General features: G+C 44.5%; 1 protein-coding gene across 4 annotated transcripts; it reads right to left on the bottom strand.

The window, feature by feature from the left end:
- Positions 1-36,273: 36,273 nt before the first annotated feature.
- GPR84 (G protein-coupled receptor 84) lies at positions 36,274-96,882 on the bottom strand. Of its 4 annotated transcripts, XM_069231017.1 has the most exons (3): positions 96,568-96,882; positions 67,015-67,134; positions 36,274-39,071 (listed from the first exon to the last, which is right to left on the bottom strand). In XM_069231017.1, exon 3 carries the CDS (start codon positions 39,023-39,025, stop codon positions 37,895-37,897), a length of 1,131 nt encoding a protein of 376 aa, XP_069087118.1. In that variant the 5' UTR covers positions 39,026-39,071; positions 67,015-67,134; positions 96,568-96,882; the 3' UTR covers positions 36,274-37,894. The 4 variants fall into 4 exon arrangements, with proteins under 4 accessions (XP_069087118.1, XP_069087117.1, XP_069087116.1 ...); XM_069231016.1 differs by lacking the exon at positions 67,015-67,134 and having other exon boundaries at positions 96,568-96,880; XM_069231015.1 differs by lacking the exons at positions 67,015-67,134; positions 96,568-96,882 and adding an exon at positions 93,628-94,128.
- Positions 96,883-144,179: the final 47,297 nt, after the last annotated feature.

Consider the following 144,179-nt stretch of genomic DNA (forward strand, 5'->3'; position numbering starts at 1 on the left):
TTAGGGGTGTCTGACATGTAAGAAAAGGGAAGGTTTAGGCCTGGCAAGTGGGTACACTTGCCAAGTCAAATTTACAGTTAAAACTGCACACACAGACACTGCAATGGCAGGTCTGAGACATGATGACAGAGCTACTTATGTGGGTGGCACAACCAGTGCTGCAGGCCCACTAGTAGCATTTGATATACAGGCCCTGGCACCTCCAGTGCACTTTACTAGGGACTTACTAGTAAATCAAATATGCCAATCATAGATAAACCAATCAACCATACAATTTACACAGAGAGCATATGCACTTTAGCATGGGTTAGCAGTGGTAAAGTGCTCAGAGTTCAAAAGCCAACAGCAACAGGTCAGAAAAAATAGGAGGCAGGAGGCAAAAAGATTGGGGAGGACCCTGCATAAGCAAAAAAAGTCCAACAGTATTTATTTGTGGAGGAACGTTTTGATTTGTCGACACACCAGATCATGTGCAAGTATTGCTCTGACAAAATAGAGGACAACAAAATGCCTGACAAAGCAATACACAATAAGCTATAGGTGGTTGAAATTCCAGAGGAACTTCAACATCTGAATGTTTATGAAGGGTTACTCATACAATTTATACACCCTTTTCAAGCAATAGTTTGTATGGAACCAAAGACTGGGAAACTACCACCCACTGAGCTTCAGAAAGGACTTAAAGGTAAATATAGTACTGAAACTGTGGCTGTAGGGAGAGATTTGGAAGAACAGCTTGTTATTCGAGTGAATGGTGTGCCCTCAAAAACAAAACATCTGCCAGGAACTAGTGCACGTAAAAAAGGTAAAGAAAGTTACATTGTATCTTAAAGAGAATAATGCGTACTACGAAGACGTAGATGCAGTCGAACATGGAAGTTGCATGGAGGAAACAATATTGCCTACAAGTGGATAATTTGAAAAAGTGGATAGAAGTAGATCTGAAGAAATATATGAGCACAACCGCATCCATCCACTACATTCAAAAGAGGTTAGAGGGGATGCCTTTGAACTGTATCAGATGAAACAAGCTAAAGGAGCTCCTATGAATGTGTGGGAGAAAGATTTACAGGCTGGATGCTTTCCGCAACTATTTCCAACTGGAGTAAGCAGACGTTATAATGACCGCCCTGTGCAAATAACTGCAGATTATATTCATAAGACCCTAGAGTTCGACAAAACATCACATATGTTTTCCATCTTTTATTTGAAAGTGACTTGTCTGGACTGTCATATGCTGTTCACCATATTCTTAAAACAGGAGTTAAAGTATAAAATATGTCTGAAAAAGACCTTGTTGAAAAGAAAGTCATGGAAAAGATGAGAAGCTCCAGCACAATTTGATAAATGTGATTTCATGCATGATATTGGTATCATGGTCATGGTGAGTTCAATTGTATTTTGCGAAATTTAGGAACAGCAATTGGTTTGTAACACTCACTTGTGAAGAGTATGCATTGGATGACTTACATGTGTTTTTGAGAGAAGCAAGCTCTAATTTTAAAGGTATCAAATTGAAGACATCAGGAGAATTTTGCTCTTTGGATCCTGCAAATGTTTGCTGGAACTTTGACGACAGATTTCAAGGTATGTCATCCTTCATATACAACAAAATAATAGACCTCTTGGAGAAATTACTCATTTCTCTTGGCAAAAAGAGTACCAAGCAGGAGGTGCTCCTCTTATTCATATGATTTTGTGGGTAAAAGATGTACCTAAATATGAAACATTCACGGACGAGCCTGCACTTTCTTTCATAGTGCTGTATATTACACTCCAAAAGGCACTGAGGAATAAAAGCCTAAGGCAGTAAGTACCCTGTTACCAATGTGGAATATGCTGTTGGCAATAATACTGAGCAAAAGGAAACTTTTACAAAAAATGTTGTTTTGGATTTCCAAGACCTGTTATTTTAAAAGGAACAGTGAACAGTTTTATATCTGCAGTGAGACATACACTTACTCGTAAACCACCAAACAAAACACCTACAACCTCTGGGAACAGAGGCTTTGGAATATATTAATGACTACAATTTTGTCATTTTGAAAATGTGGAATGCCATCATGGATATTAAACTTGTGACAGACAACTCTATAGCTGTTGCCTGTTATGTTACTTCATTCAGAACAAAACCTGAAAAAAGACAGAGATGAAAGATGTGCTGGAAGAGATTTTTGCTGAAAAGGCTCTAAAAAATTTACTGCTTCAGCTGAAAGATGCTTACATACAAGGAAATTGGATCCTATAAATGTTGCATTTGTTTGAGGTCTGCTAGTTTATATTCTAAGTCAAAAGGAATTATTTGGGTGAGTCTAGGCCTAGCATCAACTCGAAACACAGTTTTGAAATATTTTCCAGAAATTCAGTACCTTGAAGAATTTGAGCCAGATAGTACAAATATGGTTAAAACAAACATGTTGGACACTTACTATCCAAAAAGGAGTGTACATCTTGAAAGTGTTTGTCTCTATGAAGTACTCCAGTACTACACCTATAGAAACAATATGACAGAAAATGCAGATGAATGTAAATTTGCAGTAGTTTGTTGCAATGTGTGTTTGGTGCGACATAGCAAAGGCAGTCTAATTAACCACAGAAACCTGAATTGCCAGACTGCTGAAAAACAAAAAAATTATATTTGCCACTTTTGCAGCAGTTTAGACTATGGCATTGTAAAACAAAAGTACCTGGAGAGTTTGACTTATGTGAAGGCTCCTGCAAAGCTGCAAAGGATGGCATTGAGTGACCATTATTTCAAACTATTGGAAACGTTGAATGATAAAATTCATCAGGAAGATACAGTTGTAGCTAAGGTAGCTAAGGAGAGTTCATAAAAACTAGCCAAAGTTCAGGTCATCAGATTCAGGACCCACCTGGACAGGAAATAATTGAAAATGAGGCTACTGTTGCAATGAATGAGATAGAGACTGCAATGGAACAAGCAAGATAGGAAACAATTGGTTTGTCAGATTTGGTTCCACAGCTAAATGATGAGCAAATGCAAATATATATGGGGGTGAAAGCTACAGTTGAGCTTGGGTAGCTTCATGACAAGAAAGAGTGTGCATGCTCAACATTTAAATACCTACTATTGTATGTCAGTGGTCAAGCTGGAACTGATAAAAGTTTCTTAATACAAGCTCCTACTTTTCTACAAAAGGCTAGAAAGTTCAATTTAGCATGTGTCATTACAGCACCTATTAGATTAGCTGCACACAATATCAAAGGGATTACTTTGCATCGACTTCTGATGCTGCCTGTGAAACAAACTGGAATACCGAACGTTTTCTGGTAAAGCTTGTCATGAAGTGTCAAGAGTGTGAGAAAAGTTTAACCTTTTATTTATTGATGAGGTGTTCATGGGCTCAAGCTTAATGCTTGCCTTTGAGAATGCAAGAGGTTGTGTGAAAGGATTATGTTGTTCTATTTGGAGGAAAACAATTGATTGTTTTTGTAGATCTACTGCAATTTACTCATGTGAAGGGTCAGCCTGTGTTCACAACACTGCTGCATTTTGAAACTAGGAATTCTTTGGGAAGCATTGGAAATGTGAATATTTGGTTAAATTTCGAATACAAAGAATTAATCAGGAGAATGCGACAATCTTCTGACATAGAATATGGTAATAGTTTGAAAGATATTAGAGTGGGTGTTTTTTTAAAAAGATTGTAGGCATGCTCTACAGTTGTCTTCTTAAAAAACATTATCCAACAACGAATATAGCAGCAGAACTAATGTTCAGCATTATACAAGATGGTAAACATATTGGCCCACATTATAACTTTGGCAGTAAGTACCGCCTACCGCCACGGCGACGGCCGCCAAAAGACCGTTGCTGCGGCTAACATCCGTCCGCCATTATATGACCACATCCGGATTTCTGCCACAAGAAGGGCGGAAATCCGACTGTGGCCATGCTGGCGAACAGTGTTAAGGTGGCGCTGCTACCACCAGCAGCGCCATACCAGTGGACCGCCGCCAGCCATATTGTAAGAAATAATACGGCCTGGCAGTGTCCTGCAGGCGGGCGCTGCTGGCGGTAGCAGCGCCCCGTCCCGTCCCCTGCCGGAAGCCCCCCTGGCTTCAGATAAGTCAGGTTTCCATTAGGGGAGGGGGTTAGGGGGTGTTGTGTGTGTGTGGGGTGGGTGTGCATGAATGTGTGAGTGTGTGCGTGCATGCGAATGAGTGTGTAATGTTGCTTGCGTGTGTGTGTGTGCATGTGTGAGAAAGCGTATATGAATCCAAATGTGAATGCGTGTCTTCATGTAAGTTTGGATGTGTGTACGGATGTGTGCGTAAATTAATGGATACATGCGTGTATGAATGCGTGTATGCCTGTGTGAGTGAGTGTGTGAATGCATGGTGTGTGCCTGCAAGTGTGCGTGCAAGGGGGGAGGATTGGCAGGGGGGAGCGTGGGGGAGTGGGTCTCCTACCAGTGACAGGGAAGGAATTCCATGTCACTGGTAGGGCCTACCGCCATGGTTTTCGTGGCATTCGGGGTCATAATGCTGCCGGCGGGACAGTAGCGCCCGCCGGGTAGGAGATTGTTATCTCCAGCCCAGCGGCTGCTACCGCCATGGCGTTCGGTGTGGTGCATTGGCGGGCTGGCTTTAGTCAACCCGCCAATGCCATAATGTGGTGGTATGTACCAGTATTTCTAAATGAAAAGTTACAAGCAAAACTGGATTCATTAAAAACATCTGTTTCACAAAGTGCAGGAATGAAGAAATTTTAAAGTCTATGCAAAAACTGTCAGGAGATTTTGTGCCGAAATGTAAATGTTGAAGCAGGTTTGGGTAATGGTGCCATGGGTAAAGTTGTTGATTTTATTATTTTCCTGATAGGAATGAGGTAGAATACCTTGTGATTAATTTTGATCAAATTCACAACACAAAGCAAATAGGACAATCAATTGCACTTTTTTTGCTTGCAAATTTTTTATTCATTTGATGGAAACAGTTTCCAGTTTCTCAATCATATGCGGTTACTATTCATAAATCACAAGGTTTAAGTTGTGTTAGACTACAACCGATTAAGAAGTCTGAATGCTCCTAATTTAGGACAGTATCCAGTTTTTGACAAATGTTCCATTTGTCCAAAGTGGAAAGTTTCAAAACAGTCTAGTGATGCTACTGCAAGGAAGGACATCGAAATAGCAGAAGGAAGTTGTTGAGAAATAAAGCATTTAAAATGAGAGAGTAATGGTTGGTTATGAATTGCCAAACCCCTATGGTGTGAACTGCTTTGCTAATGTTGTGTTAAATGTATTGTTTGCTTTACCTCATGTTGTAGATGCAATTCAAGAGAAACAACAGAAGGTATTATGTTCTGCACTGAGTATTTTGTTGAACCGTCTGCATAGTGAGAGAACTAAAATACATTGCACATCAGGAATTCCAGGCACTGTAGATATATGTAGTGGATCTGTACAGTTTACTCGAAATACTCAAGAGGATGCACAGGAGTTTTTAATTGCAGTATTTGTTGTCTTAGAATTAGAGGAGATACCTGGTAATGAGTTATTTGGACTTAGTCGTGGCACCATGAATGTGAAGATTGCTCATACACATCAACTACACAAATATAGTCAGAGAGTTTTAATTATTTAACATTACCAGATTTCAAAATTGTGACTTTTGAGAGATTAGTGAGAAAAGCTACTCAAAATAATGTACGTCTAAATTGTCGAACAGATGTTCTGTAAACTTTACATGTAGCAAGAACTTGGATATACGTCATTTTGATGATAGTACAATGCAGAGGAGATGCCACTAAATTATTAACTTTAAACCAGGACAAATATCTATTTCTGGTCAAACATACACTACTATTGTTATCTTTTTCGTGAAAGAGCTAGTATTAGTTCTAGTCATTATACTGTCTATCTAAAAAGTAGAAGTGCTGGGGCAGAATGTAAAGATAGGGACCTTTAATTCAGGCAAAGATTGCCTTGGAAGTTACCAAATTCTTATCTTTTGTTCTTGGAACCAGAATTCTAAGGAGGGTGACAGTTGTAAAAGTAGAATAGTCTAGATATTGTAGATGCATTATCAGGATTTATGTTCTCATGTGGGCTCCAAGGGTGATGTCTTTCTAAGACTTTGACTATACTGATGTGCCTCATATATATAGCAGTGCTGCTCTAGCACTTCTAATAATGAAGTTCTCATTTTCGGCATGTCTCTTTGGATTAGTTCTGGAAGTATACATAAATTGACTGTTTAACAAATTGTAGTGTGTGCAATGCACTGTGTTGCTTATTTGTAGTGCATTATGTGCAGTTGTGTTTTTTTTTATATAGTCTATTTGATTGTTGTTACCCAATTTCCAATGTTGATTCTTTATACAGAACATTATTGATGTTGTTTGTGTAAAAATTCTGAGAAAAATACAAAAGGGAAAACAAAATGCTGATTTTTATTATAACATAGCATTATAGCTCGGGAAATGTGAAGTGATTCATTGCTGTTATAAAAAAGTTATGCATTGCTAATATTTCCAAATTTAATTTATAATTTTATAAATTGTAATACTAAGTCATATTATTTTTCTTTTTTATACAGATGAATAGTACCATCTAATGAAGCAATGCAGTTTACAAATTACTTCTCCCAGTGTTGTTGTATTAGATTACATTGTGAGGCTGTTCCAGCCTACAATTTAAAAAAAACATACACCCACTTACACAGTCAATCAATCAAAGATACTTATTCGGCTCAAAAGAGCCATAGAAGACACAATCGATTACAAACATCATAATCATGATAAAAACGTAATAAATACAGGTAAATAACAATATCAAATATAAAAAATAGATTAAAAAAATTAAGAATGATTACAAATTCCAATAGCAGCATTTATAAAATGTTGCACCGCCTCTATTATCTCCTCTCTGCCCAAGTCCTGTAAATAAGAAAAGGCAGGATGACTACGTCTGATACCCGAGAGAAGGGCCCAGCGTAAAAACCTTCTTCTGGGGGCTCTATATAGATTACAAAAAAAGATGAAATGAAAAGTGCTTTGATGCGATCTACCATCACAGCCGCATGGAGGCAGTTTCTTGAAACAGGTGCCTTGAGTAGAAAATGCCAATAAAAAATGTATAGATTTCAAATGAAATCTAGTAAGTAAAAGACTATGCTGTTCAGAAATAATCATACTAAGATATAACTTAGGATATAGTGGCTTTAGAGACAACAGCTCCCGGGCCCCAGACATGTTACAAGTTAAATCCGAATTATGATTAAAGTGCAAATACAGGTCCTTAGTTCTCTGTAACCGCCCCCCGCCCTCCAGCAAGGAGGTGGGATCCTGGAAATATTCCTTTACCCCAAGGCGTGAGAATATGAGATTCACATATCTGATCCAAGGGATATCCACAGAGCGCGTCAATGACAGACAATCCCTGATCACAGATCTGCATAAGTGAGCTTCAGGATTTGTCCATACTCTTGACCAAAGCAGTAAAGGTTGCACTGTTATATAATAGGCTATGTCACTTAGCCCCACTTCATCATGACAAAAAGCAGCTGGAGTGGATTGAAGGACTGCTAACAATCTTCTTGCAAACTTTTTTTCCACTACCTGTAACCTTGAGCAGTCCATATTACCCCACAGCCCAGCTCCAAATCTAGCGATTGAATTACATTTACTTTTAAATTATCATCATTTCCTTAACTGGTTTATGAGCCAGCTTCTTTGAGAACCTATAGACTGTGTCAATGGCTCTCTGAAACTGCAGAATACGAACGTTTATTAAAGATTTCCAATTAAAATCCACATCAATTGGAACCCCTTAATAAGTAAAAATGGGAACCTTGAGTATTCCAGCCCCCTCCAAAACAAATTTCTTGCTTTTTGATGACTTTAGACCACACTTCATCACATATGATTTTGATCTATTAATTTTAAGACCAAGATTTCCCATGAAAATGTAAAAAGCATCTAATAGGGATTGCAGGCCATTTGCAGTCCTTGAAACAAGGACAGAATTGTCCGCATAAAGTAAAACTGGTAGTGGCTAAGAGTTAATAAATGGGGGCTCGTTCCCCATCTTACATAAAAAGTCCTCTAGCCCATTAATATGAAGCAGAAAGAGGAAAGGGGCCAACACACACCACTGTCTAACTCCCTTCAAAGAGCGGAATTATTCGGTAAGATCACCCTCCTGACTAAAACGAACCCGGGCGGTAGTGCAAGCATGGAGTCTACTAAGTAAAGAGATCAGGTCTTCATCAATTCCCATATCTAACAGAACAGATTACAATTTATGTCTATTAACTGTGTCAAAAGTGCAGGATAAGTTCATGAAGGCTAGATGGAGACAGCCTTTTTTGGCTTTGGTGTATTTTTGTACTATCAGGGTTAAATTGAGAGTCTGTTCAATTGTGCCCAGCCCCGGTCGAAACCAAAACTGGACCTTTGATAGGCTATTCGACTCCTTAGCCCAGTGTTCTAACTTTCTCAATAACACACGCCCTAAAATCTTAACGGAACTGTCTAAAAGGGAAATTGGTCGATAACACTGCAGATCTGTTCGGTCCCCCTTCTTAAAGATGGGCACAATGATCGCCTCACTCCAGGTGTTTACCAAAGGGCCCATCATAGCATCCCTCAAAACATTAGATAGAAGTGGAGCCCAAAATTCGGGCATAGCTTTATATATGTCAGCTGCAATTCTGTCTGGGCCTGGAACTTTATCAGAGGAGCAGTTTTGGATAGCCTTGATTACCTCAGATACTTCTGGTAAATTACGAGGGGCTATTATAGATAGATTCCCCCCTTTAATCAACACAGTCGGGTCGGTTATTTTGGCTTGATTACATGGAACAGAGTTAGTGATCTTCTTTAGATCTTTGAGGGCAGATGTACATACGTGATTAAACCAGCGGGGATTTCTATTTCTAATAATACCTGACTACTGTAACTTATCCGCCATGTAACTTGTTATAGCAGAAAAGGCCTCAATGATGTTTTGTGCCGGGCGCGTTCACCTAAAGCTGTCATAATCTCTTCCTTCTTGTTCTTCATCAAGTCTGTATAAAAACTGTGTTTATCTACCTTGCCCCACTTGGTTGTCACTCTTTGTGCCCATTAAAGCTCAAAGATGGCTGGTGTAACTTGCCAACAGAACCCTTAACTCCACCTTGCCTGAGCTCTAAAGTTAAGGGATTATGATCACTCATGCAGTTCGGAATTATCTTAAACTTTCCTGCAAAGGGGGTAAGATCTTTAGAGTAAACTATAAAGTCAATTATCGATTGAGCACTGCCCCCTGTAAATGTAGGAATCCCCTTAACTTCCAGGGTTGGGAATGTCAGCATATTAGCGGTCATTAGTTGATTTAACGCATTCCCATAAGGAGAATGTTTAAAATGCTGAATGTGGCAGTCATATTCATCATTAATGCCACAACAGTCTAGTGGTGCCAGATCACAGAAATGGACATTGAAGTCACTGACCAAGATGAACATAATATCCTTCTTACTTCTATTCAAGGTACCGTGGATCTTGAGTTCCAAACTATCAATCACACACGTGTCTGACCAGTCAAAGACATTATTGTAATAATTAATCAATAGCACATCATATGGGCCAGACAGTTTGGGAAGAAGTAGCAGATAGTAATGTGTGGTGTCGATGACACTTGTGACTATATATTTTACAGAAAAAGATATAAATGTGGCCAAACCTCCCTTAGCCTTTCCCGAGGATTATTTAATAGCAGGGGAGAAGTAGGTGGCAAAGCCATTAATATAGGGGGGAATCTAAAAGCCAAGATTCCTGACAGCAGATAATGTAATATTGTTCCACAAACTTTATCCAAGCTAAGTTACCCAGCTTATCCCTCAGTCCAGCCACATTCCATGAGATCATTCCTGAAATTGTGACAGAAGAAATATTAGTTAAACTGGAGGGGTGGGAATTTATAGTGGGGAATGTATCTATCTCCTGAACTCCCTCTGACCCTTTCCCACAAGTTGATGGTCAATCCAATTGCCCCAAATAATTCAACTACTCGGGCTATTGGCTACAGGAATTAAACAATCAGAAAGCCTAGACTGATGAAAGGAGCTGGGTTTCTGTGTGTCAGATTTATTGGAACTATACTGGTGTCCCTGGATGGAGGAAAAGTATGACAGCCATCTTACTCTTATAGATCCAAGATCAAATATTGGTGTGGACAAGCGATTATGCAGGAAAGCAACTAACTGTGGGTTCCTAAAATTAATAATGATACAATCCCCTGGGGACTCTTTACTAGAGGAGCCTATCCATGGTACCCTTCTCACTGTTAAGATTTCTTCAGAGAGATCAGAGCTCCAGCCCGAATATTTCCTAACTCAGTACACAGCTTTATTACGTAAAGAAGATTGAGATTCCAAATACGTAACAGCCACTCTAGGTAAATTTTCCAAAATCAGAATTTAAAGGGCCCAGGCTAGGGGAATCCATGGATAAGGAGGGTGAGAGTTGGAAGTTATTGACAGCACAACCTGTTCAGTGGCCCTAAAGATGGAGTAATCCTCAGCCCTCTGTTTGCAAGGTAATTTTTGTCTATGTCTTTTAATTACAGGGATTGAGGCTCTGTCAATTTGAAGATGCCCTTGACTTAGGCCTTCGGTCTGACAAAAAGGGGTAATGGGAGCAGGAGAGCATGTAGACTCACTGGTTACAGACAAATTATTATCTCCCAGTAGAGATAAGGGCACTAGGGATTTCCCAGTGGCTATAATAGTATTTACCTTTCCTCCCAGAACCTTAATTTTCTGTAGGACTAGAGAACACAGTTGCCTGATATCTTTAAAAAAGGTTTCGATCTGACTAAATTGATCAAGTGAAATAACAGAAGACTTCTCATTAACAACACATTCACTCACAGATCTCTTAGACGTCTTTGACTGAGGCCTTCCTTTCCCCTTCTTTAGAGCTAATAAATCCTTCCCAGTAGGAATCATAGCCTTTGAGTGCGACAGTGGAGTGTCAGAAGGCAGACTTATGACATTTTGAGGGCCTTGTTGTCTACTCTTTTTGGAGGAGGGCTGTCAGTAATACCTAAAGAAATAGATTCATTTGGGTGCTCCTGCTCTATAACGACACAAGGGTTCCTAGGCATAGCTACAGGGAAATTCACAAGGGGGGCTGCTTCTACTTTATCTTCTAGGCCAGATTTCTTTAAAGGTGGGCCCAAACCTGCTTCTACCCTTCCTATCTCAGTTTCTATAGCCCCCATCACAGAGGTAAGATAGCTAGTTATCAATTTTGGACCTGTATCCCCTGATGGAGCTCCTGCTAGCCCATTTGGATTTTTCTGTTTCCCCATCATGAACCCGCTTATCATGGGGGACTGGTGAGATATGTTTACACAATTTCCCAATACCCCTCCTACTTGTTAAATACGCAAGCCAAGAGACAGGGACCAGCCTGGTCTTGTCTGGTCGCTGACATGCACAGACAGGCCCGCTCTTGGCCCGGTCTTGGCGCGATCTTCGCCCGGGCGCGCCTGCATGTGTCCCACGCAGAGGGGCAGAACTCCAAAGATAAGCACCTCCGGGTGCGAGAAGAGCGGCAGGGACTGCATCCTGCCGCGAGGAAGTCTAGGGAGTGTGGTCCTGCGTCCCCCGGCCCTCTCACAATGTGTTCCGCGCAGCAGGGCAGAAGTCCAAAAATGAGCACCTCTGACACCCACTTACAATACCGTATAGTCACTTATACACCCACTCACACACCTATACAGAGACTCACTTCTCACACGCTCATGCAATAATTCAGAAACTCACTTGCACACCCATAGACACACTTCCACAGCTACTTACACACCCACACATTCACTTACATGCCCACTAACCCACCCACACACGTACTCACACACTAGCTCACACACCCACACAGCCACTCAGATACCTACTCACACATGCATAGTCACTCTCACATCCACTCACAGACCCACAGACACTCACACACCCACTCACACATTACACCCCCACTGACACACCCATACAGTCACTCACACAGTTACTGACATACCCACACAGCCACTTAGACACCCACTCAAACACTCATACAACCACTGTCACATCCACTCAGACCTACACAGCCACTCACACACTCACTCACTAACCCACACAGACATTTACATCCCACTGGGTCACAAACACAGCTAATGACATACCCTGCCAGCCATTCACACAGCCACTCACACTGCCTTACAGTCACTCACACACCCATCTACACATTCAAACACCTATTCACATTGACTCATATACCCATACAGATACTCACACACCAACTTACACACTCACTCACATATCCATACAGCCACTCTCACATACACTCAAAGACATACATACCCACCCCACTCACACACCACAGTCACTCACACAACTACTGACACACGCACACAGCCCCTTCAATACCAACTCACACACCCATAAAGCCACTCTCACACCCACTCACAGACGTACACAGCCACTCACACACCCACTCACACACCAACACATTTTTATATCCCCATTAACACACCCATACAGTCATGCACACAGCTGACACACCCACACAGTCATTCACACACCCAATCCCAAACAGTCACACAACCATGTACACATCCACACACCTACTCACATAGGCTCATACACCCATACATATACTCACACACCAACTCACACAACCACTCAGACACCCACTCACAGGCACACACAGACACTCATGGACCCACCTACACACACATTAACATCCCCACTACCACACCCATACAGTCACTCACACAGTTTCTGACACACCAACACAGCCACTCTCACACCACTCACGCACCCACGTACACATCCACACAGACATTTATATCCCCACTAACACACAGATACAGTCATTCATACAGTTACTGACATACCCACCCAGCCAATCAGACACCCACTCATGCTCACATATAGTCACACATACCGTTTTACACACCCACACACCTACTCACAGACTCATACACCCATACAGATATCCTCACATTCATTCACACACCAAGCCACTTACACACCCACTAAGAAACACATATAGCTACTCACACACCCAAAGAGCCACTTACACAGGTACTAATACACCTACACCCATTTGCATTTTAGTATTCTAGATGACATTGCAAACCATTTGCTAGTGTCTTCTTTAATACTTTATAGGTTTATTCCCCTTGGTGCATATTAAAGTAGTCAGATGTGCTACTTTGATTTCAATTTTGCAAGGTATGATACATATAGATATAGCAAAAACTCACAAACACTTAAACACACAATTGTACAAAAACATAAAACGTGTAGTTAGCTCTTTCTTTGACCAGATGAAGTGGCTCTAAAAAGGATCAGGTTTTTGGGTGGATTTTATGAAAAAAGGGTGTTTTTCTTAGAGATCAAAAACAACACGAACAGTGAAAGGGGTAATGGAGGCTGTTGGAAATGAATCTCTCTACAGGGTCACCCCAAACTTTGTTCCTTCCTTCTCCTACTTTTTGTTGGATTTGTGCTTCTTATCTTCAGGACTCTGTACACTTTACCTCTGCTAACCAGTGCTAACAAGCTTGTGCTCACTCCCTAAAACATGGTTTGATTGGTTTATACCTGATTGACATATTTAATCTAAATGTAAGTCCCTTGTAGAGTGGCAAACCGTATACTAGGGTCTGTAAGTTAAATGCTACCAGTTGGCCTGCAGCACTTATTGTGCCACCCACTTAAGTAGCACTTTAAAACATGCCCAAGGCCTGCCATTGCAGCCTTAAGGCAGTGCCACACTGCCATGTCAAATTGGCATTTAAAACCCATTGCCAAACCTTAAACAACTCTTATTTAATATATTTCACCTAAGGTAGGCCCTAGCTAGCCCATATGGCAGGGTGCTGTGTAATTAAAACGTAGAGCATGCACTTTTTAGTTTGACATGTCCTGGTAGTGAAAAACTACCAAATTATTTTTTTCACAACTGTGAGGCCTACCCCTCCCATAGAATAACATTGGGGATTCCTTATTAGGTTTAATAAATTATAATTCCTAAACCAGAGGTGGTCAATATGTCATGTCTGATATTTACGAACTTTTAATGATAACTCCTCTTTAATGGTAAAGTCAGATTTGTCATTACAAGTTTGAAAATGCCACTTTTAGAAAGTTGCCATTTTCCTGCCCTTAGCCCTCTGTTCCTGCAGCCTGCCTTAGGTCACATGATTGGGTGTAACTGACAGTTGAGACTTTGTGAATTCACCCCAGACAGTCACACAATAGTAGGATTAGCAGACCCTGAATGGGCCACTAACTGACTTGATGGGGGGGCAGAGCTAAGCACAGCGCCACTTGTAACGAATAGGCTGGGCTCATCTTACAATGGGCTTAACAACCGTTTAGTGTTAGTGCAGTCATCTAGGAGCCAGAGCAGGGGAAGCAGGAAACTCTTCGAACATCAGAGAACCTTTCTGGAAACTTCTCCCAATGTCTAGGAGCAGGACACCAAGGTATAAAAATAAGGCCCTCAGACCCACTCTTCAGTTCACTACTTGACCTACGGGAGGACTCTCAGAGAACTGCCTGCTGCTACAACCTGCTGTGTATTCTACCAGACTGCTTCTGTACCTGGAAGGACTGCTCTGCTGCCTGGGGCCCGCCTTGACCCTTCAGAGGCCAGCCCTGCTATGGAGCCCTGCATCTTCACTTGCACCCAGGACTTCAGAATTGACTCCAAGGGCTTGTTTAGCTGGACTTCTGTTCAGAGCCACATGGACAGATAGGCCGCTACCATCTTGAACCTGCACCTGGAAACAGAGTGAGTCTTGAACCCCAAAGAGGCCTCCATCCACTCCTGGACCCTTGGTTGTGGTACTAAAGGTGCCTCAGTGGCCAATGTCCAAAACTGAGGACTTGCTATTTTGAACCATAACATTAAAAATATATATATCTCTGGTTCTGCTAATTGGATTTTGATGGTTTTAGTGTCAAATAATTTATTAAAATTGTCTCTATTATTTCCTAACTGGTTTGGAATTGGTATTGTGTTGTATTTTCATTTTTTTTTTCATTTAACTTTATTTCGGTAGGTAAAAGCATACCATAAAAGTACAATGCACATCAAATTTTAAAAGAAAGAAAGCACTAAAAATAAAAACAGAATGGAAGAGTTAAGAAAATTGGGGAAAGTTAAGATCCAGACAAAATAAACATGAAATATGTGTCTCCAGTAATAGAAAGTTCCACTCAACAAAAGACCAATTCCCAAAGTCCATAAATAATCAATAATATGGTAAGACAATACCTATAATACTACAAATTAACAGCTAAAATCATGCATCGGAATTCGATAAATATACATAAATAAATCTAAAAGTTAGCTACCCAGTCTTGTTCTTTAAAATTGCTAATCTAAGGCGCCAAATTGATTCAAGGAATTTTGCCACTGGTAAAACTATCTGGACAGATGAATCAGATTTTAAAATTCTCTCAACATGTAGGCAGGACCTGACACCTGTGTTTGCAAAGGGGGATGATCCAAAGAGCTCTTTGTTTGTGGTATGCATGACAATGAAAAAAAACATGTGAAACAGACTCTTCATTTTTGCAACCCATCGGGCAGAACTTAGATCTATTGATGGAGCTGGACCATTTATATGTTAAGGAGCACAAGGGGAGAGACCCTATTCTAAATCTGATAAAAAGGGCGCGTGCAAGTGGAGATAGTGCTACGTCCATAAAGGGCTCAAATTCGTAATGGCATTTGACTGATAAGTAATTATCAGACATAGACAACGGGACAATCTTAGCAAATTGAGCAATCTGGACGTTGTGCCAAAAAGCGTCCTTTAGCGACCGCGCAGCATTTTTAGGAATGGAGGAGGGATCCTGCCAATAGGACCCTAAACCGAGGTGAGTTAAGGACCGTTCGACATGGGCGCACCATTTGGTTTTGATAATAGGATTACGGCCCACCAGTTTGAGAAGCCCGCATCGAAATGGAATAAGGGCGTCTGTTGACCATAACCGGATCCAGAACAACAGGGGCCTTAAGGCGGCAATCTGCGAGATTGAAAAAAGGTTTAAGTCCATTCGGATGGGCAGAGATGGAGTGCTGAAGGGAACTTTTAGCAGCATTTTCAAGAACTGATTTTCTGCCCTTGCCAGATTCGCCAAATTGCAGTGGCCCCAAAGTTCAGCACCATATAGAGGACCCCCCCTTGCTTGAGATTTGTATATTTCAAGGGCAGGAGACATTGCAAATTTGAGAGATCTAAAAGCAAATCTTACAATGCCGCCCGCCCTTTGCTTCAGGCACAGTAAAGATTTCGGGCGGTGGGCATGCCAAAGATGTGAGTCTTCTAATTTAATGCCTAGATAATCAAAAGTGCCCACTCTTTCCAAAGAAATGCCTTCTAGATATACAGGTCGCTTCATTTTACGCCTATATCCCCAAAGCCCATGTATTTTGTTTTTGCTGAGTTGATTTCCAAACCATGATCCTTGCAAAACTCCGTGAACTTAGAGAGCAATCTGGAAAGGCCCATAGCAGTTCGAGAGAGTAGCAAGGTATCATCCGCAAACAAAAGACAAGGGAACTTCTGCCCATCCAAACTAGGGGCATCACCATGACAATCTAAAAGATATGGGATACATGCATTTATAAACAGAAGGAACAGGGTAGGCGCAAGAACGCACCCCTGCCTCACACCACGGGCTGTCGGAAAAGCTGGGGCCAGATCGCCTGCCGGACCCCAGCGAACTTTGGCACAGTTGTCAGAATAAAGATCTTTTATAATATTGATCATGGGACCCGGGACTCCAGTATTACTCAGGACCTCCCACAACTTAGTGCGCGGGATGAGGTCAAACGCAGATTTCAAATCAACAAAGGCCATAAATAGATGGCCTTGATCTGCGTCTACGATCTTCCACTTGATGGTAATGAAGCGGAAGACCTGGTCGATGGTACTGACCTTGTCCCTGAATCCAGCCTGGAGATGGCTTAAAACCTGATTTTTCGTAATCCAATATTTTAGTCTGGAAAGCAGCTGGAAAGAAAATATTTTTTGCAAGTTGTCTAATAAGCTAATGGGTCTGTAATTCCCTGGGGAGCTCTTATCTCCTTTTTTGTGAATGGGGACAATAATAGCCACCTTCCACGAATCCGGGTAAGATCGAGTTGTCAAGGCAATATTCGATACCCTATTGATGTACCGGGTCCATGTGGATAAATCTGATTTATACAGATCCGAGGGGATACCGTCTGGGCCAGGAGCCTTCCCTGATCTTTGGGCACAAATTGCCAGCTCTGTTTCTTTTAGAGTAAAGGGCGGCACAGCAGGGTAACGCAGTAAAGAATCGGTAGGGGTATTGTCAGCAGAATCCGACCAAGAGCCGTACAGTTCCCCAAAGTGGGAGAGCCAGGTTTCTGCATCAATGTGGCATTCAGGAATAAATGACAGGGCGGGGTCTCTGCGTGAAACCAAAAGCCAGAAGAGTTTGGCGTCATGAGCACTGGCCGCCTCCACCAGGCTCTCCCATAAGCTTCCCTCATACTTAAGTTTAGATAGCTTGCAAGTGGAAACGTAGTTTCTTCTCGCATGTATGATAGCATCCCAACTCTTTAACTTTAGAGCTTTAGACAAAAGGCTCTTGGCCTCCCGGCACTCCTTATCAAACCATTTGCAATTGGGTACAGAAGGTTTCCTTTGGATTATAGGAGATTTGGTAAAAAGCTCCTTGAGGTCCGCAAAAAGAGCCACATGGGAAGACATAACTTCTAAAGGAGATAATACAATAGAGTCGTCAAAGAGCTGATGACAGGAAACTAAGGCGCAGAGTTTATCGTTAAGCAGATTGGACTTCAGAAACAAAGGCCATCTCACCGCGTGCCTATTGCTGGACAATTCCAGCAAATCATTGGGAGCGTCCAGAGAGTGAAGCGATACGGGCCTTGTAAAAAGAGTTGTGTTGAATGCAATTTGTAAAGGGGCGTGGTCACTAGTACGATGTGAGCCCACCTCTACATTAGTTATAAGATGCCAGACCCGTAGATCAAAGATGACATAATCCAAAATACTGCTATAAAAGCCTCTGAAAAAAGTAGGTCTAACAGGGTTATCATTTGGAAATCGTCCATTTCCAAAGCGAAGGCCATATGTTACTGCAAGATCTATTATCTGCGACACCCTGGGGGAGGGAATAAATGACGCTGATTGAGTTAAAAGCGGGGGAACATTCCACACTTCATCTTCAACCTGAGTAGACTCAGCAAAAGCTGAGTCGAGTTCAATTTGAGCATTTAGATCACCTGCAATAATAACACGATATTTGAAGTGGAGTTCAGATAGAAGATTATGCAGGAGATGGATGGTGTCAGACTGATAATTAGAGGGGCCTGGTCTCTTGTAGATGTTAATACATAACACAGGAGTACCTAAGTTTGGCCATATTGCTATTGCTAAGATGTCACAAGAGTCGACAGCAATTTCCTTTACCCTGCCCACCTCAGTCAGCTTAACCAAGGTACATAACCTCCCCCATCGCCCTTCCCCTAGGAGACTGAATCGCTTTTTTAGTAAAGGAGCAGTAGCCTTGCCTATACACACAATCCGTAGCCCATGTTTCCTGGAACATACAGATGCAAAAGGATTCAACATAAGCCCCCCACTCGGGATCAGATAATTTACTCTTAATGCCTGCCACATTCCCAGACAGAAATTTCCCTGAGGCATGCATGGTGCTACAAACGGGCGTGCAAGAGTCAACATCCGGTGCTGGATTGGAGATCGCATTAGCAATGCAAGATGGAGCCCTTAGAGTGTTAGCACCCAAGCTTAGTGAAGCTCTTTGGAGTGAAACAGCCTGGGCATGTGGAAAAGTAAGTTTACAAAAATTGGGGAAGCGTAGTCAATCCACATCGGATGTGTCCCCTGGAAGAACAGGGTCTCGAGTATTAGCACCTTTAAAATTGCGGGCCAAGGCAACCCCATCAACAGGGAAAGACGACAAGCCGGGGAGGGCAACAGAAACAGGAACATTAGATGGAGTTATCTTAACCCTGGATGGACGAGAGGGCAAGATCTTGTTTCCCATAGCGGGCACACTCTGTCTAAAAAATATGTCAGAGTCCGATCTTAACAGGTTGCGAGCTTCCATCTGCAGAAGCCCCGTAACTAAAGTGTTGTATTTTCACTCTATTGCTGATTGTGTGCTGAGCAAATACTTCACACATAGCCTCTAAGTTTAGCCTGACTGATTTTTATGCAAAGCTACCCAGTGTTAAGCACAGGTTAAATTTATGACTTTTTGTGGTTCAACCTGCGAGGGATTGTGGCTGTTGCTTGACCAGGGCTCACCCCCACCCAACCAACAACCCAATGTCTCACAGAGGGCAACTTGGAAAAAGCAACTGGTTTCAGTCTTTAAGAGGAAAGGAAGCTAGAATGGTGAGGTGATTATGCTTGTTGACAGTGTCCATAAACTGGGCACCAGATTACATTTTTTGTCCCGCTGGCATATAGCATTTGCCACAATAAGTTGCTATGTCTTGCAGTGTTGATGTAACAACAGGGATAGTAACCATCTGCTTGGGTGGTAAGGTTCTCAGCTCCTGATTAATTTGTGCCCCCTTCCTTCTCTCTGATCATCCTCTCGTACATCCTTGTATGCATGGTTTTGAGATGCTTCCACTTGGAGAATGTGCCATACGAATACTTCTTCCCCGTACCTCTCAACAGTTTTTTGCTGCATATATTGCATTGGACAATTTTCGCAACAACTTTCTTTTCTCCTGAGGGGATGGAGAAATGTTTCCAAAGGTCAGAGGACTTCTTCGGAGGTGGGAAGTCTTCTTCTTCTTCATGCTGCTCATTTCCTTCTCTTCTATCTTCAGTTAAAGACACCTTGTCTTTCAAACTCTCTTATGAAGCAAAGCCAAAAAGAGATGGGCCTGTGCTTTTCAGTCTGTCTCCAGAGAGATGAATATGTGAAATCTAAATAACTGTTTTAGGGTGTGGTTGCAATGTGCATGGGTGGGGACTTACTGTATCCAACGAGAAGCTGAGGTTTGTATGTGTTCCTGGCGTCACAGTGGATCCGCAGATTCACCAAACCCAAAAAATAAGTAAGTATATTGTAAATTACAGGTAGGCTTGTAAATATTAATGTATGTATATACTTTCCCTGTAGTAAATATTAAAATGGGTGTGGCCTGTGTATGGTATTTACATAGTTTGTAATGCTTTATTGAATCTGCTGATCCACCACAATTTTGTCACAGGAATTACTAACCATAGAGTACTGGTATGGGCTCCCTTCTCAAATTTGCTGTGGATCCACATATCTAGAAAATGAATTTTAAAAAAAAGATAAAAACTTGCTGTAATGTATTTATAGAAAGACTACATAAGTTGCCTTACCTTGATTTGTTAATTGTTACTTTTAAAATGCATAATAAGAATCAATGTGTGAATAAAATGTATTTATAAGGTTGTGAAAAATGTATATCACTAACTTGAATGTATGGGTTAAATTGTAGTACAATTTATATTTTTTTAAACTGCAAACTTTGCTAACAAAACATAGGTTACAGGAACGTTATAGTTAGGAAATAGAATTTAACAAACCCTAGAAATTGTCTGAAAAAACAAAGGTTACAGGGACGTTATAGTTAGGAAATAGACTTAAAAAACCTTAAAAATTCACTCAAAATACAAAGATCACACGGCAACGTGATAGTTAGGCTCATATTGTACACACACACAAAACCATAGATATTCAGCAGTTAAAATTACTGAGCTAACTATAACTAAGGCCTCCGCAATGCATTGCTTATGACCTCACATATTACATCACTCAAGCGATGGTCAGTAACAACACTTATGAGATCGCTGATGACATCTCAAATGGCATCACTGATGACATCATCCAGCAAAGTAAACTTCCATGTACTTCCATGTAATTCTCAATTTTTTTTATTGTTTTTTAAAATAAGAAACCAACACAGGTGAAAGCCATACAGCACAGAGCTCACTGTAATCTTATAAACTACTGCATTTACGTATCACCTAAGAGACAGCTCTTAGCAGATAGTCCTGCCTCTTCTGAACTACTACTCTAAATAATAATGACCAAAGTAAAATGTCTAACCGTACACGCTAGCCTATTGGAAACCACAACAACATCATTCACGAACCTGGAATGAAGTTTTAGTACAAATATCAGATTTACACAAACCACTGCAACATATAACCAGTAGAGGAGTCTTAGCAGACAGGCCACTGTGCCACAAACCACTAGTAAAATTATTCTTTATTCCAGAGAAAGATGTGAGCAGAGAAGTCAGTCTTTGTAAGTGTCAACTGCACTGAGACATCACCCTAGAGAAGCATCTTGCTGAACAGATGAATTTATTGCAATCTACTTGTATAAACATTCATCACACAGGAGAGAGGTCTAAGGAAACTGGTCAGTATGCCATAAAAAGACCAGTAATCAGCCATCACTGAGGAGTGAAGTCTCAGTTAATAGTTTAGATTGTCGCACAGCACTACCATACACATACGTCAGCAGGGGACGTGTCAGTGTAGAGGCTAGTTCACTGATGAATAGTACACCTGCTTAAAAAACGGGATTATAGATCAGATGACATATATTACAAATAGTACAGAAAGAATACTAATTTAACTAATACCGTAGTTTAGTAGATATCTTTAAGTCTCAGAAACTTTTACAAAACACTTACCCTCACTGGATGATGATCTCAGTGATGTCATTTGGGCTGTAATCAGTGAGGCAATCAGTGATGTCACTGACCATGTCATGAGTGATGTAATATGTGAGGTCATAAGCAGTGCATTGCGGGGGCATTAAGTCATAGTTAGCTCAGGTAAATATAACTGCAGAAATTTCTATGGTTTTGTGTGTGTAAAATCTAAGCCTAACTATAAAATGACTGTAACTGTTGTTTTTTTTAGTATGTATATATATATATATATATATATTTTTTTTTTTGCCTTTATCTTTGCCACCGTTTGATGAATCTGCGCAAACTTTTCCCCAAAAAAGTGCCCCGTAAGTCTTGTTGTGCAAACAAAGTTTCGGGGAGATCCATCAAGCGAGGGCCGAGAAAAAGCGATGGTCAAAAACATGCTTTTCCCCTGTTAATTCCCATAGGAGTTTGAACACGACTATAGCCTAAACCACTAGATGGAATTACACCAAATTTGGCAAAAACCTAGCTTTCAGAATGCAGATTGCACTTTTGGTTATTTGGTGTAAACCCGTTTAGTAGTTTTTGAGATTATACAAGGAAAATAAATTTGTATATCTGAGGGCACGAACTGTTTGCGAATAATAACGAGCTTGTGCACGGAAATGCAGAGCTCTGATTGGCTATCAGCACTTCAAGCAGGAAGTGTTGGCAGCCTTCTTGGGACTCAGCTTCAGCTGATACCCTGAAAAACTGTGAAAAAAATGGTGGTAGGGATATCTTGACCTCTTAGCTCTGGTGTGTCGCTGCAAATTTGCGATAAAATAAATAAAAATATATATATTTTTAAAACAAGTGCGCTCTCCCATGCTTGTGTTTTTTAAAGCCCCTAGGTGGACCACATTGCGGGGGCTTTAAATAAATAAGGATGGGGTGCACAGGGCTCCCATCCTGGGCTTATTATTGCCCTGTGGACCGCCACCTCCCCAGGGCTTATTATTTGTAATATACAGGGGGGCCGCGCCCTGGGGACCCCCACCTCCTGGGACAAAATGCAGTATTTGAAGTAGGGTTGTCCTGTGGACCCCCCCCCTGTCTGAGCCTTGGGGATTGCCACATCCCCGGAGCTAATATTTAATTACATGCAGGGTTCCGCGTTGCCCCCTCTCCCCACAGCCCAAGTGACTGCTAACTCCCCAGGGCAATTTATCAAATAAAATGCTGGAGGCCCTGTGCCACCTCCCCCCCTCCCCACAGCTCTTGGGACCACCACCTCCCCTGTGCTATTTTACATTGAAGGGGAGACCTTCTTAAGGAGCCATAGATTGCCCTGGGGACAACCACCCCCCAGGGCCGGCTGCTGCTCTGTCCCGAGGGTGCCCATCCGCAGGAGATAGCTGTTTGTTCTGACTTGGGGACAGAGCAAACACTTTACTTTCTGCAAGTGAGAGCTGTCAAACAGCTCTCGCTTGCAGAAAGTAACATTTTCGTCTGTTTCCGTGCACCAAGTATGCATGTAGGGAAACAAATGAAATCATTGCACCCGCAAGCAGGGAACTGCTATTTAAAGCATCTCTGTGGTTGTGGGAGCAATGCCACCCCACGTAGGATGCAGGGCGACAGCTAGGACCATGGGGGACTTAATGCTCCCGTCGTAGTCCTATCACTCTCTCTCTCTCTCTCTTCCATCCCATTGTAGGATGGAAGGGAGAGAGAGAGAGAGATTGTTATTGCAATGGTCACTTCATGCAATAACTTCAAAGCTCCAAACTAGCAAGATGTTTGACGCTAATTTTTTACTTATGTTTTTATGGACAGCAGAGAAGGGTCACTTCTGGCCTAATGGTAAAGCTCTTGCACTGCCAGTAGGTTGAGAGTTCAAATCCTAGTATCTCATTACAGTGTGTCTGTTTTTTTTTCTAGTGTTATGACTGTTAAACATTCATAGTGATGAAACTTTGAAGTCTTTTTCCCCCCAAAATCTGTGGGTTGAATGGAGACTTCCCCATAAGGAGTCACCTCTGGCCTTGTGGATAAAGTCTTAGACATGCACACAAAAGATTAAGGGTTCTAGTCTGGGGTCATTTCCTGGTTTAGTTTATTTTCAACTATAAATATTTAAGTTACATACTGAAAGTTGATCTCACTCTTTTTAATTGACAAAAAAATTTTTCTTGGAGGGCGTGGTCTAGCCATGATCGATGATGGCCGCCTGATTCGGGAGCTCGTGGGAGGACGAGCCCCGGGCAGAAGTGGGGGCAGCGGGAGCCACGCAGAAACACAAACGGAGCATCGCTGGGCCTTGCAACCGATGGGACCCTGCTGGGGCCCTGATAGACGGACCTGGTCCCCTCCCGAGCTGTGCAATTCTACAGTGACGCAGAGAGAGGCGGCAGAGGCCTAACTATGGAGTGTGCATACCAGGTTGGCGTACCGACCGGGCCTGGTCAAGAGCAAGGGGTGGACGCGCTTTGGACCCGACGCCTCCCCCCTGCCCTAGCAACACGGTAACTCAGCAAGCCTGATTCAGATCTACAACCGCAAGCTGCTCCTATGGTGCCCTTGACCACGAGGTGATCCATGCATACCTACTTGTATGACCAATAACTAAATAAGCATGCGGCTGCCCCAGTGAAGAGGCTCAATTTTCACACGCCCGTGCCACTGAGCAAGGAGGTGATCAGGACGTGAACAGAGACACCTCAACATTAGGGGGATGGGGGAGAGAGATGCGGGGGCCTTATCCCCACCTTTAAATTCTTCATCAAAGTCATCAGGGGGAGTGCAGTGGTGGCCTCCCCCCCCTTACTGGATCTACACCAGACCTCACCGCCAGCTGCCACCATAAGCCTCACGGGGGCAACCCCCCCTTTTTATATCTTCTGCAGCGCCCATTAAGTCAGGAGGGTGCCGTACTGCGATCATCGGAGGAAGGAGGGGAGAGCCAGCATGAGAAAGCTAGTACGCGGCATATGGCAGACCTGATAAGTCCCCCTTCATATACATATCCATTTCCACCTAATGCTACACTACCCCCTTTGTTTAGCTGTACCCCCACCTTCTTTGTACTACGACGAAGCGCACTCTGTGAGAGGGTCTTGGTGACAGGGAGTTGCCATGGACAATTATGCACTTGTGCACAGGGACGGCTTTGAAGCAGATCCATATTAGACCATTGTTTATGTGCCCCTCCGTGCCTCTCTTCTGTCTGTATTTCCTAAGATCTAGTGCTGCCATTTGACGTCATAAAAGAAAAGACTGATGAGACCCCAGATGGAGCAACAAGCTGCTAAGACACTACCTCCTCTCCACCAGCAACCTTGCAGCTTGCAGTTGTAGTTTTAGGATTTCATTGAGGTGGGGGAGGAGTGAGGTACAGCCCCAGGTAGTGGCCTCCGTTGCCATAAGCCCTGGGACGGACGGACACAACGCTCACAAAAGCTTCCCTCTTCCATTGCAGAACTGAATCCAACCAAAGAATAATGACACCCAGATCAAAGACAAGCAGTGCCTACGCGGGGAATTTGGCCCAACGGTAAATCTACTGGTAAAACCGCTAGTAAACCAATGAGACAACTCCTGTTCTCTGAAGCCCTACAGCACTCACGTCCAATGGCTGCTGCCAAGGGAACACAGCACGAGTACCTGCCTAATAACATTGATGCACGGAAACAGGATGCCACAATGGAGCATATACGCCAAGAAATGTCGGCAGTTGGTCGAAGACTTGTAGGAATGGCATCAAATATATCCTCATTTGCGGATGAGATTAAATCTATAAGAACAGATATAGCTGGTTTTTGGATCCAAGTTCTGGGGCTAGAACAGCGAGTCTCTGCTATAGAAGACCATCTAAACACCACACCAGACAGGGACCAGGAAATACTGGGCCAGATGTAGCAAAAATAAAAATTGCGACTCGCATTTTGCGAGTTGATGCGACTCGCAAAATGCGAGTCGCAATATGAAATGCCATTAAAAAAACGATCCGTATTGCGACTCGCAGCCGGACTCGCAACGCAGTGTGCGAGTCCGCAGAATGCGAGGTCGCTTTTTGCGAGTGTGCAAGAAACGAACTCGCAATTAGCGAGTATGTGTCGCAAATTGCGATTTCCTTGAAAATTGCTTGCAGGTGCAGCAGAACACTCCAGAAACCACACCAGAACACTCTGGAAACACTTCCTGGCACATGATGATGACATCACAGCCAGGAAGTTAAGAAATACACCTGGGAGGAGGGAGGACCACACCCTTTTATAACTGCCAGTCTTCACACAGAACAAACAGCAGCTGCCATGGAGGGAACCCCAAGAAAGAGGAAGCTCAAATTTTCTGAGAGGGAGCTGGAGGTGCTGACAGAGGAATGCTGTCAGCACCATGATGAGCTTTTTGGGAGAGCAGCCCTCAATGTCCCTGAGGCCACAAAAAAACTACTCTGGCAGGACATACAGGATAAAATCAATTCCCTGGGTGTGAGCCACAGGACAATCGAGGACATTAAGAAGAGGTGGTATGACCTCCGCTCCCGGGCCAAGGAGAGGGTGGCAGAAAGGCTCCGGGAGATGAGAGGCACAGGAGGGGGACCATCATCTGTGCCACCACCCACACCCCTGGAAGAAAGGGTGGAAGGAACATTGGACCAGGAGGCAGTGTGTGGATTTGGGGACCTGGACACCTCAGAGCCCGGCACATCAACCGGTGAGTACCATGTGATAAGCCTGTACCCCTATCAATGCCATACCCCACCCACCATGTACACAGGTGCATGCACAACCAAAATGGCTCCATTTCAGGGTAGAAATTGCCAGAATGATGCATTATGGGAAATGTAGACAAATAGGCAGTTCATAGGCAAATGTTTATTAGGATGTGTGCAATAGATAGTAGACACTGACAGTCTGTTCCCCATGTCCCACAGGTCTCCAGCAAGACACCCCCAACACCCCAAGCACCCAGGCCCAGGAGGACACCCCAGGACCCGCCAGCACCCCCACCTGCACGGTCAGCAGCATCCCTGCAGTAGCAACACCTGCTGCAACAATCACGCCAGAAGCTGCCCCAGCAACAGGCAGGGAGGACACAGGTGGGAGCACAGGGCAGCCACCGCTGCGCAGGCGTCGCAGGACAAGACCATCTGGGCTGCAGTCTGCATCCGGGATACTTCCTCCAACCACCAGTGAGGCACATCTGCTGCGTGGTCAGCGCCTGCAGAACAGAATTTTGGGCAGGATCAGTGGTGTGCTGCACCGCTTTGTGCGAAACAACCATGCAAGCATGCAGCACCTCCACAGACGCATGGACATGATGTGCCAGAACACTGGGGACCTTGCCCTTGCCATTAGGGAACTGGCGGGAGGACTGCTGGCCCAGGCAGAGGCTGGGTGGCGCAGAGATCGGCAGATAATGCACCGACTGGACAGGATGGCCACATCGATCGGCAGGCTCGCCATTAAAACAACAGGCCTGTCGAGGAGGACAGTTGGGCTGCAAGTAGAGATGGGCCATTTTGCTGGGGATGTTGCCAGGGGCCTGGGACATCTCACCCACATAATCGAACTTATGGAGACACGAGAAATGTCGAGGGCCACAGGGGAAACACCCCAAGACAGTGAGGAGGGCTCAACAGTGAGCAGTGTCTCTGCCACTGACAGCAGGGTGCTCAGGAGTGGTAGGCAGAGCACCACGGACGCAGCAGGGACCAGCCAGGCTGGCAGGAGAGGCAGGAGATCATAGATAACACTCAGGACCATTAAATGTGGCACATGGCGTTAATGTGCCACATGACTGGTTGGCATTTTCCTGCCCATGGACAATTTCGACTTGTATATAGTTTCTTAATTACAGTAATAAAACAGTTATTTTTGTTCCACTTAACAAATGGAGTTTTTGGTCAATAGGTGAGTATGGTGGGAGTTGACACGTACCGTCCAAATTATTGTGTAGCAATGTGGTCCCGTCTCAGTCTGCCTTGATTAGCTATACTCCTATCCCCATGATGGCGATGTGGTTGTTCTTGCTCTTCATCATCCGGATCTGGGTCTGCAGGGGTGAGAGGTAGCCCACGTCGGGTGGCTATGTTGTGGAGGATGGCGCATGCGACCACAATTTTGAATGCGGTAATGGGGGTGTATTGGAGGGCGCCTCCACTGCGGTGGAGGCATCTGAATCTTGCCTTCAGGAGTCCGAAGGTGCGCTCTATCAGGTTCCTGGTCCTCTTATGCGCACTGTTGTATTGCCTCTCTGATTCAGTGCTGGGTGTTAAAAACGGAGTCATGATCCAAGGCCTGAGAGCATAGGCACTGTCACCTGTTGGGCACAAAAGTACACTGTTAGGAAGTCCAGATAGTCGTGCACAGTGACCTGTGTGTATGTCTGCAAGTGTCTGTAGCTCTACCTAGGAGGTAACCGTCTCCGAATTCCCCACGTTCCAGGCGTTGATGTATTCCACTATGCCTAAACATGTATGAGTCATGGGTACTTCCTGGAAACTTAGCTACGATGTCCGTGATGACATAATGGGCATCACAAACAACCTGTATGTTGAGTGAGTGGGTACACTTTCTGTTGCGGAAAATGTGTTCCAGATTTGCAGGGGGGCATATTTGAATGTGTGTCCCATCTACACACCCTATGACATGGGGAAAGTGGGCAATCCTGTAAAAGTCCAGCTTGGTGCTGTTCATTTCTGCCTCATTCCTTGGTAAGTATATGAAGTGAGACATGTGCGTGACTAAGGCATCTAGGAAGGCCCTGAGGAACCTTGACACTGCACTTTGGGATACCCCACCTGCCACAGCAATGACCCCCTGATAGCTCCCTGAGGCCAAGAGGTGCAGTGAGCATAGTACTTGCACATGCGTAGGAATGGCGCAGCCACGCAGAGTCTGGTGTTCTAGCTGTGGTTTGAGTAAATCTATTAATTCTAGAATGGCTGCGCTGCTAAGGCGGTATTTGTCATAGATCTCCTCTTCAGTTTGCTGAAAAAGAGTCTGCCTGGTTCTATATATCATCTCCTGTCTGTGGCCCCTCCTCCTCCTCTGCTGGGCTGCGTAGACTCTCCTCCTCACTGCTATCAGGTATATCTCCGCCATCTTGAGTAACCCAGATGGCTTCTGGGTCCCCTTTTATACTTTGGTAATGGTTACCACCTGCTCTGAGTTAGTGGTAAATGGGACATGCAAACTGGGCTTTTTGCGACTAGTCGCAATTTGCGAGTTGCAATTGCATAAGGTTTGCGACTCGCAAATTGCGACTTGCTATTTGCGGGTCGCTAAATGGGGTCGCAACGGATGCGACTCGCAAACGGGTCCCATCGCTTTTTGCGAGTCGGAAATGGGCTTTTTGCATCCCATTTCCGATTTTGCACTGTCGCAAATTGCGATTCTGCCCGTTTGCGAGTCGCAAACCTTTGCTACATCTGGCCCACTGTGTCTACGAAGCAGGCTCATAGACCTGGAAGACAGAAGTCGCTGGGACAATGTCCGATTCCTCAGGATCCCAGAACGAGCAGAAGGGGTGGACATTGAAATCCTATTTAAAAAATATCCTTCCCACGCTCACGGGACTCTCCTTTGACCCACTGCTGGAATTTCAGAGAGCCCACCGTCTAGGTCCTAAGCGGCCAGAAAGCGCTACCCGCCCCTGCTCGATTATCGCATGTCTCCTGCTGCACAGACAAACCCACCAACTTGTCCAGGAAGCTCGCTCCCACGGACCATTCACGGCTGAGGGATATGAGGTCTGATTCACCGTGGACTTCTCAAAGGAGACCAACGGTCGCCGCAAGGCATTCCTCTCCCTCTGTCCCCAACTTCGTCAACTAGAGGTGAAATATGGCTTGTTTGAACCAGCACGAATGTGGATCACCAAAGATGGCAAATCATGAGATTTCTACGAGCCGTAGGAACTACGTCTCTATTTGGATGACCTCTCGACCCAGATAATGGACACGACTCCACTAGCAGTACACCCAGAGCAGGACGCTGACCGGCAGGACAGGCTATCTACATTTGTTGCATCAGAACTGCAAAAAAAGAATGACACTGAAGCCCACCCGAGGGGAAGAGACTCAGGAAGATCAGCACGAGATGAAAGCGATAGAGACCATGTGCTGAAAGCTGTGGTGCACCATACCCAGATGTCGAAAAGAGACAAGTCACACTCCCCTCTGAAACCTTAACACCAGAACCGTCAACTCCTGAGGCTCAGGAAACTGAGTGATGATTGTTGATCATTGAGACAAGCCTGATTGGTGGAGACTAGACCCCGGTGAATATGGAGAAGCCGATGTACAGATGAGTACCCCACAACCTGTTCTTGACTCATGTAGCCGAGTAATGCACTGTAAAGTAATGTACTGAACTGTAATGTTATACTCAGATCATTGTGCTGGGACAACAGTAGACTGTGTCCACGTACATATACGAGATAACAAAGACACAGTCTCCTCTAAAACGACTCTGTGGGCGGCAGCAAAGGCAACCCTGCACGAACAGACAATGAGAGATGCAGCACACACAAACAAACAACACTTAGCACGTCAAGTAGAACTAGAGCATAGTATTGTATACCTAACTCAACTGTATACCGCGCAGCCCGCTATACCAGCCCGTCTCCTCCTAGAACAAGCCCGTTTGGCCCTCAATGAGCTCTATACTTCCCAGGCTGAATATGCTCGACAACGTATGCAAGGAAGGCACTATGAACAGGGGGAAAAAATTGGTTGACTCTTAGTGGCTCAGCTTAGACAGAGAGAGGAGGCTAAGGCCATTCCTGCTATCACATCCGCCAACAGGGAAGTCCTTACCCGGCCGCAAGACATTGTGAACAAGATTGCGGATTTCTTCCAATGTTTATATACCCCGGAAGTGGTAGCCAGTTCTGAACAAGTGGATGCCTTCTTAGAAAAAGTACGTCTCCCCTGCCTCTCAGCCGAGGGCCAAGCCCTGCTAACCGGGGAGATAACTAAGGCTGAAATAGCACAAGCCATCCCTAACCTCCTTTATCATAAATCACTGGGAGAGGACGGATTTCCCGCAGATTTTTATAAATGGGCAGGCGAGGAAGTGGTTGACCCCCTGTACGAAGCCTTCTGGGAGGCAGACCGAGATGGGACATTGGGCAAAATCTCGAACCAGGCAGTGATCATGATAATACCTAAGCCCGGGAGAGACCCCCTCCACTGTGGCAATTATCGACCCATCTTTCTGTTAAACTGAGATATCAAAATTCTGGCCAGTGTCTTAGCGGCGCGGCTTCGCAAAGTTATCCCATTCCTTAATACACCAAACACAGGTAGGATTTGTCCCAGGATGCACCTCTAGAAACCATCGACGTACTCTCTCCCACGTCCTATGGGAAGCCAGGGACATGTCAGCTGAAGCTATAGCCTTATCTTTAGATGCTGAAAAAGCATTTGGCCGCGCAGATTGGGGATATCTGTTTAAGACCCTGCGAAAATTGGGATTAGCTGACCAATTCATTGCAAAAGTGCACCTACTATATGATCGCCCCTCGGCACAGGTTAACTGCGAGGGCTTCCTCTGAGATCCTTTCCCCATCCGCAGAGGGACGAGTCAGGGTTGCCCTCTCTCACCATTGTTATTCCTCCTGGCCCTTGAACCACTAGCGGCCGTTATACGTCAATCCGCACTACTTACTGACAAACCAATCCGAGGGGGGCTCTCCAAACTTTGTTGTATGCAGATGATATTCTACTTACCCTGACAGATCTTGACCATTCCTTCCTGGTGCTGCTGGAGATTATTGAAGACTTTCCAGGCAAATCCGGTTACTGAGTAAACTGGGATAAAAGTGAAGCGCTACCCCTCTCCCTCATTACCACAAGTGTGGCAATACATGGATTCCTGTTCCATTGGACATCACTCGGTCTTAAATATCTTTGGATCCTTGTCAACCGAGGTCTGGAGAACATGGTGACCCATAACCTTGATCCACTCATTGCACGCATGAAGCTGGACTTTGAGAAATGGTCCCACCTGGGTCTATCAATGTGGGGCAGGGTGCAGGCAGTAAGGATGGTCACCGTGCCGAGCTTCACAGATGTGCTGGGCATGCTTCCTATACAAGTGCTGCAATCAACTTTAAGATCAATTGATGCTGCAATCAGAGCCTTTGTATGGGGTACCTCTCGCCCCCGTCTATCCTCTGCGAAACTCATGGCAAGCTGCTCCTGTGAAAGTATGGGACTACCATCAATAGAACACTATAATCTTGCTCTCCAACTCTCCGAGCCAGCGTATATGCTCCCTGGCACGCCAGACCCACCCCAATGGCTCACAACAGAAAGCCTACTGCTCTCACACCGGGGAGGACTTACAGGCCTATATGGTACTTATACCACGAACTCCCGCTCCCAAGCACAGCTCATCAACCCGAAGTTGGAAGCAATGCAAGTAGATTGGTGCAGAGCACATCACCTCCTAGGCATCAACCCACTTTTTCACACTCGAGCTCCCTTGTGGTGAAATGAAGCCATACAAGTCAAAGGCGTCCCCTATATTGGGCGCACTGGAGTACAGCGAGCATAGAAACACTAGACCAAATCATCAAGAATGGCGAGCTGCAAGGAGATTTTGGCCCCCACCCCAATCAAGTTTGGCGGTATCTACAACTCAAACATTGCCTGCATAGTAGTATGGGAGCAACCCCATGGGTATTACAACCATCTCCTATTGTTTCCTATCTCAAAACTTGGGGCCACCTCAAAGGTGTGATGGCGGGCATATACGATGTTATCACACAACACCTCTAGACACAATACCTCCTTAAAGCACTACGCCGTAAATGGCAATTATGCCTCCAAACAAAACTAGAAGTAGAGAGCTGGACAGAGACAATGATGGCCCTAGATAAAGGCGTCCAGGAAGCCCAACTGAAGTTTTAAAATAATTCATGGCTGGTATTGGACCCCTATGAACTTACAGAGGATAGGCCTACTCCGGCATGTGGAATACTGGCGATGCCCAGAAACCAGATGCGATTTGCGAATTATCCTTTGCGAATGCCCGTCTGTCTGACCCCTTTGGGATACGGTCAGCACTACTCGATGACATTACAGACACTGCTCTCCCCCTCACTTATACTTATTCACGATATGGCACAGCTTCCCGACCTATCCCGGCAGCAACAACGACTGTTACACATGGCCCTGGCGGTAGCCAAGATATGTGTGCTCCGACACTGGAAATCCTCTACACCCCCCACCCCGGAAGAATGGATGATAGCAATGTTTCGGACTGCTGCCTTTGAACATCCCATATATAGCATGCAGGATCAAGCCACCCTGTTTCAGCAAGTGTGGGCACCCTTTCTTACTGATACCTCACAGTGAGCTCACTATTTACCTATCAGTTTACCTGTATTTCCCTCGCAGTTAATAACATAAAGAGCTCTGGACTCCCCCCCCATGTTCCTCTTACCTTCCCTCCCCCTCTCTCCACCTCCCCTGTCCCCACTCAAACCACCCCAAGCAGGGCGCTGGGTGCCCTTCTCAACTTCTCACTTTCTCACTCACTCTCCTATTCCCTTATCCCCGCCTTCCCTTATCATCTCCCCGCCTCCTCATCCCCCCCACACACCTAACCTTATTTCAACCTAGCTCAGGGTCAACTCTCACAGCCTCCCTGACCTCTTCCTCCCCTTTTCCTCCCCTCTCCCCCACCTAGCCCTTACTTACTGCATTTTGCCTTTCTCAACAATCCAGAATCTCTTTCTTGGCCTGAATGAAATCGCATCTAGGGCTAACCACATCTCCTTCTTGTTCTTAATAACATGTCTATATCACTTCTATGATAGTCTGCTTTGTCTTTCTATTTTTTGTTTACTAAAGATACACTTCCCTATATCAAAATCCTACTTGACGCTCTTCGACCCTACTGTGTACTGCACTCAAGCACAACGCCTACTGCTGATAAGTGAGATCTCTTGTCACTGTCTATATATTACTTGTCCAAGGAGACGCGTCAAACACGCCCCCAACCCAATTAGGATTACTCCCTGCAGCCCCTCTTCCCCTGTCAAGATCAGTGAGTCCTGTGTATGTAGCATATTAGCAGACTCTGAAGGTTGACTCACAGCCCACCAATAAGTGCATCCATCTCTCCGTCCCCTACAGCTGCTACTGTATGACAGAATACTGCCCCTACTTCTAGAGCTTAAGGAAACCAAGAAGACAAAGCCAATGATCCGCTTTGACCCCCCCCACCCCCGAGCCACCAGATGTTGAACATATTATTAGAATGTCGAAGGGGAAAGCTGTTTGAACCTCTGAACCACTGAAATGTTATAGGAAAAAGAGTTGTTTGTAAACCAATTATCAGTATCCTTTAGATATGGTACATTTCTCTGTATAACATATATCTCCTTGCTTTACGTGAATGTATAGGCAACTACACCCTCATCCCTCTCTGTGCTAGGACCCTCCCCTCTTCATTCCCTATTCCGCCCCCTACCCTTCTAACCCATTCTACTTATATGCTAAGCTACAAATACCCTTTACATGCAGAACGTAGAAAAAACAAGGAAAAATGTTCAATGTAATTGTATATTGTTGCATTTTATTAATAAACATTTACAACACAAAAAAAAAAAAAAAATATTTTCGATTTGTCCAGAAATATCTCACTCTAAGTATATCATTCATCAAAGCCTAAATCGCTCTCTCTCTCAGTGTCTCACTTTCTCTCTCTCTCCCAGGGTTGGGTGGTTAGGGGGTTGGCCGCAGGCCAAACCCTTCGACCAACCGCCGCCGTGCATGGCCAGAGGTCATTTGCGGCGATGGTTGGATTAATGTATAGTAATGAAAATTACTTTACGCTAAAAAAAACAAAGAAATTCACTGAAAAAACAAAGGTTAAAGGGACGTTGTAGGTAGGAAAGAGAATTAAAAATATATATAAATTCACCTAAAAAAACAACGTTTTCAAGGATGTAATAGTTAGGCTCACATTTTAAACACACAAAACCATAGAAATGTACCTGTTATAGTTAGAGTTTATCTCAAGAGACTATTACTTGTGCCTTAAGGTAACTATAACTCGAGCCCTCTCTGATTTAAAGATGAGCACAACAATAGTTTTTTATTAATTAAATATGCATTAAAAATGGCTAATACATGGCAACCAAGCTGCTCTAACAGCTTTGGGGCTCTGTAATAGTTTGATATGTCAAACTTGCAGAAGTGCGATAGTCAATAACTTTGTTGGTACTGTAATTAGGGGTGCTGACAGGGGCAATGGGATGTGCAAGCTACAGTGTTCTCCTGACAAGGGCCCTAGCACTTATTTATTGTTTAATTAAACACTATTTCCACATGCTTTCAAGAGCCTGGCCATCACAGCACCTAGAGGCAGTTTATTTTGAAGTGTATACTACACTGAGTTTCTTACTCATTCTGCCTCAATGGCTTCACGAAATGCAGCATCTCCAGTATGTATTATAGATATGGATGTATGTATTTGCCTTTAATATCTCATGATTAGTTTGCTTATGATTATTATTAGAATCATACCATACAATAATACTACTACTACCACTACTACTAATAATAATAATAATAATAATTAGGGTGACCAGAATTTTAAAGCCAAAACCGGGACACTTCACTAAAATGGGAGGACTACAATTTCACTTCAACCGAGCGCACGGAATGACAGCGCTCATCCGCATAGAAATACAGAAGAGGCTCTAAGAATATAAATAAAATGTGTTTTTTAAAGTCAGTATAATGCCAGTTCATTACATTTCTTTCTCATATCACCTAATAACTATCTCTACTTTGATTAAAGCAATAAAAATCAACTCCCACCCAGTGCTTAATTTGTAAATTAAAAGGTGCCGGTGCCCAAAGCCTTCCTCTTAAACATGCGGCTGCTTCAATTAAAGTTGCGAGCAAGGAATGCTGAGGCAGCTTAATCCTGAAGCCATCTCGGGCCTCTTCGATCCATTAACAGCCTCTCCCTACCCCTTCAGGTCACTCTTGCAGTTTTCTGCTTTCTCCCTTCGTGACGCGTTTTCGTTTTTCTCTTCCACTCTTTTTCCCATATGTGTCTTTTGCTCACAGGAAATGCTTGAGGCAGAAAAATAAGCGCCGGCCCTCAAAAATAAGTGCCGGTGCTTAGCACCGGAAACAACAAGCACAAATTAAGCACTGCTCCCACCGTTTTCAGACGACCCAGCTATAAACAGAGACATGGCCAAAATATGCCGGGACCGCTGGTGAAAAAACGGGACTGTCCGGGCAAATCCAGAACGCATGGTCACCCTACTACTAATAATAATAATATCTATTATTATTTTGCATTTGTATAGCACACAATTAGCCATTAGTAGGGTATCACACCCCACAACTTTCACTGGAGAGCAAGATCTCACCCTGGGAGGAATTAGAAACTGAAATGTTTGAACTCACCCACAACATTTCCACCAAGCCACAGAACAGGCAGCTGTGGGACACACACACACAGACGAGTGAATTAGAGGCCTATAACCCAGAAATGGTTGTCATTTGGACGGCATGGCTACAAACCTCATTTGCAAAGAACACTAAGAAGAACACACTGTTGAATTAACAAAAATATATCTTTATTTTACAAAATATATTTAACAAGACTAGATTAATGAGTAATACAAATCTGTCAGTGGTACTTACAAAAACATCTGAAGACAAGAAAATGTGCTTTTTTACATAAAATCATATGTAAATCCAGCATATCAGTGCGGGACAAACAAGTAACATATAAGCAATCAAATAAATAAGGATTTACAAACTAGCATAACTACTGACCATCTGATTGATTGATTACTGAGCGCCTGAATACGAATGCACGGGATTTTAGCTCAGTATTTCAATCTTCACATGGTATTCCTAATATTGGGATATCTGTGATGCCAGAGGAATTGATGGGGTTTACAAAACGTTCCCTGAGAGTACCATCAGAAATTATAAATAACTGGGTAACTGGTAATTCTGCTCATAATTACCCTGGGTATTACATTGTTCCCCCAGAGGTTTATCTGTAAATTTTGGCTGCAGCCGAAGGCTCCAGGTCAAACACACACTGGATAAGCAGAGTTACAGAGGATCGTGTAATCGCGGTAGACTAATGGGAACTGCAGTTACTAGCCCCACTGGGATTACCTCGACACTTAAACCAGGGGCCTTTTATTTTGCAGATAACTTATTTAACTCACACAGTAGAGTGAAAAGGAAACTTTTCTCTGAAATCCCATCTTTGGCATTGATTACAGAAGCCAAATGTGACGCGTAGGCCAATATTTTGCTGAAAGCAGCTTGGATTTGTGGCCTAGCTCTATTAATCTGCAGCTGCAGTAGGAGAAACTGTGATGTAAGGTTGAGAAACAGTAGGTATGTAATATCAAGTTATAAGTCGAAATATCGACAACACAAACATGTTATCAAAATGTTGTGGCCAAAATATTGACAAGGTTATTAACCTCATATATACGTACCTACACGTGGATTGAAATAAACTAAACTCCTACTTATACATATATTTACCATGTTGATATATTGGTCTTCAATATTTTGTCCACGATATTCTGGTTGTGCAATATTCTAGATTTTCTATTAAATTGCGCTATCTCAAATCAAAGGAAAAACTGTGACTGATTATAGTCACTTTATTTTCAGTCATTAGGTTAGGGACAAAAGCTGAGATGTAGGGTAAGGCCCAGACACATCATAAGAACCAATATGATTTGGAGGCATTACCCATCTAGCCCCTATAGGTACAGTTGACAATTTGCGCTGAAGTTGAAGCAATTGCCATCGACTGAAGAAGAGTTGAGCTGAAATCTCGAAGCTTGGAGTGGTTTCATGTATTTCTCAGATATTCAGCTGGTCCACAAACTTGCAGTCAGTATGGGTCCAGCGATGAGTGAGTTTTCTCTAAAGTACTGAAACTTGTACTGAATGTCACCTTAGACAAATTCCTTCCAGTAGTACAGTAGAAGAAACAGAAAATGTATGCTAGAGATAAACAGTCATTTAACCAAACACCAACCTCTGGCTGTAATCCTTTAGCGATTATTAGCAAGGGAGTTCCAGCATACAACCCTTCCATACTCAGTCTGCAGAGTGGTGTGAAGGTGCTCAGAACAAGTGTTACTCCCATTTAAAGGAAGAAAGCATGGGATTTATTTGCTGCGATAAACGTGTTTCTACCTTCTTCGACTGGATTTTTGGACGCAAATGAGAAGAACTTTCTGGTACCCTTCCTTGAAGTGCCGGTTCATGGCGGCATAAAGGATAGGGTTGATGCAACTATTCAACCAGGTGAGGTTGGCAGCAATCATGTGGAGCACCTGGGGGGCTTTGTTCTTGGCATCAAAGATGTTGAGTAGCAAGAAGGGTATGTAGCTGACCACAAAGAACATGAAGACCACAAAGCACATACGGGTGACCTTTTTGAACTCGGAGCCTGTGTCCTTGGGTTGTGATGAGACAACTGTTCCAGAACTCTTTGAGGACACTGCCGACTGTTGGCTCACATGACTTTTTGAGGAGGGCACCTGTTCAGAAATGACCTCACTAGAGTGGGCTTGTGAGCCCCCCAAATCCACTCCACTGTCTAGTTCCTGGAACTTTCCAGAAACTGCTGTACTGACACCGGCCACATACCCACTCTTCCCATTATTCTTCTTCAACTTATACTGATCCAGTGCTTTGGCAGCAACTTTGACCTTCCTGTGAATAAGGAAGTAGAAGACGCCGACACAGCCCAGGCCTATCACAAAGTAAAAGCCCATCAAAATAGTAGTGTACGGACGTCCTCTGATGCGATCGAAACTGCATGTGCAGACCTTTTGGACCAAGACGAAAACATTCCACAGTGGGGCGAAACTGCCAAAGCCCAAGACCCAAGTGCCAATGATGATCAGTGTCATCCCAAGCCTACTGAAGATCCGATCGAAGAGCTTACTGTTAGCAATGAGAAGGTACCGACTGACAGCAATCAGGCACAGAGTGAGGATAGAGACTGAGTTGGAGACAAAGAGTAGCATACCAAAGACCCTGCAAAAGGTGGCCCCACTCCGCCAGTAGAGGTGAAGGTAAGAGTCCACAGAGAAGGGCTGCAGGAGAGCACAGTAGAGAAGATCTGCAAAGGTGAGGTTCACAATCAGGATATTGAACCTAGTCTGCAACTTCTTGTCCAATGCAAAGGCCAACACAGTCAAAATGTTCCCAACAGTGCCCACCAAAGTGACTATGATGCCCCAGGTGACACTGACATAGCGGTAATTCACAATTGAAGGGTCGTAGCAGGAGAAGCTGTCATTTGTGTAGTTCATCTTTGAATCGCTTGCTGTTCCAGGTGCACAAAAATTGGTTGATAATCTGCAGAGATAAAATATAGAACAAAAAGTTATTTCCATGCAATATTAAGGTATTTTTACAACACAAAATGTGTGGAACAGCACCACTTTATTAGTATTCAAGCACTATACATACAACAGTCCACTTACAGTCTCAGAATCCCACAAGCCCCCAAACCCCAAAACACTTTTATACTGTAATTTTGCCTTTGACTGAAGACACACTCTGTTGCCTTTCAGTTAGGTTCTCTCTATACAAATAACAAATATGTATATACTTTGGAATACGCTGCCTAAACCAGAGAATCCAAAGTAGGTCCAGAATGGCGAGATCAATACTAGATTTTCAGGGGAAACATGTCTTGTATGAATATTCTGAAAAGCTGGCACAGAGTGGCCAATTTGGCCTACATTTGAAACATTGTTTGAACTCCTCCTGAATTTTACTGTGGGAGAGGATGGCATGGGTATTCTTGACTTCAAAGGAGTATGTACCATTCATTTTCAGCGTGTGGCAGAACTCAGGGCAGATGAGTCACAAACATAAATTAGCTGGCATGAGAACATGGGGTTGTCAAAGGTTTTTTATGTGTTGGGAAGATTTAATGGTGGGGAGTTACAATACAGACTAAGCCCTAGAATGACACGTAAGGCCACGGATTTGGAACAGCAAGGATATCTGCGGGTCATCTGTAGAGTAGCCCTGAGGTGGAAGCATTTTAATCTTAAGGGCTTGTACCTTAGTATTTCGGGTGTATTTGAAAAGATGATAGAAAATACTACATGGACATAAGAGGTATTGGAGATTAGGATAGGGTTTTGTACTCTTACAACCCGTCTATTACCCTAGATTACATTTACAAATCATATCTCATAAGCCATCAATATCAGCAACAAGGTAAGTTTCAACCCATTACAACGCATTAGGAGTTTTCAGGGATCAAGAACTAGAAGTGCAAAGGAGTTTTAAGGGGTCTTTAGGGTTCAGGGAAGGATAGTGTTAAGAAGTAGTAAGGGCTTCTAGGGTTCAGGGATGGGTAGCGTTAAAGAGTTGTAAGGGGCTTTAGGTTTCAAGAAAGGGTAGTATTATGATGTAGTATGGAGGGGCATATTTACAAGAAAGTGGCCCATCATAGATGATGCCCCCCTTTTCTTGCACCCCCCTACTAGCTCCTCACAACACCATGGTTGCGTGTATTTACCATAGGGTGCAGCATGGTGGTCGTTAGCACAATAGCTTCAACATTTTTTATGTTAATGTGGTGCTTGGCTACACTAGCATCAAATATTTTTCACAATAGTGCAGCAAAGCACAGGGAGGCCCATTAACTGTAAGGGGTGAGTCATTTTAACACCTGCTCTGAGGAAAAGTGTCGCACTGAAATGTTGTAAATTTCACTGCTCCATTTTTTTGGGCCTCCCTCTGCCAGAACGCCCTCCCCCTTGCATACATTATGCCTGACGCAGGCCTAATGTGGTACAAGAGGTCGCAAAGTGGCGCAATGCAAGCATTGTGCCACTTTGTAAATATGGCACGGCGGAGAAGCCAATTTATGCGCCACCTTAGCATACAAAAATGACTATATGGTGGTGCTAAGTAGGCGCAAGGGGCTTGTAAATATGTCCCGGAGTTTTTAGGATTCAAAGATGGTAGCATTAAAGAATAGAAAAAGGCTTTAGGTTTCAGGAAAGGTGTATAGTGGAGTTTTTAGGGTTCAGGTATGAGTAATTATTTGGGGTGGTATGATGTTTTAGGGTTCAGGACTGGTAGCATTTTGGGGTGGGGGTTTAGTGTTCATGGGATGGTAGTAATTAGGGGATAAGTGGTTTGGGTGTATATCCTTACTTGCTGTGTAGTAGCATACAAAACAATGCATTGTTATGCTATGCATAGTTGTGGTAAAAATAGCACATAAATAGCAAATAATATGAATGGGAATGCGTTATAAGTGTTGTCATTGTCGTTCTTGCATGCCAAATGCATCTGTAGCAGTGGTATGCCTTGTTATAATCTATATTCCAGGACTGTGGTGCGCTTCCAGAGCTACGCGGACATGCAAATTTAGAGGCATTATGAAGAAGCACTGTGGGTAATGACTGAACTTCGCAGCTGGTCTGTGGAAAAGAAGCGTGAGCTGCAGGTCAGGGTTGATATGCTTTGGAACAACTGTGTGGGGCTAAGGAGTACAGTAGCGCAGCCAGATATGCTGAGGATCACAAGTGAGGTGAGAGGTGTAGGTGTGAAAGCAGTGTAAGGATAACGGTCTGAACTGGGGAACACTAGAGGTGTGGTGTTTCTTTATGGCCAGCATGTATTAGACGATGTTGTGCTAAAATAATAATAATAAAATCTCAATTGCATGATGCAAATTTAGGAGTAGTACACTTTTAGAATAAAGATAATTTTTTAATCAAAGGGGGATGAAGTATAATCACAGAAATATTTTGCCCAGGGACTCCACAACAAGGGCCAGATGTGCAAAAAAAAAAGTGGTTTATGTTTTCCTAATAGCGTATTTTTGCAATTCGCTATATAAAAATTGCAAACTTCGATGTTCTACAGTGTATCAGACACTGTTTGAGATTCCCAATTGGGGCGCAAGGAATCTGCCTCATTAATATTCATGAAGCAGGTCGTAATTTGCAATTCATTTGGGAATGGCCACAATGATAGGGATGGTGGCCTCCTGGGGTCAGCAGACCTCAATGTCTGTGATTGTTTTTGCAATAAAGCAATTATTTTTGTAATGCAGAAGTTTTCTTTAAAGGAAAACGGGACACATTACACATAGAAAAATCAAAACTTTTCATTTTTTAAGAGAGAGCAGTGGTCCATGGGACTACTGCCTGCTCTTAAAAAATATTTTCATCCACATTCACAAAGGGGAAGGGGTCCCTTGGGACACCTTCCCTTTTGCGAATGAGTTACCACCTCCCTAAGAGAGTCTGTAAAATATTAATGTTTTGAAACTACATTTCAGTCGCTAAACATTCATTCATACCAGTGCTATTCAGTATTGGGAAGGGACGCCCTAAACACTCCCCTTCCTAATACCAAATCCCAAAAGCAAAATGAGATTAGGTTACAGGTTATCGAGTCACATTTTGCAGTTTGTACATTGCAAATGCTTTGTGCATCTGAACCCAAATCTGTTCCATATTACTTCAAATATATCAGCTATAAAGGAGCTCATAACGTGCCAGAATCGAACAGTCAACCCCTTGTATGGGAGCAAATCAGGATGCCCAGTCACTGCGTCCTCTGTAAAGAGAGCGCATACATTCACAGGCATTGATGCAGCATGATTTCTGGTTCCGGCTAAAAACGCTTAGCCAACTATAGCCATTGATGGTCCAGGAGATCCAGATCCATTCCATGTTTTCATGGTGTTCACATAAGATCAATATACATATACTTGATCTAAATGAAAATAAATTACAAAGAGAGTCTTCAAATCAGGTGAGGCTCTATAAATAAGGCTGCCACCACATTTCTTATGGTAAAATACTGACTATTCATGATTTAAGAGTGTTTAAAATCCACTGTATTATTTTTAACACTGTAATAATGTATCTGCTTTATTAATATTTGTTTAATGGTTTAGGTAACTTACAAAATTTAGAAGTGATTCTTATTTATATTTCCACGTTTTTATGTTTATATTTCAAAGGGGATAAAAACAAATTCACTTTTACAGATTTCCTCAATTTTTTCTGATCTTAAAAATCTGCTTTACTTATGACTGTCGCTCAAAGTGTCACGCATTTGACAGCTGAATGTAACTCATGCGCATACTAAAAACTTCGAAATGTCACACATAAGCAACTAGAAAACTTGGCAGCTGTGTTCGTAAGCCACTGGGCTAATTACGATTTGGAAAGAGCATATCCCTAGAAGAGAAGGAATGGTGTCTGTGGGTGGGGAGGGGGGGTGAGATAATGCCCGCATAGAAGTTTTATTGGGTGAGAGAATGCACTCAGGATATCCAAATGTATTTCTGCATACATTGCACTCTAATCCCTGGCATAAGGAGATTTTAGCACCAGGAGAAAAATTGAATAATATAAAAAGTGCTACAAAATGCAAGACATGTAAACGTATGCATTGCAAATAAAGGATTTAAGTGAGTGTTACAGGTGTCATCAGAGAACCCTAACCTAGCAACAGCCCTTTGTTAGAAAATTAAAGCAAACTGGGTTTGCACTGCTGTTGCTATCTATATCACTACCTATGCAATGAAAAAAAGGATCGAAGTGATTTGTATTCACAGCTGGGCCCATATTTCACATAAGAAATTAGAGAAAATGTACTTTACCCAATTCCTATTATGCAAACAGCAAACATACTATGCCCAGTTTGCTCCATTTCGTACTATTGTGCAAATGCAATTGTAACATTCTCTATTACACAAGCAGGAAAAATGGAACAAATACTTTGAACTATTTTTTTTTCTTCTACCAGAGAACAATTTATGTGAGGTGGCCTTGGGATTATTATACCATTGATAGTTAAATCATAGCAATATTTGGCCACTAAATGCATATGCAATCAAAGCCCGTTTTGAATGTGGTACACTTCCACTGGGTGAAAGTACAAAACATGGAGTAGGAAATATTGACTTATCCCAATATCAAAACCCAAATATCGAGGATCAAAATATAGACAGGTAAGTAATTATAAGTACAGGTTTAAAATAACTCCCCTCCCATGTACCTTGACTGTATACGTATCTTCAATGTACATAGATGTGGAGTTAGAATAGTAAATCTATACCTATCTGCATGCGCTCCTCGATATTTTGGTCCTTGATATTTTTGGCTTTGATATTCTGGTAAATCGATATTCCCTACTCGTTATTCCGGACTACAACACTGCTGCTGGCACTGAATTAGAGTGGAATGCCAGATGCCGATGTGCTTCTCTTTTCACGGCCATGCACTATACTAGGATCAGATCTCGGCTGGCAGTGAGAACTGGATACACAAATATAGCACCTCCTGGTGCCTTATACAGCTGTCACAAGGGAAATGCCGGGGATCACAAGTCTTCCACCAGTTCTGGAACTGCAGCTCAGCTGTGAGTGGGGGACACACATGGCATGCCCCCTTTTCTCGGTGCAACAATGGGAAAACGATTGGCCAGTTTTGCATTGCAAAAGATGATCAGGGAACCACCAATGCCCCTAATTTGCATAATTCGAGCTGCAACCGACGATGACAGGCAGCAGTTGTGGAGCAACTCCAAGACCCACCAACAGGCATAGAATATCTAATGGTACCACAGGCGCTACTCACACCTACCACAAGGCGACTTGCTTCCAGCAATGGCATGTTGCTTAATACAAGCACAATGCTATAGCAATCGACAAATTAACTCTAGGTGCTCCACAGCTTTTTGGATAGATCAACCAACAAAAAAGGATATTTTTTTGCAAAAAAAATGGTATTTCAGTCATATTTGTTTATCTGACGATTGCATCTGAATTTGGATCGTTGCTTTATATACACTGAAACAACACAACAGAAAAAAAACGAATACAATGCATTCGAAGGACACAGTTTCTTTCATTAATATTGCCCGTTATTATCAGGATTGTTCATATTTTCAGAATAACTGCAATTTAAATGATTCATATTTAGATACATTGTATGTACATTTTTCTCATGTGGATGGCCTATAAATCTGGCAAAGATCCGGCTGTAGGTGATCAACACTGCACACCCACCTGATCATTCAGTTACACAGTGAGGCCCTCATTTACGTGAATTTGGCGCGCTACCCTATGTCAAAGTGAAATGGTAGCAATGCGCCGTATTTATGCAATACGGTGCATTCCTGTCATTTACCCTCTGCGCTGGTGCTGTTTCGGCAACCTAGGGAAGGCACAGGCACCCATACACCATGGTGCAATTGTGCCTTTGTTGCCCGCAGTGTTGTTTTTGTGGAGAAAGGGCACCTTCCTGCGCAAAACAATCCTGAGGCAATTTCCTCTTTCCATGTATGCTGCACTGTGCAGCACACATGGAAAGAGGAAAAAGCAAGAAGAAATAAAAATATTTCTCCTCGTTATGCCTCACCTCGGGAGGTTTAAGGTTTTGGCGCATCCCCAGATTTACATGGTTTTGTAAATCTGGGTAAGCATCAGAATCCATGGGTTTTGCCTGGGAACACCCACCATAAAGCCCATGGAATGCCTTTAAAGGGCAAAGTAAGGTAATGCAGCGATTTGCGCTGTCTTGCCTTACTCCAGAACTATGAGGCCATTCAAAGCCAAGCAAAATGGCAGTGCATGGCCTCTTAAATATGAATATATAGCCTGCACCACCACTCAGCCCACCTAGCTATTTCATCACAGATCCATTTAAACCAGAGGCTAACTATACATTTTAAAGTGCCATCTTTTTTTCTTTAAAAACAAAGTGCCAACTTACCCTACTGTGGGCAACGCAATATTTGAGGAGCCCTATGGCGATTTTCTGCTTGACTTCCAGAAATGTCCTTCTCCTAACAGAGCTCTGTGTGTTTATATAACCCTGTTCTGCTTCCTCATCCGAAACAGCTCTACAAAAACCCAAGTTACAAAATTCTGCTCACTCAACTTCCTGGGGCCAACCAACAGTACCCACTTCTGCCTTTTGACAAGTAGGCCTCTGCTTAGTGACCAGTTTCCAAACACACACTTTCATCACGAAGCCACACTGGGCTTTGCGGTTGGTTTTGTTTTTCATGACCTCAGTGCTATCAGCAGAAAATAAATCTAGGACATAGCAACTCGTCCTTCTCCATGTTGGGGGCGAAAGAACTTGTGAAGTGCACAACAGCCGTTGGGCGCCGAACTTCGCCTGAGAAGTGTCCGCACGTACACTGGGCCTAATTCTAGGTGAACACTCGAGCGCCACCTGCAGGACGGACTTCACCTGGAAGCGTAGAGTACAGCCGTTGTCAAGGAGTGTGGTGGCAAATGATACACTGTGCCTAGGTGCGAAAACTGGACAAAATGTGTTTCTTGACAAATGACTATATCTCCCAGTGCTGCAAAATGCAAATATGTTGACATATCTGCATGTCACCTAGGGCTGACCCTTATTACGGTGACCACTTTCCCATAATACTTAGTCTGGTTTCTCACACCACATTACTCGCAAATGGCTGGAAGATGGCGGACTCGTGCCTTAGGTATTCAAACTCCTGGTTTCACTGTGATCATGGGGTCATGTTGCCTCTTCTTCTGCAAAGCGAAAGCAACAGCAAGGGGTGCTGCATCATCGCTCTACATAGGGGGGTAGTAAGCCCTGTATAAACAAAACAATACAATACAACAGAATGCTGCGTCAGGGTATGAGAGCGTCGACAGCAATGAGGCCCGTCCCCTTAACTGTCTGAAATGAGGGCGTGGTTAGTTCCTAAGCCTCAGGGCGAGTATACCAGTAAAGGGGGTCTAACCCGTTGTGGTGGGGGTGGGGGGGCTTCAGATTTTCCGACAATCACGCTGACATATAATGTTAAAATACATTATACCAATGCAGAGTACATGACAGAGGCTTAAGGGGCAGCGGAGGGGGAGGAATGCGGATAGGTGAGAGTACTAAGTGGCAGAAACACAATATGTTGTAAAATAATAAATATTTGTAGCTTTCAAAACAGAGATGAAAGAGAGTGTGTGTGTATTTTGTCAGTGTGTGCATGCAAAAATCCGACAGTTACCTTACCTTACCCAAATGAAAGCACATGTCCTCTGCTATTCATCAGAAAATACATTTGGGGGGGACGGGCGTAACACCCCATAACCTCCTTGAAGAAACGCCCCTGGCAGTAGCTCTTAGACAGGGCAAGTCCTACCCTCCAATGACAAAGCAGGAGAACACCTAGATGGACCTAGAGGTCTAGTCTCTGGCAGGAATGTGATCACAGGCCGACAACTGGCACGGCCCTTTCTACTTCTTCCGAGCATGGGTACACTGGGGCAGGGGGCGTGACTAGTACTATTATGACAGAATGAAAGTCAGCTTTGAGTAAGGTGCGGCAGAAAGTATGCACACTGGAAGTAAGGGGCCTTGCCTTTGCTACAAAGTGTGAGTTCGCTTGTTACGAGGGACCCCAGCCCTTCTATTGGGTCAGAATTTTTCCACTCTCACATTGGATCTCATACCAATGGGGGGATGGCCGATAAATGAGGGTGTAAACATAGCTGCCAGGTTCCTCATATCACGGTCGCGGGAGGTAGCTCTACAGTATGACTCAGTAGTAAGCCCCCGAGTGAAGGAATGAGAATATGTTGTATCATAGATGGAGCTCCCAAGAACAAACCTTTCAGAAAGAAAATATATGTTTGTACAAAATGCCTGTCCAGTGCCTGAAATGGAAAAATAGTACCTGCTTGTTCCTGGGAAGTGCCGGTACTCTCCAATTAAAAGTATTACGTTTTTCCTGAGATGTGCCGGTACTCTCCCTCTCAAAATTAAAAAGTGCCGGTACTCAGTACCGGACAGTACCGGCCCATTTAAAGCCCTGCCTGTACCATAAACCAATTTTCGATCTAATTGGAATACATAAAGTGTAACACAATGGTGCACAGACGCCAGCTTCAGCGTGCCCACCTCTCACCAGGGCCCGGTTGCAGCGACATTTGAAAGGGGAATAGACCATCCATTAGGTTTTCAGTTCTCTGGCTGTTGCCCTCAATCTGGTATTATTCCCATTTGTCCACTGTCCTAGCCCACCGTTTTTTACTGTCTCACGTTATTTCCCTGTGATTCGGCTCCTTGCCATGTCTCACCGTGCATTACAATGGCTCATCACGGTGCCCCACTCGGCGTTTGTTTATATGATCCTTCAGTACTTCCACACACACAGCCCCACCACACACTTCACGCCTTACGCCCTATGAGGGCAGTTCCGGCCTAGTCCTACGATCCAGGGTCGGTGAAGGAATCTCTCACTGACTTGTGCGGAGAACAAACTATGTGCTGTGCCACTTTACAACCGAGGCAGAGTGGCACCTTGGTAAGCTTCCTTCACACATAGTACAGAAATAGTCCTGGCCCTGGCACGCTTCACGCCCACAGCACTAGTTCAAGAAAACCGCAGGCACTGAAGGCTTCTCCTTCACAAACACCCACAAACACCCACACGTGCAACAAGGGCGGCAACAATGTGCATTGCACGCACTCTACTAGCAGCAAGGCGCTGCACATGCACAGAACATGGACACACGCAGACGAAGCACAAACACACGCATTACTACCCACATAATGTGCATTAGTGACTACAAGCCGCTCAGGCGAAGCGCAGCACAGACAGCAGCCTAACTTTTCCTCGGCGCCATAACAGATGCAGTACATGTATCATTACCGACCTTTTCTTTAGATGTCAATTCATTCTCCACCGGGATTACTGTGCTAACGATTATTCGCCCTGTTGATGGAAAGAGCCTTGAGGAACTCATGGTTGTGAAACGTGTCCTCTACATCTAATGACAACCAAGTCTAATGGGAAAATTCTGCAACATATCATCGCATACAAATTTAAAAACGATTTATGACAGACATAAGTAATGACATTCCTGTCAGCTGAATGTGCTGGGCATGCCTAACGTGTCATATTCTACTCAATCATAAACATAAATACAGTTTTGTCACATATAGTAAAGAATATCATTTATATGACCAAACAAAATACATTTTGCATTATGTTATGAATTATTAACGTATTTATTATTACTTGTCAATGACGTTTTATCATCAGTCCTAATACTCTTTCTGGTCGCAAAGGTAAGTGCGTTGTAGCACTAGACAAGTGAGAGAGCAGCATGGAGCCTTGGGACCGATATTCGGCAGTGGGAAAGCATGCAGTGAAAAGCTGGAAAACACACACCCTCTCATGGCATGCATAACCAAAAAGAAAAACAAGTAGATGTAGGTGGGCCCTAAAAGTGAACAGGGTAAAGATACGAGTCAGCCATCAACAGCAGGATAAAGAAGCATGTGTCAGGGAATGGACAAACAGATGAAGAGGAAGGTACGCCATCAATTAAGAAAATGAGAGTGACAATAAGGCTCAACGTTAGTAAGTGATGTGGGAGGGGCGGAGCCTGTAATCCCACTGTAACGTTTGGCAAAAGTTTTTTCGCGACCTCTGAATACAGTCTTGTCAACCTAAAAAAGCACCTCATTTCTTTCATTCCTTCAGTTCGTCTCCAGACCCCTTGTTCATCTTAGACTGCCAACTGAAGTAAATTTGCCTGAAAACTATTGTAAGAATTGGAGGAGTATAATGCAGAAAAGCTGCTCCATAAATTAAGTTCCAGATCCAAATTAATTTTCTTTAGATTTGTATCTCAATGTTACTATGAAAAACACAACTGAGGTCCCACTTTTAAAACATAGTCTACTTCTCGTTTTCTTCCAGAATCTTCCAGAACAAACAGTACTTAATGATAGGTAAAATGTGTATACTGTTATGTCTCAACTTTGCCACCATTTTCATCCCTACCCTACATCACAAACTTATTCCACTGCAGGGCTGGCGTAATTTTCAGATTTCAATTGAAATTCGTGAGAAGTTAGACACAGAAAAGAAACACCCAACGTGGCTGGATGTTGAAGTGACCTCTACAGTGGAACTGTAGAAACTTTCAAAGTAGCAGGGAAAGCAGGGGCTTAGGAAAAGCATCAGGACAGTACCTTCAACAGAATAAAAATAGGCGGTGGCCAAGTGAGTCAAATGTTTGTGTGGGGGTGGGGTGGGTTAGAGGAGGGATTGCAGGGCTACAATGTCCGAGATCCCTCTTTCAATCATGTGATGATGCTTCATCCCCTCCCTTTAATCCAGAGCGAGGCCGTCTTAGTACGGCAGCACCATCCTGGTCCCTTCAAGACCAATACAGACACAGATACTCCCCACCTCATCCTTCCTGAGGCTCTTATGATAAAATAACACGAAACCACAAACAACAAAGGTGAGTTTCAGTTTGAAACTAACCTTGCACCCTTTATCAACACTTTGCACCAGTTGATGCCACTTTCACCACTGTAGGTAGCGCATGCCAGGATCCACAGTGGTAGATGTCTCAAAGCTGCCAAAAAGTGTCTACTGCAAGGTTAGGGAAAAAGAGATTATCTAGTGTTTCTGGGATGTGGTGTCCCAAGCAGACATCCAGTGTGACCGTTTGCAAATCAGTGCAAGCATCCTTTCATTCCAAAAAGCAAATTGCATCCAGTGAAAACAGTACCTAGTAGCCGGTCTTGTCTGGCCGAGTAGCCAAACTGAATAAATGTCACCTTCGCACTGGAAGTGCTGAGAAAATAACTCCCTGCCGGCCATAACTTTGGCAACAGCACTTTAAAGGGTCGAGCCACGAAGGTTATGGTTGTAAAACGCTGTTGCATTCATATCGTTTACAGCACCTTATAACAATATAATAATAAAACAGTTAATTGACTGTGCACTCCCTTTACAAGCACAAAACATAGTAAAAGCATTTTGTCCATGCCATTGAAAACAAGGCACATGCCTTGTCAAATAGACACTGTATAGAAACACATGGAGCATGCAGAAATTGTACTACCAAGCAGAGGAAAGAGCCAAAGTAATAATAACTATGCTATCTATGAAAAACACTTCTGTTGTTTTTAGGGGCGAGGGCAAAGCACTCCGTCCCCTGTTGCAATGTCTCTTTGGGCTTCTAACCACGCCCATGTCACGGCAGTCACTTTCATTGGTTCATGGGCTTGCCTTTTAAAATCTGCTTGCTTTTATTAGTGAAAGGCTCGCCTACGTCATGCCTTTTCCGATGTTTAGCCCTCCTCGAGTGCATCAACCAACTACTGAAAACATACGAGGCTCAATGTTTTCCATCTGGTTTCTGGGCTACTTTTTCTCTTTATTTTGCAGCGTGATCTCGCTGGGCATAAGTCGAGCGCTTTGCATGACATCGAACCTGTTACATAGGTAATTGCACTTTTGCCAATTACTTGGAGAATTGCACTTTTGTCAGTTACATGTATAATTGCACTTTTGCCAATAGTTTTTACTGCAAGCTAACTTTTTGTTTCCCTTTGTGTGTCTGCTTTGTGTTGATGGCAGCCGTTGGCTCGATTATGTGAAAGTTTTACTTTTCAGTTTATATGGCAAGAAAAGTTCGGTTAGTTATGTGAAACTGTTTTACTTTTCATTTTCAATTTATGTGACAAGAAAAGTCCGGTTAGGAGTTTGCAATGCTAATAGCTCTAACTCGAGCAAACACAAGACCCATTGCATTGCAAATGCTTGTTTAATATGGAAAAGAAATAGCATTCAGATGTTGCTTTCTATAGTCGTGACAAAATCTTGCCACTTGTTTATTTTTCACATTTCTGGCAGATATGATTTAGACAATAAGGTGTTAAAGGTTGAAGCCTTTGCAGTTCCTGTGGGGAATGGGGCTCCCCAGGCTACTTGTCCTGGGCAGTGATTAATTTGAGCCGGAGGTTTCTGGTGCTCAACAACGGCGCTTAAATGTCAAGGTGGCGCTATCCGCCTATTTTAGAGATGAGCACAGTTAACTATTAATTCAGTATACATTAAAAATGACTATTACCTGCCACCAAAGCCATTCTTATAGTTTGGGGCCTGGAATATTCTGATTTGTCACACTTGTAGTAGTCTAATGGTTAGTAGTTGGTTTATTACTATCTTTGGCAGCAGGGGAAATGTGTGATGTAAACTGCAGTGGCCTCCTAACGGGAGCCCTGACTTTTTTTTTGTTTTTTTACAAATTAAGCACTGGTCCTGGGGAGTCCTAAGTATGCTTTGAAAGTTTGCGATCACCATAAGCAGTGCCTTTGTTAACGTCCTGGTGCTGTGCGGCATAGGTAGAAAGTCCCCACTCCCCAAATCATACATGGGGAAAGTGCACTTGAAAATTCAGCAGAGTGTTACACAGAAAATGGGACTTTTTTTCATAATACCTATCAAAATACACCACTGCTCTGTCTCTTTCTCCCGAGCAGCTCTGATGTCTATAGAGGGGAACAGATGAGCAACTATAAATCAAAAGCCAATTTCGAAGTGCAATCAAAAGAGAACCAGTGTCATTGCCTACCAGACATATATCATTCCCTAGACGTACTCCATTGGGATTCCTCACTAATTCCAGGCCTTTGTGGGCCTCCTTGAAAGGGGGAGTCTCACAAAGGTGGAAGCAATGGGGAGAAGCACAACAGGGACACCTAGCCTGCCAGTTGCCTGTGACTTCCAGTTCCTGCTTTTCCAGACTGATACAGTGATACCGCAGCTGTCAGGGTTTTTCTGTTGGGGTTTTCCCAATTGGGTTTCCCACTCACAGTTCGTCCAGCCAACAGAAGCCCCGCCCACTCCAGGACCTACTTAATGCGGGCTGCAGCTCGACCCCGCAGCAGACACTCGCTCCGGGCACGCCACTGCCTGCGCCCAGAGACACCACCCCTGGCCTTCCCTCCCCCCAAAGATACACCATTGCCGAACTCTACACCCTTGACCCCAGACACTGCAACAAACACTGGAACCGCGCCGACCCATGCTCCACATTAGGACCCTTTACCCGCACCCACTGCCATTTCACCTGTCACAGCACGCACAGCAGTCCACCGACCATCCCCACCCCGAACACACCACAGACACCACTTGAACAAAAACACCAAATGGCATGCGCCCTCCTCAACACACACTCATTATGCAAGCATTCCACCAAATTATGGGACCTTATCGCCACCCTTGCACCCAACATCATCTTCCTCACTGAGACCTGGCTCAACCCCATATCCACGCTGACATTACCACACCGATCCCGACAGATATAAAATCACTCACCAGAACCGTACCAGCAAGCTGGGAGGAGGAACAGCCATCATCCACAAAGAGACAGTACAATGCACCACAACCACTGACAATACCACCATCCCCATGGAACATCTCAACTTCAAGCTCCACATGGATGACAAAAAAGCCATCAGAGGCACCCTCACATGCCGACCCCCAGGCCTGCCCTCCAGCTTCTGCAACACCATCTCAGACTTCATTGCACCCCTATTCTTAGACTCCAAGGACAACATCTTCCTCAGCAACCTAAATTTCCACATCAACGACCCCAACGACAACAACACTGCATACCTCCTCGACAATATGAGCAGCCTCGGATTGATCCAGATCGTCCATGACCCTACACACACCGCAGGACACACGTAGGACCCCATTTTCACCTCCACTAACAATGTCAAATACAGCCATGTTGCAGAACTCACATGGACTGATCACTCCATCATCCACCTCAGCATCTTGAGCCCCTGCATCTCCACCCCCAAGATGACCAGTGCCCCCCCACAGGACGGTGGAACAAAATCTCAGAGATCAGCTGGGCAGATGCCCTCAACACCTCCAATTCAGCTACTGCCACCAACCTTGAACAGGGAGTGAAAAACTTCAACGTCTGGATCACCAATTGTGGCAACAGTATCGTCCCCATCAAAAGCAACCTCCAAAGAAAATCCTCCAAAAAGGCCAGCTGCTACACCAAAGAACTCAGAACAGCAAAAGAAGACAGAAAACAACTGGAGAGGAGATTGCGCGCCGGCAAGGACACCTCCTACAAAGCAGCCTTCTAGACCTCCCTCAACCTGTACCACACTGCCTGCTGAGGGCAACAAAGAAGACAGCTCTTGCCACATGCATCAAAACCAGCACCAACAAAACTAAGGAACTTTTCGACATCATTAAGGAATTCTTCAACCCGGCTGCCAGCGAAAACAACATCACACGTTCACAGGAGCTGTGACAACCATGCCCACTTCTTCCATGACAAGATCGCAACCATATGCAGAAACTTCAAACCTCAAACCACACCTATGGACTTCCTCGACAGATACATCACCACCATATTCGACATGAACCACATACTGACCACCTGGAACATCCTCTCCACCCAGGACATCACCTCCATCATGAAATCAATCCACTCAGGTGGGAGCTCCTACAAACCCATGCCCACACTACATCTTCAACCTTGAAAACTAAAGGGTTGACTAGGAACTCACCAACCTGTTCAACACCTCTATCAACATCGCAACATTTCCCGACACCTGAAAACATGCCGAAGTCAGACCACTACTCAGAAAACCCTCCACTGACCCCAGCGAACCCTAAAAGTACTGGCCAATCTCCTTGCTCCCATTCCCAGCGCAGATACTGGAAAAGATCATCATCAAGCAACTCAAGACATACCCGGAGCAGAACCAACTACCTGATGCCTCCCAATCCGGCATCCGCAGCAACCACAGCATCAAAACTGCCTTGATCGCAGCCACCAAAGACATCCGAACCCTCCTTGACTGAGGACAAACAGCAGCTTTGATCCTCCTCGTCCTCTCTGCAGCCTTTGACACAGTATCCCACCACATGCTGATTGTAAGATTCCACCACATTGGCATCCAAGAGGATATTCTCAGATGTATCAACCCCTTCCTCACTGGAAGAACCTAGAAGATCTACCTTCCACCTTTCATCTCTGAACCCAAGGAAATTACCTTTGGTGCCCCCAGGCCTCATCCCTCAGCCCCACGCTCTTCAACGCATATATGACCCCGATGGCCAACATAGTAGGATCCCACGGTTTCCACATAATTTCTTACGCAGATGACACCCTACTCACTCACTCACCTACGACCCCTCCAACACCATAATCAGCTTCCACAGGTACATGACAAGCATCGCTGATTGGATGAAAAACAGCTGCCTGCACCTGAACACAGACAAGATGGAAGTACCGATCTTTGGCAACAGCAGCAACACATGGAACGACTCCTGGTGGCCATCATACCTAGGACCCACGCCCGCTCTCTCCGACCACACCAGAAACCCCGGAATCATCATTGACAACAAGCTCACAATGAAATCACAGGTCAACACCGTTTCCTCTGCCTGCTTCCTCACTTTGCACATGCTACGTAAGATCTCCCTCAATACACGAGACGCACCATGACACAGGCCCTCATCACCTGCTGACTGGAATACGGCACTACCCTCTACATAGGAATCGCAGCACACCTCCTACAGATACTTCAGACCATACAGAATGTTGCAGCCAGACTCATTGTTGGCCCTCCCCGACCAACCAACATCACGTCCCACCTCAGGCAACTCCACTGGCTCCCCGTACAGAAGAGATGCCAATTCAAGCTGTTGACCCACACACACAAGGCTGTACACAAACAAGGACCTGCGTACATGAACCACCGCCTGAACTTCCACCAATTGTTGAGACGACTATGCTCGGCCTCCCTTTCACTTGCCCATGCTCCCCGCATCTACTGAAGCAAAAGTGGAGGACACTCCTTCTCTCACGTCGCAGCAAAATCCTGGAACAACCTCCTGACACACGTCCATACCATCACCTCACTTCAGGAATTCTAAATGGCCCTAAAGACCTGGCTGTTCGAATAAGACCTCAGGGACCTGCAAGCGCCTGGATACCCTATTGGGTGGTTAGCTACGCTTTAGAAAATCATGATTGAGTGATTGATTGATTCATTCATTGATTGAACAGGGAAGGGGTAGGTAGAGCATAATGCAGAAAATAAATACAGACAGTTTCAAAACATATATACTGTAATGAAGTTTTTCAAAATAACCAAATAGTACTTGGAAACAAGCACAGGAAGCAGAGATGCCAGCCAATCAAGAGGCAATATAGAGGCAATGCTCCATGGAAGGAATAAACACAAGATTAAGAGGCTGGGACAAGAATAGGAAGTCAGCAAATGAGACTGACTGGAAAGCCAACCAATGATAAACAATGGGTGGGCTCCAAGCCCCTCTATGTTCATAGTAAGCCACACTACATCTTGCAACAGACAGCCCATGCTCTGTCTAGTAGGCTTAACCTAAAAAGTATGTGAGTATCACAAGAACTAATAGGATGCAGTAGTGCCTTACAGATATAAAAACAAATCCATCAAGCAGTGTTTTGCCAAACATTTGCTTAAAAACTCAAGTTTTTGTCCTCATTTACAGTTATCATGTAGAATCGCAAGCCCTTGTGTTCCCGAAATAGACCTAAATCTGATTATAAAGAAGTAAATAATTCCCTGTGATTCACTAATAACCATAATATTGTTATAATGAAGCAATAGAATTTCTAGATGGTTGCTGATTGGCATGGCTTGGAGTAAAAGTACTATTTAATCAAGTCTTCTCAATTCCTTAAAGACCGTAGTAGAGTAATGTCAAAGCTGGAGGTAGTGAGGCCAAAATGCATGGCTGGTACTAGAGTGCATCCAAAGCTCCAAAAATGTATGCACCATGTCTATGACCTAGCAATTAAATTTTCACAAAAGGAGATAGAATTAGTTAATACCTGATCACTTTCCAGTGGTCCAAGCATCTGAGTGCTGTGCATGACATCCTCAAAGACAGCATCTGTTATTACCTCATTCTGTTGTGTTCCCTTCTAAATCTGTATATTTGTGTTGAGGTCATTGGGAAATTGCTTTACAGATGGATCCCACATATAAGCAAGATCTCTGTAAGGTCTGTATCCAGCGACTTTACTGTTCTCACCTTCTACAGATGTTAGGAGGGCACTTGAGCAGTTGTTGTGCCTGGCTTGATACAATTTTCTGCTAAAAACCAGACATAGCACATACCCATAAGGATGATACCAATGACTAGTGGATGAATCTCTTGATTCCACAATAGTCAGGCCACCTCTGCGCTCATCATGAACCCAATGGCCCTAATGCCAGATAGAAGGGGCATTTTCTTTATCTCTAAAGTTTGTATGAATACATACCCTGATGTTCCCTCCAAGATAAAGGAACCTTATCAAACACACCAAAAAGATGTATCATGCTCAAATGGAAGCTTGCAGGGACTTACAGATATTCTCTACTCCAGTACCAAAATAGTCCTGGTCTAGACCACTGAGTGTGGAAGGAAGCAGAGTCCTCTGGAGTGACATATTAAGACATCAGTAAAGTTTCTTTAAAGGCGATGTGATGAACCAATTTGCATCCTACAAAGCGCCATTTTACATAGAGTAACTAGGGTAATGTTTGCTTCCTCTGCAAACAGAGAAAAGATTATGAAGTTCTTGGAAAGTAAGTATACCAAAAGGAAAAGTGAATAGTAAATCCACGATTCAACATGGGGCGACAAGATAAGCAGCAAAATGTACAAACCAAATGGCCAGAGCTTCAGTAATGTGAAGTAAAGCATGGTAACTGAGCTGCTTAGTTGCGAATTTGTGCAGAATCGAACGTCTCTGGTGCAGTGTCGCTGTGACAATCAGCTCCTCATTTTATTGTTCTCGAAGACCCAGAATGTTTTCTTGTGCAGGAGACCCCTGTTACGCATTTCCTAACAAGTGCTCTACAATTATTAAGTGTGTGTTTTTCACGAAGAGAGTGTAAGATGGTAGAAGGTTGGACGAGGGTCTTCTACCCCAAATGGTATTCCTTTTGACAAGTGTGGCTACGGCTCCAGTGACCAAGCCAGGACACGACTAATGGTTTGCCTGACTGGGCTTCAGCCACGAAGACCCCTAGTGAACTGGCCTAACAATGCTGGTGTCACACCCAGCATTTTACTACTATACCTTCCTTGTAGTGTAGGAATACATACTATCATGTTTTATGTGCTCAATACTCAGGTTGGATTATGAGACTCACATCTGTTGGGGATCCTACGAGGGCCCAACATTTTCACCTATCAGGTGGTATGGTGGTGTAATGATATGCAAGGATCCAAGTGACCTAGGGTCATATGTACCAACGCATTTTCCCATAGACACGGAATGGGTAAAACCCTTTGATACATCTGGCCCTAAGTCTAACATGCAGTCACCATCATGTGGTTGGAGGAGATCTGTAGCTCAATGATGGGGGCTATCCATGATGAACTACAGTACGCCGTACATACATGGGGGGGGATGAAGGACGTACGTTTCTACATATGCAGTCAAGCACAAATGTAACATGGGGTACCCTGACATTTCTGACACTATGTACTTTCTGCAGCCTAGGGTTGTCAATGTTGTGCTTCACTACAATGTGATGCCATGTAGAAGTACATCCTCCTGTGCAAGGGTAAAGCATTTTCCTTTTGTAGTATTTGCTATAACAGCTGTGTTTTACTGTGGGGATTGGAAGTATCTAAGGTATTAGATCAAAGAATGGAGTGCTCTGCTGTAGAGACGAGTTATTTGTCGGTTCCTTCTGCTTCTCTAAACGCCCAGGCTGTCATACTGTCCTTATTTTACCAAGATGGATTCAGATCACACTATTTTTGCTTTTGCTTTTACTTGCCGGAAGTTTGGGCCCTTTGTTCCTTCCTGCTTTGCTATCCTACATGTATTTTTGTCAGCTATTACTGTGTTTTCATGCCATGCCTGATTCAAAAGATATTCTGCTCGGTTGACTGCTGCAGGAGTTCACGGGAGTCTTGTTGCAACAGCAGAAAATACACCAGACCTCTATGCTAAGTGGGAAGCACGGACTGTTTCTTCTTTGCTTGTAGGGAACACCCACAATAGGGTCAAGGACACTTTACAATGATAAGGAGGTATGACACCAACATTTGGTTTCAAAGACCCTCTACATTAAATGAGGAGGTATGACACCAATAATAGGGTCAAAGACCCTCTGTGTTTATGAGGAGTTGTTTTCCTTAGCTACCTGAGATTTTAGACATTGTAGGGTGAGACTTTGGCAACTCCTGGTCATGCTCAGCGTAAGAGGACTGAGGACCAAAAGAGCAAGCGTTACCATATGAAACACACAACCTCTCCTTTGTGAAGGATACCCCAGAAACCATACCAAAATATGAGATAGCAAAATAAAAAGATTCTTGATACCAATGTTTACATTTTGTTGTGCGTTACAAAAAAATAACATACTACAGCCTTTCCATTCACACTTCTGGACCACAGCAAGACTGCCATCTAATTCACTTTACTCTTCTGCCTCTGACTGCAAAGTGAGAGGAGTTTATAAGCTCCACTCCCATGTTAAAAAACATAAGCAGCAGAAGACATAGCCTGGCATATGACCTCTGTCTTTTAAGCAGCAAATGTGACACGATAAGTACAGAATTTAAAGGTGTTTTTAGTTACTACATGGACTTTCACGACCCACCATAGATTGGCTCACGACCCACAATTTGGGAAACACTGCCTTATAGCATAGGCCATGGATTGGTTCATAGTGCCCATTCCTATGGGCTGCTCCTATGCTGCTGCTGTTGTACCTTAGGCAGTGGTTCCCATACTGTTTAGAACCATGACCCTTTTCTTCAGAACAACAAACCTTTGCAACCCGCCTCCCTATATGGACATGAGGTGGGGCAATTTTTTAAGGTAACTAAAACATTGTGTGGTAGCACATTGTCATTTATAGACAGCACATGTTCCATTGAAATAACACTAAATGTCCACCGACATACAATTTTACTGATAAAACCATATATCACACAAATAATAATATATGGAAATTGGGTTCCTGTGAATATTTATCATTTGTGCATCAACAAGTAGGCGTCTTGATGTTTTTTAATCCTACTAAATTCTGCATTCAGACCGCTGGATACATGCAGTTCATTTACAGGTATTTATATTGTGTTGTATATTGCAGAAAACAACATCCTACATTGTCAAATAATTCACATTAAAAATGCCTTTCACTTTGCAGTCAGAGAAAGAAAGAAAGGTAAACATGAATCCCCATGTTAAAAGAATAATGTAGCCTGGCATTTTACCTGTCTCTGAATCATTAACAACTGTGACCAAGTTAAACACAAAATTTAAATGTGTCTTTATTTATTGCTCAGCCTTTCACGACCCAACAAAAATCAACTTGTGACCATCCACGTTTTGGGAAACACTGCTTTAGAGTATATACAGCAAACCTGAAGAGTAGCATCCTTCCCCTAAGGACAGTTTCCTATGGACCATTCAGTGCTGTTTAAACTGTATAAGAAAGGACCACTTAATGGTAGGTATCTGCATGACTGGCCACATCTATTTTCATAGTTTCTGCTGGAAGGATTCAGCACATTGCTGCTGCCTGCACCAGAGCGTGGTCCCGGCTTGATGCAACGACCACTGTTTTCAACGTAGGCCTCAGCTTTTCGTAGCAGTGCGTCAGAAGAACAACAGCTGCATGAGTTTTGAGCAATGCATCACTGAAGTCTGTGATTCACTGCTCTGACTCCAACACAGCACCTGCTTCATCATGGTGAGATCGACGCATAGTGACTTGACTTCCAATGCATCACTGACACATCGTACCTGGGTGCTATTTACTTCATCGACACCACACCACAGTAAGGAACCGATGCTTCGTGCCACAAACAATGCGTCACCTCCCCTGTGGCAGTAAGGAATGGACACATCACCTCCCTGCCTAGCAGTAAGGAACCGATGCATCACTGGCTCTTTTGACGCATCACCTCCCCTTCAACCTGCATCATCTTTGTTTTTGATGCATCTAAGGTACTTTGACTTGGTCAAGCGCTTCATTGATTTCAAGGAACTACAATTGCATTTAATCTTTTAAAAGTGATATCTTTGCTTGTGTATATTGGATTTGTGTAGTTTTGGTCTTTTTTTACTCAGATAATTATTGGCTATTTTTCTAAACTGATGTGGAGTACTTCTGTGGTGTTTTCACTGTGTCACTTTTTGTGTGTTCACTACTTTACACATTGCCTCTGAGATAAGCCAGACTGCTCGTGCCAAGCTACCGAGGGTGTGTGCATGGGTTATCTTTGCTGTGTGACTCCCTTACCCTGACTAGAGTGACGATCCTTACTGGGACAGGGTGCAAACCACTGCCAACTAGAGTCCATAATTTTAACAATAGGTTTCTATGAGCATCGAATAAAGAAAATAAGTATGTCTTAAGGTGGCCCCTGGGCACGATTATCACAGCTGAAAAAAGTGTAAGCTATAGTAAGTTTCAAACTTCTGTCTTAGAGTCTCTTTGGGGGAAGTGCTATTATTTTATTCCCCACAAAACAATAACACGTTGCACCCCACACATCATCCCACCGACAAAGGAGAAAAATCGAATCTTTCTTTTGGCAGTCTGGCGCCCCCAACCCTGCAGTGCCTTAGGCAGCTGCTTAGAATCGCCTTGCCTCACCACTGGCACATCCTTCTCTCGGGCACTAGTAGATATTGTGAGGGCACAATCTGACAAACGTTTAACCTTCCGGAATTCTCCTCTCGTTAGATGCATACTGTTTGGGAAAAAAAGCCAGCGTCTGTCTGCTTGAGACATACCACTGTCGTGGGAGGACGAGTGGGCGGAGGTGGGGTGTGGGGTAGGAGGAACTACTATCATGCTATCAGAAGTTGCCACAACACTGCCCGCAAATATTTTCTGAGTCAGTACTGTGACATCATTCAACCACAGCAGAAAAGCCCAAGTGTCCAGCTGATGCCTTCCCTGTTTTTTCAGCATGTGGAAATGGGGTGTGTTTGAACTGTTCCCTCCTAAAGGGACATACTGTCCTATCAAGATGCTGTCTTCCCGTCTCTTCGCGATGCAATTATTGACGTGTTTGCTAAGGTCGTCTGCACCTGTGAGGGCACACTGACTTCCCATCTCCTGCCAAGCTTTTTAATTAACATTTTCATCTTAAATCAGTTTAATACTGCGTAAGTCCGAATGGTGACCCCATAAGTGGCGTATAGTAAAATGATGGGGTCGTTCAGCAGAATGTGAAGAGTAGCCCCTCTGTCTCCCAGGTTTGCATTGCCTTGGTGCGGACGGGTCCCCCAGTAGGTGCGGAGGCGGTGATTGGGAGGGGGCTAGCGTTGGGGGGCTCCGTCGCATGGGCTTCAGCGGCTCGCGTTACACGTACTAACTATCTCAGTATATTAGTTTCTCTTCATCGCAAAGCCCGTGCAGCACCAAGTGGTAGGCTGTGATAAGGGGGGACTCAACAATGGAATGTGAGATTGCAAGTTGCAAATGACTCTGTGGCTCAAAATGTCAGCAATGCCACAGCTCCTGCAGTGCTGTGCAAAGAAAGCTGAAGACAAGCGCGTGGCGCAGATTTCCTTGCAATTCACAAGGAAATGTATGAACGTTTTGTGACCAGTTATGGGAGTTATAAAGGTTAGAGTGATTAAACACTGACAATGTCAGTTGGTAATTGTTTGCATAGTGTAGGCTGTCTGTAAAGGACAGTCTGAACAACAACGCAACGTTTGAAACAAAAAAAAACACTGAAATTGACCAGCTATTATTATCACTAGTAACTATAACTTATGCTCTATTGTAACAATAACTCGAGTCACTGCCGTGCACAGTCTTAACATCAAATATGGTGCAATGATGTTAACAAGGATGTCATAGCGTGAAATTAGCAGTGCATGGCTAGGGCTCGAGTTAAAGTTACCATACATAAAGCCATCCCTTACCCCTCACTGCCTTTGGCCATGTGTGGTGGGGGATTGGAGGCAGGGCCTGGCCTGTGCCAAACCAGCACAGATAAGCAACCTCACACTGTGCACGGCCTTTGGTAGTGTGCGGTGTGGAATTGGCTGCAAGACCTGGCCTGTGGCCAGGACCTGCTTTCAACTCCTCCTCCTACAAGCAGCCAACCCTGCTATGCACGACATTTGGCACTGTGAAGTGTCAGGTTGGGGCAGGGCCAACACCCTTTGGGCAGCCAACTCCCTGCCAGGGATTTCCCTCCATTTTCTGTGTGCCCTTGCCCCCAAGCCACTATGGCCCCCCTGGGTCCTCATACCCCAGGGCCTTTTTTTTTTTTTTTAGGAGGGGTGTGCAACCCCCTCCCCAAGCTACTATTGGAACCCCATTCAACTGAGCCAAAAAATATATTATGGGGGGAGTGAGCGCGGCACCCCTCCCCCAGCTTGTAGAAGCCCGTCAGCCCTATCCAAAGGAACCAAAAACATTTATTTTAAAGAAGGGGGCATGTGGTCCCACTCCCTGAGTCCAAATGGGTCCTAGAACCCCATCCCCCAGGGCCAAAGAGTAATAATAGGGGAGGGGGACACGTAGCCCTCCTTAAGCTTTTCACAGGACTCTTGGACCCCATCCTCTGGGACCTCTTTCAATCTAAGTGGGTGCCCTGGTGCCCACTTGGGGCACCCACAAAACATATTGTTGTAAGCCGGTGGGAGGAGCCGGGATTGCTCCAGCCGAGTGGGAGCAGCTATTTCTGCTTGCTTCTGTCATGCGGGAGCAATCATAGTTTCCCTATCTGCAAGAGTGCGGGCAGAAAAACAGAAGTGAAAGTGGGGTTCCTCGTGACTTGTATGGCTCAGGGATAGTTGCCCCGTACCACCGCCCTTTAATTAGTGTTTGGCGCTGGAGGCTGCTGTCCCTGGGGTCCATCTGGACTTGAGGAGGGAGGCCTTGCACTCACTTTCCTCAAACTAATGTGTTTTGACCTGGGGATGGGGTTCTTTAAGGTCCCTACAGGTTTGGGGAGTGTGGGCATAGCACCGTCCTTATCTATTAATACGTTTGGCCCTGGGGGATGGTGTCCTCTGGACATCTTAAGTCTTGGGGAGGTGGTCCACGTGTCCCACTCACCTTTAATTATCATTTGGCCCCAAGTGATGGGGTCCCCAGGGCCCATCTATACTTTTGCATAGAGGGCTGCATGCCCCCCCCATGTATATATGCAGATACAACCTCGTAGGAGTCTCAAAAGAGTCCAGCAGGACATGGAAATTCGTTCCGTGAGTCCTGCAATGCCTGCCAGCAACATCTTTCTTCATGTTGCAGGGAGCCAATCAGTGCATTGCTCTTGCAGGAGCACGATGTTCCAAGGGTAAAAAACCTCTGGGGCCAATCATAAGGCTCTATCTTTTAAAACTAAGTTTGTGAGACTCCCTCAAACCCAACCGTCCAGATATACAATTTTTTTTGTCTCTTAATGTCTCAAAAACTACTGAACTCATTTACCTAAAATCATGATAAACTCACTTTCTAGACAAAGATCTAGCTTCCTACCAAATTTTAAGTAATTCTGTTCAGCAATTTTTGCGCTATCACTGTTAAAAAAGTCTTTGGAGAATGCATTTGAATTTTGTGTTTTGGGACCTCCCTTTTTTCCTTGGTTCACTCTTGATGGATCACTTTCCATGCACAAACTAGGCAAAAAGTAGAATTTTTGTGGAAAGGTTTTGTGAAGATCAGTCAAGTGCCAAAGTTATTAGCAAAACAAAAAAGGCATTTCCCATGGAAACATGAACCTAACTACAACTACTACTGGGGTACTTGTGAGTTATGATATAAAAATAATTCATGAACAAAACCAGCATTGGAAAGAGAACTGCCAACACCTATTGGCTTCTTTTTTTATATCAACGCTTTTCCCTTTAAAGAACGCTTTTCCCTTTAAAGAATACGGTTTACAATACAAGCACCATGGGAATGCCAATGCAGGTATTGAATACTGCAATGCATTGCATGCTTCCATCTCTCCAGTCAAACCAAGCCAATATGAGTCAAAGAAGGAAGGCTAGCGCAAGCACACCGATAAGGCAGGATTTCTGGCAATCCTTGCAATCAGTCGCTTTGCACAGCACTTGATCAATACAACTGGCACAGCGCAAGAATTAGCCAGGATGCATAGCAGAAGCTGCACAGACATAACGCAGCAGGAACACCTGGTTAATGGTGCATGTGGTGTAATGTCTTTAGTTTTTGCTGATTTTGTAGTTCTTCATGAGAACATTTTTAACCATGTTGTAATTTCCGTTTTTCAATAGATTGTTTTACAAAAGCTGAACCACAAACTGGATAAGAGGTGAAAATGAAATGTTACTTGCACCCACGTATGCCACTTGATGTCAAGGAGCAAGTGAATTTACCCCTGCTACCCTAATAATTTTTGTGAAGTGACAACACTGGACCTTTGGCACTGGTGTACTTTTTTTTAACTCAGGACCCCTATAGCAGTTTGAAAGGAGTTATTTGTCTAGTACCTGAGGAGGACTAGGGTATCTAGACACACTTGAGGCCTAGAAGGAAGTTGTGGAATCTGGATTGACTTGGAATTACAAGTACAGTGGGACAAGTAAATAGATAGTTTGTCAGATCTGCTCAGAAAGCTGAAATTGGAAAGACGAATTAGAAAGTTGCAAGGTGGCCACATTGTAGTTGTGTCACTTTAACTGATGGAGAATATTTTTATGTGCCTCTAGCTAAGCCAGGTCATTCACCAGAAAACCTCGATATTTTCATGAGATAGTTTACTCTACTCGGATCTTGGTAATCTTTGCAGATTCAATCCCTGTAAACTCCTCCAAATAGAGTGAACTAAGCTCCAGAAATATTCAAAGTACGCACAGGAGATTTTTCAGTGTGAACACAGTATGTCAGTTACATGACCCTTGCTCTACTAACCTATTGCGCCTGAAGTAGATAGAAACTCTGATAAAACACTGGGACTTTTCCTAAGCCGGTATCCAACACCAATCAAGGTAGTGTAGAATGTTGTGGAGTGGCAAATTAAAACTGGGTCGCTTTGCCTATATTGGGCTTTTCTTAGCCTTCATTGTGGTGTTTCCTATAGTTGACTTGATAGTCTGCGAGTCCACTCGATATGCAATTTACTGCTAATTTCCTGCTGCAAATGCAAGGATCTCCTGACTAGATGGTGCATCCAATGTGTACCACCAGCCTCAGAGAAGGTGGTTATTGCCCCTCAACCTAGACTATGGAGAGAGACACATTTGACGGTTGCTAATTGTTTATGGTATGCTTTGTGTGTGGTGTTTTCTACCTATAAGGGGAGACTTAAAAGCCATGGACATTTTAAATTGTGTGCTATGGAGAACACTTTGCTTGTTACACAAAATGTGGTGCCTCTTAAAGTTAAGTTTGTATAAAGTGAATCTGACCTACTGCATACTGCTGTCACTGGAGCCTGCAGCTCAGAAACTGTTGGAAATCCAGATGTGGTGAGGAGATCAAATCTACATCCTGTCGGGTCTGCAGCATCTGCCAAGCAGTACCCTCCACTCCACTTACTGAGCATCTATCAGAAACGGGGAAACCTGTCCTGTAGTGTCTGAACTGTCGTTCCCCATAATTCTCAAACCCTTATCATTGAGGCCCCCCTCCCCTAAAGGAAAATCCCACAAAAATCCTGTAAAGATTCCTTGTGCTTTGGTTAGGGATTAGTTTAAATTTGAAAGAAAAGTGAACTTTGGGTGTCCCAGGCTTCTGCTAGTGGCTCCAACAACCAGAGTGTCTTTCAGCACTCTCTGCTTCAGGTGCGCTATCAAATGGAGAGCCAAGAGATCTCAGAAAGGCTAAGCTCAAATAGAAACAAAAGAAATCCTTTGACCACCATGTCTAGTTGTTTTTCAAAATCTCTTATTTGTTTAGCCACAAAAATCACCAAATAGTTCTTTACCTGAATTATGAATAGAGACCCAAAAATTCAGGGGCAATCTTTGAGGGGCGTAGAGAACCAAATGTATAACATACCTCTAATTACCATAATACAGCTGGTGAGGGCCGTCCCCGTTAGGCCCTCTAACCCCTAGCTATAGCCTAAGTTGGATTTAAGGGTCTATAATATGGAAGAGGGACTTTAATGAGCTGTAAGGCCTAAGATGGAAGAGCTGTATTCAGGGCCAATGGATTTTGTAGCCGCCTCATTTTCCACATAATTATGGATTTAGTGCATAATCCATCAGCTGCTTGATAAATTGGCAAATTTTAGCAAAAAATTGTTTCAAACACACACTAATTAAATATTATTAGAAACTCAGCAACAAGTGTGGCTGTTCAGTGAAAGGTTCTCACAAAGGTTAACTGGTCACATTTCAATTCCTTCTTGATGTGTTTAGGTGTTAAACTGGTAATAACGGGGTAAAACCTTTGCCCATGCAATGATGTAATGCTATCACAAAATGTGTTGGATTAAGCTCAACTATACCACATAATTTAATCCAACTCACCTGCATAATATTATCCATCCTTGCTAAGAAATTCCGGTGGTCCTAGCTGTAGTGTCTTGCATGATTTAGAACAGAACCTTTATGGCTCCCCGCTAACTCTGTATCAGCGTGACGTAAGTGCTAGAATAGAATGTAATTAAAACTTGGTTTAGAATGTTAGAGTTCTCAGGTACACACAGAGGTATAAGGACGTGTGATTTACTGCTCTGTGTGTGGCCTATTCATTGGCAGGTACGACGCTAGGAAGACACTATGGGCCTCATTACGACTTCGGCGGTCTTACTAAAAGACCGCCGAAGCCACGGGCGCCACTATACTGCCAGTGCTGGTGGTATATGTGGCTCCCTATTATGACTTTTCTGCTGGGCCAGCGGATGGAAACAGGGTTTCCGTCCGTTGGCCCAGCAGAAAAGTCACATCAACATTGCAGCCAGCTCATAATAGGGCCGGCGGCAATTTTGATGTGCAGCGGGTGAAGCAGCACCCGTCGTGCATTTCACTGCCCGAAATTCGGGCAGTGAAATGTGCGAAGGGGCTGTGTCTGGGGGCCCCTGCACTGCCCATCCCAAGTGCATGGGCAGTGCAGGGGCCCCCAGGGGCACCCCGAGTCCCCCTTACCGCCAGCCTTACACCGCCATGGACAGGCTGGCGATCGGGAACTCATAATCCGAAGCTTGGCGGTCAGTTGGAAGGGCCGGCGGTGAGGCAGTGGCTAATACGCCGCGGTCATAATTCACTGTCGGTACACCGCCAGCATGTTGGCGGTTTTACCGCCAGTGTACCGCCGGCCGCCAGGGCCGTAATGAGGCCCTATATCTGGTGACCAGATAGGGGATAAGAAGCCCAAAGAAGAAAGTGTTGTCCTTGAGAGTTTGCCGTGGTGCATGCAAACTGCTTGTGCATGCCATGTGAGCCTTCCTAGAAGTGCTGAGTCTATGGTTGGCGTGTGTGGAGTCAAAGCACAACTCCAGCCGGTTTGAAGTGTGTGAATGAAAAGAGACCTTCACTGAAAAGTCTACGCATCGTTAGTCAGGATGTTACGACCAAGATCATACAAAAAGGTATTGTGCTGCCACGCAAAATAAAGGTATTTATTGTACGGAGCGTTAATCCTGAAAGCAGACACAACCATGCCTATAAAGCATACAGTAGATAAAGACAATCATAAGTTGTCATATGTTGCTACGAATAGTAGTGCTTGCTGACAGAACAAGCAAAAAAGGAGCATACTGCTATTACTCTTACCAGAGACTTCATAAGGGGAGAATTCCCGTCTCATCACTGGGCAGGGATAACCCAAAAAGTATCACCGGGATTGTGCTTACTGAGCTAACCAGTACCTTAAACAGCACACCATCAAAGCTGCTGGGTGGTGACTCAGAACAATTCTAGAGGTCTCCATGAATAACAGGGCTCTGACGGGGACCAAGAAGAAAGTCAAAACTCCAAAGACTGTCCTGGATGACCAGAGGCTGAAACATCGTCAGGCCCTAATGATGATGCAGTGTCTCAGAGACAGTGGACATCACTTGACAGAGCTCCACCCTCAACATCAGCCACTCCCATGAACAGTTACAATGCTGCCACCTCCCTGAAACCACAACCACCATTCAGCACTGACAACAGGCAAAATATTGGCGATAGATGGACTGCCTGGATAGAGACATTTGAAGATTTCATTGATGCACTTGAAGAGAGTGAGAACGGAAAGATTATCAAGTATCTCAAAAATGTTGCTGGTTCTGGTGTGTAAAAAGTCATTCAAAAATGTCAAGAACTAACAAAGAAGTCATATACCTTCAGATTAAGGGTGCGTTGAATCTCAAGTTCAATCCATTACCAAACATTGAGTATGAACAATATGTGTTCAGTCAAGAACAGGAAAGAGTTGGTGAAACAATCAATGAATTTGTGGAAAAACTCAACACACTCATCAAACTTTATAAATGTAATTAATTTAATGATGAAGAAACTATGCAACTTAGAGTTAATGATGGATGTTTGTCCGTTTTATTCAGACGATGAATACTGAGGGAAACTCTTAGTCTGGAGTGTGTGTTGGTGCCTGCCAGAGCTGAGGAACGTACTAAGAGACAAGATGCTTCAGCACACAACAATGTCCCAACAAGTATTAGCTACATACTAGGTATGTAACTAATACCTGTTGGGACATTGTTGTGTGTTGTCGCATTAACACAGGTCTCAACTTAGTTTAAGGGTGTCTCATGTTATGGTAGTTGAGAGACAAGCTGCTGACATGGGGGCCAGAGGTGCCCAGAGCGAGTTAGTCATGAGTGTGAAAAGTCATTTGAAACATCAGACTGAAGCACACAAAGTGATATCTACACGCAAAAAGAAGGTGTGTTTAAGATGTGGATTTGAGTTTCCACATGAAGGAAAGTGTTGTGCCATTGGTCAGATATGCAAAGACTGTGGTAAATAGAACCATTTTGTGAAGATATTTAAAGCAAGGGAAAAAGTAAGTGCATCATGGAGCAAATACAAAAAAACTGCCCGGACATTTCAGAAGCAACGTTCAACGCACATCCACAAGGCCAAGCTGTGACATCAGTTGAGGCAAATAGATACTAAACAAATTAGATCATAATCTAACTCATTGTCAAACAGTTCTTCTGCCTCAATATTAAGTGAAAGTGAAGAACGTGATTGTGCCATGTCGATTACTCAGAAAAATGTGCACATATCAGACTAGTGGCATGTGAAGAAAAATGTCAGTCAAAGAAAGCCATAAACAAATACAAGAGTAACCCAGAATGTCCACATGAACTTGGGAATATTTATTACAAAATACATATCCACGTGAAACTCATTTACAATCAATTTAAATATTATAGCAGAAAAATCTTGCTACCGTTTCACTCATGCAAAAAAATCTTAAATGAAGACGAAAAACATCTGTTTAGAATCTTAAAAAAAACTCTACTGAATTCAGTACCGACACATACGTGAAAAACATTTTTTTTATGCTTTGAAAGCAGCATCCGCATATGATGGTGAATCATTTTTATAACCATACTTTAGGAAAATAAACAAAGAGTGATAGTTGAAACAAGTGATCCCCAAGTGAGAAAAGAGACACCACACCATAAAGCAATAAAAAGATTCGCTTATAGTTCTATGATCTTTTGCATATCTCACAAAGACAGCCTCTTATTAAATAATGAAGTATGCTTGTCAATACACTGATGGATAATTCAAAACATAATCGAAAAGGTCTGGTCCGATTAACGTGTCGACGGCGTTTCGACCCGCATGCTGGATTCTAGGGACTCATCAGGACACAAAAAATGACCTGATGGTGTATTTTCTTAACTCTAAAGTCTATATCCAGGTTTCAGAATTAAGAAAATACAGTGTTCCCCACTGTGGGAAGATGCTGCCAATCTACCCAGCTCTTATATAAGGTGACAAAAGCACCATTCTGGGTCAGACAGCTGAAGCTTTCTTTAAAAATTCCAACCTTTCACCATTCCCCACGTCATTTTTTGTCCTGATGAGACCCTAGAATCCAGCTTGAGGGTCGAAACGCCGTTGACACGTTAATCGGACAAGACCTCTTTGATTATGTTTTGAATTATCAATCAATGTATTGACAAGCATACTTTATAACTTAATAAGATGCTCTCTTTGTGAGATACACCAAAGATCACAGAACTATAAGTGATTTTGTTGTTACTTTATGGAGTGGTGTCTCTTTTCTCACTTGGGGATCACTTGTTTCAACTATCACTCTTTGTTTATTTTCCTAAAGTATGCTTATAAACATGATTCACCATTATATGCTGATGCAGCTTTCAAAGCACGGGTGAGTAGCCGCACTCTACAAATACTGATTGATTGATTGACTGGGCTAACACCATGGGTTTCTCCCATAGTAGTAGTGCCTAAGAAGGACTGTGAAGGAACTGTGCGCATATGCATTGACATGCGCCAGGCCAACATAGCAAATGAACGAGAACGACATCCAGGACTGCACATTGCTGACATGATAGCACAATTGAATGGTGCCAAGGTTATTTCTCGACTTGATTTAAATAAAGGTTATCATCAGTTGGAGCTTGTATAAAGCTGTAGGTATATTACAACATTTTCTACACATATTGTTTTGTTTGAATACAAGAGACTTAGGGCCTGATTTAGATTTCGGCAGACTGATTACTCCGTCACAGCAGTGTTGGATATCCCAACTGCCGAGATATAAATCCCATTATTTACTATGGGATTTAGATTTTGGCGGACGGGATATCCATCACCGTTGTGACAGAGTAGCCTGTCTACCAAAATGTAAATAAGCCCCTTAGTTTTGGTGTGTCCTTGGCTGCAGAACTTTACCACAACGTCATACGACACCTCATACAACCTGTTGTGAATGCATTTAATTATAGGGATGATGTATTTGTTTTTGGAGCTAAACAGAAGGAGCAGTATAGAGCCCTCACACAAGCATGTCAATTAGTCAGTGAATCGGCTTTGGCCTTAAATGCAGACAAGTGTGATTTTAACAAGACAAAACTGAAAATCTTTTGCCATATCTTTTCTGATGTGGGTATGACACCCGATCCTGCAAAAGTACACGTTTTCACAAATGTGAACCCCCACAAGTTGTTTCAATGGTACGTTGTTTTCTTGGAACGGCCAGTTACTGCTCAAGATACATAAAAGAATATGCCACTGTCAGTGCTCCATTACGAGAGTTGATGAACAAAAAAGGCTTCTTTTCAATGGTCAGAAGAATGTGAAATTTTTTTCAAGAGAATCAAATACGCCATTAAAAATGCCACAGAAATGGCATACTTCAACCCAAAGCTTCATACAGAGGATGTGGTTGCCGCTAGCCTGATCAGGTTAGGTGATATACTTGCACAGCATTGTGCATGCCCAAATGCTAGATGGTATATTGTGGCCTATGCTACTAGAATTATGTCTCAAACAGAACGTGCTTACTCGCAACCCGAGAAATAAAGTTTGGCTGTAGTATGGGCTTGTGAACATTTCCATATATTTCTATATAGAAAGTCAATTACACAAGAAACTAGTCATCATGCTTTGCTGACCATATTAGGCACTCCTAAAGCCAAGATGCCTCCTCAGATTGAACGATGGAGACTATGATATCAAGAGTACAATTATATAATTGTGCATCAACCGGGAAAGAATTAAAATCCAGTTGACCACTTTTTAAGAGAGCCTATCCAAGATTATGGTACTCCATCCAGGATGGCTGAGGCCCACATCAGTTTCATTGTCAAGTCAAGTACACCAGCTGCTGTATCGTAATCCTAGATTGTCACTGCCACGAGTCATGATAGTGACCTGCTGAATTTAACAGACATGATTACACATCAGTCGTAGAATAAACACATTCGACCTCTCAGTAATGGTGGTGAATATAAAAAATACAAAAATGTCAAAGATGAACACAGTGTAATATTCATCTGGCAGAACTGTATGAAACACTGTCTTGTGGTGTTTAAGGGGGCGGAGAAAAACAAATTAATCTAGTCAGTTGCTTAATTGCACTATGTGTGACCAGGAAACCTGCATGACTAAAATGTGTGATTTAAGTCACATCAAGTTACTTCATGTGCCTAGTTTACTTGATAGAGATGTTGGACAGCACAAGCAAGTAATTCAATTCAAGGTGTATCCTGTGTGAATATTCACTTGTATATGTGTCAATAGTCTGTAAAGTTCCTACGTCCATAAAAAATATTGGCCATACATAAGGGACCCCTGACAGTTTGTATGCTACGTTCACTCGTGGCTTTATCATGATGGAGGGTTTATAAATGTTTTAAAGTTCATGTTTAGAAACTTCAAATTCAAACAAATGTCAGTGCAATGCTGTATAATATACTAAATTGAAACTCTTCCATGTCTTCAAGAAACACTTTCTAAATTTTAAAGTCTTTATCATGTTCTGATATTTATTTTGCTGTGTTATTTGTAATCCAGATATTTTGAAGGTTTTGCATGCTGTTTGACACTTAGGAATCAGCCAGACCACTGGTTCAGGCTTGGCTCGACTGCAGAGCCTTTTTTAGAGATGGACAGAGTGGGCAATTGCCCAGGGCCCAACATTCAGAGAGGCTGGCCTTTACGAGCCCTCAAAAAGGACTACCAATGGTCCATCACCCTGTCAGGGTTTGCCAGGGAGGGAGGGAGCTGCTTATTCAACCATTTGACAGTGCCTCTTCTGTTTCTGGCCTCTCTGCTGAGACTACTCTCCAGGTATGCAATATTTTCCAGTCCTCATAGAAGGTCTATATGATTTTAGGAACTGTCCCTCCTTTTTCTTCTCTTTTTTATTTATCAATGACCCTTGGAATCAGTTGATGTGGATCTCCCATCTGATCTTGACTTCATCCTGCTCTTTAATTCTCTGTCTGGTGGTCCGGCTCCCAGTTCCTAGATAAAACTAGAGTCCCTGCACACTCTAATGCAACAGTCGGACCTTCTTGGTGCTGTGAGACTACAGACTAGTTCTGGGTACCTCACATCTTGCCATGAGGTGGGAGAGGTGTGAAACTATCACCAACACCATCTGCTCTGCCTCATTATATTTTTAGGTTTGGTGTCTAGTGGACGGTCAGGTGAGCCAGATGTGTTTGTTCAACTTACCTAAACTAGCAGAAGGTGAAAAAGTCACTTACCTTCATATTTCCAGAACTGTTACCATGTGTATTGGAATGTTTAGAAACATAATCAAAAGAATGCTGTTGCTTTCTCTCCAAGAAAGACTGGGTATACTTGGGGAGGACTGATGGCCTTGACGCTGTGCTCAAGGGCATCAATTTACTATTCAACAAGGACATACTGCGCCATCTGAATATAGCATACTTAGATGCAATGTCACACACAGCACAATGAAAAAGTAATGCAACACGAAAAATGGTAAATAAATGCATTGCTAAACCAGTGGGGCATGGCCATTCCTTGTTTCAGCTGAATTTTTGTCCAGAATTTTGACCCTTTGTAAATTCCAGGATTGCCTCTTGGGTGATATTATTGACTAGTATACCAGCCTGTTATGATTCAGTGCCACTGCATTTCTCCCACTGCAGGCAGCTCAGACAGACCAAGTCCGAGGTCACAGTGGAACGGGTGGGATCAGGACACTGTAGCAGTGGGAAGGAGCAGAACAGAGACTGTCACCAAGGGGGCTCCACTATACACTAACACATCAAGGGAACTGCTGGCAAGAAAGGTCTGATTTCATGCGGAGGATAACTATGGTGGTGCCCCAACTCCTCTCACACAACCACTTGCAACACCTGAAACAAATTAGCAATCAGAGAAATACCTATAAAATGTTCAGCCACACAAGAGTTGTGTTTCATCAGCTTCCTCAGTACGAGATTTCTTGCCTTCATATGAGAGATTTCCATGATTCTTGTTTTTTTACTAATGTATACTCTTTCTTACCCACACTCCATTGACCCATTCACTCCTGATCCAGTGAATCCATCTTCGGTGGAATCTCTTTGCTTGACACCACTCTCCACTACCTGTTTCAGCTGCTTCCTAACTTTCACAACTTTCATCAATTGCAAGACGTTGCTGCAGGAGACTCCGATTTTCAGCAGCAGTGCATTCTGGACCAGGCAGTTAATTTGAGAAGCCTGGTCACGGCAGAGGGTTGGGGGATGGATTTAGTAAAAACCTGGACTTCATTTGTACAATAAGGACATTTTACTGATCTTTACCCTTTGGTGTCACTGCTTTCTGTTTCCATATTCCTTTGTCAGGAGTGGGATTGATCGCTATTCAGTTTAATATATTGGTGTTCAGTGGTACCCCCAGGGGAGGAAGGGGTGCTTCTTTGAATCACTCCTGTGAGTACATCTGACTCGAGCAATCAGACCTTGACAAATAGGTCAAGGTCCTTATAATCATAAAGGTTTTCACGGAAAACGTGAACATAAGTTTGCATTGCTCAATAGAAAGGAATGGGATAGACCTAGCCCTGAAGTTCTCAGTAAGGGTTTACAGAATTATTATCCTGCCAACAAAACAGACATAAGGTATACTTCTTCAATTTGATGGCAATGCACAAATGTAGAATGTTGTTGTTTATTCAGCCACTGGTAAAATTCCCCCATTGTTACAGTTTTTTCCATTAAGTCAAGTTGCAAATTGGCTATTTTTGCAGACATTTTCACTCACAATTGAAAGAAAAAAAACTTTCCACCTTTCATTGGATGTCAGAAAATGTGGTAACTTCACTAACAGCTTCATGATATTTTCTAAGCATCAGCTTAGCCAGGCATGGTAGCCTTAACCCATCTTGTTCTCCACATTCGCGGTTTCCTTGTGCAGGTGTGTTTACATTCCAACAGAAGGATTAGAGCATTTGGAGTGTTGATGTTTCCTGCTTCTTCTTCCCCGTGTCAGTTGTATCGAAATAATGTTAATTGCGGTTAACTCAGCCTTTGTACATGATGGAACACAGAGTACCGACCAAGTATAAGCAAATTAAAGCAAGACACACGAGCCACAAGGGCAAAACATTACTTAATCCTCCTAATACGTAATCTGTAGATGTGTGTACAACCCATTTACATATAGGGCAGGCTGTTGACTAAGTGGCTGGAACGATGCCTCCCGAGGTATGGGCACAAGGCCGCTAGACCCCATTGCTGGGCTAGGACATCCTATTCAGTGCTCTTCTATTAGTTAATGAGCCAAGCACGGATTTTACTAAGTGTGTGGCTTAGAAGAGCAGATCATTGTACGAAGTTGAATATTTTCCCTTCTTGCCTGTGGACCACTAGGTCCCAGGCAGTGCCGATTCACATACTGAACCCCGACTGAAATCTCTCCGTTCAGGGTGTGCCTGGCAGACCGCCTTCTATCTGTCCCACTTGTCCCACTGCCCCAGGGCTTGTCACTAATTCCCTGGTATCCTGTGATCAAGCTGGATTACCCAGAGACTAATATGTTTCAACAAGTCTGCTCCAAGAAACAATAGTGATGGCGGTCCGTAGTAGAGGCATCATACTGATTAGGTAATCAATCACAAACCTGCTCTTGGCTGCAGCATTGCAGCCTGGGTAAGGTGCACATTCCCTCCCTCTGTACAATCAGAGATTTAGTCATGTCAAAGATAGAAGTAAGATCCTGTCCATGGTGGAAGTGACTCGGAAAAGCCTTAAAATAGTGGGGAGTTTTTTGGAGAAATGTATTTTCCCTGAGAAGAAAAATAATTGTAAAGGTGCCCTTACACTTCCAACAATTTTTCTCATGTGAAAAGTGTATTACTGCCTAATTTTGGAATTACTGGTGCCTTCCAAAATATTCAAATATTTACTCCAGAAGACAACATAAACCAACTGGAATGACTTTACTACGTATTTTGGGAATTGGGGACCAAGGTTCCGGAAAATCAGTGGAAGGTGTACATCTACGATTATCTGCCGATGTCAGTCCTAGTGAAGTCTCTATTAATGTCGTTTTTAAAGCACATTTGTAAAACAGGGGGTTAACCTGTTTTGAGGCGATTTGATTTTACAGTGAGAAACAAGAACATTGCTGATTATCTCACAATGAAGTCATTCAGGAACGTGACAGATTACTAATCCTGTGTTTTTAACGCTTTCGGGTAGCTAAATATTTTGGACAGACACTGCTGCAGTGTCAGCATGGCATCTTCCATTTCAGGAATAAAGGTTGCCATTGTGGCAGATTTCAAAAGGGCCTGTCTCAACAACACGTCGCACCTGGGGTATCCTTCCTGCATATAAATCGATCACAACAGGCTGGCACTTGCACTACCTAGAATTAAAACAGTCAGTCAAACTGACGTGTTCTGTGCTGGCATGATATATGCAGCGTCCCTCTCGCCCAGGCTGGTTTCTTACAGGATTTCTATTGACGTGGACCTAATGTTGCTATCTATGCGTCAGACACCATTCGGGGAGCAGAGGAGAGGAAGAGGCTACTGGGCCACAGCTCTGGTTATCGAGTCTTTTGCTACTGGTGTGCTGGGGTCATTCTACTACATCTGTGCAAACCGGGCCAAGTTACCCCTGTCCGCGTTTGACTCTCCCTGTAAGCAGTCAAAGGTTTCTGAGGGATGTATTGTTGGGGCCAAGAGTTCAGAATTCAACAATCAACCAACCAGCAAACACATAAGATGCTGTCCATTGAAAAGCTATTCTGGCAAAAAGGAAACTCCCACAATAACAAGGCGAAACTTAATGCTATACAGAGTAACATGGCTTAATTACAATGTTTTTCAAATTGCTCTGGCTGTTACCAGTGCCTATGGTGCCCGCACTTACATAGGGGTTCTGATCAGGTGTGGCGATCCCTGATCCACTACAGTGTTATCCTGCTACGCATATGTCTATTCAGGTCAATTACTTATGGGGAATTTAAAGCAATAATTGGCTGTTATGACTGTGCGATGAATGGCCCAGTGAGGAAACACCTAGGTCCACTCAGTCTCATATCTTGCTAGAAGTTCTAGGGTCACACTGCTAGGTTTTTACTACAGAGTTCTAGGGTGAGATACAGTCTCTCACTAGTTGAGACATGGCAACTTGTTCCCCGCATGCTCAGGGTTGTGGTGATCGCCCTACACTCTTCAAGGTTACTCCAGCAGTGAGAACAGGATCTCAGATGTGGCCCTGCCTCCCAAGCCATGTCACATCAAAGTTGCAATACAGCAGGATGGGATCAGCAATTGTTCCCTCTAAGCAGTTGCAGAGTCCTGGCTCATGGGGAGCCCCCGGCTGCAGCAACGATGACATTTGGGCACACAGCCTACCACACAAGGTACTTGAATACTGTAAGAGATATATGTAAATCATGTCCTATTCTTCAATATAAAAAACGGTCTTGACCTACAGGCTCATCTTAAGACAGCTGAGAGGTCGCCTCACCTATAACTTATCATGGTATGCTTCATCATAGACGACCTCTGACACTGTAGTAGGGTGGTAAAACTCCAGAAGGCTCAGCCAGCAAATTGGAAGTTCTTAGATATTTTTTTACAGGAAAAATGCAAAGGCCTAAATCAGGAGTTAAAAATATCTAGGGGTATAACCAAAGAAAATGTCTTGATTAATGGGTACCTCTTGTATGGGTTAAAACTACCAGTGTGGTATAAAGGTAGAAAATCATGATTCACCTGACCACTTTAAAATGCCATATCTTGTCACACAGTACATCAACAGTGGCAGATAGGCTCTTCAATTCATGGCTGGGATGCCAGTTTGCAGGCCGGAATCAGTGATGATATCTTCTTGGTAGTTGTGGCCTTCAGAATGTTGGGAAAGTCATCGGCCGCATCTGAGACAATGTCGGGACACACAGCTTGTCAGCAGCTGCAGGCATGCCCCTGAGGTCACTGTAGAGATGCCGAACAGCAAACTGATGATTAAAATTATTGTTGCTTCATGACGATCAGCAAATGAACCATGCAATAAGGCTGTGGGGACTCAAGCTTAGCCAGGTTCTGATCACAGGATCAGACCCTGGCACACTCCCACACACAGGTTGGCTTCTTTTGGATGCTCCTTGCACTGGGAACAAAGCTGGGCTTCTTTATCTGGACAGTCTTGGCTCCTGCAGGGCCAGGCTCTCGCCTTCTCTCCCTGAGCAGGTAGACAGTATCCTAGGTGCAAGGCAGACCCACACCTTCTCCTGCAGGTTGTGCAGATGTCTGGTGATGTTCTATCACCCCTTGGAGACTGACTGTAATGCAGACACCAGTTCTAGTTACATAGCTCTTCAGAAGGAGGCCATTCTTGTTCAAGAATAACTTGGAACTGGAACAATGTGGAATGGTTTTGGTCCTACTTTTATGATATTTTTCCAGACATGGAACACTGATTGACTGCTTAAGGCTCTGAAACTGGTTTGCGGTGAATCCCTTTCAAATGTAATTTTCTGATTGTAGCGCAGACATAGCCTCTGTGCACAGTGATGGCTCTCACAGCAGGTAGTGATGTTGCCAGCTCCAAGCAGAAGTGTTAAAAAATTGAGCATATTGAAGTGTGAGAACTCTGCACCTTGATATCGTTGACCTTTGTGAAGTAGTAATCGGGGGCAGAAGAAGGGCAGGCCCTGCCTAGATACGTCCTCACTTTTTACATAATCTATTGACTCACCCCCTCCCCTCTTCCCTACCATCCACAAATTTATTGTTGTATTTATTGTAATAGTATTTATATAGCGCTTACTAGCACGTTACTACAGAACCCAACAAGAATTAGTGATGGATTAGTATCGGGAAATAGGAGTACAGTTTTAGTATTATGAGTTAATTTGAGCCATTGATTTTAGATTTTGTTAGTTAGATTGACAGGAGTAATGGAGGAGTGGCGGAGGAAAGAAATCCAGAAGTGTTAATTGGGAGTATATCCCTCATTTACTCATCCCAGGTGCTTGGGATGAGTAAAGGGGAATGGAGGGGGGAAGATTCTGTGGAAGGGTTAGGGAGATCATAGTAGCAGGGTGAGATAAATGAGGGCGAATTTAGTAGGGTTGTTTGGGAGGTCATGGTAGTAGAGTGAGGCTTTGTGAGTTAGATGTTGAAGCGGAAGGAAGAGCTTAGGCAGAGTTATTTAGGAGATGAAAGTAGTAGAATGGATTTGGGATGAGTCAGAGTGGGGATGGAGGATAGATTGATAGAGACATGACATATGATGGTGGGTAGATAAGTGTGATAAGGTGAGAGCAGGGATTCATAGATATCTAGTATAACAACCCACCCAGGAGCCATGCAATGACCCACGAACATGCAAAGCACAGAAACATACACATACATATATATATATATATATATATATATATATACACACATACACACAAATACACACACATATATGTACATACAATACATAATTAGAACCATGGGTAAATATACTTAGTCAAACAGGTTTAAAGAGTGTGTGTGTATTTTATTGTTATGACATAGTAGCAATACATATTTTCTAAAGAACTATACATAACTAGAAATATACACAATCAGAAAAAATATTTATCAACATAGGCATATGCAGTCCATAGTTGTATGAATATGGTGGTTATGAAGGAAAGATCAACTCTTGAGTAGTTTTCTGAAGACAAGAAAGTTATCTGTGGCTCTTATAGTTGGGGGTAATGAATTCCATAGTTTGGCTGCTTGAACTGAGAAGGATGTGCCACCTATAGTCTTTTTCTTGTATGGTGGTGTTCTAAGGCAGGGTGCCAATCTTGAGCGGAGGGTTCTTTGTTGGATGTATTTGGTTATTTTGTTTCTGATAAAAAGCGGTCCTGTTCCATGTATAGCTTTGTGGGTGATACAAAGCAGCTTGAAAGTGCATCTTCTGGCAACGTGTAACCAGTGTAGTGCTCTCAAGGCAGGGGAGATGTGGGCTTGCGGCTTTACATATAATAGTAGCCTGGCTGTGGAGTTCTGGATACGTTGTAGTTTTTTCATAATAGATAGAGATGATCCGTGGTAGAGGCCATTGGCATAATCCAGTTTGGATAGTACAAGTGAAATAGTAGCTTGCACCTTGTGTGGAAATCCAAGCTGGGGAAAGATGCGTCGTAGAGTCTTCAAGGTGATGAAGCTTGTTCGTGCTAATTTGTCCACTTGGGCATTCATAGTTAACTTGGAATCCATGGTGATTCCAAGGTTTTTAACTTACTTGGATAATTGAGGAGGTGGTCCAAGATCGTCAGGCCAGACGCATAGAGGGTCATAACTTTTCCAATCACCACATGAGTATTTCTGTTTTGGAGGTATTTAGTTTGAGATGGCTCCAGGTCATCCACTGATCAACGGCTCTGAGGCAACTGAAGATTAGCGAGTTTTCAATGTTTTTGGGGCATTCTAATTTAACTAGTGTTTGTGTGTCATCTGCATAGTTGTAGCATGTGAGATGAAAATCATTGATCAGTTCTGGTAATGATATCAAGTAGATGTTGAAAAGCAAAGGTGAGATGATTGATCCTTGGGGGACCCCTGCTTTTGTGAGGTAGGAAAGGACTGGACAAACATGAGCTTCTTTGGCATTGTGAGCTTTGACAAAGATGAAAGAGGAGGAGACCGAGAATTAAAATTAAGATGCTTGGAATCACGTTTGATTATAAAATTATGGACTAAGACCTCGAAGGGCTTAAAATGGGGATGAAGAACTTTATAGCCATTTATGAAAAAGAAAAATCTACTCATTATAAGCAAGTCAATGAAGACAATTGTACTACTGACAGTATAGTGCTGGGAAAAAACAAAAAGTATTATGAATGTAGTATATGTGGAGTAAATAGTGACAATAAGAACATGTATAGAAAATATTAGAATGTCAAATAATTCATTAAAAGAGGATAAGGAATATATAAGGATGAAATCTAGAAGTACAGATAAAATATGATTTAAGACAATGTGATTCTTTATATAGAGATAATATTGGCAAAATAAGAGTCAAATCACAAGGATAGTGCCCCTACTATCATGATGGATATAACTTGAAGAAACATAGCTGTAAAACAATTAGTATTTTTATGAAATGTGTAAGCTCAGACATATAGGAGTAGTACGGATATTAATGAAGAAATCTATATAATGAGCAGTTATCAAAATAAAAATAAGGATACATTATATATACCATTAACAAACTTTCTGCACCACTGTTAAACAAGAAATATAAGCTTTGTTTCCATATACAATATGCACGAAAAGATCTAATTGATTTAATTGTTTTTAATATTGTTTTACTACGTTTCCCATTATGCATTGCCATAGTTGTGTTTGAAAAAGTATAAAAGTGAGACATAGAAAATGCACTCACAAACTGTGATCATGACCTGTTGGTTGAAATGCATTGGTGGTGGTTTTGGTGTTGTACGTTATCTAAATAAAAGGAAAAGCTCTCCTGGAGTGCCACGGAATTACAATTGTTTTTGTTTTGGGAAAATAAATAAGGGAAGGTCCGTCCCTTCCATGTGCACCAGCTGGAAATGCGCGCTGCAACTAGGACCGCTTTGCTGGCGGAGATATATATATATATAAAAATAAATAAAATTTGGCCGGGAAGCCACCTGAGCAAGGGTTTTTTATTCCTAGCCATCAACATAATAGCGGAGGTTTCCAGGTCCATCCTTTGCTCACCGGTCAGAGAAGGGAGTTTGCCACTATTCATGAAGATCGAGAGGCACTCGTCATGAGAGTCAAATTGTGCTGTATATAACTAAGGCTCACGGTTTTCCATTTTTACAGATAAATACAGACAGAAAGCACCTATTTTCTGGTCTGTATGTATTTTTGAATATGGATAAAAACGGAAATTAGATTGACAACACTTAGAATCAGTCAAAAGCAATCAGAGGCTAAATACTGCGCAGACTGACTGAAAAGGACTTAGAAGAGAAAAAGTTTCCTAATCACGCTTGAGCAGTTGTAGATGTGCATACGATTGCTACTGAAAAATGCATGTTGTCATAGGAGTGTACTGACTTATCAACTAAGTTTATTCTTATCATTGAAACCTATCAGGCATTCAAGTAGGAGTGTACATGTATTGGTTAATTAAGAGTGATTAACTAGTTTCTACTTCACTTTTTTTACAGAACTCAAAATAAATACGAATAAACACTGACAAAGTTTTGCAAAAAAATAAATAAATATGGAGAAATGCAGACGGAAATGGAAAACAAAAAATACCATAAAACCAGGAGCCCTATACATAACGTAGTATTATAGCTAGCAAATACCTGGTTTATCTGCACATGATGAGGTTCCCCATCCTTTCCCCTCCCAGCTGTCAGTGGCAAACTTAAGTCCATGTGGGCTACAAGTCACACCGAGTGCTAGTCCGATTGGTCATCCTCATGTTGTTCTGTGGCTGTGCCCTAATGAAAATGTAGGTGCTGCAACCTGTGCAAAATGTTTGCATGTGGTTGTAAGCCGCTGTACACTCCAAACAAATGCAGGTGAGCACAGCCTATCTTCTGTCTGGATCATCTACTAAGACCCTCTCCAGCATCTGCATACTAGCTTCTAGTTTCAAGGAGTTTATCACTAAAGTTTTCTCCACCCATATAGTTGTCCTGATGCAGCTACCTGTGAGGTCTACGTCAAAGCTTCCCATTATGCTATTTTGTTTTGAACCGCTCTCTTGCTGCCTTTTTAGTAAGTATCAATGGCCCCTCATACAGTAGTTGAGCAATAAAACTGTGTGTCTGTTTCAAACTTCAATCGAATGACTGTGGTTCAGGTATGTGCAAATGTTCCAATATTATGAGCTAACAACTGCACAGTAACTGATAGGGGTGAAAATTATTCCAAGTCCCTAAAAAAAAAAAAAAAAAAAAAAAAATTACAAACAATACCATGCACATTGACAAACCAGCTCAAAACCTCCAACAGAAGCAAATGGCTAGCCCAGCCACTGAAAACAACAACTGGTCAGTTATGTAGACTAAATGCCCCATGGAAATACTCCTTATTCCTACTGGCATACATCTATAGGGCTGGCACTCATATGGGTAGTGACATGTCAGGCAGTTCTTCCGTAAAATGACATACAACCACAACAAACATACAGGTCTATCTGTATTCTTTTTAGGCAGTTTGAGAACTATGGTGACACACCAGCCATGGTTGTGCGCTCTACAAATGATAGAGCATTACTTAATAAGGGGTCAGTAGAGATACAGGGTGGCCCAGATTAGTTTTATTACATCCACAAGCATAAATTCAAGTTAACATTAATGGCAGATTACATATATTGTCAATAAGGGGAAAGAAACGTTATTGAAACAAGGATGGCTGTAAATTAATCAGTGGGCTGCAAAGATCTGCCTGTAACCTAGTAGGACTGATCCAAGTATCAAAATCTGCAAGGATCATAAATTAGTACCAACAGGTTTGATAATACAAGAAACAGCCAATTGAACGCGAAAATAAATTCTGCTTGTGTGATGTGATACATGACTGAACATATAATAAAAGGAAACAAAATGTATTTATAATAAAATTTAGACAATATTTAAAATACGAGGACCTTTCTCCAAAGGAAAGTTTTGTCAGGCTGGCAATCTTCATTTTGGGAATTTGTCAGAAAGACAGAATTCCGATATAGGTGTGTCACCATTTGGAGGATGTCAATATATCCAAGTAAATTCAGTAAAAAATGTTTCGACAACATATGTGAACCAGAGGTCAAAGCTAAAAGGCACAGTAACTATACATTTCTTGTCCATGTATTCTATAGTGATTAAACAACTTTCAAAGAATGACACAGCTACTCTGCCTAGGCAAACCATGAGTCAGCACTCCATCAGTCTGTCTAACAAAGGCAGTGGAGCAGAACAGAAATGGGCACATTCTGGGCCAATGTACATGGAGGCTGCGAGGCCCCCTGGAAAGAGACTGAATTCACGGTTAACCTCTTAACACTGCTTAGATTCATTCATTAGCTTTATTTCGGTAAAACGCAAATACCATAAAAGCACATCACAAGAAATCACAGATTTACAAAAATAAACTATAGATAAAAGTCCTTAAGTATAAAATATTTCCCTTTAAAATCATACCATATAAAGATCATACCATATAAAATCGGGATAGAAAGTATATTAAATTTTTCCATAATAAATATCATGACACAAATATCTTCCTAGTTAAAAACTACAGATAAGTTAAAATAAAGTACAAAGCTTTCCCATTATAAACTCCTACTAGTATGATAATTTTAACATTTTTGCTCTAACACACCAAATTTCATCTAGATAGCTTGCTAGGGCAAATGCCACCATGTCCTCGGTTTTAGACCTGAAAATTCTAAGGGCAGTAAAACGGTTCTGAAAGCCCATAATTCTACAAAGAGGTACAATCCATTTAGTTCGCTGTTTATCATAAGCAGGACAATGAAATAATACATGTGCACTACATTCGGGAAGGCAGCAGCCCATCGGACAAGAATTGGCATAAGGATCATCTTTAGACCAAGTGCAAGTGAAAGAACGTAGCGGTAGCGAGCCTATCCTGAATCTGATGTAAAGGGCACGGGCTCGTGGGAATGTAATCAAATCCATATATGGTTCAAACTCGTAGTGACATTTGACTGATGTAAACTTGTCAGGCAAACTACCTAGAGGGACCTCTGCTAGTTTCCTCACTTTTAGCCACCGCCAATATCCATCCTTTACAACTTGTGCTGCATTTTTGGGTAAATCGTTAGGGGCCATCCAGAAATGGACCAGCCCCAGATTAGTCAGAATGGCCCTAACATGCTTACACCAAGGAATTTTTTCCATATAGTTTCCACTAATCAGAGCTTTCAACCATGTCCTATACGGACTAAGTATATCCAAGGACCATATTCTAATCCAATATAGTATTGGTTTCAGCGCTGCTATATAAGCAATAGAATCGAGGTTCACGTCCATGCGCACAGGTAACGTGGGAGAGCTAGTGGGTATTCTTAGGATAGACTTTATAAAAGAATTTTCAGCAATCTCCAAATCCTTTAGGTTACCATGTCCCCATAGCTCTGCTCCATAAAGAGCACTCCCTCTTGCTTTTAGCTTGTATATTTCCATTGCTGAAGTGATTGCGAACCTCTGCTTAGATATTTTAGCTTTCTTTAATTCCTCTCCCAACTGTACAATTCATCAAACACAACATTTAAGTAGGTCCTTTGAGATTGTATATTTGCTCGAAAGGGACCCTTAAAAGACCTATATTACATGGCTGCTCTCCTTTGGAGTTATCTGTTGGTAATCTGCTCAGGGAGGCGAAGGACAGAAAGAGCATTGTTTTCAAACTACCTGTTATACCTCATGAACAGACAGCTACAAAAGGAAGGACAGTGTTTGGATTCCCCACTATGGTTTCAGTATTCGGTGCACAAGATCCAAACCCCACTTTCTCCCAGAAGTGCGCTGTGCAATAACACTAACTCACATAGATCGAGCCTGCTTACCGCCTCTCCAGAGTGGAGAACGAATGCTGCCCTGACGAGCACGACCGCTGTCCTTTTGTTGCCAAGGTTTCCTTCCCCCACCTCGCACCTCAGCTCTCGTCTTCGTTTTCGCGTGGCTTATTCGCTTAAAGTTCCTCTGCCACACTGCCACTTGATGAAGAACATCAATCCTGGGCATGACAGTATAGCAGTGCTCAAAGAGACTTATCAGCACTACTGTGCTAAAAGATGCTCATATCATTTCTAACAGTGACCCTGTCACCATTATTGCTCGCTTCAGTGTTTGATTCTCTCTCCTCCAGTTACAAAAATGCAGGCAATAAACCGCCACTGTCAGGGAAAGCTACCTCTAACCTCAATCTTGTGACATTTGAAAGCAGGTGCCAGCCAAATGTAACCCACAGGTCACAGCAAGCATATGTGCACTATACAGCAGTGGTTCCCAACCTTTTGACTTCTTTGGACCCCCACTTTATCATTACTGGAACCTGGGGACCCCCACTGAATCATTATTGGATTCCAGGGACCCCCCACTGAGTTATTACTAAAATCTGTGGACCTAATCTGCTAATATTATTTAATTTTCCAAGCAGTTGCGGACCCCCTGAGGTGGCTTCCCAGAGCACAGGTTGGGAACCACTGCTTTACAGTAAATCTTGCTATAACCCATGTGCCATACAGCCGCAGTGCATACATGCATGTGACAAACACATGACATTTCAGAGCAAGGCTTCGGTTTTCATATCCCAGAGTAACTTAACATAAGTGAGCCACTAGGCTGCCCTTCTCAGAGTCAAACAAAAATAACTATAGCCAGAGCTTTTAATCCTCAAAAGCTCAGTGTGCTGCCACCAGTGCTCTATGTCAACAATTAATGGATATTAGTCTCATGTTGCTATAGTTAACATGCGTAGTGGGTCTTCATAGGACACAGAGCAAGTTCTGAACCTTGGCATTACCAAGGACTGGCCTATGCCCCAGCATATGTGGTAGATGGGGCGTGCTGGCAGGGGAAAATAAAAATCAGGATACCTGTTTCACAGGCAGTTGCATATTCAGAGCTGGGGTATGTGCTGGTATATCACGCAGAGGACATTCAACACTGTGTGAGTATGTATTAGTTATGTAGTGCAGTGCCAAGAGGCAGTATGACATATAGAGCTGTACATAAGTCTACCGCCATTATCAAACCTAGCTGGCGAGCAATGTAGAGCTCGAATGTCCCTTATTGATTAAGGCTTCAGATCCCTTCTCATTTCTATGAGCATACCAAGGGGGTGTGAGTAAATGTAGTCCTGTTCCACCTGTTGAGTATGAAAGTGGTTGAAATGAATGTCTTTAATGTCATACCTAACTCCTAAATGTGTTAGATGTATAAACTTGTACTTAGATCTGGGACTGCACAGCTTCCACTGAGGCATTGGCAGTGTCAGACATTACAAAGTCCTCAATTATTTTGGGAAGGAATTTTGTTTTCTTGCAATGATATTTTCACTAAATAACATTATTCACTCCTTCATAGTGCAGAGAATGAAAGGTGTTCCTAACACAGCCTGTGCATGTGGTCTGTGTTGGACCTGGCCTGCAGGGTCATCCCCAAGCTTTTTGACTTCCTCATCCTATTTTTCCTCTTGTTGTTGGCTTTATGACCCTAAGGACTTTATCACTGCTGATCAGTTCTAGAGTGTAAGTGTGCTCCCTTTTAAATGAGGTACAGTTGGTTTACACCTGTTTGGCTTATTTAATTTACCTGTAAGTCCCTTGTAAAGTGGTATACCATATACCCAGGGCCTGTAAATTAAATGCTAATAGTGGGCCTGCAGCACAGATTGTGCCACCCACAGAAGTTCCCTTTCAAGCATCTCTCAGGCCTGCCCCTGCAGGGCCTGCGTTCACAGTTTACTGCCACATTGCTAGAAAAGTCAAACTACTTGCCATGGCCTAAACTCCCTTTTTACTACACCTAAGTCACCACTAACGTAGGCCCTAGATAACCCTATGGATAGGGTGCTGTGTATGTAAAAGGTAGGATATATGTCTTTGTGTACTACATGCCCTAGTAGTGATAAACAGCCTATTTAGTTATTCACTACTGTGAGCGCTGCTCCTCTCATAGGATTGCATTGAAAATGCCCTAACATATGTCTAAGTGGTATCTTCTCATCTATAAGGAATAGCATGGCCATGTTTAGTATGTTTAGAATGGTAGTGGGAAATCCTGTATATTGGTGTAGGTAGATTTTTTATTACCATTGGAGAAACGCCCCTTTTAGAATGTGGGCATTTATCTGTACTTATACCTCTAGTGCTTTTGCAGCCTGACTTCAATCCACGCCTGGGGCAGGGTGACAGCGCCACTTGGTGCATACTTTCCAGACAGCCATCACACAGAAGGGGTTGGTGTGACTGAAGAAACATCTGCATATTGATAGTTTTCCTGGACTGAGGAGAGGGAGGGTCGTTCACACCTAACGTGAATAGACTGTGTCCTGCCCTCACACAATGGACTGATTACCCCCTACTAATGTCTGGAGAGAGGGCTGGGTTGAAAGGGTGTTGTGCTTGACTTGAAAGGACTCCTTTGAAGTTTTATCCTGAACAAAGGCATTTTTTTGTGTAATTAGAGGGCTCTTGCTTCTGATGGGCAGAGCACTTTTAGAACTGGGACTGACCTTCTGCCAGAAGGGCTGCTGGACTACACAAAGGATTCATCTGGACTGCTTTTCTTTTGATGCCCTGATATCTGGTGTCTGCTAGGAAGCCCAAGGGACTCATCTGGATTGCTTTTCTGTCTGCTGCCCTGATGCCAGCCCGCTCCCTGACTCTGGACTGCCAAGGTTCTGTGGGATTGCTAGGAGGAACCACCACCTGAGCCTCTTCTTGTGTGCTGGCCTGCCAGTCCCTTTTGTGTCCCCCCTTTAGTGTTTCCCAGGAAGCCCAGCGTGGAGAGGGCACTGTTTTCCTGCTCCTTGGCCACTAACGCTTGCAAGCGCTTTATATTGTCCCTTCACTTTTTCAGCATATGGTGAGCAGTTCCCTTCTTATCTCCTCAGATTCATGGTGAGCAAGTAATCACAACCCTCTCGCCTTGTCTGGATTGCCCATTTTTATTTCTTAGCTCATTGTGGGATTTCAGTCGACGGAGGTACCGCTCTGCATTGTGGCCAACTCTGTGAAAGGAGTGTGGTGGGTGATCACCTTCCCCGCACCCACTCCTTCTTTGATGCGGGCCATGCCGAAGACCCAGGAGACACAGTTAGCCTGTAATCGGAGGGTTGCCTAGCAGCAACAGTATGAGGATGTTTCATTGTTTGCTTCCCTAATGATGATGATCTGACAACTGCTTGCCTAGCAGAGTATTACTGAGATGTCATTTTTGGTCTTATGTTTTATGCAATACAGTTTATTTTTATATAACTTGTTGTGGATTGTTCTATGTGATGTATTTATTGTGTGACTAATGTTCTGCAAACGCTTTACACATTGCCTCTCAGATAAGCCTGACTGCTTGTGCCAAGCTACCAAGAGGGTGAGCAGGGGTTATCTTGGGTGTGTAACACACTCGCCCTGACTAGAGTGGTGGTCCCTGCCTGTCTGAGGTGCCTATACTGGCCAGCCAAGACCCAATTTCTAACAGTCTGACAATTGGAGGTCAAGGGGTTTCAATTCCATCTCATGTGAAACATTCAATACCAGTGGCCTGGAAGGAGCTGAGCTTCTCTATCTAGGCCCGATGGTGCCAAAAGGGGGACATCTAGCGTGTGAAGAAAGTACATGAAAAAAATAGTGAGCATTTGTCTCTGAGTCATGCAGGATTTAACAGATGGTACAATGAGTTCAGTATTATTTCTGGATTAAGACACATCAATATTGGGAACGTAGGGCCATATGTACCAACGAATTTTCCCATAGACACAGAATGGGTAAAACCCCTTGCTACATCTGGCCTGTAATGTCTTCTTTTGACATTCCTCTATGTTTGTGAATTTTATGGGAAAATAAAAAATAAACACACCTATCACCCTTGGTGGGGTGGGGTAAGTCATTCTATGCCAGTGACCCTTCATAGACAGGGATCTCAACTGCAGCCTAGGTCCATGGAAAATAATATTTTCCATGAAAACTGCTCATTTTCATTGGAAACAACCACCTGGTTAATTGTTTTTGGAAGATGTGAACATATATACACCCACATCCTTGGCTAAGGCAGGGCAAGCAAAATACACCACCTACTCCCCCCCCCCCAAACCCAGGCAAACTACATATAAATTATGGCTTCAAGTAAGGACAGCTGTATGACAAAAAATCTAATCGCCTCCCTCTGGTATGGTGGGGGAGCAGTGGAAATGGCCCCCACACCCTGTCCATGGACAAGGTGAGAGTGGAAAATATACTACTTCCTTATGCAAGACGGGGGGAACGATATAAATCCCTTACCCTTTGCCCATAGCATGTGACGCTATCTACCCCTCTGTAGGAAGCTGGCTCTGTATATACTATATCAAAATGGGAAATAGTGTGCACAGAGTCCACGAATTCCCCAGAGGCTTAACAGAGTCTAAAGAAGATAATACTAATGCCCTCTTTCGTTGTAGTGTGGTCGAGCAGTTAGGCTTATCAGAGGGTAGTGCAAAGCATTTGTTGTACACAAAAAGACAATAAAGGAAGCACACACTCAATGACTAACTCCAGGCCAATTGTTTTTATACAGCAAAAATATACTTATTTACTTTATTTCTAGAACTACAAAATTCAGTTTGCAGGTAATTACATTTGCAAGTAGGTAGTAAGCATATGTATGAACAGCACTTTGTTTCAATTTGGCAGGTTAAACGGTTTTCAAGACCATAGCAAATATTTGTTTTAAAAGTTGACAGTACAATTTTCAAAGACAGTTCTGGGGGAAGAATAGTTAGTACAGTTTCAAGGTAAGTACGAGACTTCCAATTCCAGCCTCTGGGGGTTAGGATGTCCACAGGTTGAGGTTCAAGTTAACTCTATACCCCCACTACCAGCCACATGGGGCCGGCCAGGTGCAGAGGTCAAAGATGATGCAAGATTTAAAATGGGCTCCTATGGAGACTGGGGGAACTCTGAATAAGGCCTGCTTGAAGGTAAGTACCCGGGGCTTCAGAGGGCAGACCTGGAGGGTATAGGTGAGCACTGGGGGTCACAGGTCAGCACCAAAACATACACCCTCAGCAGCACAGGGGTGGTCGGTGAAGGATGCAAACTTAGCATCTGGGTCCCAATGCTTTTCAATGGGTGACCCCGGGGGTCACAAGTTGGCTGCAGCCTGGATCCAGGGGGTCAGTTCTGAAAAACCACAAGCAGACAGTGAGGAGGACCTTCTGCTGTACGTTGCTGCAACTGATGTCGGGTTCCCCAAGGCCAGGGGGCTGCGGGTCCAGGACACCTTTTGGCATCAGGAATCTTCGGCTGGATCTTTCACAGGCAGGGGGCCCCTCTGGATTTATTCTGCAGGCATCGTTGTGGGAGACAGGAGGGGTCAATCCAGGGTGGACACTAGGTCAGAATTGCCTGGCGACCAGTAGACACTAGGTCAGAATTGCCTGGGGACCAGCTCTAGTCCGTTGAGCCACCTGGACACGGGCCATGGGTGTCAGGTGCAGAGTAGGCAGGACTCGTGGATCCGGAGAGTTCTGGAGTCCTTTATTGGAGTTTCTTTCTGGACATGGCCGCTGTCCACAAGAGATCTTGGTCCTCTGTAGTGCAGGCAGTCCTCTTGAGGCTTTTAAGATGCTGATGGTCCTGCAGGATGCATCGCCTTTTTGTAGCAGGGGCTTCAGAAACTGGAGACAGGCCAGTAGATCTGGGGCCAAATCAATTGGTGTCTTAAGTCTACTCTGCTGGGGATCAACTTAGAAGTCCTTTTTTTTTCTTGATGTTGTCTTCTTGAGGTCGCCAGCAATCTGATGAGCTAGGCTCAGTGGAGCCCTTAAATCCTGGATTTAGGGGTGTTACAGGGGTCAGAGAGAAGTAGCCGATGGCTACTGACCCTGAGGGCGGATACACCCTTCCAGTGTCCACTCTCTTTGGGGAGGGGGACACAGACCTAAACCTATAGGGGTGGTCCTAGCTGAAATGCTCACTCCTCCTTGTTTTTCCTAATTTTCCTCCCGGACTTGCTGCCAAAAGTGGGGCTTTGTCCAGGAACGGGCATCCCAAAGCTGGAGTGCCCTGGGTCACTGTAACAAGAGGCCTGAGCCTTTGAGGCTCACCGCCAGGTGTTACAGTTGGTCCAGGGGGGAGGTGTTGAGCACCTCCACCCAGTGCAGGCTTTGTTTTTGGCCACAGAGAGCACAAAGGCTCTCATCCCATGTGGTCAGAAACGCATCTGGAAGTAGCAGGTTGGCACAGACTGGTCAGTTCTGCACTAGAATTTTGGCTAAATTATGGGGGCATCTCTAAGATGCACTCTGGATGCATTTTTCAATAAATCTAATACTGGCATAAGTGTGGGTTTATTGTGCTGAGAAGTTTGATACCAAACTTCCCAGACTCCAGTGGAGCAATCATTGAGCTGTGGAGTTTGTAATGACAAACTCCCAGCCCATGCACTTTATATGGCCACACTGCACTTACAATGTCTAAGAATGGACTTAGACACCGTAGGGACATATTGCTCATGCAGCTAAGCCCTCACCTGTGGTGTAGTGCACACTACCTTAGGGCTGTAAGGCCTGCTAGAGGGGTGACTTACCAATGCCACAAACAGTGGTTTGTGGCATGCACCCTAAGAGGGGTGCCATGCCGACTGTTTTTTCTCCCCACCACCACACACAGGCTGCAATGGCTGTGTGCATGTGCTTGGTGAGGTGTCCCCTAGGGTGGCATAATACATGCTGCAACCCTTGTGGACCTTCCCTGGCCTTAGGGCCCTTGGTACTATGGGTACCTTTTACAAGGGACTTAACTGTGTGCCGAGGCGTGCCAATTATGCGACCAATGGTACAGTTTTTGGGAAAGAACACTAGTGCTGGGGGAGGTTAGCAGGATCCCAGCACACTCAGTCAAGTTAGCATCAATATCAGGCAAAAAGTGGGGGGTAACCATGCCAAAAAGGGGCCCTTTCCTACACCCTCCCACTCTTGCAAAAGATGGAGGTATCTAAAGCAATCTAACCCCTGCCCTTAGGTACGGTGGGGACAAAAGTGGAAAATTTTCCCCATGCTTGAATGAAGCAAATTGACTCAACAACCTATCCCAGTGCCCTTTGTAAGACGGTGCAAAATGCTGCCAATGCACACCTACCCTTCCCTATGAGAAAGGCTTGCTGCCAAAACAAATTAAAGGAGCAATGAAAATCAATGCAAATTCCAGGAGAAAACTAAAGTTAAAGGGGAATTAATGTGGAGGGGGGTCCACCCCTAAACCTCGAAGGGCATGAAATTCACTTAAGGTACCACTTTAACCTTAGCTCACACACCACAGGCATACTCACTCAACTGTAACCAACATATACTCGTTCCAGCATCAAACAAGCATTCCCACATAAAACACCACATTAATAATGTACACTTGAGATGTATTATTAGAGCACATGACACCCTCGTGTATAAAGAAAAACATCTTTTAACAATTCACATTAGCTTAATTTGCAGTACTGTTGTTATGTAATTGTGGTAAAGACTAAGGTAGAACTTACTGTTGCCAAACCATCGCATGGTTAGAGCATGCTTCAGAACTCCCAGAGTGTAACGCCCTCCTGGAATTAACCGCGGTTATATGCAGATGAATACATGACTGTCCAAGTTCCCCTGATCACAGCGTGTCCTGTAATTCCGAGGACATGATCCCATCTTCACAGAGAAAACACCCGCCTCAAGTACAAATGAACCCCGATCTCTCGTCATAAAAGGATCACACGATAAGCAGAAATGTTCACCGTCTCAGCGTGTAACTGCCAAAAATGGGTTGGATTCCACGGGAGAAGTCGTTTAACAAGCACCTCGTGTTATTCCTTTCCAACCGCCTGCAAGTCATTTCATTTAGAGCAGTCTCATTTAAAAATATAAAAAAAAGGATCCAGCGATCCCAACCAGTTCCTCCGAGTGAAATAACTGTATTTACGAGAAAAACCTCATGTCAAAAATAATCCCCAGCAGCCCTCGTGTGTCCCTCCATATGGAAAACATGTCTGACTTTAAGAGAGCTCAGGTTACAACAGCATTATCGCACATCATGCTGTGCCCCTCCTCGTGTAAATATTTCCTGCTACCAAAGAAATTTTTATTCCCTGGGGAGCATTTCCACAGAGCTCCAACGTAAAAGTATACTCTCCAGCGCCTGCCCACTACCCCACCTTATGTAAGCACTCTAATCTGAGAATGTTCCACTGATATGGACTAGCTTCACCCTCTGCCTGGGCAGTGAATGACTGCCTTGGAAGTATACCTATCCACAAATCATTAAATCATGCACCCCTCCCCCACTAGGCTTTAACTGGGCCGGGTTCGGGCATCACGCCCGGCAGCAATTAAAAAGTGCCTTTGAAACAGGTACCTAAGGGCCCGGTTCTTAACTACAAAGCCAAACGCGCAGATTTATTTATCTACAATAACTCTAAAGGACCGTAAGCTAACGCTGTTTCTGTTTACAATGCAGATATTTTACTTTATCTTACTTCCCTAAAAGTATTTAGTTTTCCCAGATGTGTTTCTGCAGTTTGTTATGTGACTTACGACCTAGGGGCATTGCACAGTGCATACTAAGAACTGAGTCGACTCTAGGTTTATGGCTGAGTTCATATTGTGTGTTGGTCTTCATGTCTCGGATGATTGAGGACATTACGCAAGCGTCTAACAGTGCCCTTTAGTCAGTAATGTTTAATTCACACTTTAATATTTTCAGAATTGAAACATTTTTATTCTAAATATAGACTACAATGTCATTATTGTTACTCTTTCTTAGGTCGAGCACAGCAGCGGCAAGCGCTACCTTTCCGGCGTGTTGGTATGTATCTGGGATTTCAACCATGCCCATCTACCCCATAGCAGCCCATCACTATCACTCATTCATGGGCTCGACATTCAAAAATCCTTTGTTTTCGTTGGTAACTGCTTTCAGTTTGTCCCTCCTTAGGGCGGTTTTGTTACCCCTTAGACATGACCCTGTTACATGGATGATTGCACTTTTGCCGTACCATTGACTGCCAGCTAACTTATTTTTCCTTTTGTCTCTCTCCTTCCCGTTCACGGCGGCGCTTTGAATCGGCTCACTTATGTCAACTGTTTTACTTTTTATGTTCAGTTTGTGTGGCAAGACACGTCCAGTTAGGACTTTACAACTCTTATAGCTCCAACTCGAGCAAACGTGAGACCCATTACATTGCAAATGCTTGTTTATACAGCTAATACGCAAGGACAAAGCCAATAGGTCTGTTGTTTTTTTGCATATGTTCGTTGTTGTGTCATATGTGTGACTGCATAGCACAGAAGGATCCACAAAGTACAGAGGGCCCCCCCTCCCTATTACAGAGGGATCCACATAGTGGTCAGGCGGTAAGATGTGTGAAGCGCGATTTAAGTTCCCATGTTTTAAGCCCATTTTTATTTACATAGGCTACTCCTCCTGGAAAGGATCAGGAGTTATGCTTCTTTGGCCGTCCTCCTTTCAGAGACACCCCCTCCCTCACGCCTTCTTTATCCCACTTACAGCGCTGCTACTCCCACCCCGGCAACCAACAAGGAAAATGGCCACTTTCCAAGTCTATCTTACATCGAAATCCGGAAAAAAGTATGTTCCACTGGTTTTCATCTATGAAAACAGCACTGAGTTCGAAGCTGAATCAGTTTGTCACATTTCGTGAGCAGCAAAACTCAATATTGATTTGCTACTTTTTTGCCCTGGCACAAAATCTTTATGTAAACGCGTTTGCTTGACTGCGGAAATGCTGAACTCGTAAAGGCCAAATGTGTGTGGAATGGATTTCCTTAAGGTTTGTGGTGGCGTGCTGAAAGTGCAACCTCCATGCCGCGAACGTGTCCCTCTCGCTCACTGGCAGCGCTTGTCCTCACAGCTCTCCACCAGTACTATCACTGGCGTTTCTCAGGGTGTGTGTCCCATCTATATGGAATGCCAGTTTTAAGGGACGCCCTCTCAATGCTAGCACTCCCACACAACCACCCAAATGAATCTTATATCAGATATATATTTTGACCCCTACTCTGCTACAACTTAATATTGTAAGTGAGAATAACGTGAATTTGTGTAACAGTCTCAGACCCCTAAATCATTAAAGCTCAACGATATAACAAAACTACTATTCCAGACGTCGATTTTGGAAGATTGAAAGGGAGTCGTGGAAACCAAATGTAGCACAAAGGTCTCTGATGTAGGCACACGAACCCGCAGAGCTTTCCTGCCACCTTTAGCAAAGTACTTAAAGTCAAACTAAATGATTTGTAACAGAGACCCTCTTAAAGGTACTCTAAAGGGGTCTGCTGTGAGCTGTGGATCGCAGATCTGTGAAGCATCCATATGTGCCTCGCCTAGTTACCGCACTAAGTGAAGGGTGTTCAATCATAAAGTCGTTTTTTATGGCGAGAGGAGCTTCCAAAGTTCAGGTTCCCGCTCTTTGACATACCTGCAGCACTGACTGATGGGGCGTGCGCCCTCGCACCTTAGAGAAACCCCTCAGACACTTGCGTCTTCTGGGCGCTGGGGCTGTGGGTCCGCAGTCCTGCTGTCCCTGCTCTCTTGGGCTCCTCGAGGCCTGTGCTAGCCCCTGCCTCCCTCCTCAGATGATGATTTCCAAGCCGCTGGGGCCAGCACGCCTGTTTTTAATGGGAGGCTCCCGCCCCTCGGTCATGAAACTGGCCTGGCAGGTGGGAGGCATGTCCCTGCAGAAGCAGACAGAGCCAGGTATGTAGGCGCGGAACCAGACGGGGAGGGGCGGCGGGGGCCCGAGACTTCCTTCTGAAGACCCAGTGCCACGGGCCGGAAACCCAGACTCGCTCCCCAGAAGGTATTCAAGTCCTGAATCATCTAATGAGTTATGCGAGTATGACACACACAAAACATCTCCCAGATTTCACAATTCTCTTTATGTACGTTAGGTGGTTCTTCACTGAAGAGGCGAGGATGGCTTCCGGACTTGGAGTGAAGGCCCAGTGCCCATGTTATTGTAGAGTTCCACTATAAACACACTTAACAAGATGGCGTAATTGATACTCAAGTTACTGTTAACCATTTTATTGACCTCGGGGGGATGGGAGGCAAATTTTCCCATCAGGGATTCGTACCAGTGCCCCATAGGTTTAGACTAGACACAGCTATCTACAGCAAGACACAACCCACTGAGCATTCTTTTGAGGAAGTATTCCTGCTGAAGACGTGGTGCTGCCACTCACACTTAAAAATACAGCAGAAGTACTCACGGGTTACTGTTTCCAAACCGACTGTGGCTCTGCTCACGTTCTCAGGCAAAGGTGGTATGTCCCATCCCACTGAATGCTGCAGGCCACAAGCAGCGCAGTAACACATGGTGCCGCTTCTTGCCATGTCTGTGCTTTCTTTATGTGGCCATGATTGGTAGTTGTTCCTCTCCTACCGAAGGAGCTTCCCTCGAGCCAAGCTCTCCCTTCTTTCCTTCCTGCTCGAGAGTCCCCAGCCCTTGGTCCCTCCTACTCCTTTTCCTTCTTGGTTGAAGTGGTCATTGTCCTGTGTGTTCCCAGGTTCTGCAGTCCTAGGTGTTTGTAGGAGGCTAGCCTGGTTTGTAGTGGGTACCTAAGTTACTTCCACCTTATAACAGGTCCAGTTATCCCTTATCAGTGAAATGTAGGCAGCGTCTAGCAGCTGAGGCTGTCTAGAGGTAGCTGGAGCAGAGCAGCCAAGGCTGAACTAGGAGACATGCAAAGCTCTTGCAAGACCACTACAGTTACACAGTAATTATACACAATAGAAGACAATCCTCAGTTTTACCGAAAATAAAAGTACTTTATTTTAGTGACACATGGCCAAAAATATCTTAGAGGCAATACTCCTTCTGGAGGTAAGTACTATACCCAATATATACACTAGTAACCAAAATCAAGTGAGTACACAGTCAGAATATAGTGCAAACAGTGAAAAACACAATAGATTGCAATGGGTCTAGGGGCAACACAAACCATATACTAAAATAGTGGAATGCGAAAGTCGGATTTCCCCCTAGGCAAGTGTAGTGTGTAGAGGGGTGCTGGGAGTGTAAGAAAACACCAACGGTAAGTAAAGTACCCCACCCCAGAGCCCAGGAAAGCAGGAGTAAAGTACATCAAGTTTCCTCAGGACACTAGAAGTCGTGATAGAGGATAATGCAAGAACCAAGCAAGACTGCAAGAAACCAACAATGGATTCCTGGACCTGAAGACCTGTGGAGAGAGGAGACCAAGTCCAGAAGACGATGAAGAGTCCAGGAAGAACATGAGCCCCTGCCAACCTAGAAGAAGGTGCAAAAGTGGATTCTCCGGTTGGAAGAAAAGTACAGAAATACACCAAAGAAAGTAGGTGCAGGTTCCTGCTTGGTGCAGGAGTTGTCCCACGTTGAGTCGTTGGATGCAGGCAGTTTGCATCGCTGGATTCCCCTAACAAGCCTTTGTTTACGCAAATACGCATTTTGCGTCAGGGAGGCTATGTCCAGGCCCAGGAGGGACCTGGGGGTCTCAACTCGGACTGAGGAGACAGAGGGGGCACTCAGCACTTTAGAGAGCCCTCAGAAGACCAGGCAGCACCCACAAGAGTCCCAGGACACAGGGACAAAGGAGTTGCAAATTGCGGTTGTTGCAGCACTACACAGAAGGGTCCCACGCCGCCGGAGAACAACTCAGGGAGCTGAGTGTTGCAGGACAGAGTGCTGGGGACCTGAGCTGTGCATGAAAAACGTTTGGAAGAAGTGCACAGAAGCCCAAGGAGCTGCAGAAGACGCAATGCACAGGGGTACTGTCGTGGCATAGGGAGGCAAGCTCTTACCTCCACCAAACTTGGACAGCTGGACCCTTCGACAGTCAGGGTCACTTCAGTCCACCATCTGTGTTCCAGGGATCACACTGGTCGACAGGAGAGGAGTCCAAGAGTACTGGTCATCGTCGCAGAGAGGTGCCTGCTGGAGCAGGGGAGTGACTCCGTCATCCCACAGGAGATTTCTTTGGTCCTTCTGGTGCAGGATGAAGACAGGCAGTCCTGAGAGCGTGCACACCTTGGAAACTGTTGCAGTTGCTGGCTGGAGCTGAAGTTGCAGGTCACAGGAGTCTTCCTGGATACTTTGTTGCAGTTACAGCCGTTCCTGGAGCAGTCTACAGTTGATCCAATGGTCAGAAGCTGAAGCAGAGGATACAAAGGAGCCCTGGAGGAGTCTAGCAAACCGAATCTGAGGAAACACCCAGAGGAGAGACTCTAAATAGCCCTGAGAGGGGGATTTGCTACCTACCCAGGTATGCACCTATCAGGAGGGGTCTCTGACGTCACCTGCTGGCACTGGCCACTCAGAGGTCTCCAGAGGGTCCCCACACCTTGGAATCCAAGATGGCTAACGCCAGGGACACTCTGGAGGAGCTCTGGGCACCACCCCCGGGATGATGATAGACAGGGGAGTGGTCACTCCACTTTCCTTTGTCCAGTTTTGGGCCAGAGCAGGGAGTGGGGTCCCTAAACTGGTGTAGACTGGATTATGCAAGGAGGGCACAGTTTGTGCCCTTCAAAGCATTTCCAGAGGCTCTTGGAGGATACCCCTCCCATGCCTGTAACACCTATTTCCAATGAGAGCGTGTGTCACACTCCTCTCCTAAAGGTAATGCATTGTTCTGCTTTTCTGGGATTGAGCTGCTCAATCCCCAGGAGGGCAGAAACCTGTCTGTGAGGTGGCAGCAGCTGGGGCTGCAGTGGAAACCTCAGAGAGCTGGTTTGGCAGTACTGAGGGTCCATGGTGGAGCCCCAGGGTGCATAGAATGGGTCCCTCAATACCAGATTTGGATTGGGGGTTCAGTTGCACATTCTTAGACACCACACATGGCCATATTCAGAGTTACCATTGTGAAGCTACATATATGTATTGACATATATGTAGTGCACGCTTATAATGGTGTCCCCGCACTCACAAAGTCCGGCGAATTGGCCCTAGACAACGTGGGGGCACCTTTGCTAGTGCAAGGGGGCCCTCACACACAGTAACTTTGCACCTCACCTTCAGTTAAGGAAGGTTAGACATCTAGGTGACTTATAAGTTACCCGGTGCAGTGAAAAATGGCTTTGAAATAGTGTGTGCACTGTTTCACTCAGGCTGCAGTGGCAGTCCTGAAGAAAGGTTTGTATGAGCTCCTTATAGGTGGCAAAAGAAGTGATGCAGCCCATAAGGATCTCCTGGAACCCCAATGCCCTGGGTACATTATAAGGGACTTATAAGGGGGGCCCAGTGTGCCAATTAGAATTGGTATATGGTGTCACTAAACTATAGTGACACATTTGGTAAACAGAGAGAGCATAAGCACTGGAGTTCTGGTTAGCAGAACTTCAGTGACACAGTCAAGCATACTGACAGCACATATATGCCACAAACTAGGAGCACTGGGGTCCTGACTAGCAGGATCCCGGTGAGACAGTAAAAACACACTGAAAAATAGGTCTCAAATTCTGAGCACTAGGGCCCTGGCTTGCAGGATCCCAGTGAGACAGTAAAAACACACTGACAAACAGGCCAAAAATGGGAGTAACCATGCTAGAAAGAGGCTACTTTTTCTCAGTGTTATATCGACATCTGGCCCCTTGCCCCTTCATAAAGAAAACAATGACCCCTTCCCCATTTTTTATACCTCTTCACTTAACCATTAGGCGATGTATAATACTGGATGATTGGCGCAGTGGAGAAAGTTTCATCGGCTTCTTCTTGTTTCTTTCAAGGCCACAGGAGATGAGTAGGATTCTTCAAGGTCAAGGATGTCGGGCGCGTCACTTCCTTCTCCTTCGTACTTTATGAAGTGCAATGCTTTTCTCGTGATTGCCTTTCCTGGTTGCACTGTCATTATCTTTCATTTGACTTCTTTTACCTTGAGAGGTTTGGTGTCCAATTGGACGTCTGTCTTCTTCCTCTGCAGGTGTTGCGCTAGTGTGCCATGTTTGATGTCTCTTTATTTAGCTCACCGAAGCCTGTCAGCACATAGTTGAGTCTTTTCCCTCTGTGCCTTGTCTTTGTGACAAAGTTGCCTCTTCACTGGAGAAGGGATCCACACTGAAATCCTCGTCTGGATCTTCCTTCCAAAAGACACTTCAACTGGGCATTTGCCAGTAGTGCTCTGTGGGGTCATGCAGTATGCTCACAGTACCTGGAATAACACAGGGTCTATTGGTGTTCTCCGTAGTGTCCTCATGATCCTCTACACCATCGGATTGACTTGTGGCCACAGCAGTGTTATGTTCTGATAGTGAATGTTCATGTAGTCCTTGAATATTTCAAATTCCTGGCTGTTGAATGTGGGTCAGTGTCTTTCTAGGCTGCGGCAGACAATTTCAATTCCACTCGCAGAATTGACGGAATTTGGCGACTCCACATTATTCTTGTAACATGGAGTTTGAGCCAATTTCGGCCAATCACTGCATGGTGGATTTGTTTTATCCCACGAGGCTCCAAATGAGAACGAGTGAGATTTGGTATCTCCTAATGTGATTTCCGGTCACTAGGAGGACTTCTGGTGAGATTTTCTAACGTGGCAATCATGGCTTTCACAGTTAGAGGGCTACTTCTCAAGTAGATTTTCTACTTGAGTGGCAGCAAAATCAACTCAGATGACCGGGTGCTCTTGCACACCAGATGGTGACGTTTGCAGTGATTTTTCAGTATGGAAAGCACTACCGGCACTTAATCGTAGCACAAGAAGTGTCACATGCATATTTACACCTGTTGGCAGAATACCACAGAATCTGGCAAAGTTTTTATATAACTCAGGAGAATACAGTGGAAAGAAATTCTGCCCACCCCTACTTTCTTGATGATTTTGGGAATGCTGCATGTTGGGAAGAAATCCTATAGTACTAGTGTTGCCTTGTACGGACTTATGTATGTGGGAGCCATGGCCATTCCTCCATGGTTATTAGGAAGCATTTCCCTGAGGCCAGGGGTCCAGAGAAGTCAAGTGCAACATGCTCCTAGACTCTTTCTGGCAACTGAGACATGTAGGAGGGATGGATTTGCCTCTTTTCTCCCGCACTGGCAAAGTAGGCATTATTTTAACATTTGCTCCATTAGAATGCTGAGGCCTAGCCTAGGCAGCACACTCTTTCCTGCAGCGTTTTTGTTGTTGCTACCACACCTTTGTGTCCTTCATGTGCTAAATAAAGCAGACGTTTTGGAATGACTAACCACAAGCCCTTCAGCATGATGCCGTTGGAGACTGCATGAGTTTTTCATGTATGTGACAGAATGCAACAATTTCTTCAATCTCTAGCCCTGTGTCCAGCTAACTGTGGGCGTTGGCATGCCTCCACCCTTGTGTACTGATTCCATATTTGACCTGTTTCAGATTTATGTAATTGTCTTACTCCGGTATTATCGGAGTGAGAGAGAGGCAAACGTGTTCAGGTATTCTACCATCAATCGTTTATGTTTTGTGCATTTCAGTAGCTTTGCATAACACAGTCTGACGGATTCTAGTCCTTCCCTGGTTTGTGAGTGATAGTGTATTGTATTCTTTAAGTCTAATGCTACTCTTATGGGCTACTCTTATTGAGCGACCACTGACCCTCGGGTAGGTCGCTCCCCTGCTCACGCAGCGCCTCCAGTCCCTGACTGCCTTCCTCTCCTGTGGGTGTGCTCCCCCCTTCTTGCCCGTGTACCCCGAGTGCTTGTGCTTGTGCTGGTGCTGACTAAAAATCCCTTTTCTCTCCTTGTATCCCGTGCGTGTGCCCCCGAGTGACTGAAATTCCCTTTTCTCTCCTTGTATCCCGTGCGTGTGCCCCCGAGTGCCGTGCGCCGTCCTCCCCTCTCAGCCCCTCCTTTTTAGTAGATTTTAGTAGGCTCTTGTTCCCTTTTCGCCGTCTTGCCGCTTTTTCCCGCCGCTCCTACCGCGCTTTTCCCGCCGTTTTTTGCCGCTCTTTTTTGCCGCTCTTTTTTCCCGCTTCCAGCTCCCCTGCCCGCCCACCTCCCGCCTCCCAGCTGACCCCGCCTCCCCACCTACCCCTTAAATGGCGGCCGCTGCGAGGCAGAGGTAGCGACCACTGACCCTCGGGTAGGTCGCTCCCCTGCTCACGCAGCGCCTCCAGTCCCTGACTGCCTTCCTCTCCTGTGAGTGTGCTCCCCCCTTCTTGCCCGTGTACCCCGAGTGCTTGTGCTTGTGCTGACTAAAAATCCCTTTTCTCTCCTTGTATCCCATGCGTGTGCCCCCAAGTGACTGAAATTCCCTTTTCTCTCCTTGTATCCCGTGCGTGTGCCCCCGAGTGCCGTGCGCCGTCCTCCCCTCTCAGCCCCTCCTTTTTAGTAGATTTTAGTAGGCTCTTGTTCCCTTTTCGCCGTCTTGCCGCTTTTTCCCGCCGCTCCTACCGCGCTTTTCCCGCCGTTTTTTGCCGCTCTTTTTTGCCGCTCTTTTTTCCCGCTTCCAGCTCCCCTGCCCGCCCACCTCCCGCCTCCCAGCTGACCCCGCCTCCCCACCTACCCCTTAAATGGCGGCCGCTGCGAGGCAGAGGTAGCGACCACTGACCCTCGGGTAGGTCGCTCCCCTGCTCACGCAGCGCCTCCAGTCCCTGACTGCCTTCCTCTCCTGTGAGTGTGCTCCCCCCTTCTTGCCCGTGTACCCCGAGTGCTTGTGCTTGTGCTGGTGCTGACTAAAAATCCCTTTTCTCTCCTTGTATCCCGTGCGTGTGCCCCCGAGTGACTGAAATTCCTTTTTCTCTCCTTGTATCCCGTGCGTGTGCCCCCGAGTGCCGTGCGCCGTCCTCCCCTCTCAGCCCCTCCTTTTTAGTAGATTTTAGTAGGCTCTTGTTCCCTTTTCGCCGTCTTGCCGCTTTTTCCCGCCGCTCCTACCGCGCTTTTCCCGCCGTTTTTTGCCGCTCTATTTTGCCGCTCTTTTTTCCCGCTTCCAGCTCCCCTGCCCGCCCACCTCCCGCCTCCCAGCTGACCCCGCCTCCCCACCTACCCCTTAAATGGCGGCCGCTGCGAGGCAGAGGTAGCGACCACTGACCCTCGGGTAGGTCGCTCCCCTGCTCACGCAGCGCCTCCAGTCCCTGACTGCCTTCCTCTCCTGTGAGTGTGCTCCCCCCTTCTTGCCCGTGTACCCCGAGTGCTTGTGCTTGTGCTGGTGCTGAGTAAAAATCCCTTTTCTCTCCTTGTATCCCGTGCGTGTGCCCCCGAGTGACTGAAATTCCCTTTTCTCTCCTTGTATCCCGTGCGTGTGCCCCCGAGTGCCGTGCGCCGTCCTCCCCTCTCAGCCCCTCCTTTTTAGTAGATTTTAGTAGGCTCTTGTTCCCTTTTCGCCGTCTTGCCGCTTTTTCCCGCCGCTCCTACCGCGCTTTTCCCGCCGTTTTTTGCCGCTCTTTTTTGCCGCTCTTTTTTCCCGCTTCCAGCTCCCCTGCCCGCCCACCTCCCGCCTCCCAGCTGACCCCGCCTCCCCACCTACCCCTTAAATGGCAGCCGCTGCGAGGCAGAGGTAGCGACCACTGACCCTCGGGTAGGTCGCTCCCCTGCTCACGCAGCGCCTCCAGTCCCTGACTGCCTTCCTCTCCTGTGAGTGTGCTCCCCCCTTCTTGCCCGTGTACCCCGAGTGCTTGTGCTTGTGCTGGTGCTGACTAAAAATCCCTTTTCTCTCCTTGTATCCCGTGCGTGTGCCCCCGAGTGACTGAAATTCCCTTTTCTCTCCTTGTATCCCGTGCGTGTGCCCCCGAGTGCCGTGCGCCGTCCTCCCCTCTCAGCCCCTCCTTTTTAGTAGATTTTAGTAGGCTCTTGTTCCCTTTTCGCCGTCTTGCCGCTTTTTCCCGCCGCTCCTACCGCGCTTTTCCCGCCGTTTTTTGCCGCTCTTTTTTGCCGCTCTTTTTTCCCGCTTCCAGTTCCCCTGCCCGCCCACCTCCTGCCTCCCAGCTGACCCCGCCTCCCCACCTACCCCTTAAATGGCGGCCGCTGCGAGGCAGAGGTAGCGACCACTGACCCTCGGGTAGGTCGCTCCCCTGCTCACGCAGCGCCTCCAGTCCCTGACTGCCTTCCTCTCCTGTGAGTGTGCTCCCCCCTTCTTGCCCGTGTACCCCGAGTGCTTGTGCTTGTGCTGGTGCTGACTAAAAATCCCTTTTCTCTCCTTGTATCCCGTGCGTGTGCCCCCGAGTGACTGAAATTCCCTTTTCTCTCCTTGTATCCCGTGCGTGTGCCCCCGAGTGCCGTGCGCCGTCCTCCCCTCTCAGCCCCTCCTTTTTAGTAGATTTTAGTAGGCTCTTGTTCCCTTTTCGCCGTCTTGCCGCTTTTTCCCGCCGCTCCTACCGCGCTTTTCCCGCCGTTTTTTGCCGCTCTTTTTTGCCGCTCTTTTTCCCCGCTTCCAGCTCCCCTGCCCGCCCACCTCCCGCCTCCCAGCTGACCCCGCCTCCCCACCTACCCCTTAAATGGCGGCCGCTGCGAGGCAGAGGTAGCGACCACTGACCCTCGGGTAGGTCGCTCCCCTGCTCACGCAGCGCCTCCAGTCCCTGACTGCCTTCCTCTCCTGTGAGTGTGCTCCCCCCTTCTTGCCCGTGTACCCCGAGTGCTTGTGCTTGTGCTGGTGCTGACTAAAAATCCCTTTTCTCTCCTTGTATCCCGTGCGTGTGCCCCCGAGTGACTGAAATTCCCTTTTCTCTCCTTGTATCCCGTGCGTGTGCCCCCGAGTGCCGTGCGCCGTCCTCCCCTCTCAGCCCCTCCTTTTTAGTAGATTTTAGTAGGCTCTTGTTCCCTTTTCGCCGTCTTGCTGCTTTTTCCCGCCGCTCCTACCGCGCTTTTCCCGCCGTTTTTTGCCGCTCTTTTTTGCCGCTCTTTTTTCCCGCTTCCAGCTCCCCTGCCCGCCCACCTCCCGCCTCCCAGCTGACCCCGCCTCCCCACCTACCCCTTAAATGGCGGCTGCGCGCAGCGGGCGCGCCGCTGGCGCGCCGAAGGCGCGCCTAAGGCAAGCCCGTCTGCGCCCGTCCGCGCCTGGACCGCACCCAGCGCCCGAACCCCTGGCCCCCGCGCCCCCCGCTTGACGTATGACTCCGCCACCCTCGCCAACCTCAACCCCGGCCGCGCGCCGGGCTGCTACCGCGCCACCCCCAAACGAACCCACGGACCCTTCACCTGCAGCAACTGCCGCTTCACCTGCCTACGGACCCACACCGCCACCACCAAGAACGACGCCCCCGGAAGCAACCTCGAATGCATCCTGGTCAACACCCGCTCCGTCCACAGGCACGCCATCGAACTGTGGAACCTCATCAACTCAACGAACCCAGACATCGCCTTCCTCACCGAGACCTGGATGAACCCCTCCTCGGCACCCGACATCGCCATAGCCATCCCCGACGGCTACAAAATCATCCGGAGAGACCGCTTCAACCGCACCGGAGGAGGCATCGCCATCGCACACAAAAGCTCCATCAGCATCTCGACCCACACCGACAACTCACTTCCCGACGCCGAACACCTCCACTTCGCGATCCACATCGACCCCAAGACAACCCTAAGAGGCACCCTCATGTACAGACCACCAGGACCCCGCACCAAGTTCAGCGAAGACATCGCAGACTTCGTCAACCCCCACGCACTCTCATCCACCGACTACATCCTCCTAGGAGACCTCAACTTTCACCTGGAGAACCACACCGACAACAACACCACCGCCGTTCTAGACAACCTCGCCAACCTGGGACTGAAACAACTGGTCAACACCCCCACCCACTACGCCGGACACACGCTCGACCCTATCTTCTCCTCAAGCAAACACATCACCTTCAGCCACACCACCGAACTCACATGGTCGGACCACAGCTGCGTCCACTTCAGCTTCAAGAAAACCACCGTGCATCACCACACCCGGCAACCACCAAAAAGACACTGGAACCGAATCACCACAGAACAACTCGCAGCAACGCTCTCCCTGAACCAACCCACCAGCACCAGCAACCCCAACGAGGCCGCCAACAACCTCACCAACTGGATCTCCGACTGCGCCAACCTCCTGGCCCCTCTGAAGACCCAAACCAACACCAACAACCACAAGAAAAACTCCTGGTTCACCACCGAACTCAAAAACTCCAAGAAAGAATGCCGCCTCCGCGAGAAGACATGGCGCCTCAACCCGACAGAGGAAAACCTGACAGCTCTCAAGGACACCACCCGCCAACACCACCAACGCCTCCGCACCGCATGAAAAACAGCCTACCAGAACAGACTTGACAACAACGCCCACAACAGCAAGGAACTATTTGGCATCGTCAAAGAGCTCTCCAACCCGGACGCAGAAACCAACCCCATCCCTCCCTCACAGGACCTCTGCGACTCCCTCGCGACCTTCTTCCACCGTAAGATCGCCGACATCTACAACAGCTTCACGACCACCAACATGAACCCGCCCCCGGAAGCCGCAAACGACATCTCCACCATCCTCGCCTGGAACCCTACCACCACCGAGGAAACCACCCGCGTCATGAACTCGATCCACTCGGGATCACCCTCCGACCCCTGTCCTCACCACATTCACAACAAGGCCGACAACATCATCGCACCCCACCTCCGAGACGTCATCAACGCCTCCCTCACCACTGCTACCTTCCCTGAATGCTGGAAACACGCAGAACTCAACGCCCTCTTAAAGAAACCTACAGCAGACCCCACCGAACTCAAAAACTTCCGGCCTATCTCCCTCCTACCGTTCCCCGCCAAAGTGATTGAGAAAATCGTCAACGCTCAACTCACCGCCGCCCTGGAAACCTCCGACTCCCTCGACTCCACTCAGTTCGGATTCAGGGCCAACCACAGCACCGAAACCGCCCTCATCGCAGCCACGGACGACATCCGAGCCCTGACCGACAAGGGTGAAACCGTGGCCCTCATTCACCTGGATCTCTCTGCAGCCTTCGACACGGTCTGCCACCGCACCCTGACAGACCGCCTCTGCAGCGCCGGCATCAGAGGCAAGGCCCTGGAATGGGTCATCTCCTTCCTCTCCGGAAGGACCCAGAGAGTCCGCCTCCCCCCCTTCAGATCCGCAGCCACGGAGATCATCTGTGGCGTACCCCAAGGATCCTCCCTCAGCCCCACCCTATTCAACGTCTACATGACCCCCCTGGCAAACATCACACGCAAACACGGACTCGACATCATATCCTACGCCGCCGACACCCAGCTCATCTTATCCCTCACCAACAACCCCACATCAGCAAGGACCAGACTGCACGACGGCATGAAGGAAGTAGCGACCTGGATGACAGACAGCCAACTGAAACTGAACACAGATAAAACGGAGGTCCTCATCCTCGGCCCTACCCCCTCCGCATGGGACGACTCCTGGTGGCCCCCCGCCCTAGGCAGCACTCCCCAACCGACCAACCACGCACGCAACCTCGGCTTCATCCTGGACTCCTCCCTCTCGATGACCAGACAGGTCAACTCGGTGACCTCAGCGTGCTTCAACACCCTCCGCATGCTCCGCAAGATCTTCCGCTGGATCCCCATCGACACCAGGAAGACCGTCACCCACGCCCTCGTCACCAGCCGCCTGGACTACGGGAACACTCTGTACGCCGGCATCACCACCAAGCTGCAGAGGAAACTTCTACGGATCCAGAACGCCGTAGCACGACTCATCCTGGACATACCTCGCCACCACCACATCTCCGGACACCTGAGAAAACTCCATTGGCTCCCGGTCAACAAGAGGATCACCTTCAGACTCCTCACCCACGCACACAAAGCCCTCTACAACCTCGGACCCAAACTCATCAACTCCCGCGTCTCCTTCTACACTCCTCCGCGCACTCTGCGCTCCACCGGTCAGGCCTTGGCAGCCGTTCCCCGCATCCGCAAAACCACCGCCGGAGGAAAATCCTTCTCTTTTCTGGCAGCGAAGACCTGGAACTCCCTGCCCAGTCACCTTCGCGCCATACCCGAACACCTCCCCTTCAGAAGGCAGCTCAAGACCTGGCTCTTCGAGCACTGACCCCCTCCCCCCCAGCGCCTTGAGACCCTTATGGGTGAGTAGCGCGCTTTATAAATGTGATTGATTGATTGATTGATTGATTGGGATCTGTTTTTTCTTAAATTGCAGTGAGTAATGCAGAAGAACTCAAGATCACGCTAATTTAAGTTCTTTTTACACTTTCTTCCATTTTGGATGTGACATCATAATATATCACATGATCACTGTCACTGTTGTTTTTCACTGTATTAAAGAATTGTGGGCTTGCACTTAAAGACTAAGCCCTTCCCAGTCACGTTGAATACAATGTATCTAATCAGTGACAACCTGTTTCAGACCGAATTACCTAGTGTAACAAGTCATGTCACCTGAATAGTCTCTGGGAATGCCTGAGCCTAATGTAATAGAATTGTGAGAGAATCATCCAATGTATTATGTAGTAAAATGTTTCTTCTTGCTTGTTCCCTATTGCTACATACACCCTGACAATCATGTATTTATGTAGTGAATGTCTGAAATCCTTTGCCTTAAGTCCTATAATGGGACCTGTTTCCTCTGTTTAGCTCTTTAACCTTTTCCCTTTCTTAGAAGGCAAATCTATGCTGGATTTTTCGTAGTACTTTATGATTCATATGCTTATATTCTTGAATTGACTGATGGTACAGCTTATGAATTTTGTACCTACATCTTTGAGTAAACTTTTAAACCTTTAGTACCTGTCTTTCACTCTTATTGAGAATTCCTGGCACTGGGGGAGGAGAGGGACTCCATCCCCCAGGATTCCTGCTGCCTCTCGCCGCATCTCCTGAACGCGGACGCTTTTAAGCGTGCCGCGCAATGCGGGCAAGTTCTTATTGGTTCTCGGGGAGGAGAGGGACTCCATCCCCCAGGATTCCTGCTGCCTCTTGCCACATCTCCTGAACGCGGACGCTTTTAAGCGTGCCGCGCAACGCGAGCAAGTTCTTCCTGGCGCTGGAGGAAGAGAGGGACTCCATCCACCAGGATTCCTGCTGGCTCTCGCTGCATCTCCTGAACACGGACTGGGCTCCCCTTCTGGGCCCCAAGGTACGGTTTATTTTTTTTTGGTATATTTGTGTCTTCTTTTAAATTGTTTCTATATTGGCGCAGAGACCCTTGCACAGAATGGGGAAACGTAAGACGAGAGCTAAATCTGAACTGGGCCTTGCTAAATCAAAAATCTCAAAACCTAATAGAGTCACGCAACCTCACACCAATTGCGTGTCCAAAGAGATTGATAATTTAATAGAAGAAGTGGAGCTGATTCTCAACAAAAAAGAGAGGAACGTCCGGAAGAGGTTGAAATCGGGTACCCTTATTCCATTTTTAACAACTGGAAAACATTCTTTTACTGATGCCCAGCCCACTAGCGTCCCACCTCAAGCACCTGTTCCTAAAAGCTCCTCTCGAAATGCTAATTCTCCCTTACACTTTGCACCCAATTCCAACTCGGAAGTCTCAGACACCGATGCAATTATCCATGGGATCTCTTGCTCACACCATTTCTCCATACTGGAACTGCAAGACTTGGATAGTGCCCAACAGATTCCCTCGGCTCCATTGCTTTCTAATTGCGATTCCCCTAGAGAAGATCTTTTAGCATTGGTGTCTAGCTTAAAGAGCGAAGTAGGTGAGTTGAAGCATTTACTGTTCGAAGTTCTTAAGCTTCTTAAGAAGTCTGACCTACCTCTTCCTCGTGAACCAAAGCCATCGCCTTTGCCAAGCAACCATTCTTCGGCTCCTGTGTCTTTGCCAACAGGTTTGCCGTCAAATTCCGAGGCTGTTCAGGGTGCCAAACAAAGGACTTATCATAGTAGAGTTGCTGTGTCACCTTCTGTAAAATCCATACCCTTTCTTTGTTATTTTGACTCGAAGCGGGACACTATACCAGTATCTGGTCAGTTTTCTTACATGCCCAATGAAAATTGCATTTATATGTGCAATGTCCCTCCGCTTCCAGTACAATCGCAGAAAGATAAATTTTCTTTAATTAACAAGATTTCACATTGGATTCGCCATGTCAGAGGCTGTGGCTCAATTATTCATGCCGACATCGTATCGGCTAAACGGTCAAGTGGCCTATCCGGTGGGCGGGATACTATAAAACTCAACCTTATATGTTCCCATCTGGTCACGGGCCTACTGCAGATGGAAGCACGGAATCACATGAGGAAGGAATATGATATATTTTTCAGCTACAGTAGTTCTGCTTTGGGAAGCATGAGACAGACTCCTCCATCAAGCATGACCATGCCGGTATCAAACAACGCCAAAGGTCACCATGCTCCTATTGGACCAACATTCGGCCTAGCCGCTGAGACTTACGTGGGTCTTGCTTCCAAACGTACTATTGTGTGTGATTCTGAGCTTCAGGGGGTCACTTCAGATGTTGACTGACTATGTTTTTACAGTTCTTGCAACTCTACTATTAGATTTGATTTACAGACTTCATTATATTTAAAAAACTTTTCAAGTCCAGGAGTTGCCACCTTACGGGATCCTCAAACTGCTTCTACAACGAATCTTAATTCTGCACCGCACGATGAGCATATTAACACCTATTTCCCAGATGTTTTAACTAGCGAAGCTATTTGCCCTACTGTACACCTAACAGGGAAGCTTTTGTCCTGGAATGTGGCTGGCATTAAAAGTAAATTAGTCGACTCTGAATGGGGGGCTTATGTTGAAGCTTTTGGTATCTGCATGTTTCAGGAAACGTGGGCCACGGAAAGTGTGTATAGGCAGGGGCACTGTTCTTTTACTAAAACCGCTATCCAGTCTTCTACAGGTAGGGCAATAGGGGGACTATGTACCGGGGTTAAGACGACCGAGGTGGGCGAAGCAAAGGAGATCCTTGTAAATTCCCCTGATATTTTGGCGATAGTAATTCTGCCAAACTTAGGCACTCCAGTTTTATGTATCATGTATCAACATTTACAATAGACCAGGCCCTTCTAACCATTGGTCTGCCGCTATAGATCTCCTGAATTCCCCAATTTCAGATTTCCGCCCTAAATATCGTATCATTATTGTGGGCGATTTTAATGCGTCAATTGAATTCAATTCTGCCTTCATTGAGGCTATGCAGATTCAAGATGAAGTGTGGAATATTCCCTCTCTTCTAACTCGGGCAGTGTCATCTACTGTTTGTAGCAGGGTGCTGCAGATAACAGGCCTCATAATATTTCATGGTCTTCGCCTTGGTAATGGCTGCTTTCCAGCTGATATCCCCGCTAGATCAACTCTTTTTTACGGGATCATATAGTAGTACCCTGGATCATGTTATCTTCGATTTAAGGGTATGGCACTCTATAATAGATGTGAAAGTGGGCCCACGGCACACTTTTGACCATGCGCCTCTCCAAATTGTATATGACAGAACCCTTTTATCAGGAGTTGTGTCTTTTCCCGTTTCCAAATCTCATGGCGCCTTGAAGCTATCTAGCAATAGGCGTGCTGTGAGATGGGATTCTTTCCAGAAGTCAAATAAGTTACGGGATAAACTTTGTGTCTTAGTTTCCAGACATCAGCTTTTTGACGACCACTTTTCATTAACTTCGCTGGAAGTTATGTCCTCTCATGTGGACCTCTTTGCCGCCCTCAAGGAGTTGTTCCCCAAAACTGTTATGAACCGAAGCAATCCCTCCTCCCAATCTAGCAGTAAGTGGTTTGACAATAGGTGCAGAGAGGCTAAATGGTTTTTGATTAAAGCGTTAAGATCCAAAGATCGGGAAGTCATTGTGAGGGCAAGAAGAAATTATGCCTCCACATGTAAGATGTGCAAACTCGAGCATGAAGAGAAATTATGGGGCGAACTGGCTGAGGCTGTTAGGGCCCACGATGCCAAACGTTTTTGGCTTCTGGTCGCGCGCAGAGACCAAAACTATTCATCCAGCCCAGAATGCCATATTGCCCCTGATATCTGGTTATCTTATTTTAGGGAGCTGAATGGCTCTACACTTGATTCCGATGCCACCAGTTCTGGAGAGATATTGTCACTCCATTCACCAGTGATCCTTTTGCCTCCCTTCACATTAAAAGAAACCGAGCTGGCAATTGTTGCCCAAAAATCCGGGAAGGCTTCTGGCCCGGATGGAATTCCCTCAGATTTATATAAATCAGACTTGAACAAATGGACTCGGTATATAAATAGGATATCAAATATTGCCTTGTCCAATAGGTTCTATCCTGACTCTTGGAAGGAGGCAATAATTGTGCCCATACACAAGAAAGGTGAGAAAAGCCTTCCAGGGAATTACAGACCTATCAGCCTACTAGATAACTTGCAAAAAATATTTTGCTATCAGTTACTTAGTAGGCTGAAGCAATGGATTGTGAAAAAGCAGGCATTAAGCCACCTCCAGGCAGGGTTTAGAGACAAGGTCAGTACTATTGATCAGGTTTTCCGCTTTACTACCATAAAGTGGAAGACCGTAGATGTGGATTCAGGCCATCTTTTTGTGGCATTTGTTGACCTGAAATCCACTTTTGACCTTGTCCCGCGTCCTAAACTGTGGGAAGTTATGAGCAAAGCTGGAGTCCCTGGCTCCGTGCTTAACATAATTAGAGATCTTTATTCAGGCAATTTTGCCAGAATACGATGGGGACTGGCAGGTGAACTGACTTCAGCGTTTCCCACAGATCGTGGTGTGAGACAGGATTGTGTACTTGCGCCCACTCTGTTTCTCTTATTTATCAACGCATGTATTCCCTATCTTTTGGATAGCTCTAGTGATGCCCCTATCATGGAAGGGCAGAAGATTCCATGTCTTTTATTCGCTGATGATACTTTGTTACTTTCCCGAACAGCCATGGGCCTTTCAAGTTTGCTTGCAGGGTTTATGGAGTTCTGTAAAGATCATGGCCTGGAAATTAACTCACTAAAAACGAAATATATGGTGTTTGGAGACAAAAAGTATAAAATGAAAAGACCTGTTCATCTAGAGGGCGCCTTACTGGAAAGAGTGGGCACTTTTGATTACCTAGGTGTAAAACTAGAAGATTTACACTACTGGCATGCCCACCTCCAGAAATCATTAATGTGTCTGAAACAAAGGGCGGGTGGTATTGTGAGATTTGCAACCAGATCCCCCAGATTTGCTTTGACTCCTGCTCTTGAAATATATAAATCTCAAGCCGGGGGGGGCTTTGTATGGTGCTGAGTTATGGGGCCATTGCAATTTGGAGGACCTGGTTAGGGCGGAAAATCAGTTTCTAAAGATGCTGTTAGAAGTCCCTTCAAGTACCCCTTCTCTGCCTGTCCGAATGGACCTAAGTCTTTTTCCAATCAACCAGATTGCCGCCTTAAGGCCACTGTTGTTCTGGATCCGGTTATGGTCATCAGACGCTCTTATTCCATTTAGATGTGGGCTGTCTAAACTGGTGGGCACTAACTTTAACACCAAAATTAAGTGGTGTGCCTATGTTGAACAGTCCTTATTTCATTTTGGCTTGGGGTCCTACTGGAAGGATCCCTCTTTTATTCCTAAAAATGCCGCTCAGACCTTGAAGGACGCTTTTTGGCTCAAAGTCCAAACTGCGCAACTAGCTGAAGTCACGCCCTCTTCCATGACTGATAGTTTTTTGCCATTTAAATGCCATTATGAGCTTGAGCTCTTCATGGATGCAGCACTCTCTCCATTTGTGCGTGCCCTCTGCATTCGATTTAGAATAGGGTCTCTTCCTCTGCGTTCTTTAACTTATAAATGGCCCAATTCAATCAACAGGTCTAAGTCATGTCCAATGGGCTGCAAGAATGAAGAGACTGGTCTCCATGTTCTTTTTCAATGTGGTGCATATTGCAAACAGAGGGTTCTTTGGACTATTCCTTTATGTAAACAAATGGGTTTTAGGAACTGCTTATCTGCTTTGAGAGTACTTAAATCAGATTCATCTGTACAAATAGTCTGCCCTGTGGCAAACTTTTTCGAATCAATTTGGCGTTTTAGATTAGGGATTTTAAAGAACAAGACTTAGTAGCAGATTTTAGAAGCAGGCATTATAGTGTACAGTTGCCGTATAAGTGTAAGGCCATTAGTTTGATGCCTTAGCTGAGGTTGTATGTTTTTTAAGTATCATATTTATGGGGAAAAAAAATGTTAGCCATTGTTTTATTTTGTTTTAAACATTTCTGTTTTTAGAGCTTGTTATTTACCTTACTTGTACTCTTTTTATAATTTTTTCTTTGGATTGTTATGTACTTTACTTTTATGGTATGTTTTTACCGAAATAAAGTAAAGTAATGATGATGAGAATGTTTACAGCTTCATCCTAATGTGTGAAATTTACTTAAGTAGAGACAAGTCTATTGTGGAGCACCAAAGTCCATTAGGGACTACACTGCTCCCAGTCCAAGCTGTTGGTGTGCCTTGGGCAAGTAAATGGTTTGCGCACGGACATTCTTCAGTGTGAACTTTAACTGTTAGGGTGAGGTAGAAGAATGTTTTTCATTGGTATAAGTATCACACGGGTTCCTTTTTATCTATATTGTCCACTTAACCGTTAACATATGCTACACACAGCCATCACTACATCTTATTTTTCCAAGCATCTACTACTATATGCCTTCAGAGTGCACTTCATTGAGGAGAGAGTGGCAGTATTTGCCAGAGAGGAGTCCTGCACACTTATAAAGAGGAAAGTGCAATGGAATACATAGACATCACAATATACCCTTTGTGGAAGCCGTAAATACCATCGCACACTTACAGAAAGATTAGGCTCTACAGCAGTTATCCTCCACCACAGCAACGCTGGGCAGTTCGTCTTCCACTGCCAGCATTTAAAATCCTTTTAGCCAGCAGACAGACATGCAGAGCACTGAAGAAGCGACAGAGACAATGGCCCAACATGAAATGATGAGAACTCATGAAAAGGTTTGTGTAGATTCCCTAAAACTTCATTCAGTTTAGCAAATATATGTAGGCCTTCGACAGAGCAGATGGACTGGGGCATCATGGTCGCCTGCCCCTTTAGGGCCTATTATAAGCTCCAGGGGCAGGGTACGGTGATGGGAAACCAGACAATGACCTAGGAACTGAGAATCACCACAATTATAAAGCAGACCTCAAACCCTTATTTGATTGTGGAACTACATGCTCCGTTTTGTTCCCAACTGGAAAGAAACCCCATTCAAAATCAGATGTCTAGTAATTTAGAATTTTCTGCATGTTCACACCAGATCTTTTGTCTTTTTCTGGACCTTGTTTTGCTAATATTAGACTCTGTACATTGTGGCAACTTCTATTCAGTGGCACGGTGCATGTGCTCTGAACCTAAAAGTGTATTACTGAAACTGTTTTCAGCTAATTGGTCAATTTGACTTGCCTGTAGGCCAGAGTAAACAGTGCAGTAAATGTAACAATGGCATAGGGGCCAAATAATGTATTTGGATTTCAGTGTGTACTTAATCCATCCCTATATATGGAATAAATATACTGCTGCTGGGAGCTCCACTGTGCCCTTATTGAAGAACACTTTAAAAACAATGCAGTTGCATAAAAAGACTGGAGGAGAACAGTGGCTCCTCGAAAGAGTTATTCAAAATATTGATGGAACTGGCTCATCCTGAATCTTTAAATCAGGTAACCAAAGCCTCTACTCATCGGTGTGAAAAGCTGGCGACATTATTTCATGAAAAAATGACATGATATATACAAAATTTGAGGATCAACTTCCTATGGATGAGAACCTTTTTATGCAATCATAGCCCTCATCCAGGTGCTCCGTTTGGACTGATTCCTGAACCTTACATCAGAGATGGTGGGAAAGGCTATGATGGAAGTGAAAACTGGATCACCGCTGAATCAGTGCCTTCACTTCATCTTTTCTCGCTTGGCCTCCAGTTTAAGTCCACATGTCACACAGAATTTCAACCATTCATTGAAAACAAATCATATTCCTCCACTTGTAAGCATGCCCTGGTCTTGCCCCTGGCAAAGAAAGCTTGGTAGATGCCCCTATACTGTCCAAAGGTTGCTTGATCTTGCTTTTGCCATGCATGGCCAAAGTGTTGGAAAGGCTAGCTACTGGTCAATTATCACATTTTCTAGAAAGTAATAATTTTCTGGACTCCACTCAAACACGGTTTAGAGACAATAAAAGCACAGAATCCACCCTGCTGGCATGACTCAGCAGTATTAGATCAAGGGTCGATCAGGTAAAGGCTGCGGCCCTCATTCTTTTGGATTTGTCTGCAGCCTTTGATAGGGTCTCCCATCATTTGTTAATACAGCAGATGTATGAAATGTGACTGCATTCTGATACTTTGCAGTGGTTTCGATCATTGATGAGTAATAGACCACGCTCTGTACAATTGGTCTCTTCTAAGTCCCATCCCCGCTTGTTTAAATGTGGGGTTCCACAGGGTTACTCATATAGTTCTGCCTTGTTCAATATCTATGTCTTACTCTTCACAGGTATTGTCAAGGTTTGGAGTTTTGAAACTCTTTCATATGCTGACGACACTCTGCTTATTATTTCTCTCGATGAGAGACACACGAAAGATGAGAAAATCTAATAGGAGGTCTCTCAGAAGTAGCCATGTGGATGTGCTCGCATTGTTTGAAACTCAAAGCACAGAAAACCAAAATCCTACTCTTTAGAGGAGCTTGCAAAGTCTGAATTGACTCTTGGTGGCATTCACTCCTGGGTCCTGCACCTAAACCCCCTAGGGTAGCCAAAAACCTGTTTTTTTTAAATTGATGATACACTCTCTATGCAGGACCAGGTAAACGGAGTCTGCAGAAAATGCTCCAGTCTCCCATGTAAGCTGTGTGAACTCTTTCACTGGATCCCTGAGGAGTGGCTGAAAAACATCACTCAAGTACTGATCATAAGCTGGCTAGATCATGCAAATGTGCTATACATAGCAATGGTTGACTTCCTGTTCACTCGCCTTCAATCTACTGAAAAAGTGGTAGCCAGACTGATTTGTAACAGCACTCAAAGGAGCTCGGCCTCTGCCTGCCAGAACTTGCTGCCTTGCCTTCCGGTGCTTCAGAGAGCCAAATTCAAGCTACCATGTTATGAACATAAGGTACCCCATGACACAGGTCCAGCCATCTTGCATGTCCAAGACACTTTTTACAAGCCAATGATAGCACTTTGATCCTCAAACCTTGCTCTGGCCAAAATGGGAGGTCAATTAGTTGACCACAGGTGGAGACAAAATATCTAAACCATGAATCTGACTAAACATGGCACTGATTGGAGAAGGTACAAAGGCAATGTGTGATAATACATGTACAGAATATTTTGTCACTTTAAAATTGGTGCACAATTAAGATCCAGGTTAAAGCTCTTATATACAGCTCCCACTGCAAGGGTAAGATCTGGGCAACATGTCAAGCATATACACAATATGCAGGAGCATGAGGGAGGGATACCAACATTCCCCAATCCTGTTTGCCATAAGTGTGGAACTTATAGCATGTAAGGTGAGATGTCAGGGTCTAGATTGGGGGATACCACTGTGAGATAAGTCTCATATTATATTATTTGGGGCAGATGATATGTTGCTCCATATTCACAACGTATAGGCAGACTTGATGACAGTAGGAAATGTCCTGTGGGACTTTGGAGCTCTATCAGGACTACAAGTGATTCACAATAAGTCAGGTGTGTTTCCCCTGAGATACCCACAGCCGCTAAATCAAATAATGCAAAGGGGTAGAAAACTGACACCCATTTTACTTAGATTCTTGGACATTAACAAATATCACACAGAGGCCGGCTATATAGAGGACAACATATGCCAAGCCATGAGATTCTTGAGATCGCAAGTGGCCTTCTGGACCACATTGATTCTTTCAGTATCTGGGTGCATAGCAGGTGCAAAATGGTAAGGCTCCTGTAACGGCTATATTAGTTTGGCAACTTACCGTTTGGGCTCTCAAAAGAGATATTCGTTGAGCTAGACACACATTGCCAAACACATTGATTTGGGGTTCGGGAAGATGAAGAGTAGCCATAGCTAAATTAAAGCTATCAGCAGAGAGAGAAGGTATGGAAATGCCAGATTTGAGAGGTCATTACGTAGTGGCACAGCTCCAATGGGTGGCGATGTCGCTAGCAAGGCTCCACATATATGACTCTGGCTTTACAAACACGCAAATACAGGAGGGAGCACTTCAAGCGTTCATGCTCTGACCTGTTAAGAGTAAGTAAGATCTCCTTTAGATGCTCAGAACAGCAATGGAATGGTTAAAGAGAAGCCTTGCTGTTACAAAACTGGCAGTACCATATGCTCTGGCAATACAATTGTGAGACTTCCCCACTGCAGATAGTAACTCGTTTCCCAGGAATTTATACCACTGGGACGCAGCCAGTATTGATAAAGTCAACTATCTGTTGTGCAAAGGAATATAGATAGACTTCCAGACACTGATAGATGACTGGGAAATACCTAAGAGTCAGTTCCTCCTCTATAATAAGATAGTAAAAGCTCTCAATTGAATATAACTATACAAGAGCCTCCAACGCATGCAGTGCTGCAAACAATCTATACGATTGGTAGCGCCGCAAAATTATGTGATGAACACACAGGTACCTCACTGCAGGCCATATGTGACAAATGGAAGAACTATTTTGGTGAGTATTCCATGACAAAGAATCGCAAAGAGGGCTGGAACACCCGTGAAAGGTCTCACGAAATCATGATTCAGATATATCCAGTTCAATCTATTGCATAAAGCATATCTTATACCTTATAAGATAAGCAAGATTTACCCTATTGCACTGGCAAATCGTTCACGATGCAGAATTGAAGCATCCATCTTGCTGCATATGATATGGGATTGCCCCATGTTAAAGATCTACTTCTTATAGTACCTGGCATCACTAGTTCTAGAGGTCCACTCCCAGTGCCCATGCCTATATTGTCCATATCAGTCTAATTTACATGCCAACATGTGGAGCGAAGAGGGAGATTAAAAAAAAAAATTATCAGCAGGATTCATTTTCATCATTGTCTTGCATTGAAAAGAAGACAATTTAAAGCAAAAGAATGCTAAATTGAAGACATTAAAATTCAGGTGTCTCTCGCCTCTTGCTTGAATCGGTCTCTTGCCGGGTATGGACTAATAATACAGAGCGAGACCTTATCTTCTGCAAGCCCAGGATTTCTCTCTTCTCTGCCCATCAGACAGCCGGCATTCAAAGTTTAAATGTTAGAAGCAGCAGAAAGAAACTCTGCTAGTTGTTCACAGCAACTGTAGGGGATGCTTAAGGATTCATTGCTAAGTGACAGCTACAGGAGTCCCATGAGTGAACCAGAATTAAACAATTTGTAACAATGTTGTACTTTGGTGAGCTCGCCCTGAAGTTTTAAGCTTTGTTTTTATTTTTGCATAATAAGATAAGTCTGAGAGCCCTTGTTTCTGGTGTTGCCTTTGCATTTTACTTTATTTTGATGTCTACTTTCTAACTCTGATTTGTGGCAGGATTTCATCTTTAGAACACGAATTAAGTCATAGAAGAATTAAGAATTGTTTTTAAATAAAGTGTATTATTTCTAGAACGAGTAAGCTTCTGTAATTTCTTTGGTTACAGACTCAAATGTTTATGGCAGCTTGTAAGCTCATGCCGTGTATTCACTCTTTAAACCGTAATTCTTGTATCGTATTGTATCTTGAATAGACCTAATATTGGATATCTTCATTAAGTTTAACACAATAACCATGTGACGTTTTCTTTAAAAAATAGCTTCATTGTTGAGTTAAGTATACATTTTAATTGGAAGTAGTTACTTAAACGATATCCAAAGAAATAGTTAATCATTGATATCCCACAGTGGATTTTAAAATGAAGCTCTATTATCTTCTGCTGTAGGTGCTTTAGCTGCCATCTTAATCCACCCATGATGGACTGTGATTATAACACTTGCAATTAATTATCTCCTCATTTGGAACATAATCTTAGAGTTTGTACAGTGGAGATCCACGGGTTCAAAGTTAATGTATTTCCCATAAGTAATAAAATAGGGGAGCCAGCAGCAGAACGTCTTTGGTCTCGATGGTAAACTTTTCAGATTTAAATATATTAAATATACATGCCCCAGAGGTACAGAGAGAGAGACACACACACACAAGAGTGTGCCAGTCTTAAAACTGTCTCCCCTTACTTGAAGAATCATTTCAGAGGAGTTTGCTCTATAAGTATTTGTCATAATACCAGCGGAGATCTTTTCATTAAAGGAGCAGCCATTTCGTTGATGTTCAGATGAATTTGAACACTTGTGCAATTGCTAATCTTTTCCAGTTTTCAGAAGGTGTCTGCAAGAGTTGAGCATACATCACAGTCTACTGTTTTACTGTTTTGGGACTTTAGTGTTGCACACTCAAAAAGTGTCATACTCAAAACCCAATAATATGAAAACTGAACAGATGAGTGTTGTTGGCGTGAAACAATACTTGAGCAATTACTCTGAATTGAATCTTGATGTTGAGTAAAATTTCCATGATCTCAAAAGTAGACTAACATTTGTTTATGTTCATCAATGAACACCTGTTGTTTTTAGGACGTTCTGTGTTTTTGACTCGTAGGCAGCTTGGTTGGTCTAGTTGGTTTAGGACATGGTGTTGTGAAGTGAGTAGACTTATGTGGGGTCAGGTAGTAACATAAGGCAGATGGTAAATGTGCAAGACTCTGTGCGGACAAACTTGGCGGCAACATTTAAAGTGGTAGTAGCGTACACAGTCTTGTAACTATGAAGTAAGTGCAAAAACAGAGCGGGTCTCTATGTTGTGAATTTGTGCTGCCGCAGGAAGACCGGGTTGATCTGCCTGCCTTTATCGGTCATCAATACATATGTGCTCTCGTGTTAGGAAGTTGAAATAAATAACTTTGCTGTGGTCAGGGGGTTAGCTTCAGGGGGTGTTTTGGGGTGTTACACCCCCTCATAAATGTCTTTTCTGGAAAACAGTTGGGTACATGTGCTTTCAGTCATGTATTGTGTGGTGTCTGTGGGATTTCACAAGGAAGTTTTACATTAACATCGCGCACACACACTCTGTCCCTTTGTGATTTGAAAGTCTTTAAAAATATTTATTAATTTACAAAATATTGTGTTTTCCCTCACTAAGTAGCCTTACAATCAGCATTTGTCTCCATTTCCCCCGCCCCTTTAGCCCCTTTCAGGTGCCCTGCTTGTTGAATAATGTATTTCGACATTATATGACAGAGTGATTGTTGGAAAAACTGCGCCCCCCCCCACCCCACCAATCTTACCGGCCAAGCTACGCTCCTGGCTTAGATCTTGATTTTTGTGTGTCTTTCCTTAAGGTGAACTGGCTCGGTTTGAACAAGCTCATCTGTATACAGATCAAGTGAGGTCCAGCGCAGGAGATAGGACAGCCTAAACACATCTTCATGTGCACTGGCTAAAAGTGCAACTGGGGCCATTTCATTTAATCACAGCCCTAGTTTAATTGCAGTTTGCGCGCCTCCGATCTTTCGCTATGCATGCATCACCTGAGGTTTTTAAATTCTATGTCAGGACCGGAGGCTTCGGATTATGCTTTTCTCTCTCTTTACTGCAAAACACAGCAACCAATGAAATTTAGCAAAACAAAAGAACTACATTTCCCATAAATACAGTAGTTCCAGTCCACCAATCACCATTAACCTGTCCTTATAACTGTCCCTTGCGACACAGTCCTTCCTCTTTCTTTGCTGCTGCAGCCAAGAGATAAGTGTATTCCTTTTATCTACCTTCACTCAATACTATTGTGTGTTCTATTTGTTTTATCTATCTGGCACAAAGTGGAGCGGGCTCTGAACGCGCCGCAGTGCTCTCCTAAGCGACGCGCCCTCTTTCCCTTTGTTCGCTTTATTTTTCATTTTGCATTGTGGGAGCCGGCTCGCGTCTAGCTTTGGAGTCGTTCCAACTCCTAGACCGCGGCGCGGCGCACTAGAGGCTTAGTCCTCTTTTCATGTCCATACGCGCGCTTGCGCACTACCCGTTCTTTCCGATCCCGGAGGAACGAGTTGTGTGCGACGTGCCGAAGCCTGAGAAAAGGATATTTTTAGCACGTTTTATCACAAATTGGAAACGCTTGAGCCCAGAACGCCCGACGGGGCGATCACAACGTAATCAGTTCGGCTGAGGGGTTAGCAGGAGCTCCCTCCACGCTTTAACTTATTATTGTGCCATTATCAGCAATATTTAAACTTGAAAAGAATTGTGTGCAAGTCAGCTAAACACTGACCTGCTTTTCCTCCTGGGAAACAATCCCCCCGTGATCTCCCACATCTTCCTCTGTGAACATGGCGTACTATGCCTGGATCGTGCTTGGAAGAACTGTCAGGACCAACTTCTTGATATCTCTGGCCCCATCACAAAAATACTTGAGTTAGCTGTCCAGGCCAAAGAATCCGAATCGTCTCTTGACCCACAGACAATCTTAGAATGGGCTCAACGAGCAATCTGTCTACTAGGGAATGCAAACTGTGCCATGTCGACAGAGCGCAGACGCTCCTTTCTCATGAGAATTGACCCGAAACTTGCAGATTTAGCCCCCAACGATACAGGCCCAGCGGCGAATGGTCTGCTTTTCTGGGACAAATTAATTAAAGATCTAGGCAAGTATGTTGCCACCTTTTCCGCTCTGGATAAAGCCCAATACTCCATGAAGAAAATGTTTAACAGAGGCCTTTTTGCCAGGGCCGGACGCTTCAGAGGCTGAGCGCCGGGCCGTGGCTTCAATCAGGCCTCAGGCAACTACAACCAACAAGGATACTACTCCAGGTTGGGCTTCTATCCCTCCCGGGCCCGCAGAGGCAGAGGTCGAGGTTATCGCAACAGAGGCAGTGCCAACTCCGGCAAAGGGCCATCTTCAGGTGAGAATCATTCCCTTTTCAGAAGTTTTCTTGGGAGGGAGGGAGATTGAAAGATCACTTAGCAGCTTGGGAACGGATTTCTCAAGATCTATGGATCCTGCAGTCTGTTCAGGGTTACAAGATAGATTTTTAGGCTCCGCCGCATCAGACAAATTTTCCCCGTCCCCTTGTTTTTTCCCAAACAGACACTCATTTCATAGACATCGAGATTACCCGTTTACTCCAGAAACACGCCATTTGCCGCTCCGAACCACACCCAAGCGGGTTTGTAAGTTCGATATTCCTGGTTCAGAAAAAAGGAGGTGGCTCTCGGTTAGTCCTCAACCTGAAAGAGTTCAATTCCTGGGTGGTCTATCGTCATTTCAAAATGGAAGGCATCCATCTCTTAAGGGACCTCCTGTTGGAGGAGGATTTCCTTTGTCTGATTAGACCTAAAAGACGCTTATCTTTCAGTTCCCATCTTCGAACCCCACAGACGGTTCCTCCAATTCTGTTGGCGGGAGTCTTGGTACGAGTTCTCCATCCTTCCCTTCGGTCTTTCTTCCGCCCCGTGGTGTTTCACCAAACTGTTAAGACCCGTTGTACAAACCCTCAGAGAAAGGGGCGTGCGTCTCATTATTTATTTAGACGATATCCTGACATGGCTCAGTCAGAAGAATCAGTCCTTTTCCAAGTAACATGGACAATCCAACTCTTACAAGAGTTAGGATTTCTCATCAACGCAGACAAATCGGTCTTAATCCCGTCCAAAGTTGTAGAATTCTTAGGGTTTCAGGAAGACTCCATCAAAGCACAGTTGTTTTGACCTCTTTGGAAGAGGAAAACGATCAAGAAAGAATTGAGGAGAGCCCTTGCCTCTCAGACTATATCATTGAAGACCCTAGCACGCCTTGTGGGTCTTTTAGCTTCCTCAATTCAGGCAATCTTCCCAGGGCCGCTCCATTATCGGGCCCTTCAACGCCTGAAGGTTCTTCATCTTCGCAAGGGCCTTTCCTATGCGGAGCAGATTATCCTGACGGACGAAGCCAGGTCAGAGGTCAATTGGTGGTTAGACCACATAGATGCCTGGAACGGCAAGGCAATTTTCACTTCGAGCCCAGAGATGATTATAGAATCAGATGCCAGCCGGTGGGGCTGGGGAGCCCGCTGCGGCTCTGTTCAATCAGGGGGTCGATGGTCCCAATACGAACTGACCCTTCTAGGATCAACTGCCTAGAGCTCTTAGTGGGAGCCTTTGCTATTCGTTCCCTGTCTCCCCACCAGGGGAAATGTTGTATCCTACTCAGGATGGACAACATTTCAGCAGTTCAGTACATCAACCGTCTGGGTGGGACCAGGTCCCATATACTAGTGGAGATTGCGAAGGAGTTTTGGCAATTTTGTCTTCTCCATCACATATCGGTGAAGGTGGAATACATTCTGGGTCGAGCCAATCTCATTGCGGACTGGAATTCTTGATTCCTCAGAGATGGCAGCGATTGGAGACTGGATCAGCTGGTATTCAACAAGTTGAACTCTCTTTGGGGTCCTTGTGTGATAGATCTCTTTGCCTCCAGACTCAATACTCAACTGACATGTTTCGTCAGTTGGAGGCCGGACCCATTGGCTGCCGGGACGGACGCATTTCTCCAGACCTGGGAGTCGAAGATGCTTTATGCGTTTCCCCCATTCATCATGATTCAGAGAGTACTCCCTCAGGCGCGGAGACAGAGGGCGGAATTTATGTTAGTGACACCCATCTGGAAAGCTCAGCCCTTGGTCCCTTTAGCAATGTTGATGTCTTGCGCGTTCCCTGTAGCGATTCCCCAGGACCCTCAACTATGGCTAGATCCGGTAGGATCTCCCCATCCTCTAATATAGAGGGGGCAACTACACCTCATGGCGTGGAGAGTTTCCGGGGGCGCTGGCAAGTGCCGGGAGTTTCGGACAACGCAATGTTCTTATTGTCACAATCTTGGGCTCCTTGAACTCACAAAATATATCAATCCGCCTGGAAAAGATGGTTGGATTGGTGCAATCAACAAGACATTGATCCCGTGGGGTCTTCCATTGTTATGATCGTTAATTTTCTTTCAGAATTAGCGACCCAAGGCCTAGCTTACAGAACTATTAACAATTTCACATCGGCAATTTCAGCAGGACATCCCCATATAGAGGGTAAACCGATAGGGGAACACCCTTTAGTATGTAAGCTGTTGCGGGGAATTCGCATTGTAACGCCGCCTCAGCCCAAGTATACTTACCTGTGGGATGTAGATATTGTTTTAAAATTCTTAAAATCATGGCCAAGCAATGAAGATCTTTCACGCAAACAACTTTCAGCAAAACTGACTATTTTGCTCTGTCTATTATCATGCCGCAGAGTGTCGGATGTGAGAGCTCTGGACTTAGCAGGTGGAGTATTTACTCCTTCGGGAGCTTCGTTTACTATTTCTAATCGTACTAAGACTTTTTCTAGAAATGTTCCCTCACCATCAAAAGTTATGTATTGTAAAATGCTTAAAAACTTATGAGGAACGTACTAGAGAAGTACAGCAAAATGTTCAGGGTCAATTGTTGATTTCCTTACAAAAACCCTTTGGTCCTGTTTCAGCAGCGATGTTAGCACGTTGGGTCCGTTGTTTCCTGCAAGAAGCTGTGATTAATATTTCACAATTTGGGGCTCATTCGGTCAGAGGAGCAATGGCATCTAAGCCATTCTTGTATGGTTCTCGTTTAGAGGACATTATGAGAGCGGCTGATTGGTCATCAGATTCTACATTTAAAGTATTTTATCACAAACCAATTGTAGATGTGGTGTCAAATGTTGTGGATCAGCTTTGAACTAGCAGAATCCGAAGCCTCCGGTCCTGACATAGAATAAAAAAAATTCTAGCTATTGCGTCAAGAATTTTCAATTCTATGAAGGACACTGAGGCGAGGATTATCCCTCCCATGGTTAAAATATCTGTTGTATATTTTTATCTAGAAAATAGAAGTTTATTGTACTATTTTATATTTCAAATGTAACATTCCCTCCCTAATAATGTGGACGATAGGCAAAATTCCATGAATACTATTATGGCTTCTTCTGTTTTCTTCTAGGCCCGGAAATCAAAAGTGTTTGATCAAGTATGGCTTCTCCATTTGGTTTGATTGAAGTTCTAAATAGCCTGAATGGTGATTTTCCTCGTCTACACGTGGTGTCAACCCAGGAATGACATTGGATACAGGTTCAGGAGTGTCCAGTTCGGTTTCAACTATCTATGGTTTATTGCAAAGAAAGAGGCAGGACTACGTCGCAAGGGACAGTTATATGGACAGGTTAATGGTGATTGGTGGGCTGGAACTACTGTATTTATGGGAAATGTAGTTCTTTTGTTTTGTTAAATTTAATTGGCTGCTGTGTTTTGCAGTAAAGAGAGAGAAAAGCATAATCCTCGCCTCCCTGTCCTTAATGGAATTGAAAATTCTTGGCGCAATAGCTAGAATTTTTTTTATCCAGAAGTCTATTTTTTTCTGATCTAGATTTGTTCAAGTGTATTTTTGTCATGAAAAAATCAAGGAAGATTCATTTTTAATTCTTTGCTTCGTTCCTGCTTTATTCTTATGATTCTTCAGCTTCCATGTGGTGCACTCCTTTTCTCCACCAGTTAGTGCAAACACAGTTTTTTAATGATTGTCATTTTTGCTAAAGAGTCTTAAATATTCTTGTAATTGTTGAAAATCACAATAAATCAAAAATACATCACTACACTGCATCACTTACAACACGGTGTATGAAAGCATGCATTGGAGATTGTAGATATAACTAATAGGAGTGACTTTGTATTTACATTGAAAAGTCTTGCCGGTTTAGAGCGATGTTTTGTTATCATTGTGTAAGATAGTATCAAAAGTAGTGCTTACACTCAGCTTTTAGCAGGTGGGATGAATCGGTCAACCCAAGTAAGACATCTCCAGATACCTCTTCCATCATGGGAATAAGTCAATATCAACATTTCGTTTTCGTTGTCTTCCTTCTACCTGCAGTGCTTTACAAAAATGCCAACAGGCTGACAAACCACAAGCGGTCCCCCAGTGGAATACCAATTAAATGTGGCCAGGGTTTTGCTTGAATTTGCCTGATAGAATCCATTGAGTGCTTCATGGCGACTTCTCTTCTTTTTGGGGCATCAAAGTTTTTGAACCATGGTGTACTTCTGAGAGGAATTTCATTTGTTGTATCCTTGTGGGTCAGGATAATCTTCTGTTCTTCTGTACTGGCAGCCCTGTCACATTACGCATCTTGTTCCCAGGCATTACTCAGGCTAAATAAGTATAAACTTGTGTGTCGCAAGTGCTTGCTCTGTTTTCCATTGCTGAAAAAACAGCTCTACTTGTCTGAGTGCTGAAGATTCTATTTTTGTTTATAGTAGTTTTATATAGTTAAATATTTTGTCTTTAGTCGTCTTCACTGCAGAGGAATTCACTTACTAATCAGCATGGAAACAGTGCTGCCCTACTCCGGGCTGGCATTCTGTACGTAGTTCATTGAGGAACAGACAATGTAGTTCTGTGTGAAAAGACTGTAAATATAGCTTTAGTCGCAACCATTAAAATTGGCTTGATAGTGTTATTGATGGTTGACTGTCAGCTGCTTCTAAGACAAAGGTCTGTTGGAAGTCCCTTGTCTAACCAGTCTTCTTCATATTGAGATGCTTTATGCAGGGATGCAGCTCAGTTATTTCAGGCTCTTATCGTAGTGAAGTATATATTCCAGACAGATTTATAGTTTTTGGTAAATTATAAACATTTTGATATTTAATTGCTTTACAGCTTTACCTATACTTTACAGGGTTGACGATACATGTGGTTCGCTCTTTCATGGCTAATCCTTTGACACCATAGAATGCAGGGTCTTGTGCACAGATTTGCAGTCTTACAAATTATTGTGGGCTTAGTCTTTTTATTAGAACAATTGTTGCTCTTGGTAAAGCTTTCTATAGGATGGATGTGTACTCTGTGAGAATGGTTTCTTTCTTTGGAGGAGCTGAAAGTGGACGGAGAGTACACAGTGGTGTGCATTTTCACTAATCCTGATCGGTTCCTGCCATAAGTAGGGAAGAAATAAAAGGCAGGTCAAGGAAAAGTTAGTTTAAATAACCCCTAGTTTTTAGTGATAAAGGGTTAGACTATCTTACAGGCAAATCAACCCAACAGGAGGAGTTTTGGTGGCATAAGGCTGCACGTATTACTTGTGTCCTACCACTGCTCATTTTTCTGGCACTGCTTCTTTCTTTTTGTTTAAGAACCTGACAGTGTATGTGTTTTCCAGCTACCTCCCTTGTGTACTTCTCTAACCTTTGTATTCTTCATTATCTCCCACCTTGACTTACTGTCCTTGCTTCCTCCCTGCCCACCTTCCCTTGCCCTTCTTGCTTTCCCACCACCACATGTCCACTTGCTTTCCTGTCCCATTACGCCCCCCCTCCTTTATCCACATCCCGTTCCACCCACGTTGTCCCCAGTTATCAGCTCGCTTTCTTACCACATCGTGTCCGCCCTCCGTTGTCAGCTTGCTCCCCTAGCTACTTCACCCAACCGTGTCCTCCCTAGCACCTCTTGACAACCCTCAGTTGTCACTGTCAGCTTGCTTCCCCAGCCCCTTCTGCCTAATCTCCTTTATCAGCTTTATGCACAAGTTGCTCATGCCCACCCACCGTTGTCAACTTGCTTGCCCAGCCCCTCCTGCCAACTCTGTCAGGTTGCCATTCTAGCCTCTCCCACCCACCTTCCATTGTCTGCTTACCTCCACAGCCCCTCCTAGCTACCCTCTGTTGTCCGTATGCTACCCCATTGTCTCCTGCATGAACTCTCTCCCAGCCGCTTTCTTCTTTTCCGCCCTCCCTCTGTGATATCATGTTTTGTATTTTTTAAAATAAAAAAGCACATAAGCACTTGTTGCATCATAGCACTTTAAATTATTTTAGCCGTACTGCACAGCGGCCACCTTGCTGAATGGTATGGTTAAAAATAATTTGAAAAGCCAATAGTTCTCATATTCAATACCTGTTTGGCTTTGCCAATGCTTGTCTTAAATCTGGCAGTTTTTGCCTCTCTTGCAGAGACTAGTTCTGATGCAACATTTGGACATGTCAGCCTGCCCTTTCAGTCCCACTTTGTAGACTGTAAATTCGAATTTGTTTACTGCGCACAAAATAAAATACCCTTGCAGTGCGTTTTATTCCATCTGCTTTATACAGTATCTGAGATGGGCACAAATAAAGATAGACCAAAAAAGAAAACAGACAGACATACGCACACCCGCCCAAACACACTTCTCTCATTGTTTATCTCTCCAGCCCTCCCTTCTGCTGCCTCCCTCTTACACTCTCAGAGAGTGCTGAAGGAGGAGGCGCGCGCCTTCGGATGATCTGAGACCTGGATTGCTGCCATTAAAGAAAACTGCTTCGAGCAATTTTCTCTTGGAGCTTTGTTTATGTTTGCAGCACCCAGGGATTGTGCAAGCATGAAGAACATTTTAAGGAATTTAGGCCATGCAAACTGGAAAAGGAAAAAGCCAGCGAGTGGGAAGTAAGTTTGACATTTTTTCATTTGCTTCACTATTAATTCCCAGTAGGGCTACGGGTTTTTATTCCAAAGTAGAAACATTATGCAGCCAGACGACTGCAGATAAGCACTGGAGATAGAAATTCGTTTGGAATCCGTAGTGTTGCATAGAGAAATGTGCTGTAGGTTTTGCTTACGTGCCTATTTCAGTCTTTTTGCAGAGGGAAGGCGTGGCCAGATGACTACATGGTTCCAGTTATTTGGTTTCATGTAATAAACATGTGCATTCTGGGACTTGTAGACATGTGTTACTTAAATTAAACACATCGCAATATAAATCAGTGCATAGTGGTTTATTGAAGTAACGTATGGGACCACTGACAATAATCTACACCATTAACCTATTTAAACAGCCACTCGGCATCAACCAAAAGTGACATTTGCTGATCTAATGTTTTCTTAAATGATAGGAATTTGCCACTAAAACATATTGCCTCATTGTGAAACACAAACATTGCAGGTAATAACCTAATGAAGAGGGGTAATTCCCTCTGGTTGCTGCAGTCACCACAACTATGCAGGATTAACTGTTCACCACAAACAACTAATATATGGCGCATTCTAATTTGTCTTCCAAAAAACCTGTCCTCTCCACTATGACTCATCTCATACCTCTTTTTACTACTGCAAGCTCCCAACCTTTTCCAAAGTCTTCCCTCCTCTATCCATCCTTTATTCTAGTCATCCAACTAACAGGCTATCTGAATTATCCCACACTTCTTTTATTAATAGGAACTCCAAAATAACCCTGTCTAAACCCTTCCCTTCTCTACCCATTTTTTATCCAATTCATCCAAATAACAAGCTTACATGTCAACCACTCCTAATAACTTATATTTCCCTATACTAATCCACCAATAATACACCTCGGGTTCCAGAGTAGCGTGCTAGTCACCGAAAAGTGCTTCATCAGGGGCAGTAAGAGGTATACAAATACAATTACAATAGACCAACCACATTAATTCTTCTTCTTCTATGTTGCTAAAGATAGAATCTGTCTTTTTACTCTGTAGTTGTTGCAGATTTATGGAATCACAGCTGCTAAGACCTTCCCTTGTAACTTCATTGGTGTAACATTCATAGTCACTTTGTTAAGCGCTCTGATACCCATAAGTTTAGTATGCCATACATAACACTATAAAGAATATAAAGAAACTATAAGTCGCCCCAAAGACTGCCTTCTAAACCCACAATGCAGTGATCCTTGTCTGAGAAAGTCATCCTTTTAGCATGTTCACCCCAATGTTTTCTGACTGCCACTGGTGGTAACTGACCCTGACTATGCCCTGGTCTCTGCTAAATAGGCCCAGTGCCAGTGCTCTGAGTCAAAGGTATATGGTAAAGTTTAACAATCACAAATGGCAATGACAGACTCCTGTAAGTCCCTAGTAGATGATAGGGCAAGGCAGATTCAAACTACCTATAAGACCCTAGAATATAATGGGGCAGGTAAGTTTAGAGGCCCAGTAGATTTCCTGCACTTGAGTGTGCACTGCTGTGTTGCCTGCTGTCATTTTAAAGGTAGCCCTGTCTTGCAGACTGTCACTAAAAGGTCAAATGTTTGCAAATTCGACTTTGGGATTTAAGGTACTTCCCAAGTGTTAAACTACCTTATTTTTACACGTCACCCCCACGGTCTCCCCCAAATGCCTCAGGGGTGGGGTGCCATGTAACTATAAGCAGGGACCTTATAAAATATGTTTTCTACGCCCTGGTGAGAGGAAAAATTTCACCTTTCATATTTGATCATTGTAGATACTTGGCTACAGAGGATAAAATAGGAATTGTTTCCATAAGCATAAGTTTGGCTAAGAGGGAGCTACATGGGTCATGAAAGGACTCAAATGAATGGGAATGATAAATCCAACAACCTGCCATTATTGAATTTGTCATGACTAGTACAGAAAATAAGTTAGAAGACTTTCTTTTCTGTAAGCAAAATTCCAACCTGTTAGGGGTCTCTCCTGATTGGTCAGCCCTAACAGGATTAGCCAGGGTGCTTTTAAGTGATAAGTGGCCGGCACTGAGGATAGGTTTACTGATGGGTGAGGTTGGGAAATTCTGAGGCCAGGAATTGGGCTGGGTAAATCACACTGGGCTTCAAATGAAGCAGGACAGAAAGGAATGTCAGCCAGGCCACCCTCTCACCCTGTACACCACAGATAGGTAGCAGGCCTTGGAAACAAATTTTTAGATGTCCAGGGGGGAGTGGTAGTGGGAATGAGCAACACCAGTGGCTTGGTCTAACCCGGTCTTGCTCATCCAGGAAAACTGTCCATCTTGGAATGCTACGTGCAGTGCTTTATGAGACAAGAAGACGCCACACTTTGAGGAAGTTGTCATGCTTTTGGGTGGCTCCCTACAGCTCATTGGACCAGATTTTCACCTGCCTGTCCTCCAAGATGACTGAATACAAGTGGCAGATCTGCATTTGCAATTCAGATCTCCTGCCTGAAACCAAAGGAAGAAGGGTTGCCCTGCTGGAACACTGGTCGACAACCCAGAGGACTGCACACTGAAGTACTGCTCCTGTTGCACACTAGAACAAAAGCCCAAAGGACTTTGCCTTGCTTCAAAAAGGACTCAGGAGTTTTCAACATCAGGACAGTGCGCGCTCTACGGGCGATGTAAATGCAAAAACCCAGTCCTTATGTAGAGGCATATTTCATGCATTGTGTTTCTATGCAGTAGGTTAACCTTTTGCATTGCAGAGCTTTCACCTTGAAAAGTCATTAATGCTGTTTGTAATTCATTGTTCATTTGCAAGGCTTGTTTGCAGGACTACAGGGTGTGGTCCTTTATTCTAAGACTTTCTAGAAGCCTTTCTTGCAGCATGGTTGGGCGTGGCTCGTGGGCGGGGCTTGGCTCTATATAAGGGAGCCAGCCCAGCTCCACGTGCTCACTATTCAGAGGTCCCGGTGCAAAGCAGCAGCATTTTCCAGAGCTACTGTCCTGTCATTTCCAGGCCTGCACTCGCTTATTTGGTGATCTTCAAGCAGGGCGGTAAGGCGGAGGTTGGGTTAGGCCGCCGACCCCATTTTCCAGTGACATTCGAGTTCTGGGCCTAATCTTAAAATCACGTGTGTGATTGTTTTCTTGGCATTTGAATCGTGAATTCCGAATCGGCAACAGTGTGCGCAATTCTTTCCAGGCATTTATTTCTTGGCACTCAGATCAGCAGTGTGCACGATCATTTCATGGCAATTGCATCGTGAATTCCGAATCGGCAACAGTGTGCGCGATTCCTTCCAGGCATTTACTTCTTGGCATTAAGATCGGCGGTGTGCGCGATCATTTCATGGCATTTGAATCGAGAATTCTGAATCGGCAACAGTGTGCGTGAAACATTTCAGACATTTACTTCTTGGCATTCAGATCGGCAGTGTGCGCGATCCTTTCATGGCATTTGTATCTTGAATTCTGAATCGGCAACAGTGTGCGCAATTCTTTCCTGGCATTTAACTCTTGAATCATAGATCAGCATTTTGTGCGATTGTTTCATTGCATGTAAATCTAAATGTTCAAATCGGCAACAGAGTGCGCGATTCTTTCCTGGTGTTTAACTTTTGAAATACAGATCGGCGGAGTGTGCGATCATTTCTAGACATTGAAACTTAGATGTGCAGTTTTGATTAAAGTGCATAATATTCATTGAACATTTGAGTCTTGAAACCCTTAATCAGAGAGTGACGTAGAAGTGTTATTCACGGTACTTGTACAGTTCATTCATGCAGAGAAAAAAACATGTGTTATTTGATTCTTGCTACAATGCAGAGATTATTCTAAGAAGTATTTTGGAGTTAGTTTATTGTTCAAAATATAATATGTTAATTCTGGAATGTTCATGAGAAAACCTTGCTCAACCTTTCTTGATTTCCAGGTACCTTGATTCATGAGGCCTAGTTATAGTGAAGCCTGAGGCCATTCATGTTTTCAGCATAAGTGTTTATTTGAAACAAAACTTATTGAAAGTCATTGTGATTAATCTTGCAATTGTGTTGTTCAACTCTTGCTTCCACAGGTCTCCTTCCCCGCTGTTCGCAACCCAAAACCCATTTCCCCACTTGGCCATTCTTTAACTCTGTGCTATATAACTAGTGGAGTTTGGAGCTGCCAAGAGGTGGAAATGTTGGAGACATGCGCAAGCCTCGAGGATCTGGTCTCCTTGACAGGAGTGGCCTCTATGAAAGCAACAGGTTAAGAGAGCTTGCCTGCGCCAACTTTAACAAAAGATCCAGCCTGGAGTGCATCCAGTAGACCTTTAAGGATTTGACCAGGTAAATTGTGGGAATTGTGGTCTTAAACTTCCCAGGACCATCTCAGACTTCTAGAGTCTTGTATGTGTGTTTCAGACACTTTGAACCCTTCAGAGAAACTTCAGGAAGAAGTTCCACAAGTTTGAAGAAGTTTGGAGCAACTTTTGGAAAAAGTTCCATAAGTAGACTGACTTGCCGCCGTGAGTCAAACCTAATACCTTCAACCGTGACCCAGCCAGGATTTTAGGTTCATACCAATGAAAGCTCTGGAGCTCCAGACTTGCAGGATTCGACCCCAGTTTTGTGGACAAGCAGTCTGATGATGTCACATTGCAATCAGCTTGCTGATGAGGACCGCACGACGTAAAGAGAGAAAAGATCCAGAAAAGTTTCTAAGTGCGAAGGTAACATTTTGACTGAGGGCTTCCACTAAGTGTATCTGAGCAGGGTTCCATCGCAGTCAGCCTCAAACTTTAACTTTGTTCCGGCCAAGTGCAACCAGATGTCCTTGGTTTGTGCTATTGATTTCTAAGCATTAGAAAGCACATTTTTTTAGTGTTCGAAAAATTCATAACTCCAGTACCCTAAATTGGATTTTTGTCATCTTGGTGTCATTTTAAAGATAAAAAATATTTAATATTTTTATAGATTGGTGTGGGATTTTTTTATTGTGTGTAGCGTCTTATATATTGTGTTGGTGTATTTAAATGCTTTACATACCTGTCTCCTAAGTTAGACCTACCTGCTCCAGGGATACCAAGCTACCAGGGATTGAGGCAGGGGCTAATGTTCTGAGGCCTTGACTGGACCTAGCACTGTCTGGGGGCATTATTGCTAGGGGTAGGTGTGTACTTACCTCTATTAATAGCTAGTCTCCAACACCTAGTATATCATGTGGGACTCACCATATTTTTATAGTGTACCCTCACAGTAACTGAAAGTGTAAAAGCTATTTTATTATGTAGGTTCTGTTAACTTTTTCACGAAACTGGTCTAGGTGGGAATAAGGTATTTAATTCCATATCTCTTCCTTGGGAAATACTCATCATTCTAAGTTACTTCCTACTTCATTTTTAAAAACTGGTCGGTGGAATCCAGAGTTGTGGTAACTTGAGTGGTAAAGTAACTTTATGGAAAATGCTGCTATTTGAGCCAGAGCTGGCTTCACACCAGTTCTACCACTCTTCCAGCTCCAGAGCTGGAATACACACCCTTGGCTGTGGAAGTTAATGACCTTGGCCCAGAAGACAATGCCTTCTTGTGTGCCCCGGAAGGAAAGGGTAATGTTAACTGCTGGCCACTTAGCAGGGATTAGATATTTAAGAGTGGACAGAAACAACTGGCAGAACAAAGGACAGCTGTATCACAACTTCTTTTGACTTGGAGATGCCAGGAAGGGCTTATTCTATTTCTTCACAGGAACCTTACAGGCAGCCATACTCTAGTCACACTGGGGGACAGAACAAATTTATATTCTTTTAGGTGGGATGAGTACTCCTCTAAATATTGGATTGGCTAAGGAACTGAAGACGGGCACACCTGGTGTCAGAAGGGTTTTGCCAATTTGAAACAAGGTGCTGGTTAATTTTACACTAAGGTGGGGAGAAAGTGATGGGACATTGGAAAAATAGGACTGGGTGGCAGAATTTCTATAACCACTGGCTAGTGCAAAGGATAAATTTCTCACCTCAATCAACCAAAAAATCCTCAGAAGATTACTGAACTTGGGATCCTCCACCGAAAGAACATTTCCCTGCTTAAAAAATGAAGACTAATGACTACTGCTGGAAGAAAAGGAGGATTCACTCAAGGACTGACTCCTGTGGCATGCAGGGACTAGAACTGACCTCCAAAGGTGAAGTGGTTGTCCTCCTCCTGGCCTGCTTTTGGGTTACAAAAAGTAGATTGTTAGAAATGGGGTCTCTAATTTGAAGTGGTGTGCACCCTGTCCAAGTAGGGACCCTCACTCTAATCAGGGTAAAGGAGTCACACAGCTAGGCTAACCCCTGCTTACCCCCTTGGTAGCTTGGCATGAGCAGCCAAACGTATTGCACAGGCAATGTGTAAAATATTTGTACACACACACGCACACACACACACACACAGTGAAAACACCATGAAAGTACTCCACACCAGTTTAGAAAAATAGCCAATATTTATCTGAGTAAAACAACCAAAACAACAAAAATCCAGCATACACAAGTAAAGATACACATTTTCAAAGATTAAATCTTAGTATAGCGCTTAGAAACACAATAGCTCCAACTGGGGCTATCATGGCATCTTCAAGGAGTCACTTCCAACAGTCCAATGCCACTTGTGAGAGAGTGTGGTCCGGGCACCGAATTGCACGGACCCCAGGTACAGCACCTTTGGAAAACGAGGAAACAAAGATGTTGCATGCAGGTGGGAGGGGAGGTGTTGCGGGAAGCCGGTGAGGCATGGGTTACTTACTGCCATCAGGGAGGTGAGGAGTGAGTTCCTTACTGCTAGGCAGGGGATGTGAGGTGTCAGTTCCTTATGGTTACAGGGGAGATGATGCAGCATTGGTGGTGAGGCATCTGTTCTTTGCTATCTGGGTGAGTCGATTAATCCAGCTGGTCAAGACACGATGCGCAGACTTTGCAATCATGCCACGGGGTCAGAGGTGCTACAGTGGAGTCGGACTTGGGTGTCACGGACGTTGGTGAAATGGCACTTTGGACTCATGTTGTGGCAGGACTTCAGAGGCACTGCAGTGGCACTGGGCCTGCGACGTCGGTCGCGGTCATTACACTGAACGAGGACCAAGGCTCTGGTGCAGGCAGTGGCACTGAGTCAAACAGCAGCACCTGTTCCGAAGTCGCTCTGGGGTTGTGCTTGTATCTTCTTGGTAACACCATGACCCACTCCTAAGGAATCAGAAACTGGATTTGGCACCACTTGGCAAGTCAGGACTCTCAGCAAGAGAGCCCAGGTGCTGGCAGATGACGTCTTTGATGTCCCTGAGACTTCCAAGAGGAGGCAAGCTCAGTTCAAGCCCTTGGAGAATCTTTGGTAGCAGGATGTAGAAAGCAAAGTTTAGTCCTTTCACTCCCAGGGTCAGAAGCAGCAAGCAGCAGGCAGCACAGCAAACAACAGGAAGAGTGGCTGTTCCCCTACAGCATCTAGCTCTTCTCCCTGGCAGAAGGTCCTCAGTCCAGAAGGATTCTAACTTTGTGGGGTCAGAGGCCCAGGACTTATACCCAAGTCTGCCTTTGAAGTAGGCAAATGTCAAAGGGAAATCTTTGTAGTGCACAAGACCGTGCCTTTCCTGCCCTGACCCCAGACACACTCCAGGGGGTTGGAGACTGCTTTGTGTAATGACAGGCACAGCCCTATTTAGGTGCAAGTGTCAACTCCTCCAACCACTCTAGCCCAGGAAGAACCAGCATGAAACGCAGGGCACACCTCAGCTCCCTTTGTGTGAAGGTCTAGCATGAATAAACAACCATTTGTCATCTTGACCCAGACATGCATTTCACAGACAGGCAGAAGCACTGATTGGTTAAGCAAAAAAAATGCCTACTTTCTAAAAGTGTCACTTTAAAAACTAATTCCACCAAAAGTTGTATTTTTAAATAGTGAGTTCAGAGACCCCAAACTCCATATGTCTATCTGCTCCCAATGGGAAATTACACTTAAAAGATATTTAAAGGCAATCCTCGTGTTACTCGATGGGGCAGATAGTCACTGCAATAGTGAAAAACAAATTTAGCAGTATTTGACTAACAGGACATGTACTACACACCAGAACATGTTCTACCTTTTAAATACACTGCACCCTGCCCATAGAGGCTGCAGTGGGCATAACTTACGGGTGACTTACATGTAGTAGAAGAGAAGGTGTGGGCCTGACAAGTGGTTGCACTTGCCAGGTCAAATTGGCAGTTTAAAACTGCATACACAGACACTGCGGTGGCAAAACTGAGACATGTTTAGAGGGCTACTCGTGTGGGTGGCACAATTCGTGCTGCTGGCCCATGAGTTGCATTTGATTTACAGGCCCTGGGCACACATGGTGCACTATACTAGTGACTTACTAGCCAATCAAGCATGTCAATCACGGCTAAACCAATCACCAATACAATTTGGACAGAAAGCATTTGCACTTTAGTACTGGTCAGCAGTGCTAAAGTGCCCAGAGTCCTAAAATCAGCAAAAATGTAAGTCAGCAGGAGGTCAGAAGCCAAAGATACAGGGGAAACCACACCAATAGCTGACAGGTCTAACACAAAAGAACTCCTGTGTCCAAGAGGGGTGATTTTACCTTAGAGGACTGGACCCAGCAGGAGTCCCGGCTGGAAAGAGGCCTGGTGCACAGAGGCCTGCCGTGAGAAGCTATACATTTCAGGTCATACGTCAACCCCTGTAAACAAAGCAGCATTAAGATCTGATTACAGATTTTTTCTGTGACTCTTTCTTGTTTCTGTTTTTCCCCTAAAAAAGTGTCTTGACGTTTTTTGTATTTTACTCCTTTTTGGTCAATTTTGGGGGTTTAAACTACAGATATCAGGTCATATGAATTGAGAATTGGATTTTCTTCACAGAAAGTACTACCGTTCTGACTGCCAAAAGAAATGAATATGCACTTTGTAACTTAGCCAAAGTAGAGGTTGTAACTTGAGCCGGGAATCTGCTACCCAGGCTCAAAGCCCACCACTCTTTCTTTAGTTTGTTTTATGCTTTCTCCCACTCTCAGTGGTGACTGCGGCACCAATGGAGTTGATTCCTTTGATGAAGTGACAGCATTTGTTTCTCTAATACCTTACCTATCTGCCTTTTACCTATGTGATATTCCTACGAAGGTAAACTACACTAAGCTTTTCCTATCTGTTCATGTCTCTGTCCACTTGAAAGTCTTGGCTAATCCAGTATACTTGCCAAGTGAATGTCGACTAACGCCTTCCATTGCTAGATAACTGAAGCTCAAGAAAATGTGTCTAACATGTGCTTTCAGTGTATTCACTGTGCTAAACCCAACTCCTTCCAGTCTCTGGATGCAAGTTGGGGGTGTCCAAGACTGCCTCCAAGGCCCACATTCTTCGAACTGACATAGCATACCTACCTTTGAAACTAAGGCAAACATACTGAGGACAATGCCATGAGAACTCTTTTGATCGGTATGTACTGCCTGAACAGAAGCCACCCATTGTACAGGATCAAGGACTCATCAATGGCTAAGTATAAATCTCTGGCCAAATTTTGAACAACCTGTCATGGTCTGGATGGTATAGGGGCAATGCATCAGAATTATCAGTAAAATACAGCATTTACTGCAATTGCAAAAAACATTCTCTGCTCAGATATGGTGTGAAGATGGCATGAACAGTCAGGCTTATCTCAGAGGCAATGTAAAAAGATGTTACCCAAACAGTGTGAGTAGATCTGTAGGACAACAAGTTTGGTTTGTGCACTATCCCCATTTTGAGTGTAAGGCCCAAAAATTTCTTCAGCTCCTCAATTGGCAGTACACCAGTGTGGCATAGAATGAGGCCCAAGAGTGCCTCCATGCTCCCTCAGAAATAGTTCTAGACACAAATTGGTACAATTTTCTCAAAAATGTCAACATCCAAAAAGATATGGACACAGTCAATTGGTAAAAAATAGCTTTAACAACTTTACATCCAGCATCTGCAGTGAATGGGGGTGGGGCTGCACTAAATTAGGGGACTGCCAAGAGAGCACTCTGTCTCTGCTTGCCACTGCACATGCCTGCTCTGGGTTTTTCTACCCTGCTACAGTCACTCTGCTATACAGACTGTGATTGCAAAGGGACAGAACCACTACCATGTCCATGTTCGTCAAAATCTCTGGAAGTCCCTAAGGTAACTATAACTCATCACTTCCTCTTTAACTGCTAATTACTCCACATGATACATCACTCATGACATCATCCATGACATCATTGATAATATCAATGCAACATTTGCATGAAATTATAGATGTAAAAACTGTGCATGATGGGGTGCAAGTTATAGTTACCATAGGGCATGAGTTATAATTACTTGAGATAACTATAACAGCTGAATTTCTATCGTTTTGTGTCTGTAAAATCTGAACTAACCATAATGTCCCTGTAACCTTTGTTTTTTTCCAGTGAATTATTATTATATATATAGATAGATATTCGTTTCACAAAAACACAAATCGTGCACCCCAGAGGGCCTTCGTAATATTTATTGGTCCATAAAGCACAAAACTGACTTTGACAAACGCGTTTCGGTGTAAAGCCTTTCTCAATGTCAAAGACTGACCATATTGTGGTCATTTAAATAAACAAAGCATTATTACTTCCTGGGAGCTTCAATAGTAGACACAAAGGATGTACTCACATTCCTGGCTCGCAATGACTGCTGCTATTATGGCGACCTTATTGAAATACATACAATAAAGGGGCACCTATAGTGTCAGAGTCTCAATTCATATGCCATTTAAAATACAAAGTCATATCAAGAAAAAAAAGAGGGATATTCCAACAAAATCACCAGTTTATCAAAATATAAATAAAGATGTCATGAAGCCGTCCTCACACTCGGAGCACCCGCTGTGCTGATGAAAGGTGATACCCTAAAACCGGTCCCATGATGCTTGTTTCCGGTCCAGGGAAAACCTTGCCTGGCAGTTCGGGCTGGACTGTTCCCATGGGGAACAAGGTCAAGACTGATTTGCTTATGGCTGGGTCCAAACTGGGGTGGCGTGTTGAGCAAAAGAATTGATGGGTTAAACCCAGATCAGTGACTCGGGTTGAATGTATATTTGGTTCTGCATTCCTTCCATCATTTGTGTTTGTTTGCTTTTGGTGCCCTAAGTGCGCCTGGTATGCCCAGAAATATGTCCTGGGCTCTCTATGTCAGTGGATTGAAGCTAGCCTGGCTAATGAAGGTGATATCCTGAAACCGGTCCCAGGATGCTTGTTTCCGGTCCAGGGAGGACCTGGCCGGGCAGTTAGGGCTGGATTGTTCCCATGGATAACAACCCTGGCCAGGCAGTTAGGGCCGGATTGTTCCAATGGGGAACAGGGTCAAGACTGATTTGCATATGGCTGGGTCCAAACTGGGGTGGCGTGATGAGCAAAATAACTGATGGATTAAACCCAGATCTGTAACTGGGAATGAATGTTTGATTGGTTCCACATTCCTTCCATCATTTGTGTTTGTTTACTTTCTAAAATGGCACTTTAAAACTTACAATTTAAAAACCAACTTCACCAAAAGATGTATTTTTAAATTGTGAGTTCAGAAACCCGAAACTCCACATCTCTATCTGCTCCCAATGAGAAATTACACTTAGAAGATATATTAAGGCAATCCCCATGTTACCTGATGGGAGAGATAGTCTCTGCAACAGTGAAAAATTAATTTAGCAATACTTAACTAAGTTATGAAAAAAACACACCAGTACATGTCCTACCTTTTACATACACTGCACCTTGCCCATGGGGCTCCCTTGGGCCTACATTAAGAGTGACTTATTGTAAAAGGGAAGGTTTGGGCCTGGCAATTTAAACTTGCCAGGTCAAATTGGTAGTTTAAAACTGCACACACAGATACTGCAGTGGCAGGTCTGAGACATGTTTACAGGGCTACTCGTGTGGGTGGCACAATCAGTGCTGCAGGCCCACAGGTATCATTTGATTTACAGGCCCCGGGTACACATGGGCCCATATTTAAAGGAAAATAAAGGACCATGACACTGCCCCAAAGTTGGCAGAGCTGCGCTCAGTAATTTTCACAATGCAGGGATGCGCAGTATTTAATTGAATAGGGCACACCTGTGTGTTGTCCCCTGCGCTGGCAGGCATCCTTCCACCTTCGTGTAAGGATGTTTGCATTGAGGGGTTTGATTGCTTGAGGGTTGGGAAGGTGTCCCTTCCTACACATAAACAATCACTTATGGTAACTTGGCACTTCTGTGTGTACTGCAAAATGCGGCACACACAAAAGTGCCAAAAAGTCATTTTGAAATGACTGTTTATGTGCAGGAAGGGACACCTTCCCACACATAAACAATCATGTCTGGCATTTTGATCTTTCTATGCGTGCTGCAGAATGTGTTAGACTTTGGCGCTGCCTCAGGTTTACGAAACGTCATGTCTGAGGCAGCTTAAAAATGCAATGGGTGTTGCTGTGATAAAAACAGAGGATGCCTACCTGGCCAGAGAGAGCACCACGCTGCGACGGAGACCGGAGCAACACCCCAGGGCCCCTGTTGGCTGGAGAGCCTTGTGTGCACTAGCCGCACACCCACATATGATGGGGGCCTGCACATAAAGGAGCAGGTAGGGGAGCGACCCCGTGGCAGACAGCGTGGGGGGCCCCTGCCCGACTGAGAAAGCACCATTGAGGAGGACGGGGACCCCGGTTGCCGCTTTGGGGAGATCGCACTGCAGTGGAGAGGCCTGACACCACAGGAAGTGGGGTGAACAGATGCAGCTGGGTCCCACTCAGATGAGGCAGGTGGCAAACAGCAGCTAAAGCAGGAGCCAGGACCCTGGGGATCCCTGCAAATGTCTTGACACCCAGGGAGCTCTGAGGATACTGGCTGCAGAGCAACTCGAGATAGCGGCCGGAACCTAGAAGAATGCTAGGGCAGGGAAGTGGGCCCCGGGTGGAACAGTGAAAACACTTGAGGGGCCGAACCCATGTGGACGGAAGCCACCAGCAGGAAGCACTGCCCAGCACACAAGGGTACTAGTGAGGAAAGAGAAGCCACTATCCAGCATCCTAACGCTAACCTACAGTAGCTGCAATAGGTGGATGAATGGACTCTTTTGGATCTCGACTACTTGTCCTGGAAAGCAGAGCAGAAGACACGGAAAACAGAGCACAGCCCAACAACATTAGAGTGGTGGTTCTACCCAAGAACGTTGAAGGCTCAAACATGGTGCGCTAATTGGAAGAATGGATTAAGAAAGACGTGGCCTCAGAAGGTCTCTCCCTATTTTTTTGCCCTGGAGCGGGCACATAGAGTACCAGCTCGACAGCATCCCCCTGAGTGCCCCCGCCGAGACTTGTGGTGGCAAGGTTGCTCCACTTTAAAGATAGAAACTACATTCTGCAGCGGGCTCGGACAGATGGAAACCTTGTGGTGGAGAACAGTAGGGTTTTCATATTTCTGGAGTTTTCCAGGGGAGTACAGCACCGGAGGGTGGCCTTCACCGCTGTGAAGAGGCAACTCAGAGAAATAGGGATAGTATATTCAATGCAGTTCCCTGCGTGACTCAGGGTAGTGAGGCCTGCAGGAGCGCAATTCTTCTTTTCCCCCCCAGGAAGCATGGGACTGGGCGGAAAGGCAGCCCAACTCAGGCCCGAGTGACATACCCCGACAACAAAAGAGGAATAGCCGCCCTCATTCGTGGGGACGGGGGACGGCTGCACTGACTTGACACCCCA

Source organism: Pleurodeles waltl, chromosome 4_2 (assembly GCF_031143425.1).
Source record: "Pleurodeles waltl isolate 20211129_DDA chromosome 4_2, aPleWal1.hap1.20221129, whole genome shotgun sequence".
Lineage (NCBI taxonomy): Eukaryota > Metazoa > Chordata > Amphibia > Caudata > Salamandridae > Pleurodeles > Pleurodeles waltl.